Source organism: Nuphar pumila, chromosome 3, assembly GCF_984573655.1.
Source record: "Nuphar pumila chromosome 3, dmNupPumi1.hap1.1, whole genome shotgun sequence".
NCBI lineage: Eukaryota > Viridiplantae > Streptophyta > Magnoliopsida > Nymphaeales > Nymphaeaceae > Nuphar > Nuphar pumila.
Window position 1 is genome coordinate 83,230,558 of NC_143251.1, and position 144,179 is coordinate 83,374,736.

The window sequence follows — 144,179 nt, forward strand, 5'->3', positions numbered from 1 at the left end:
GGTTCAAGGAAACCATTTTGGTGCCTTAAATGTTTATTTGATATGTGAGACATGAGAATTATTGTGGTATTGTTAGGCATGAATGAGCATGCATGTACACATAATTAATGTAAACCCTTTGGGGTGCAAGAGGCACACCCAGTTATGAAAATTCATGCACACATAATTTACTCTACATGTTTAAAGGCACTAGGGATTACTGAATTGGTAATAAGAAAGCTAAAATAATAATGTGAAAGTTACCCTGAAGGGTGCTTGGGCCATTTAGCCCTCATTTGCTAAAATTATAAGAGGCATATGTGATGAAATATAATACCCTGTTAATAATAGTAAACCCAATAACCCATTCAGTAGATGCTTACCTTGGAGAGGGTAAGTGGTACACTTTTTGATGGGCATTTGTATTGATTATCATGCTCTCGAGTGGCAATGGCTTGACGTCCTCAGTCATCAGAGTTAGAGGGTTGAATTCTACCAAATTGTTGTCTTAGGGAGATTGTTTCTCACGACTACTGCAGTAGTATAGGATATATCCTAAATTTGATGACCTCTGTAGGGATCTTTTCTAGGTTTCAGACCATCCGTATTGACCGTTATAATTAAGTTACACCCAAAAAATAAAATACATAGTATAATAAACACCCAACGTGCTCTCTTTTGTCTTGGGTTGTTTCATAAGTACCTATTGAAACTAGTAACTATATGACACAAAGACTTATACTTGATCACTTTACTTTATGATAAACATGAATGAAAAAATATCATAATAATTCAAACATTCAAAGCATGATCTTTTTCATTGTTATGATAATACCACATGTCATTGATTGACATGAAAGTTTCTTTGCAAACTAGATATTGAGACTATGGAGTTGGTATTATTCTTTTGAATATTGTGATAAATGCTTTATCCTTGTCATCTGTAATTTCTATCATTGATAAGTAATAAAAAGGATTACGATTTCAGTGATATGTGATTGAATAGATTATGGAGGTGACATATGGTTTGTACGAACAATAATTTTGATGTATATTTTAGTTTGATATGATTACTATATGATTTGTGTATACCTACCAGACTAGATGTAGTCTAACTCCTTCAATAATAAACATTTTAGATAATGAATGAGTTGATTGATGCTGCTGCGATGGTTGGATGGAGCGACGAGTCAAAGAACCACACTCTTTGCGATCCCTAGTTTCTTTTATTTGTGTTGGATGTTGAAACTATTTTAAGTTTGAGAATGTTAACTGAGATGTCTACCAACTTTTAATTCAATTATGGTTTAAAAAAAAACAGTTTAAATTCTGAGACAAAATGGTGTGTATGAGTTTTTGGAGCCTAGTCCAATAAAATTGTGATCTAATCCTTGTGGCGATGTGTTTACCTGTAATCTACCAAAGATTTACCAAGTTAGAACCATCAAATGTTTTTCGTTGTGTTATTGATTTGATTAATGGAATCATTGATAAAAAAAAATGATACGAAATTTTCAAGTTAGAATTTTTGGGGCGTTACATTTATGGTATCAGAGCAGGTTAGAGTTGTGATTCATGACCTATCCGACATCTGCATCACGATATATCTATTTTCTTGTGATGTTTTGTCAATTAAATGATTCAAAAATTATTTGTGAAAACTTAGTAAAAAATATAGAACCAAGATAAGACTCTACTAGACACATCACACGAGGAAAGGATCTATCATAGCTTTGAAAACTCATGGGAGTCTTGTAATTAGATGGCAAGGAAAGATAAGTGCAACAAATTCATATAAGCACTGCACGATCTAGCTAGAGCCATACAACAACAAGCGACTGCCATACACAACCTTCAGCTGGCGATTCAGGGGAGTGCCAACCCGAAGATGTTGGATAAAATCAAGCCACAACTGAATCGGGGGTGCCATGGTCTTCATATGGGATAGAGCTTCCCTCGTGACACTAAAGACTACCCCTACTGCGGTAAGATGGTTCATTCCTTCCACGAGTGTCACGTAAAGCAGGTTGATGATAGAAAGCGATGAGGAGCCTCATGGAAGTAGAGACGCATGGGCAATATGAATGAATATGTCAAAAAAATCTCAAACTACCCATAGGGAGAAGTATCATACCCAAAATTTTGTAACGAGTCAAGTTAATGGGCTCCTAATAGTTATGTTATGACTAATCAATGTCTTTAATCTTATTCATAGTTACACTTCTTTTAATCTAAATTGATTCTAGTATGACTCTTCACTTATGCTTGAAAATTCAGTTAAAAATGAAGATGTCTCACCGAGCGACTGGGAGCACATCAAATGACTAAGCAGAGCAACAAGATTTTGCCATAGATTCCCTGAAGAACCTGACCCAAGTCACGAGACACCAAGTATGCAACCAGGGTGAGTAGCACACGCCAGCCAAAGCAGGCCATAACCTAGGCAGGGTTACATATGAAAAGTTCCTCAAGCTTGATCCCTTGACATTTTGGGGGAAAGCTAATCCAGAGATGACAGAGAGCTAGATTGAGGAGGTTGAACGAGCATTTCTCATGGTCAGGATCAACGACCACCATTTAAAAAGTGGTTCACATCACCCATGAATAAGCATAAGCAACAAGGAGGAGCTTGACCACAACAGTGGTCAAATCAAATGTGCCAAAAATGTGATCGTAACCACATGGAACAACCATGCCCTGAGAGACTGGAGCTTGTCTTTACTGCAGGAAGATGAACCACTATATCAATCAGTGTCTAAAGAAGAACACTGACGAGTGGAGAAAGGGTCTCAGATGAACACAATTATGGCAACAAAGGCCAATCGAGCAAAAGAAAGTGTCAGGACATGCTTATTCCATCTCTATCGAGCAATTAAAGAAAGGTGATCTAGTGCAAGGTACCGTTCTAGTCACAAGGCTTTTGCCCTATTTGATTATGATGCAACTCATTCTTTCATTTTTGATAATTTTGTTAAACAATAGAGAGTATATGTTGAGGCATTAAACCATGCACTAGAGGTATATAATCCCATAGGATATAATGATCTATGTACAACATATGTACTTAACATATACGTAGAGATAGATGGGCAATATTTGCCTACTAATTTGATCATGCTCGAGATGATGAAGTATGATATCATATTAGGTATGGATTGGTTATACGAGCATTATGCTTGAGTTTTATGCTATGAAGGAAATGTTGTATTATCTTGACCCATAATTCCTAAGGCAAAATTTAGACTTTTTAGACCTGCTTTGAAAAACTGGGTTATTTCTATGTTGAAAGCCCAAAAGTATATCAAGAAGGGTTTTACTACCTTTCTGGTCAATGCAACTTTGGTGGAGCCAAAGACTGTGCTGATTGAAGAATTGGAGATCGTACACGATTTTTCAGAAGTGTTTCCAAAGGAGATACTAGGACTTCCACCACATCGGGATATAGAATTTCATATTGAGTTATTATCTGGAATTGCACCAATCTCCAAGGCACCATATTGTATTGGCACCAACAAAGCTCAAGGAGCTGAAGCATCAATTACAAGAGCTGATGGAATGAGGATTCATCCAACTGAGTGTCTCATCATGGGGAGCACCAATGCTATTCGTTAAGAACAAGGACAGTTCAATGAGATTATACATTGACTACAGGATGCTCAATCATGCCACAATTAAAAACAAATATCCATTACCTCATATCAAGGATTTGTTTGACCAACTGTAGAAGGCAAAAGTATTCTCAAAGATCGATCTTAAATCTAGGTAGCATCAACTCAAAATTAAGGATGATGATTTTTTGAAGATGATATGGGCATTATGAGTTCATAGTGATGCCTTTCAAACTCACTAATGTGTCGATCATATTTATGGACCTGATGAATCGGGTATTCCAGCTGTACTTGGATACATTTATTATTATCTTTATTGACGATATCTTGATATATTCTGAGAGCATAGAGCAACATCAAGATCATTTAAGATTTTTTTTACTCTTAAGAAACATCAATTATATACGAAGTTCTCAAAGTATGAATTTTAAAAAAAGATCTTTTTTTTTGAAAAATAGCATAAAAGAGCATCAAATGAGTTTTAAACCTGTCAGAGCACTGGCGACAATTTGCGCCTGAATGAATGTCATCAGTTCCCATTAGTTTGTCGTCTTTCGCTGATGACAACCCTCCTTAAAGACATGTCATTAGCGCTGGCCTCTAACGACAAGAGCTCCTCAGTCCAGCGAGCTCTAGACCATTTTCAAAGCAAACGAGGACATAAATTTCCATGCATTCTCATTCATGTTCTTTTTATTTACACACATTCATCCATTAAATTATGTATATTCATAAAACATCCATAAAAATATTTCATTCATCTTTATTCAAAAGCCAAAAAAAGTGCATTCACTTGCATGACATTATCACTGAGGACCTCGAAGGGAGTAAGTGAAAATCAAAGTCAGGACACACATCTTCTCACCAACGATCAAAGCTATAGCTATGTTGCCTAGACCTTGAGAAGTCCTCAAGGCTGGTACAACAGTATTCCAGGAAGAGGTGACCATCTCCAAGTATGTGATTCACTCATTGGAATCCAGATTCACATCTTTCAGCTTATCTTAAAAAAATCTATTATTCACGGTCCCCTCGAATCTGCGAGAATTGGTGCACGCATTGATCCGGATGATACATCTTGGTGGTGTTTTTGTCGAGTCTTGAGTCATCCGGGTCGAAAACCTAGCCGAACAGGCCATCGGAGTTGGATTTGTAAACCCTGTTTGTATCCATTAGTTTAGTAGTTTATTTTCTGTATTTTTGTTATTATGTTAGTTTTAGTTTAGTTTTAAATATGATTAAGTTCTTTTCATGTTTTATATTCACATTTTTCCATAAAATAGAATTAGGCATTAATACAGTTTTATTGATTTTCTTGATTTTCATGCATATTGTTCTTTTTTTCCATCAAAATTGTTGCATGTAGTTCTGATTTTTTTATTATTACGTCTGCTCCAATTTAGTTTAGGTCTAGATCCGATTAGTTTAATATAAATTAGTTTTAGTTTCAATAATTAGGTTAGATTTAATTAATTAGAAATTTTAATGTTAGCCGATTAGGGTTTTTGAAATCGTTTTATTTCTTTTTAATATAAAGTCGTTAGATCTAGTTTTTCCTTTGTTATTTTTTTTAAATATATTATTTCAATTCCTGTAATTCATGTTTCATTTACTTTCCAGCAATTTAATAAGTCATTAATTCTTTATTTTTCATTATGTATTATTATTTTCTTAGATAGTTAATCAATATTCTATTTAGTTATTCTTTTTTTTCTAGCCGAATAGTTAGATTAAATTATTTTTGTTATTTTCATTAATTAGTCTAGTTTATTTATTGTTAAATCATGTTCTTTAATTCTTTTTTAGCATATTATTAGTTTTTATTAATGTTAATTAGTAATTGTTCAATTAATAGCTTAGAATAATTAATCGGAAGAATAATTAGATTAGTTTTTGTCTTAATCGCATAGATTAATTAATTTTCTATTTTTTATTGATTAGTTATTTGTTATTTTAATTTCTGAAATTAATTTTAGTATTTAGTTAGATGTTAGATGTTAGTTGTGTTAATTGTTGATTAATGTCACATATTTACTTTATTTTATTCCAGCCAAATTTAGATAATAGTTAATTATTATTTTTAGTTAGTAATTTTATCTCACGTTAAATTTTGTTTTCAAATTATTTAGATTAGTATTAAATTCATTTAAATACATCAGAAAGTAAATTAGTTTAGTTAGTTAATTTGGAATAATTAGATTAGATAAAAGTAACCAAATTTATTTTGTTTGATAGTATCAATTTTCTTTTAAATAGCATAGTGATTATTTGTTTATTTTTCTTTCTTAGGTCAATTATAAGTTGTTGTAGATAATTACAGTTTAATTCATTAGTTTAGATTTAGAAGTAATTTACTTCAGTTTTAGGGTAGTTTTAAATTAAGTCTTGCATTTAGATTAGATTAGTTTTAGTTTTAATGTGTAACTAAATTAGTTATCGATTTCTTGATTTTTTTATTTAGTGCTTGATGTAGATTAGTTATTATTTAATTCCAGATTTGTTACTTAGATTAGATTATATTTTGTTAATTGCTTTCTTGATTAGATTAGGTCAGTTAGTTAGGTTCTTGATTAATTGTTAATTGCTTTCATTAGTTATTAATCATTTATTTACTTTCAGTTAGTTTCGATAGTTAGTGTATTAATTTATTTTCGTAGCCGATAGACTAATTTAGTTTAGAATAATCGATAATTCTTCTTTAGTGATAATTATAGTTTGTTTCATAGTTAGAATAATTAGACTAATTGCATTCGTTATTGCTTATTTCAGTTATTTGATTTAATTGAATTAGTTAGATTTTAATTAGCATTTTTATTCATTAATTATTCATTGTGTTAACCATTTAGAATAGGATAGTGTAGTTTGTTTATTTATTCTACAGGTCTTCTAGATTTGTGTCAGAATAAAGAGGAGGGTGGACTGAGGCAGACATATATTTTTCTAAAGCTCCTTGGATTGTGTTTGAGAGACCTAAGCTTAGTTTAGAATAATTACTTTTATTATTTTTGTTTTTATTTTATATTAGCATTGTAATTCAGAATAATGTAATTTATTTTCTTTTACGAGATATTAATAAAGTAAGTTCTTTGTTAATTGTGTTGCCTTAGTCTTGTTCCCTGAGGAGACGATCCAACTTGCTACTCTACAATGAGTGCAATAACTGGTTTTAAAATTATTATTTGGTGTGCAGTTCTTGGTTTTAAAATTATTGTTTTCAAAATCGACACCAAATTTTTGGCGTTGTCACCGAGGAATGGCGTAAGGCATAAGTTCACTTTTTGCTTTATTAATATTTGTGTTAGTTAGTTTTTACAGATTCTAATATAGTTAATTAGTATCGGTTTTGAACTTAGTAAATATAGGTTCACTTTCTTTTGTATAGCGTAATTAGGTTCTTTTATTGGATTATGTTTATTGTGCATACTTGGTCCAGACACCAGTGTATGCAAGGGCGTAGGACTTTGGGTAACCTGTTGCGTCCCTTTGTCAAAGATCCTGAGAGAATAATTCATTCTTCTCAAGGTTGATGAGAGATAGGTGACATGGAGCCCGCTACTCCCACACACCCTCTAAGAGAGTACTTTCTACCCACAGAGTACACCCAAGCATCTTGCATTAGGAGACCTATTGTAGGGGCACCACAATATGAGATTAAGGCCACTATGATTTAGATGTTACCTTCTTTTTATGACCTTAGTCATGAAGATCCCTACAACCACTTAGATGAGTTTATAGAAATATGTTTTACCATAAAAATCCAAAATTTATGGGATGATGATTTAAAGTTGACCCTCTTCCCATTTTTTTTGAAGGACAAAGTCAAGTATTAGTTAAAGTCCTTAGATACCATAGAAATAGGGTCCTGAGATCAAATGCAAAAAGAGTTCTTAAAGAAGTACTTTCCCATTGATCGTACAAATCAATTCAGGCAAGCCATTACTAGCTTCTTAGAGCTAGAGGGCGAACAATATTATGAGACCTGGGAAAGGATGAAAGATCTCCATCACCAGATGCCATGATGGCAACTGGTCCAGTGCTTTTATGATGGTCTATCTGAACAAAATCATCAGATGATCAATTCTTCCTGTGGGGGCACCTTTATGTTAAAGAGCGAAGATGAGGCATGATAGTTGTTCGATACATTAAGTAAAAATTCATTGAATCATGCCTCTAGCTCTCGTGCTGAGAGAATCACATCGGGTATTGTCAAGAAAGGTGGTGTTTTGAGATTGGAGAAGTTGTCGAGTTAAGGAGCAAAGTACATTTGATTACTCAGAAGCTCGACCAACTTCTTGCGGGCCCATCACCTACTCATATGGTGTGTGCTCTCTGTGCCAGTCTGGCATATGTTGTTACTGAGTGCCCTTCAGCATCTCACTACCCTCAATTTGTTCAAGAACAAGTTCAGGCTGCTCAAGGGTTCGCCAAACCTATGAATGATCCATATTCTTCTATGTATAATCCGGGTTGGTGAAACCATCCTAACTTCTCGTGGAGGAATTCACAAGCATCAATTCCAGTCTCTCCAAATCAACAGGTTAAGCCTAGTGCTTTCACTCATTCTTATCAGAGGCCAAACTATCCCCAAACTTTTTCGATCTTTCCTACAGTTACTCCTTAGGAAACCACTCCACAATTGTCTTTTAAGGAGAAACTTCTTCAAACATTTTAGGAGGTGAAAACCTCCAATCAAAATGCTTTTGAGAAGTGTAACCATGTATTAAACTCCCACACCCAATCCATAGCCAAACTTGAAACTCAGATGGGACAATTAGCAGATGCTTTAACGAGAAGAAATTAGGGTAGTCTACCCAGTCAACTCGTGATTAACCCCAAGGGCAAGGATCCCATGTCTGGCCTAAATATGATAGATTTTCACCAACAATAGGCTAAGGGAGTGATAGCCCTTAGGAGTGGGCGAGAGTATCATTCAATTTCGAGAGAGATGACATATGAGCCAGGCGAGACCATGCCTTCTACTTTTGCTCAGTCGTCTACCCTTGAGAAAGGCAAGGATAGAGGTGAGTCTCCTCAGCAAGAGGAGGATCCCCCAGCATATGTTTCTAAACCACCCTATCCTAAAGCTTTAAAATCTCTAGGAGACATCAGTAAGCAAGGGGTCAAGATGCAAGACATGCTTGAAGTGTTCAAACAAGTGCAAAATCAATCTTTCCCTGTTCGATGTCATTCAACAAGTTTTGGCTTACACCAAGTTTTTGAAGGAGCTTTGCACGCGGAAGCGTAAATCAAGAGGCAAAGTTTCTACCAAGGTTCTCCTGACCGAGCATGTGAGTTCGGTGCTTCAGCATCAAACTCTACCTAAGATCAAGGACACTGGCGCCCCCTATTATCTCATGTGTTATAGGGAATATCAATATTGAGATATCATTGTTAGATCTTGAGGCCAGTGTGAATATCCTACCCAGATATTTTTATGATTCTTTCAAATTAGAAGAAATGAAGCTGACTCCTATGACACTGCAACTAGCAGATCGTTCTATGAAAGTTCCGAGAGAAATCCTAGAGGACGTGCTAGTTAAGGTTAATGAGTTATATTTTCCAGTCGATTTCATCATCTTGGATATAGGCAATGACCAATGCATGTATTAACTGTCATACCAGAGCGATGGACATCTCCTTTTGGCAACAGAAAGGTAAGATTGAATATCTTTAATGTTGCCATGGCACCCATCAGAGATAAGTCTTGCTTCCACGTGGATATTGTTCAAGAGTTAATGGAAGAAGACTCTGACTTGATTTCGTGTAGCAATCTACTAGATGTATATTGTACAGTAGAAGATAGCTTAGATAAAGATTTTGTTGATGTGTCTTCCATTATGTCGAGCATCCTTTCTTGGAGAGGAGGATTCAAACCTCTCCTGACTTTAGCTGAGGCACCAGCCCATGCTTCGATTGACTGTCCTCCAGAGCTTGAGTTGAAGCCCTTATCGGTTCCACTCAAATATGCATATCTCAGAGACAACCATACGTTGTCTATCATCATCTCTGCAGACCTCACTAACGATCAAGAGGATAGACTGATTGAGGTTTTGCAAGAGCACAAGGTAGCGATAGGGTGGATAATGGTTGATCTTAGAGGGATAGACCCATCCTTTTGCATGCATAGAATTCACTGTGAAGAAGGATTTAAACCTGTGTGAGACATGCAAAGGAAGTTGAACCCCAATATGAAGAAAGTGGTAAAGAAAGAGGTGGTCAAGTGGCTGGATACAGGGATAATTTACCCCATCTCAGTCAGTCCATGGGTGAGTTCAGTTCAGGTGATCCCTAAAAAGTCTGGACTCACAGTAGTTGAAAATGAGAAGGACAAAAGTATTCCTATGAGGACCACGACAGGGTGGCGAGTCTATATTGATTACAGAAAGCTTAATGCAGTAACGAGGAAGGAACACTTTCCATTGCCATTCATTGACCAGATCTTGGAGAGACTTGTCGGGTAGAGCTACTTCTGTTTTCTAGATGATTATTCAGGATACAATCAGGTAGCAGTGCACCCTGATGACCAAGAGAAGATGACATTTACATGTCCCTATGGCACCTTTGCTTTTAGGCATACATCGTTTGGGCAACATTTCAATGGTGCATGATGGCGATCTTCTCAGATATGGTGGATGATGTCATGAAGATATTTATGGATGATTTTTCTGTTTATGACTCTTCTTTAGATGATTGTCTCCACCAGTTGATGAGGGTACTCAAACGTTGTATGGAGATGAATCTTGTTTTCAGTTGAAAAAAGAGTCACTTTATGGTCCAAGAGGTGATTGTTCTCGGGCATATTGTGTCCAAGAGAGGAATTGAAGTAGACCGAGCCAAGGTGGAGTCGATCTCCCGATTGATCCCACCTACTACTGTGAGACAAGTTCATTCATTTTTAGGACATGCAGGCTTTTATCGACGGTTCATTAAGGATTTTAGTAAAATTTCAAGATCGTTGTGTTCTTTATTGGCTAAAGATTAGCCCTTTGATTTTGATAAGGCGTGCAAGGAGGCATTTGATACGCTTAAGGCAACATTGACCACTATACCAATTTTGAGGTCTCCTGATTGAATGCTTCCATTTGAGATTATGTGTGATGCATTTGACTATGCCATAGGAGTCATTTTAGGACAGAGAATGGATAAGAAACCATATGTGATTTACTATACGAGAAGGACTCTTTCTGATGCTCAAATGAATTATACTACGACGAAGAGAGAATTGCTCGCTATAGTTTTCGCATTTGACAAGTTCAGGTCCTATTTACTGGGAAGCAGATCAGGTCATGCTGAACATGAGCATTTTTGCTCATGCCAACATCATGGCTGTATGTTTGCATTTTGGATGAATGTCACATGGTTTTATTGACTTTTGAGCTTTTTAAAATGCAAATCGGATGGCTGCGATGTCAGCATGAACAAAAATGCTCATGTTTAGCATGACCTGATCTGCTTCCAATTTTCTGGGTTCCAAAGTGGTTATCTATTCTGACCATGTCACATTAAAATATCTGCTAAACAAGAAAGATACCAAACCGCGGCTCATTCGGTGGGTTTTGTTACTGCAGAAGTTCGATCTCAAGATTCGAGACAAGAAAGGCAGTGAGAATGTAGTAGCCGACCATCTTTTTAGGTTGATTTTAGATTCTATAGTAGATCAAAAACCAATCAGCGATTCTTTTTCAAAGGAGCAGATTATGGCAGTAGGATCTTTGTAGTTGCCATGGTTTGTTGACATCATGAACTATCTGGTGACTAGACAGTTACCTGCGCATTGGGGTAAGTATGGGAGAGATTTGATTCTTATCACAGGTTAAGCACTATTACTGGAATGAACCCAAATTGTTCAAATCATGTGCAAACCAAGTAATTAGGAGGTGTGTCTCAAAGGAGAATATGAATCCATCCCAATTTTTTGTCATACTCTGGCTTGTGGAGGACATTTTAGTAGTTAGAAAACTACAGTCAAGGTTCTGCAGTCTGGATTTTATTGGCCTACCCTCCATAAGGATGCCCACGATTTTTGTAGGCATTGTATTCGATGACAACACTCAAAGAACATGTGCAGGAGTGATATGATGTCCTTGCTCTCCATACTTGTAGTTGAGATATTTGATGTTTGGGGTATTGCTTTTATGGGCCCGTTCCTGCCATCATTCGAAAATGTTTATATTCTTGTGGTGGTCGATTATGTTTTCAAGTGGGTCGATGTAGTGGCAACCAAGACCAATGACTACAAAGTAGTGCTTGAGTTCATTAAGCACAATATCTTTAGTCGGTTTGGTGTGCCACGAGCTATGATTAGTGATGGTGGCAAGCACTTTAGGAATGCACAGTTTGCCTATCTTTTTAGAAGGTATTCTATACATCATAAGTTCACCACTCCTTATCATCCTCAGGCCAGTGGACAGATGGAGGTCTCAAATAAGAAGATTAAGAAGATTCTTGAGAAAACAGTTTGGCCAGACCGAAAGGATTAGTCCCAGTGCCTTGATGATGCATTGTAGGCCTATCGAACTACTTTTAAGACCCCTATTGGTATGCCATCGTATCATTTACTTTTTGAGAAAGCATGCCATCTCTCTGTCGAGTTGGTACATAGGGCCTACTAGGCGATTAAAAAGTTTAACTTTGATATGACGCAGGCTGGCAAAGAATGACGGTTACAGCTTAGTGAGCTCAAAGAGCTATAAAATGATGCATATGAGAGTGTGAATATTTATAAAGCTCGAACCAAAGCATTTCATGATAAGCATATTATCAGAAAAGAGTTCGAGCCTGGACAAAAAGTATGGCTTTTTAACTCTCATCTTCAACACTTTCCAAAAAAGCTTAGATTAAGGCAGGATGGACCTTATGTGGTGCAAGAAGTGTTCTCATATGGTGTCGTAACCTTGTACGTCCTCGCACTAGAGGCATTTTCAAAATCAATGGGCAAAGACTCAAGCCCTACCTTTCAGATGGCTCACAGGCAGGCGAGTGCGAGGTCGTGGATCTCACATAGAAATAGGATTTGAGCAGAAATATTGTACCATATGTATAGAGTAAGAGTAGAATTATATTGTTATCTTCTTTTATTCTTTTGTTTACTTTTGATTAGGTTGTCATGCATATATGTGTTAATTCTATGCTTTAGTGTTATGAGTTACAGGTTACAGGACAGGGACCTTCACAAGAGTGTATCACGTGCCAGACCAGCAAAAAATCATGCATTCGTATGTGCATGGTGGTGGTGTGAGAACAAGGCGACAATCAGCTCAAGAGGCTCTGCATTTAAACAAGTTGTATCTTTCCTTCCTCCTATATTTCTTTTATGTTCTTAGGCGTGCATGAGTATATGCATGTTTGCATTATTGTATGCCACTAGGGACAATGTCATTTAGGTATGGGGGAGGGTATGAGATGCACACCCAATTTTTTTCTCTATCCATGTATCTATTTTAAGTAAAAAAAACTCATAAAATTAGGCTCTTGAAAAACAAGTTTTAAGCATTTATGAATGTTTTTACATGATCTAACATTTTAGAGATTTTTAAGCTACATGTAAAAAAAAATCTAAAACTAATCTAAATGGAGTAATTATTTAAGTGGATTTTAAAGAAAAGATTGTGTATGAATGTTAGGGTTTGTTTTGAATGACAAGTATGAATATGCATAGTCTTGTTTTGAAAAACTAAGTAAAAAATATAAAGAAATAAGAGCTTAAAAGGAAAAGAGTATACATTTAGTTTGTTTGATGTCTTGGTTCTTTCCTAGTAGCTAGGTTAAGACACGAGCTGAAGTGTTTGCTTCCTAGGTTGAAAAAGATAATTAAGGAGATCACTTCCTTATCCAGTCGACATATGTGGCCTATTTGGTTCGAGCAAATAGAGCCTGAAGAGTGTTTATACCTGATGCCTTAAAGCCATCTGGCTTGGAAGCCACCGACGTAAAAGTCAGTTACATGGACTTAGTAGAGAGCCTAAGAGATGTAAACATTGCACATGACAAGAAGATGACTATACGTAACTATGAAAATCTAAGGTCTAGTGACTCGAGCAATTAAGTCTGAAGAATACCCTTTATCTGGTGCCCTAAGGTCATCTGGTCTGGGAGTCACTGACCCAAAGCTCGTTACACGGGTCACAAAAACCTAAAAATTAAAATAATACTCAACAAAAAAAAGTGGAAAATTGAAATAATAATAATAAGAGCTTAATAAAAAAATCATTTGTTAGAAATAATTATGAAAAACTATGCAGAATACATACAAGTGATGATAAATGGGTAATAGCATGATTGTACTTAATTTTCTGAAAAAAAAGCACGGATAATTATAAATTTTAGAAAAGTGAAAGAAAAGTTTTTCTACTGTGGAGGCATGCTAAACACTAAATATGTCATGAGAATGTAATTGCATGAAATATTTGTTTAAACTAATCTCTTAATTGCCTAATATTTTTTGAATTTTTTTTACATATGCATGATAGAGATGTTTGTGGGTAGCATCACTGCAAATCCTCATGAGACCTTACTCGTCCATTGGGGTAACCCAGGGGTTTAAATGGCTTATTGCATATGCCAAATGCAACCATGATTTCTATAAAAGTGAGTTAGAATTTGCATATTATTTGTTTTAAATTTATGCATTGTTTATTTTTAGTTTCTTAGCATAGTAGTTTAGGTTCAGTTTGCTCAGGGACTTGCAAACAAATAAGCATGGGGGTATTTGATAATGCATAAAATGAATATCATATTATCATAAATTAATGCAATTATATATGCTTTTATAGCTTAAGTACCTATTTTTATGATGTTTTAGGTACGAAGAAGCTTTAGTTTGAATTTTATCAGAATCCGAGTTAAAATGAGAAAATTAGAGCTCTTTCTCGGAAATCAGATTTGTACCGATGCGAATTGGATCTAGATTCAATCCAAAATAGTGCATAAGAGAATTCATATCTGATCCACACGTCATTTAAACCTAGATCCAAAGATCCAAATTAGAAAATATCCAAAAAGTCCTCTTGAATTGGCGCAGAGGTGTTTTTAGCAATTTTAGAAAATCACAGGTGGTCTTTTGGAAATAATTTTATTTAAGGCTTGTTTTATAATTTTTTATAAAATGTTTTTTAAATAGGGACATCCATCATAGGGCCATATGTCTTTCACCTAGGGTTTCACACCCCTTTCCATCTCTCTGTTCCCCTATTCTTCTTCCTCCTTTTTCCCTCTATTTTGCAGCCTCTCCTCTTTATGCTATTTTTCTTCTCCTTTATATGTTGTTTTCCATCATTTTTTGTTGTTGTTGTTTGGTTTGCATATTTTCTGCAGGTACCCATGGTTAGAAGCTTCAACTTCGGATTTGGTGTGAACCACCATCTACCATCACGTTCGGTGGTCGAGAAATTCTCTCCCTGCAACCAACCAATCTCTTTGCTTCCTCCATCGATGCTCCCCCTTCGATGATTTGGTTTCCAATGTGCTACAGTAAATAACATATCCTAGCAATAAAAAGACGTGTGTGGCATGATATCCGAAGCAAATGTTCGCTTTTTTCTTCCCCCAAACCCATCGAGCAACCCTTGAGGTGCGCCTTCCTCCCCCTCTCTACTTTTTGGTTTTTATTTTTATATATTTTTTAAAAGAAATCAAGTCTTGGTTATTTTTCCTTTGAGTTTAGGTTTGTGTCTTTGATATTTTATGTTATTTGTTGTGTAGAATCAGATTCTAGGGTCTGGTCGTTTTCTTGGTGATGTTTTTGTCGACTCTTGAGTCATCCGGGTTGAAAACCTAACCGAACATGCCATCAGCTAGAGTTGGATTTGTAAACCCTGTTTGTATCCATTAGTTTATTAGTTTATTTTCTGTATTTTTGTTATTGTGTTAGTTTTAGTTTAATTTTAGATATGATTAGGTTCTTTTCATGTTTTATATTCACATTTTTCCATAAAATAGAATTAGGCATTAATATAGTTTTATTGATTTTCTTGATTTTCATGCATATTGTTCTTTTTTTTCATCAAAATCGTTGCATGTAGTTATGATTTTTTTATTATTACATTAGTTCCAATTTAGTTTAGGTCTAGATCAGATTAGTTTAATATAAATTAGTTTTATTTTCGGTAATTAGGTTAGATTTAATTAATTAAAAAATTTAATGTTAGCCAATTAAGGTTTTTGAAATCGTTTTATTTCTTTATAATATAAAGTCATTAGATCTAGTTTTTCCTTTATTATTTTCATTAAATAGATTATTTTAATTCCTATAATTTATGCTTTATTTACTTTCTAGCAATTTAATCAGTCGTTAATTCTTTATTTATCGTTATGCATTATTATTTTCTTAAAAAGTTAATCGATATAATATTTAGTTATTCTTTTATTCTAGCTGAATAGTTAGATTAAATTATTTTTGTTATTTTCGTTAATTAGGATAGTTTATTTACTGTTAAATCATGTTCTTTAATTCTGTTTCAGCATATTATTAGTTTTTATTAATGTTAATTAGTAATTGTTCATAGAATAATTAATCAGTAGAATAATTAGATTAGTTTTTGTCTCAGCCGCATAGATTAATTAATTTTCTATTTTTTATTGATTAGTTATTTGCTATTTTAATTCCTGAAATTAATTTTAGTATTTAGTTAGATGTTAGTTGTGTTAAATGTTGATTAATGTCGCATATTTACTTTATTTTATTCCAGCCAAATTTAGATAATAGTTAATTATTCTTTTTAGTTAGTAATTTTATCTCACATTAAATTTTGTTTTCAAATTAATTAGATTAGTATTAAATTTGTTTAAATACATCAGAAAGTAAATTAGTTTAGTTAGTTTATTTGGAATAATTAGATTAGATAAAAGTAACCGAATTTCTTTTGTTTGATAATATCAGTTTCCTTTTAAATATCATGGTGATTATTTATTTATTTTTCTTTCTTAGGTCAATTATAAGTTGCTATAGATAATTATAGTTTAATTCATTAGTTTAGACTTAGAAGTAATTTACGTGAGTTTTAGAGTAGTTTTAAATTAAGTCTTGCATTTAGATTAGATTAGTTTTAGTTTTAATGTGTAACTAAATTAGTTATCGATTTATTGATTTTTTGATTTAGTGCTTGATGTAGGTTAGTTATTATTTAATTCCAGATTTGTTACTTAGATTAGATTATATTTTGTTAATTGCTTTCTTGATTAGATTAAGTCAGTTAGTTAGGTTCTTGATTAATTGTTAATTGCTTTCATTAGTTATTAATCATTTATTTACTTTCAGTTAGTTTCGATAGTTAGTGTATTAATTTATTTTCTTAGCCGATAGAATAATTTAGTTTAGAATAATCGATAATTCTTCTTTAGTGATAATTATAGTTTGTTTCATAGTTAGAATAATTAGACTAATTGCATTTGTTATTGCTTATTCCAGTTATTTGATTTAATTGAATTAGTTAGATTTTAATTAGCGCTTTTATTCATTAATTATTCATTGTGTTAACCATTTAGAATAGGATAGTGTAGTTTTTTTATTTATTCTACAGGTCTTCTAGATTTGCGTCAGAATAAAGAGGAGGGTAGACTGAGGCAGACGTATATTTTTCAAAAGCTCCTTGGATTGTGTTCGAGTCCCGGGCTTAGTTTAGAATAGTTACTTTTTATATTATTTTTTTATTTTATATTAGCATTGTAATTCGGAATTGTGTAATTTATTTTCTTTTTCGAGATATTAATAATGTAAGTTCCTTGTGAATTGTGTTGGCTTAGTTTCGTTCCTTGAGGAGATGATCTGGCTTGTTACTCTACAACGAGTGTAAGAACTAGTTTTAAAATTATCATTTGGTGCACAATTCTTTGTTTTAAAATTATTGTTTTCAAAATCGACACCAGCACGTTAATAAATTGTCACCCACGAGTACCAACACCAAATTCAACTTACCAAAACATGTTTAATGCTTTGAAAAATTGGAATCATTTAATGCTTAAGAAAATATTTGAATTTTCAAATTAGCCTCTAGTTCTCATCCACCTAGTTCTCTCTATATATATTTATTTTCAAATCTAGCTTTGAAAAATTAAAAAGCTTTTAATGTTTTCAGTTAACATTTTAATTTTGTAGCAAAATATGTTTAATGCTTTTAGTTAAGAGTCAAGACGTTTCATTCACATGGTAACCGACTCAGTCGAGTTTGGTCCTAACCGAATCATACTAATATTTTAACTCAATTATGTCCTGATCTGAGATAATTCGGGTTAGTCACGAGATGACTCACCGAGTTTGCCAACCATGCATTGAATAAAGCCATACGGAGGATCTGTTTCTCATTGATGCCTTCAATCTTGAAATGAGGTAGTGCCCTTGGAGCGAGTCTTGTTGGTCTAACATGGCACCTATGATGATGTGACTTGCATGGCTGATATTAACACTTGGCTTGGGTCCTACTTAGTTGAGGTGGCTTGCTTGAAGCTTGGAGTTGGAGCAACATCAATTGGATCCATTCAAGTTTCTTGGAGTAATGCATATGGATCTAGATTTGAGTAAGCCATTCTTAAATTTATTTGGGCCAATGGATGTGGGTTGAGGTATTCCACATTGGGATGTGCTTTGACTGGTTGGGGTAATGGGTCCTTCATAATTTGGATTGTATCAACGCGCTTCGTGAAGACCACAAAAACTAGGTGTGAACATGCACTTAAGTTATATGAAGAAAAAAAGTGACGGTTAAAGAAAGGAGAAAGGAGGTTCACATGGTTTCCCATGACTTTGGTATAAAATATGTGATTTTACTGAGATATTTGTGATTTTATGATTAACAGAAATGACCATATAAATAACATAATTTTTTTGTGCTTCTTGAAGATCACAAAAAAATAAGTGCCAATATACATTTAATCGAGGTTTTGCCTTAGCAGATGGGTGGAATGATATATATATTGCACCAACCTCATGAAGTACACTTGTGTGAATGACAAAAAGGTTCTAAATTTTTTTCTATTTTCGGCTTTGGACTACGAACGAAATTTAGAAATTTTAAGGCATTTGGAAAAACACATTATATTTGTTGTACAGTACAATCATTTTCCTAAAAAAAATACCCTTGTATTTTAAGTGCATATCAGGTCGGGGCTGTTGTAATCCGTCAGAGCTGCCTCTACACCATTCATCCATAGGATGAACGGTCACCAAAACAGCATAGATGTGTTGATGGGTCCCACAAGTTTTTTCAGGACCATTGTTGCTCTAGATGATGATGAGATATAGATCATACAAAATGGACGGCCGAAATCAATCCCAAAACTATTTGTTTGGGAGGCTACTGACAATCATTTTTACGGAAGTAGATTTTACATCCTGTTAAATTATACAAAAGTATGCATTATTCAGACTCATTACACGCCATAAACTTGCTTCGATACACGCTAGGGTGTTGGCATAGATTAGGAGACTTATAATATTTTCCTAAACGATAGTCTTATAAAATCTACAAGGAAAGCAATGATGGTAAACAAAGGCAAATCACTGGTAACTGAAGGTGAGAATTCACAGGCTCAGGATGCAAACGGTTAATATTTCGGATCCCTTGGAGAGTTGGATCGGTTGATATCCAGGACAGAATCCCCTTAATGAATCCTACCCTTTGGAAACCCGGATCACGACCTGCTATATTGTGGTTCTCTTGGACTATCCCGAAAAGAAGAGAAAAAAAAAACATTTTCGCTCCAATGATCACGCTGTGGACTCTGGATCATATTGTATTTGTTGTTATTCTTAGGGGTAATTCTGTCAAAGAAAGGGCTTAGCAAATGCAGCGTAACTAAGAAAGGATTATTTAAACTTTGATTTTTTACAGCAATAAAAATGAAAAGCATGCTTTTATTTCCATTTCAATTAATTAATACAACACGGTTTTCAAAGACGGACATTTTGGATGTACATTTCATTGAACTGGGGCAAACACAATAGTCCTGTAATCTCTGTGCTAACGAAAATGATAGTCCACGCCTTTCAATGTAGTGGTTGGCACAAGCATGGAGGTTCTCATCTTCCACCCAGATGCATATGTCGTGTTGTCTCACTTCCCCCCTTATCTCAGGAGTCCATGCACCATAACTCTCAATCTGCAAGGGTCCACTATGTTTAAATGCAAATACTGTATATAGAAAGGTTTTAGTTTCATGACCATACAATGAGAAAACCATAAAGCATTACCACTATCTTCATCGAGACATGCAGATTTGCAACACCACCTAATCCCCTTCTTGGTTGTGTTCATTAGGGGGAGCATCCCCAACAGCGTTGTAGTTAACCCACGGAAGCATTGATTCCAAGAAAATCATTACTGGGTTACGGTTCAAGATTTCTTGAGGAGCCATTCCACCATCAGCAGCATGAACATGTTCACCATTGTTGCCAGCATGCAAGGCATGTGGGTCTACCATAAACTGCCGCAAATCATCTGGTGGAATCGTTGGGACGGAGTCTGAGAAGTCTGATATCAACAGATGCGAGTACCTGCCAAGCTTGAACAAAGCACTTAATATCCAAAAGACGGTTAAAAGCTCTGAATGGTCAGATAATTGAAAATGTGTACAAGGCAAGAAGTCCCATGAAAAAACATGGAGAAAATAAAAAACGGCCGACCAATGTATGAAAGTTCAAATCTCGACACAACAGCTTCTTGATGCATACCAATAATTGAGCAGGAGGTCCACCACCATGTCTTTCATCAAAGTACATGACAATTAGGAAGACCAAAAGAATGAAAATGATGAATATTGTAGAAAAAGCAACTACAGAAAAAGGCAACAGACCAATGATTATTGGTTCCTATTATAATCTTTCTCAGAAGCCAATCTCCAGAATAATAACACAGCATAACAGCAAAGGATATATAAAGGAAAGTGACGTCTTCCCCTTTGAAAGACTAACTTTTCTTTTTCTGTTGATAGGTTTGAAATACTACCATAAATTAGGAAGTTTATGCACAAGCGAGCTGTGGCATGAGTCTCAGGTTCGAATCCCATGGCGTATCAAAACCAAAAAAAAAAACACACTTCAAGTTAGGAAGATCCGTGTCCCTCAATCATCTGCTGGTACTCGTAAGGAGATACTGAAGGGAAAGAAGGCCACTATCCTTATCTTTTGGCACTTAATCCTACAGAGAAAACTAACCAACTCACAAAAGAACTAAAAAAGAACCTCGATGCAATGTATGATACTCTATATTTCTCGTGAACGCTTATCTTTCTACGCTATGATTTTTTTCTTGTTAGCACCACCTACTTCCACACAAAGGCTAGTGTGTTCACATAAAATGCAGTGCCGCGGCATCATGCATCGCCCACACAGCCACCCATCTTGGCATTTCTTGAGACGGGTGTGGTTTCCATCTCGAGAAATGTTGAGATGGCTGGCTGTCAGCGGCACTGCATAAAAAATGCCCTCAAGGCTAGTTCTGAGAAATGACATCGGTGCTAATCATATTTAGCTTCGTGCTACAACCAATATGATGTGCTTGCTCCACATAGGGGAATATAATCAACTTGCAGGCCCTCCATTATATTCTTCCACCTCATCACTTCAGTGCAAGCTTATACTCACTGCACCAATTAGGTTTTGCATTTTTTACCAGCGCAAACCTTTTTGTTTATTGATGGAATCCAACAACACAGACATATTCATTAAATTGTAAGTTGGAGGAAAAGATGAACATCACAATGTATTATGTTTCATCAACAGTGGCTTGACCATGGCAGTCAGTAGAAGATAGCATCCGTTTCATGTCTCCCACACCTTTGTGTGGTCACAATGTGTATATTCCTAATCTCAAACATGATTTCACAGGTTATATAACATTGAAAGTGATTGTCATAACGATCACCATGTGTGTCTTTCAAAGACTCCTTTTCTTATGCTTCAACGAAAGGCAACTTGTCAAGTATATTAACAATTGTACAGTTACATATCTCAAATTGTATAAAGGTGTTAAAGGTGCAGGGAGTTGTGTCACGTCCCACTTGTGAATATACAAGCTTCCCCAATAACGGAACTTCAATTCTGCAATACATTAAATGACCCCATGTGATGTGACCTGGGAGGCCAATGAAAGAAATGATTTGCTGATCATCAAACTACGATCTATTTTGCATATGAATCCTGCAGGGCTTCTATTTGCCTCCACTAATCTTGTACCTCCAGGAGTCGACATTATGGAAAATCAGTAATCACTCAATCCTCATATTGCCTGTTTAGACTGGTAAACTGAAGAACCCAGGAATAAACCTTGGTTGTTAACTTGAAGAATACTAGATTTTGGTAAATAAATTCTGATGGAAAATATAGTATACAAGAAAGGAACAGGTCCTTAAGGGAATCCCCATGATACAAGTTCTTGTGAAGAGATTCTTCAGATGATGACTAGGGAAATGTATGCACCCTTTTTCTTTTTTCTTTTCAATTTTTTGATTTTCTATGCAAGCTGGGGTATAGCACCTGAGGGTTTTGAACCTAGACCTAGATCACTCAGCTTTAATTATGTAACTCGAAATCCTACTGTCACAAACAACACATGAAGTATATATACAAGAACATATATTTGTAAAATGCAGTCTATTTTGGAAGGTGACTGGAGCAGGCCAGAAAATAGCAAATTAAAATGCAAACTGTCTCATGAATCCAAAGATTTTCTACATCAATATTACTGTTACTGCAGTAAGAGGATTAGATAAGAATACTTCAATACAACAAGAGATCGACAAGGACGTTGGACACACCATGACACTTCATGGAGACGGTCACATAATTTAGACACAATCAGCACCATGTCTCTAACTCCACCTGTTTTTCTGTGAAGTCGTTGTTTATGCTTATTTCATTCAACTTAGATTTATCATTTAATGATTATTAATTATTGTGGCATAAAATTGTAGTTCAAAAGTTCACATTCAATGATTATTAATTATTATGGCATAAAATTGTTGTTCAAGAGTTCACATTTTTAAGATACTGTCATGTTCTATTGTTCACATAGTGAATTTCAAATATACAAAAACACCCACATCATACATGCATATGTATATATCTATACAGATGGACAAGTAGATGAGTAGATACACGGGCACATACATGCAGACACATGCACACGCACACATGCACAGAGACACCTGCATGCAAGCACACACACATCCACATCCCCAAACCCCCCCCCCTTCCCAATGCACATGTGCACACACACATGCATTGACACTCCTACAAATGCACACACACGTACCCACAGGGACAATGCATACACACACGTACGCCCATGCAGACATGTTACACTCAATGTATATATGTATAGTCATGTCCTTGTGTCAGAGTTTCAAAAAACCATGTAGGAATAAGTATTATTCATGCCATGTATCTTGCCTGCATCAATCATGTAAATAGCTTCTAACCATGTCTTACGCTAAAGCACACAAAGCTCACAACCTGAAAAGGATGAACCTTGTGAGACAATTAGAACATATCAGGCTTCAACCACTTTTATGATTAACTTCTCAAAAAGCAAAGTTGAGCCTTTCTGAAACATCTCAGTAATAGTAAATGGCTACACAGTATGCTAAGGATAAAGTAGAATCTTCTGCCCATAAAACAACATAATCTTCGACTTACAAAAGACTGAAAAAAGTGCTTTGTTGCAGTGTAAATTCTAACCATGCAGACTAATATATCCGTTACTACCAATATTATCAGTTTTTCATGGTGTGTGTGTGAGAGAGAGAGAGAGAGATGTTGCTCACAGATAAAGCTTATAATTGACTTACTCGTTTCTATCAGATGAAAAGGCCTCTTGCCTGACACAAGCCCAATCCTTGGCATCACTATTTTTTTGATTCACTGATTCAATAACCCGTAGAGCAGCCTCTTTCAAAAGCTTCTGTAAATCTGGGATCCTCCATATAATATAATTTCTTTGGATGTAAATATTAATTAGGTGCTCCAAGGAAGGGCCTCCTTCTTGAGCTGAAGCAAAGAATGGGTGCTTAAGTATTTTTGTCCATGCAACATCCTTGAGAGGTGCCTTAGCGACCAATTTCTTTAGTATCAAAGGATGAAGCATCAAAGCTTGCTCCATAAGATCACCAGATGATGCCCTTTCAGGCCCCTCATTAGCTTCATTAGAAGTCATGTTGCGCTCAAGATAGAAACGGCAGATTGCAAGAGAGTATGAGAAGTTAGGAAATAACCAGAGAGAGTTGTCAGATTTGTACTCATCAGAAAACTTTTCAAGCCATGCATACTCCTCTGCTCTTAGGGAGAAGTAATCAATACAAAAGAGTGCACCCATTGGATCATCAGAATCCAAGGAAAGCAACAGTTTGCAAACCTCAAGGGCGGACCGATGACAACCACGGCGATTCAGATTCTGCATGTGATGGAAAAGGACTGCAAATATGGGCTTATTTGTATCATGACTATATTTCAAGCAGCAAATACCTTGCATAGGGTTGAATAATGGATGCCATGCACATTCCAATGCATATAAACATTTCCCAATAGCATCAGCAGATGACTGATGTTCTCCTGAGAACTTCAAAACATCAGCAATGGTCAAAAGTGATTCAATATGATATGGGTGGTCAACTAAGATACTAGCAATGCCATTGAGATCATGCATGGCTTTTGCAGCTTCAAATATTTGTTGTGCATGCTCATACAGAGATGAATGTGTATACCTGCAAGCACAGTAAAACCAAAATGAAAACAGAAGCCAGTACCTGACTTAAAATATCAGAATCCTTTTCTCAGGCAAGTTTATTTTCACAATGTCAAATATGATGGCATACAGATTCATATACAAATGTGTTACATAGATTTCATATTTTTCTCCTTTTCTTTGAAAAAGAAATAATTGTACAGACTGACATTGGAACATGCAATGGCTGTTCCATACAGTCACTCAAACAGATACCAAAACCCATATGACTAAAACAGAATAAAGTGACCATCCAACTACTGTGCTTCAAGAACACAATAGAGTAAATATACCCCTCAGGGTTTCCCAAAAACAAAAAAATGTGGAAAACCACTGCCTTAGACTTTTAGGAAGCAGTTGATTGATGAAACATTAAACAGTCAAAATATACATGACAATTTTGTAACACACTTCACATGAATTTGTGGGAGTGAATGCAAGTTCTGAAGTCATAAACTACCTAATGCAAGTCGCAGACTAACTCATGCAACCAACTATCTCAGTGAAATTATCAATGACATTCACCATTAGCACCAAGTCTTATAAGCTGGCCCTGTTTCTTACAGAATATCAGAGGAAATTACAATACCATGCAGCCACACTTATCATTCAAACCACCAGACTGTTTCATGGCCAGTCAAGCTTAATCATGAAAACTAGAAGACGCATGCTTAAGGCCCAACAGTAGCCAAGAGAAAGAAAAGGAGCAAGAAGAATTCAAAAACTTTACCTACTTATTCACTTTAACAATATCCTTTAATTTTTTAATTAATAAATATTTATTACAAAATATCAAGATTAAAATGGTGTTAGTAGAAAACACGCAAGCAAACCAAAAGAGAACCAATATGCATCTTTTTCAATATAAGATAGCAAAGTTGGGTTGGCTCAATAATCCTCCTCCCCACTTTGCACATCGACTACTGAACAACTTTTTTCAAATCAATAAAACTTTGTGAATAAACAGAATGAGAAAGAATATGCACCTTCTTCAACCATTACCTCCATTTGTATACAACTATTTAATGACCTTTTTTCTACTTAACAAAACTCAGATTAAACACTGTGGAAAAATTATCAGTGTACTTCAGGAACTATTAAGAAAAGATTTGTGCACAAGTACAATAAAACTTTAGGCTCTGTTTGGAAGCCTTGAATCAGAGGTTCATTGCAGTTTCCCCCAGTGCTCTCATGCTTTCTGCTGTTTGGGAGCACTGCAGTTGCCAAAACACTGCATTGGCGAATGGTGTTGGCAGCCCCAACGCCACATTTCAACACCATTCACAAGAGGATGTTTTCGGCAAATCCTCAACACCACATTTTGGCAACACATAGAAGTGGTGTGTCCATCTCTATGCATGGCTACCAAACAGAACATTATATGCGCCAGTGCTAAGGCAGGTGCAAGGATAAGCCCACAGAAGATCCAGACAAACCAGACAAGACAAGTTCTCAAATCACACAGATGTTCGTTTTTACATAAATCAGATGAAAAGTTACCTAAAAAAGTGTTTTCCATTTTTTGTTTCCAAAAGATCCATAGATAGTGATCCATCCCAACGAAGCCAATGGTTAGATGGTGCAACAAGAATTGTTTTCCGAAAATTATGGCTTCCACGCCTTCCTCCATGAACCTGTCTTGAACCACCAGCATTATAGCTATTTTCAAAGGAGCTAACGACTTTAGAACCAAAGATCCGTCTTAGCTCATTTTCAGCTCTTAGAAATTTGTGATCGACGACTAATATTGATGATGTAGGGTGTTTCCTGCTGTCAACCTTAACATCAAGATTTGCTGATTTGGATCTTTCAGATCCAACCTGGAAACTAAAGGGGTCAGATTGTTGAGACGTTTCAGCTATTGATAACTCATCTAAAAGAATATCAACTTGCTTCTCTTGTTCACTTTTTGTAGAAACCTGGATTGCTTTACTTCGTTTCTTTTTCTTCTTGGATTTACTATTACCAATAGTTTCCTTAGAATAGCTTTCAACAGCTAGAGAATTTTCTACAACATAATGTGCAGCAACATCATGTTCATCAGAAACTTCTGGTTCATCCTCCTGTATAAAAATGGAGAAGGATACACAAAAACGAGCAGTCATACATTGATATGTAACTGATGACCAAATTTATAAATCACTATATGCCAAGGAGCAGGTACAGTTAAAATGAAGAAAAGCAATCAGAAAATTCCTTTAAGTAACAAAATAATAAACAAAAACATATCCACACATCAAAGAGTTTCAATTGGAGTTTTGAACACACTTCATAATAATACAACTATAACAAAGCTGTAACTGCAAAACTCCTAACTTGATTATCCTCACTAACCTTTTAATTTTAAGGTGTTCCCTCCCCAGTCAGATTTGTCATATGCAATTTTATTAGGAAAAAAGGGGCATTTTTTATGTATCTACTGGACGTCATCCACCTAAACTATGTTACAAAGAGCCTTCTAGTTAGGCCTCACATGTCCAGCATTCTACACCAACAATTATCTCTCTAGTTATCGCTTAAAATCATCATCTTTTCTTCTTTTCTCCTTGATTAAGGATTAATCATACCAAAGCAAGGAAACTATTTTGCCAGCTTCCACCTGGACACCCTCTAGGGTTGAAGTCCTAATGAAAGACAGCTATCAAATATGGCTGTAATAATCATATCAAATCGTGTGATTATATGAAAGGTTACCCTAACGATCATATGTTCACCAACAAAGAAATTATGTGATTACACAAGGTTACCTTGAATGCAGAAAGAGAAAGGTTGTTTGTAATGATAAGTATACTACTTAAAAAAAACACAATCTGATATGAAATCATGTGACCATGCAGAAGGTTATTTTAATGATCACATATCGACAAGTCAAATGTACCAATGGAACATATGATAGGCAAATGCTTAATCACTCATAGAATGAGCAACAAGCACACAGTTACATAATTTTATTACAACTGAATAAATATAATATTGTATAAGAAGAAATTGATTCCAACAATCATGCTGCCAAATAATAATAATAATAATAATAATAATAAATATTGCTCCATTCACCATACGAGATGCCCCAGTTATCCAGTGTGATTTTCATCTTCACATTCTTCTGAAACTACATTCCAGTTTATAGTCTATATGATGCCGACAAAGTATGATATCTTTTCATCTTAAAATTACTTCAAAGAAGCTGTTGCAGAGAGCAACAAGGCGAAGCTCTAATATGGTAAAATCTATGTCACAGGGACTCGGCAAAACAGATGCCGCACCCGCGTCGACGCGACGCGATGTGGGTGCGCGTGCGGGTGCAGCACCGGGTGCGGTCAACACGACCCTGGGTCATTTTTGTCCATAATTTGGGCGTAAAAAAAAAACCGATGAAAAGGAGGATTAGGGCAAAAAAAAAATTTTGCCCTAATCTCTCTCCTCTCTCTCCCCCTGAGCTCGAGCTCTCCCATCGCCGCCCCAGCTCCGCCTCCCCAGCTCCTCCTCTTGGCTCATCCTCTCGGCTCCTCCTCTCCTTTCGCAGGTATGTCTCTCACTCTCTTCTTGGGTCGGCTGGGGAGGGCCGAGCACCCCCCCCCCCTCTCGATCTCTTGTTGGGTCGGCAGGGGAGGGGCTGAGCCCCCCCTGCTCCCTCGTTTTTCGGCACAGGAGGGGCCGAGCCCCTCCCCCATCTAGCTCTTTTTTTGGGTCGACAAGGGAGGGGCCGAGCCCCTCCCCTTTATGTTTTTCGTTTTTCGGTCGACAGGGGAGGGGCCGAGCCCCTCCCCCATCTGTTTTTTTTTCTTTGGGTCGACAGGGGAGGGGCCGAGCCCCTCCCCCATCTGTTTTTTTTTTTTTTTTTGGGGGGGGGGGGGGTCGACAGGGGAGGGACCGAGCCCCTCCCCCATCTGTTTTTTCTTTGGGTCGACAGGGGAGAGGCCGAGCCCCTCCCCCATCTGTTTTTTTTTTTGGGTCGACAGGGGAGGGGCCGAGCCCCATCTGATTTTTTTTTTGGGTCGACAGGGGAGGGGCCGAGCCCCCCTCGCTCTCGCTCTCTTGTTGGGTTGGCAGGGGAGGGGCTGAGCCCCCCCATTCTCCCTGTGTTTTCGAATTGATTTGAAAATTGTAATGTATTTTTTTTTTTCAGGATAAAAATGACGGATAAAGGGAAAGGACTTGCATCATCCTCATCCCAACATGTGAGTTCTGCTGGTAGTTTTGCTGATAGTTGCAGTTATATTGATGATGTGGGGCCACTATGGATACATGTAGATAAACTTGCAAAAACTGGAGAAGGAGGTGGTGGAAACAAAAGATTTCGATGCAAGCTCTGCGAAAGAGATTTTGTTGGGTCTTACACAAGAGTGAAGGCTCATTTGTTGAAGATACCAGGACATGGCATTTTAGCTTGCAGAAAAGTTGATGAGGCAATGCGAAGGCAATACAAGAAAATACAAGAAGAATATGAGAAAAAAAAGGCAATGGCCGATTCTTCTGCAGTCAGTGTGCCATTTGCAAGCCACCAAGAAGATGCTGAAAAAAAAAGAAAAGTCAATCTAGGAGGTAGAGTAACGATACAAGCAGCATTCAATACATATGGAAGAGAAGAATTGGATAGAAAAGTTGGGAGGTATTTTTATTCTGGTTCACTCCCATTTAATGCGGCTAGAAATCCTTATTGGAAGGATTTAGTAACATCCTTGGCAAATTTTAATTTGAGTGGTTATGTGCCTCCAAGTTCAGAAAAAATACGAACCACACTTCTTGCAGAAGAGAGGGCAAACGTGGAGAGGTTGCTAGAAATTAAAAAATATTCATGGGAGCAAAATGGAGTTTTCATTGTGTCTGATGGATGGACAGATATTCAAAGGCGTCCATTAATCAATTTCATTGTTTGTTCGCTTAGTGGCTCAATATTCTTGAAAGCAGTTGATGCATCTGGGGAATATAAAAATGCAGAGTATTTGAAGGGATTGTTTATAGAAGTGATAAAAGAAGTGGGTGATCAGAAAGTGGTACAAATCATTACAGACAACGCTCCGGTTTGTAAAAGTGCAGCGTTGAGTTTGGAGAGTGAGTACCCTCATATTTTTTGGACTCCCTGTGTAGCACAACTTAAATCTAGCCCTAAAGAGCATATGCAACCCCAAAGAAGAAGAAAATTCACAAGCATATGCTTTATGTTCATGGATTGAAGATTTAGAAAGAAATGTCAAAAGCATTAGGAATTTTGTTGTTAACCACCATCGTGCTAATGCTATATTTAATAGGCATTCTGATTTGAAATTGTTGAAGGTCGCTGAAACACGTTTTGCGTTCATCATTGTGATGATGAAGAGGATTAAAAGAGTGAAGAATGCTTTGATTAACATTGTGACTGATGAAAATTGGACATTCTTGTAAAAGTATCTCCACTAAGATCAAGACCTTAATATCCTTGATAATAAACCCACCACGAATGCACAATAAGAACACTTGTGCACAACCCACAAATGCACAAAGGCATAAAAACAATGGAATCAATTTATTAAACACTTGGGCTTTGACTCAAAGCCATGAAGAAATACAAAGGGGAGAGCCCCTATTTATAACCACAAAAAGGAGCCTTGAGGGGCTCCACTCATAGACGTTGGAGCCCCTCCAACGGTCACAAATGTGACCGTTGGAGGGGCCCAACATCTATTTGAGTGGGCCCCCCAAGGTACCTTTTGGTACTAGAATTAAAAGAAATAAAAAATAAAAATAAAAAGAAAAACAAACTAAATTACAATCACATTCATAAAGTGAATGTGCGTAAAATAGGAAAAAAGACTAAACTACCCCTACGGCTTAAACAAAGTAGAAATATATATTTTATATATATAATAAGTAGATACATATACATATATATTAATATATGTATATGTATTACCTTATATATATAAAATATATATATTACATTAAATGATTAGATACATATTTTAACACCCCCCTCAAACTTAGGGCAGAATGACCGAGAGTTTGCTAAGAAGAAAGTTGAAGCGCGGTGCACACAAGGCTTTAGTGAAGAAGTCCGCCAATTGATATTCGGACGTGACATATGGAAGGTCAATGGTTCCTTTGAGATACGCCTCCCGAACATAGTGACAATCCATCTCTATGTGTTTGGTCCGCTCATGAAAAATGTGATTTTTAGCAATATAAATCACACTTTTGTTGTCACAGCAAAGCTTGGTAGGCCCTTCAATATTGATCCCCATGTCTTCCAGCAACTGACGAATCCAAACAATTTCCATGGTAGTAGTCGCCATGGCACGATATTCGGCTTCAGTTGATGATAGAGACACATTTTGCTGCTTCTTGCATCTCCACGAGATCAATGAGTCTCCTAAGAAAACACAAAAACCAGTGGTGGAGTGACGGTTATTTGGGTCACCTCCTCAATCAAGAGTCAGTATAAGCGATTAATTTTAACTCAGAAGAAGACAGAAAAACTCTCTTATTAATAGTGTTCTTTAGGTATCTTACAACACGTAAGATAGCACCCATGTGAACAGAAGTTGGTGCATGCTGAAACTGACTTGCCGTATGCACCGCATGTGAGATATCTGGTCTGGTGATACTTAGGTACATCAACGATCCTACTAGTTGCCTGTGTTAGAAAGTGAGTTGGAATACATTGGGTTCAATAATGAACCCATACATATGCACGTGAAGTGCAAATATACCCATTAAAAGGAAACAACACAAGCACATAATGTGCTAACCCATAAAACCCATAAAAAGGGAAAAATATGACATAAAGTCATAAGTTGCATATAATTGAAGAAACAATGAACAAGGGGTAAAAACCCCATTACAATGGAGCATAAGCTCCCTCAAGAATTGAGAAATACAAAGGGGAGAGCCCCTATTTATAACAACAAAAAGGAGCCTTGGAGGGGCTCCACTCATAGACGTTGGAGCCCCTCCAACGGTCACAAATGTGACCGTTGGAAGGGGCCCAACGTCTATTTGAGTGGGCCCCCCAAGGTACCTTTTGGTACTTGAGAAAAAGAAATAAAAAATAAAAGAAAAAGAAAAATAAAATAAATTACAATCACATTCATAAAGTGAATGTGCGTAAAACAAAGGAAAAGACTAAAATACCCCTACGGCTAAACAAAAGGAAAATATATATTTTATATATATAAATAGGAGGATACATATACATATATACCATATATGTATATGTATCATCTTTTATATATATAAAATATATCTAATTACAACAATTGATGGGTACATTTTAACAGCCTGTAGGGAGTAGGATCGGAGAGAGGAACACCATCATCAATCTTCATTTTAGCTCCTACTATAGCAGGAGTTTCACAAATTTTATCATCTGTAATACCTGACCTGTCAATAATCTCAGATGCAAGCTTAGTTTGAGACAAAAAATATCCTCTATGAGAGTATGCTACCTCAATACCCAAAAAATAAGTTAAGAAACCCAAGTCAGACATTTCAAACTTATCCTTTAAAATGGATTTTATGCTTTTAATCCATTTAGAGTCGCTCCCAGTTATAAGCATGTCATCCACATAAAGTAGTAGAATAACAATCCCTGCATTAGATTTTCTAACAAACAAAGCAGTATCAGTAAAGCAGGATGAAAAACCATTTTCTAACATTACGGAGTTAAACCTATCATACCAAGGGAGCTTGTTTTAAACCATAAAGTGCTTTCCGAAGACGAAGCACTTTTCTTTTAGGAGACTCCATTCCAGGAGGAGCATCCATATATACTTTTTCATTTAGATCTCCGTTTAAAAACGCATTCTTAACATCCATCTGATAGATGTTCCATTTATTGATTGAGGCAACAGTTATAAGACATCGGACGGTGACCATCCGAGCAACCGGGGCAAAAGTCTCCTCATAATCAATCCCATATTTTTTACCATATCCTTTTGCAACTAAGCGGGCCTTATATCTCTCAAGGGACCCATCACTCTTAGTTTTGACTTTAAACACCCATCTACACCCTATTGCTTTCTTGTCTTTAGGGAGGTTTTGAAACTCCCATGTATTTGCTTTCTTTAGGGCTTCAAGTTCATTATTCATAGCGACTATCCATTCTGAACATTTTCGTGCTTCCTCAAAATCCCTAGGTTCTATGTAAGAGTGAATGGCGCTTAGACAGGCTCTATATTTCGGTGAAAATGACTCATATGAGATGAACCTAGAAGGGGGTCTTCTTGATCTTTCGGTCCTACGAAGATTTTCTTCACTCGAAGGGGTAGGCTCACTATCATATCTTTCGAGGGCACTTCTAAAAGTATTCCTATCTCTATGAGAGTAGGTTATAGGATCTCTATGTGATTATTCATTGATGTGTTGATGAAGTGTTGAGGAATCAGAATGAGTTTCATTATTATTCAAGTCATTTTGATTTGTTTCATCATCACTAGTATCATCATCTTCAGTTAATAAATCAAACAGAAAAGAATAGTCTATATTCTCGTCATTAGTTTCAAGTTTCTCGAAACCACTAACATTTTCCAAGAAGCTTACATTTCTGGAAACATATAGTTTATCACTTTTAGTATCATAACAGCGAAAGCCTTTATGAGTTTCAGAATAACCAAGAAAGGCACAAGGAATGGCCTTAGGGGAGAGTTTGTCATTTTTATCAGTAAGGACAAAACATTTACATCCAAAAACCCTTAACCTGCTATAATCAGGTTCTTTTTCGTATAATTTTTCAAATGGGGAAATTTTGTTCAAGTTTTTAGATGGAAGTCTGTTTATGAGATAAACAGAAGTAAGGGCGGCCTCCGCCCAAAGTTTTTTCGGAATATTTTATGAAATGAGCAAAGTTCGTGTTGTTTCAATAATGTGCCTATATTTTTGTTCCACCAACCCATTTTGTTGGGGAGTTTTAGGACAAGACTTTTGAGGGAGAATTCCATAATTTTCAAGATAACTTTTGAATTCATTGGAAATATATTCGCCACCCGAATCGGTTCTAAGAATTTTTAACTTTCCATTGAATTGATTTAAAACCATCATATGAAAGGTTTTAAAAGTTGAGAAAACTTCATGTTTATGTTTAAGAAAATATATCCAACTAAACCTAGTGAAATCGTCCACATAGATAACATAGTATGAGAAACCTCCCTTAGATATCACCGGAGCCGGACCCCATACATCGGAGTGAACAATTTCAAAAGGTCTTGTTGTAAACATAGATCTTTGAGGAAAAGGGAGACTTTTCATTTTTCCAAGAATATATTCATTACAAACAAATTTTTTATTACAAAGATGCTTAATAAAGGGCAAATAAGAGATTTTAACAATGTTGGGATGACCCAATCTCTTATGTCATACATGAATATCTTTGTTTTGAACAACATTACAAAATTGATCCTTGGGAATTTTAAGAAAATCAACATAGTAGAGGTCGCCTCTCCTAGAGTCTTCCCCAATCAACTTCCCGGACTGGCGATCCTGTATCCAACATTTATCGCAACCATGGTCCGAGAGTTGAGAAACGGAAAGTAAATTTAAGTTTAATTTTGGTATAAGACGAATTTTTGGGATAAAGAAGTCGTGTTTTTCAAAATTGCCCATTCCTTTAATTTCAAGAGGTGTTCCATCCGCCGTTGAGACAAAAGATGGAAGAAATTTTTTAGAATAATCAGAGAGAAAACAAGGACTTGGAGTCATATGAAATGAGGCACCGGAATCAAGGAGCCAAGATGACTTACCGAGAGAGGATGAGGATGACATAGCGGCTTCAGAAATGCCTCCTTTAAGAATAGGTTGAAGAGCATCCACAATTTGTTGAAGCGAAAGAGACTCATTTGATGACGAAGGTCGTTCTTCTGATTGGGATGCTAAAGCCGCGGCAAGAAATTTCTTCTATTTAGGACAAAGGGGTTTGATATGCCCCGGTTCTTTACAAAAATGGCAAGTTAATTTGCTATAGTCTCTCTTGCCATATCGATCATTTCCTCCTTGCCCTTGATTCTTGAAATGTGGAGGTTTGTAGGTTTTCAAGTTATTTCCGGGTCTTGACACTACATTAACCACTTCATAATCACTTTGAGAAGGGGTAGCAAGAATACTCGGGTTATTTTTACTAATCCCCATACGTGTTTCCTCACCACTTAGCTTGGTGATGACATCTTCAATAGAAGGGGATGTGAAGGCGGATAGGAGAGAGGACCGAATTTGCTCAAATTCGGGTCTAAGACCATTTAAAAAATTAAAAAATCGATCTTCCTCTAGTTGCTTGTGTCTTAATTCAATAGCTTCTCCGCTCCATTTTGGTTCGAGCATAGCAAGCTCGTCCCAAATAGATGATAATTCAGCAAAATATTCCCGAATAGACAAATCATTTTGTTGAAGAGTCAAAGCTTTCTTTTGGAGATAATATTTGTATGATAAGTCCCTTGAAGTATACATTTTTTCAAGGTACAACCAAGCTTCGGAGGCCCTTTTAAACTTAATGATGTTGGCATTGATCTTGGTTTCAACGGACGAAAAAATCCAAGATAAAATTTTGAAGTTCTTCATTTCCCACTTATCATGCTTTTTTGAATATTCTTCAAGGGCCTTTTGTCTATCTTCACCTTCAAGAATCTTAATATCCCCTTTCTCTATGATAGAAAGTTTGGGTTCGGGTTTCGATATGGAACCTTGAACGTATCCCCAAAGGCCTTTCCCTTTGATATGGGCTTCCATATTGCCGGCCCAAACATGATAGTTCGAACCACTAAGTTTAAACACAAGGGAGAAGTGGGAGTCTTTTTCACCCATTAGAGAGGTAAGATGATAGAAAATAATGTGTACCTTAAGAGTTTTTCCAACTTTTCTTGACAAAAGTTGCTTCTAAAATATCGCCCGAAGTAGATGATATACTTCAAAACTTCACTTACTTGAGGGCACGATTACCGAGGTACTTCACAAGTGGCGGGATGCACTATCCTCCTTCTTCAACGAGGCTCTGATACCATGTAAAAGTATATCCACTAAGATACTAAGATCAAGACCTTAATATCCTTGATAATAAACCCACCACGAATGCACAATAAGAACACTTTAGAACACTTGTGCACAAAGGCACAACTCACAAATAACCCACAAATGCACAAAGGCATAAAAACAATGGAATCAATTTATTAAACACTTGGTATTTGACTCAAAGCCATGAAGAAATACAAAGGGGAGAGCCCCTATTTATAACCACAAAAAGGAGCCTTGGAGGGGCTCCACTCATAGACGTTGGAGCCCCTCCAACGGTCACAAATGTGACCGTTGGAGGGGCCCAACGTCTATTTGAGTGGCCCCCCCAAGGTACCTTTTGGTACTAGAATTAAAAGAAATAAAAAAGAAAAAGAAAAACAAACTAAATTACAATCACATTCATAAAGTGAATGTGCGTAAAACAGGGAAAAAGACTAAACTACCCCTACGGCTTAAACAAAGTAGAAATATATATTTTATATATATAATAAGTAGATACATATACATATATATTAATATATGTATATGTATTACCTTATATATATAATATATATATTACATTAAATGATTAGGTACATATTTTAACAATTCTATCGTGTTGATGATGATATGAAGGCTCAAGAAATTAAGAAATTCATTCTTGATGATGAGTTTTGGGACAGAGTGGTATACTTCCTTCAATTTAGGCAACCTATTTGGGAAATGTTAAAAGAAGTTGATAAGGATGAGCCCATGCTTCACAGAGTTTATGAAATGTGGGATAATATGATTGAAAAAATACAAGTTATAGTTTTCATGCATGAAGAAAAAAATCATGCATTGGATGATTCAGATTTTTTTAATCATATTCATTCAATTTTAGTCAGAAGATGGGATAAGAGCAACACTCCTTTGCATTGCATGACACATTCTCTTAATCCAAAATATTATGCAAATAAGTGGCGGGCTGGTGGTATTGGTCGTGTCCCTCCAAATTTAGACCCAGAGCTATCAAGACATAGAAATATGTGTATGACAAGACTTTTTCCAGAAGCATATCTTCTACATCAAGTCACACAAGAGTTTGGAAAATTTTCATCTTCGAGATTATATGCACCGGCATTATTCGCGAGAGAAAAAGATAATATAGATCCTATCACATGGTGGTCAATATTTGGATCAGAAACACCTCTTCTGCAACGTCTTGCATTAAGATTGCTATCGCAGCCTGCTAGTTCATCTTGTTGTGAAAGAAATTGGAGCACATATTCTCAAATCCACAACATGAAGAGAAACAAACTCACCAGCAAGCGTGCAGAGGATTTAGTATATGTTCATTCAAATCTTCGATTACTTTCGCGGAGCAATGATGAATACAGGTACTAATTTGCTCTCTTAGTTATTTGATTATTTCTTAGTTTTCATTTAAATATACTTGTATTGTATTTATCATTTTCAAATTGGGTTTATAATGCAGACAAGGAACATCCAAATTTTGGGATGTAAACCCAGAAGAGTGTGACTTCGAGGGAGAACATGAATTCAACGTAACAAACATGGATTTAGCTGAGCCCAGTATTCCTTCTAATGATGCATTTGATGATGAAGAAGAAAATTAATAGCATCCATTACTTCATCAGGATATACTTTGATATGTAATTTAGTTCTTTTATGCAATACTTATTTAATTGATATTTAGGTCGATTTATGTAATTGCTTTACTTATTTGATTGATAATTTGATATTTAGGTTGATATACTGCATGCATGATGAATCATATTATGAGTTTATGACAATGTTTACTGTTAAATGTTAAACTGTTAAAACTTCAAAATTATATATATATATACAACAAAAACAACAACAACTGTCTAATCCCCGCACCCGGGTTTTTTGGAAGTGTCGAATCCCCGCACCCGCACCCGCACCCGCACCCGCTCCCGCACCCATGTGACATAGGGTAAAATCAATGAACAAAGACTATTTTTTTCTGCAACCTGTCTTGGACAATATTTACATAAAGAATCTCCCCATGAAAAGAAAATTTAGAAATTTAGTGTGATGTATTGAAATATAGTTGAAGTTAACAAGGCCATCGAATCCTTTTGCAATATCAAAAATCGAAATACCCTATTCATACCATACATTAATTGTCACAATTGAGGAGAATTAACAAATTATATACAAAAGTAAAAGACACATTTATTGTCATACTTCGGGCATAAAGGGCGCCTTTTAATAGGGTTGCCAAAAGTGGGATCTAAGGCTGGATGACCTATACTAGGATCTAAATTTCTGGTTTGGGTCGAAATACAAAAAACCAGATGAGAGAGAAAGAGAGAGCATAGTTAGTTCAAGTATGGACAGAGGATTAGGGCACCATTTCATATATCTAACTGAATAAAAGGTTTTATGGTTATGGTCAGATATCTGCTACAAATATAAAGTCCAACTGTCCAAGTATATTTCTTTACATTAAAAATTTAAGGAGAGAAGTGGGATTCAATATTTAACCCAAGGTTGACAGACTAGAAAGCGGAAGCGGGAAACGATACGGGAAGCGAGAAGTGAGAAGCGATGCATTTTAAACTGCATAGGAAGTGGGAAGCGAGGAATAAAAAAAAACAAATATAAGGATTGAATGGGAATCAAAATGAAACACAAATAAAAACTAAAATAAAACTAACTAATATTAAATTTCATGATTTTTAAGGGTAATAATTAATTTTTTAACAAAATCTAAAAATGATAACAACCAATTTAGAGAAAGCACATGAAAGTGAGTAAGAAGAATGATAGAAAACACATAAAAAACATGAAAAGCTGAGTAAGAGAACATATGAGAAGAATAGATGAAGCGTGTGGAAAGCATAGGAGAAGCATGGCGGAATCAACGTTCTCATAAAGTTTCGGAAGCGAGGACTATCACGCTTCTGAAGTGAGTTTCCGGGAAGCGAGCTTCCCACCTATCTAAGAAGCTTTCGGTAACTCTGAATTTTAGTCATCCTCTTTTAAAGCAAGATAACCGCCCATGACATCAACGTGCTTCTTGGCACTCATATGATCCCACCAAGTATACACAAGCCACACACAACCTGACAGTGATACGACCTTTTAATAAGTTAACACAGGTTTTGGGATTCCGAGTAATCGTGCATATTTTACTCGTATTTTGATGTGTTTCCATGCAGAAAAGCTTCATTTTGAATTTCATCAAAATCGAAGTTAAATTAAGCAATTTGGAGCAATTTGAAGGCTTTTGGATCGAATTCCGAAAAAATGGATCGGTCAAAATTTTAAAATCCAGATTTGACCCACCTAAAGAAGTTTTATTAGACCAAAATACCCTTAGAGGGGCGCAACCTATGTTTTAAAAATAATTTAGTTTCTAACATAGTTTTTAGAAATAGTGTTCTATTTGAGGTATTTGAAAAATTATTGAAATTATGAGTCTTTTTAGAAAATACCCAAACTTATCCTTCTAACCCTAGGCTCTCATTATAAATAAGAGTTTAAGAGGAGAGAAAGAGGTTTTTCTCTCCATGGGATTCATGCCACCCTATACTCTTGCCTCTTCTCTTTCTCCTAGCCGTCCCCCCCTTCTTCTTCTTCTCTTTTCTCTTTCTTCCTCTTCTCTTCTTCCTCCCTCTCTTCCCAACACCCTATAAGGCCATGTTTTCCCATACTTGAAGATCAACTCCGGAGGTGCGTGACAAGCCATAACGTGGAGGAAAAGCCACTCTTCTTCTCCCCAATCCATCGGAAGCAAACCACGCGGTGAGTCTCTTCTCCCCTCTTTCTTTAGAGTAGGGTTTGCATGCATATATGATAGTTTGTTTTTATTTTTATGCATAGTTTTTAGTGTGTTTTAATTTTTTATTTTTCACCTTTAGTTTAGCGTAAATTAGGTTGTTAAAATTCTGATTTTTAGGCTGAGTATCAACACCCTAACCGGCGGCCAAAACCGGCGGGTAGAGATAGTTGATTAGCCTAGTTATATCAATTTTCGTTTTTTCTTTTAGTTGGTCTTGTTTTTCCTAGTGAGTTGATTATTTTAAGGCGTGTTTAAAGTCACGTTAATTTCTGTTTTTCGTCAGAAAATTTAGAGATTAACGTGAGTTTAAGGTTACTTTCAGTTAGTAGTAGTGTAGGTGCATCTAGGCTAGCCGTTAGCATCTAGTTAGAATTTTAATGTCCTTTCATTCATAAGGACTACCAAGTGTGTAGTGTAGATTTGTTTTGTGTTTTTTCTTTTTGTTTTCTATAGGTGGTGTGTTGCTAGGTGGCCTGAGGAACAACGGAAAAGGGTGGACTTAGGTGGACGCACTGAAGGATATTTCGCATAAAAAGCAAGAGCTTGTCGAGCAAGAAGGAGCTTGATTTATTATATTTTTTTAGTATAGGGCATTAGGCCACATTATTATTTGGGTTGTATAATCTTTTATTCTCGCTCAAACTATTGTATTAGGTTTTTGCACGTGCTTACATTTTCTTTTATTTGAGGCAATAAAGGTGTGTTTTGTTTGAATAACGAAAGTTTTAACCTATTCTCTGTGTTCAACCCAGACTTCACCACTAGTGTGAAGCCGGTTATTATAATTTGATGCACGGTTTATACGCGAGATCTTTATTGAAAATACTTTTAAGAAAAGTTGCATCAAATTTTTGGTACCGTTGTCGGGAAACGACGATTTAAGACTAAGTACTCACTTTATTGCCTCTATTTCACGTATATTTAAGGCTGCTAGTTTGCTTTCACATTTTTTTTAGGATTGCCTGGTTTATTTTCTATTGATATCTAGGATTGTTTAGTTTGCATTGGTTTATTAATTAGGATTGTTAGAACCACGTTGAGTGCAAACTATAGAGCCAGTTTATTTTTTTTGCTCGGCCTACCTAGGGTACCATTTTAGGTAACCGAATGTATAGTTTGTTTTCAAGCTCTATAACTGCAATTGGGTGGTGGTTGTTTATTTCGTTACTTTCTTGCTTGCTTCGTGGTGTGGCTTGATTGTGATTGCACGCTAGTGTAGGTAAAAAAAGCCCAATGGCGAGTTATGCACCGGGTCTTAACTCAACCATGTATACAAAGGAGACGCTCTTTAGGCCCTAAGCTTGTTGATCCTATCAATAATCCCGAATTAATCCTCAAGAGATCCCGTAGAGCCAAACCCATGGCAGAAAACCTTGCCCAAGTTCGCCCTTTGAGGGAGTACTTCGTTCCTACCGAGTACACTCCCGTCTCCTGCATCGTGAGACCTGACGTAAGAGCCCCACAATATGAAATCAAGGCCAGTGTCATTCAAATGCTATCATCATTCTAGGGCCTTAGTATCAAGGATCTCTACCGTCATCTCAATGAGTTCTTAGAGATCAGTTCTATTGTTAGGATCAACAATTTTGGAGATGATGCGCTTAGGCTAACCTTGTTCATGTTTTCCCTAAAAAAACAAAGCCAAGCACTGGTTCAAATTACTACTTGTGATCGGATGCAAAAAGAATTTTTGAAAAAATATTACTCAATTGGTAAGACGAACCAATTCCGCAAGGTTATCACCAGTTTCACTCAAATAGAGGGAGAACAGTTTCATGAGACCTGGGAGAGGTTGAAAGATCTTCTTAGGAAATGCCCCCACCACCAAGTGCCTAAATGGCAACTAGTGTAATACTTCTACGGCGGGCTGACCGAGAAAATATGCAAATGGTTAATGTAGCCTGGGGGGGCATATTTATGCTCAAGAGTGAGAACGAAGCGTGGGCCTCGTTCAAGACCCTGAGTGAGAATTCTATGCATCATGCTTCGGCTTCAAGAGCAGAGAAGACAACACCTACCACTGGGAGAGCTAAGAAAGCTGGTATGTACAAAATAGGGACAAACTTTGAGTTGCAAAACAAGGTTGACCAGCTGACCCAAAAATTCGATCAATTATTGTCAAACCCCACCTCAGCTATACAGGTGTGTGCGTTGTGTGTTAGCCCAGCACACCATGTTATAGATTGTCCTGTCGCGCCACAGTACCCTGAATTTGTGCAATAACAAGTTCAGGCGGCGCAAGGTTTCGCCAAGCCCACGAACAACCCATTTTCTAACACTTATAACCTTGGCTGGTGAAACCACCCCAACTTCTCGTAGAGAAATCCACAGCAACAAGCCCTTACTCATCCTGAGACCCAAGTTAGGCCAGGTAGCTATCAACCAAGCTAACAAAGATCCAATTTTCCTTAAGCTCAACCTATGTTTTGCCAGCCTACTTCTCAAGAACCTACATCGAGTCAAGCCTGTCAAGCCTTTGAAGAGAAAATGCTCCAAGTCTTTGCAGACATAAAGGCAAATCCGAACTCTCACACACAGTCAATAGCAAAACTAGAGACTCAAATGAGACAGTCGACCGAGGTGTTAAGCAAGCACAACAAGGAAACACTACCTAGTCAACCCATGGTCAATCCCAGGGGAAAAGGAACCAATTCATGGCCTGTATATGACTGACTCACACCAAGAGCAGGCCAAGTCTATCATAACCCTTAGGAATGGAATGCAATACCATGGTACCAAAGAGACGACTGAAGAGCCTCAAAGACAGAAGAGTAATCAGTCGGTCTCTTTAGATTCACCCCAGGAAAGCGGGAGGATCTCCACAACCTGAGCCTTCTAGATCATGCATACCCAAAACCCCCTTCCCTGAAGCACTTGAGAAGCTGAAGTCTTTTGGCCAGCAAGGGGTGAAAATGCAAGAGATGCTTGAGTTATTCAAGCAAGTGCAAATAAACCTCCCCTTGCTGGATGTCATTCAGCAAATCCCTGTATATGCGAAGTTCTTGAAAGAACTTTGCACACAGAAGAGAAAGTCGAGGTCCAATGTACTAAAAAAGATATACTTGACTAAGCAGATAAGTGCGGTGTTGCAACACCAAACTCCACCCAAGCTCAAGGACCCAAGGGCTCCTATCATCTCATGCGTCATAGGAGAAATTATTGTTGAGCGCACCTTGCTCGACCTTAGAGCAAGTGTGAACATCTTACCAAGTTTTTTTTATGACGCATTTGGGTTAAAGGATATGAAACCCACACCTATGACCCTGCAGTTAGCAGATAGATCAATCAAGGTCTCACGAGGGATTCTTGAAGACATGTTGGTCAAAGTGGAGGATTTCTATTTCCCTATTGACTTTATCATTCTTGATATGAAGGAAGTTGATCATGTCAGGCAGACACCCATTATCTTAGGACGACCCTTCTTGGCTACAACCAAGGCATCCATCAATCGTCGCACGGGAGCTATGGACGTGTCCTTTGGCAACAGGAAGATGAGACTAAACGTTTCAATGTTGCCATGGGCCCTACTGGTAAGGATGCTTGCTTTCAGGTAGACTTGGTTCAGGACTTGGTAGAAGCAGAGTCCCTTTGTACGTTGAGTGATCCACCTCAGGATGAGGATGATGAATCATTCAGAGAGGATATCTTGGGACTAATAGATAGACTTTCAGGTGAGCTTAATTGGACCTGAAACTTTGAGCCTCTCCAGGATCTGGTAGGGCAACCTGCCAAACCCTCAATTGAGACGCCTGAGCATGAGTTGAAGCCTTTACCAGCTTCTCTCAAATATGCCTTCTTAGGAAAAGAAGAGACCTTGCCTATTATTATTGCGGCAGACCTGACGAGAACCCAAGAGCGTCAACTTTTGGAGGTCTTGCAAGAGCATAAAGAGGCAATCAAATGGTCTCTAACGGACTTAAAGTGTAATATCGTGTATTTCACACTTAGTTAAATTAGAGATTTTCGAAAAATTGGCTTAAGTATAGAAGAAAAATCAATAAAAGCTCAATATTAGGCATATGTTCTTTGAGTCTGGGCTTGGCCCAGGTCTCATCGACAAGGTTTAAACAAGCCAATCAAAAAGTGATAAAAAGTTTTATTTTCAACATTTAAATTCAAGCCAAATTCGAGTTAAATTCGAACGAATTTCGAAGGAAAGATTTGAGTTATATATCGTTAGATGCATCTCGAAATTCTGAGTATAATTGTATTTTACTTTTTCGAATTCGGGCTACAGTTGGCCCAAAAATCACATTTTTTCTAAAAAGGACCGCCTCGACGAGCTGGGTCCGGATTTGGATCGAACTGGATCCAATCCATTTGATTCAAATTAATATGGATTTGGACTCATTCCAAGACCCATATTAATTATGAATTGATCCAGCCCAAGATCCAAATGGATTTTGGATGTGGATTTGGATCTATATCCAAAATTCATACTCAACGAAATTACACCTTTAAATTTAATATTTATGTTTGAATTACAATTAACTAGAGTTAAAAAGACTCCAGAGGGATAAGGCACCCTTTGAAAATTTTTAAATATTTAATTAATAATCAATTATTAAATTATAATCAATTCTGAATTTCAGCAATTGTATATTGATTAGGATTCCTTAGTAGAGTCCCTATTCATTTAAGAAAGCTTAGAGTAGAGAAGTCTACAAATAAAGAAAAAACTATTTGAATTAGGAAAAGTAGAAAAGTCAACAATTAGAATTTTGAAAAATTTGGAAAGTAAGGTGGAGAAGGACTCCCAAATGGGGAAGTCCTCTCTCCAACCCATTCTAGAAGGGCTGGAAAAGAGGGGGGTGTCACCCCCTATCCCCTCTATAAAAAGGTCAAAAAAAAAAAAGAAAGAAAGAAAGGGAAAGAGAGAAATGAGAGAGAAAAAGAAGAGGAGATCCTCTTCCTCTCTAACCATATGTTGTTTTTCCCGGTCCTTCGAAAGCTTCAAGTCAAGGTAGAGGTGTTCTCTCTTGCCTCGGATGAGAAAAGGAACATAAATAGAGGCTTTAGGCAATATTTTTATAGGGAGCCATGGATTCTATCTTGATTTTTCACTATTTAATCCATGAAAATTGATCTAGAATATGTGAGATTTGATTTTCCTATGCTATTTCTGCATGTTTTTGTGTTTTTTCAATATATATATATATATATATATATATATATATATATATATATGTGTGTGTGTGTGTGTGTGTGTGTGTGTGTGTGTCTCCATGGACACTCTGGACAGATCTAGCAATCGTGATGATGGACAGATCTGAGTCCCTATCCGTTCTGGACAGACCTGTCCGCTGGACAGGTGTGTATATCTGGACTGATGGACATGAAATTGTGGTTTGAAAATGAACCTAATCCATGAATATATATATATATATATATATATATATATATATATATGTGCATATTCATTTAAAAAGAAAATTTTGGATTTTGTTTGTGCTTGTTGGTTCGGGACAGGACAGACAACTGTCCAGTCCTAGCCTGGACAGTCGGCTGGGATAGGACAGTTTGTTGTCCAGTCTTAGACAATTGTTCAGTGTTGGAATGGACTGCCGCTGTTCATGGAACAAAAATTTATAAGTTATATATATAGCGTGATTCCAGCCGACTCAGTCGGCTGGATAGAACTGGGTCGGTTCAATCCCAGCCGACTGAGCTCGGCTGGGCTGGGACCCTGTCAGCCAAAAGAAAAAAAAACCGGAAGGTATATGACAAAAAGAAAATATGATATAAAAGTTTTTTTTTCACTTGGGGCCCCAGCCGACCCACTGTCAGCTGGGCAGGGGGACTGACCCAGCAAACTGTGTCGACTGGGTGAGCTCAGTAAGGCACAGACCCAGTCGACTGGGTCGGCTGGGCCAGGAACTGCAAAAAAATAAATAAATAAATTTATATATTTTTTTCATATGTTGTTGGGGCAGTTGTAGTGCCTGTCAGACCCAGCCGAAGGCCCAGCCGAACCAGGTTCGGCTGGACAGGTGTGTGGCCTGTCAGACCCAGCCAACTAGGTCGGCTGGGCTCGGTCGGTCAGATTAGAAAAAAAAATCTGGGCAGACTTGAAACAGAGTGGAAAAAAAATTTCTAGGTTGTCCCCTTGTAACGACCCCAATTCATACCCCTTGAAAAAAAAAATCATGTGCGGAAAACATCCTAGAGACCTGGGGTCCTCACAGTTCCAATTCCATCTAGATAGCCCAACACCACAAAGGGACTTACAATCGTCATCAATAAGAACCAAAGCAAAACGCTTTATTTAGAAATCAAGAATCAATTTCAGAGACAATGTTTATTCAATAGGAAGTAACCAAAGAACTGACTGAAACAAAAGAACTGGAAAGCAAAAATAGATCTGAAAGACAAAACGAAATAACCACTCTATCCACGAGTGAAATCGTCAAAGACCAAGCGTGATCCTTGTGCCTCACAGTAGTTGTTGACTTCACTGATCACCGGTTCCTGCAAAAAACCAATAAAATAGGGTGTCAGAACTGAAATTCTGAACACAACTACTTCTAGAGAAACCAGGTAAGACAAAGAACATGGATAAGATTTCATGTAATAGTTTGAGTGAGTGCAAATATAACAATTTGCAGCATTTAAGTAATCATACATGTAATAGGTTACATATGCTAAGCAGGAATGAACAGTAAAACAGTAGCATATAGCAAGAACTAAGTAACCAAGTCTTTCAGCATGCATTTAGGAAGTAAATAACATACACTCACCATCATATCATGATTTAGATAACAATTCAAATATGCATGATCTAGTGCATAACAGGTGTTGAAGAATATATGAGATGCACCGAACCCTAGGTAGAGAGAGGGAGAGAGAGAGAGACGACTGTTTAGAAAAAGAGAACTCGTTCTCTTAGAATAGGGTCAATCTCAATATTAAATAGAGAGAGTCCAAAGAAAGAAATTACACTTAAGTCCCTCATTAACATTAAAATTCAAATAACCTCTAGTTTAGAAAAACTTTTAACTAAAAACCTCTCAACACTCCCTCTCAAGCTGGAGCATAGATATCAATCATGCTCAATTTGTCACAACATTTTGTGAAATTTGGTCTAGCAAGAGGCTTTGTAAACATATCTGCAACTTGGTCTTCCGACTTTAGATATTTGGTAGTGATATGACCAGCTTGAACCATATCTCTTACATAGTGGCAATCAACCTCAATATGCTTTGTTCTCTCATGAAAGACAGGATTGTTAGCTATCTATGTGACAGCTTTGTTATCACACATCATGGTCATAGGAGAGGAAACCTTCACCTGAAGATCATGAAGAACAGTACGAACCCACATCAATTCAGCAGTTGTTTGGGTCATAGCCCGATATTCTGATTCTGCACTCGACCTAGAAACCACATTTTGTTTTTTACTTCTCCAAGAAATCAAGTTGTCTCCCAGAAACACACAGAATCCTGTGGTAGATTTTCTATCCACTACAGATCCTGCATAGTCAGCATCAGAATAGGCCACTATCTCCAGAGTTCCACCTTTCCTGAACAATAACCCCTTTCCAGGAGAAGATTTTAGATATCTGAGAATCATTATAGCTGCATTCCAGTGTACCTCAGTTGGTTTGTCCATAAACTGGCTAACTTTGCTTACTGCTAAAGCAATATCCGGCCTGGTCACAGTTACATACAGTAGCTTCCCTACTAGGGAGCGATAGTTTTTGCTATCAACCGGTTTTGACCCTTCTTCAAACAACTGAACTTTATGGTCCATGGGAATATTTGTTGGTTTAGCTCCCAACATTCTCGTTTCCTTTAATAAGTCAAGAACATACTTCCGTTGAGACAAAACCATCCCTTCACGGCTCCTAGCAACTTCTATACCCATAAAATATCTAAGTGAACCAAGATCTTTTGTAACAAAGTGTTTTTGAAGATGAGCCTTTGTGGCTTCAATCTCTTTCACATCGTCTCCTGTAAGAATGATGTCATCCACATATACCACCGTAACAACTATGCCCGAGTTAGTTTTCTTGATAAATAGTGTATAATCTGTTGCTGACTTGTTGAAGCCAAAGCGTGACATCACTTCAAACAGCTTTTGAAACCATGCACGCGGACTTTGTTTCAAGCTATAAATCGCCTTTCTCAATCTACACACCTTCTTCTGACACTCCCCCTCAACCTCGAATCCTGGAGGTTGTTGCATGTAGACTGTCTCAGATAGATCCACATATAGAAATGCATTTTTCACATCTAATTGACATAAGCTAACAACTAGTGAGAGAACAAGACGGATGGTGCTCATCTGTGCAACAGGAGAAAAGGTTTCAAAGAAATCAATACCATATGTCTGAGTATATCCTTTTGCTACTAATCTGGCCTTGTACCTTTCAATAGAACCATCCAATTTGTACTTTATTGTATATACCCATTTGCATCCAACAATGTCAGCATCTACTGGGGAATCAACAACATCCCATGTATTCTGAGACACTAAAGCATCCATTTCTTCTTGCATAGCCAGCTTCCAGCGGTTATCTAGCTCTGCATGTTTATAGTTCAGAGGAATCGTTTCAGCAGATAAGGCTGAAATAAAAGTCTTCATCTGATTTCCAATTCTGACATCGGAGACAAAATGAGATATGGGATATAAGGTACATTGTCGTGTCCCCTTGCGTAGAGCGATAGGCCTGTTATCATCATTATGAAGATCACGATTGTCAGTAGTACTTACCTCGGAAGAAGAAGAGGATGGAGGCACTGGCGGAGGTAGAGCTCTACGCACATATACCAATGGAGGATTATTAAATTGTGAAGAGGATGAAGTTTGGTTCGGTAATGAGGGCACAGATTCCAAAGGAAAATGAGGTATAGGTAATGGAAAGGAGTCAGCTGGATCAACCTGCAGCGGGGAACTAGTACTAGAGAAATATGGAGTGGACTCCAAGAAAGATACATCCGCACTGACATACTCTCGGTGAGAAATAGGATCATAACATCGATATCCATTTTGATTTTTTGGATAACCTATAAATATGCATTTTATAGCTTGAGTAGATAATTTATCACGGTCAGGGCCAAGTTTGTGAACAAAACAAACACATCCAAATATCTTTGGTGAGAAAGAGAAGAGTGGGGCATTAGGTTTCAGGATATGTAATGGAATTTGATCACCCACAGAAGATGAAGGCATGCGGTTGATCAGATAACAAGCAGTGGTAATCGCATCACCCCAGTATAACGCAGGAACATTGGATTGAATCATAATGGTCCGGGCAACATCAATCAGGTGTCGATGTTTTCGCTCAGCCACCCCATTTTATTGAGATGAATAGGCACAGAAAATTTGGGGCTGAATGCCATGATCTTGGTAAAATTGTAACAGAACTTTTGATTTAAACTCAAGAGCATTATCAGTGCGAACAATCTTGACAATAGAATCAAACTGAGTTTTTATTTCAAGAATTAAGGATTTGATAATACTTGGAACTTCAGATCGTTCTTTTATTAAAAACACCCATGACAACTTAGAGAAATCATCAACAATAACAAGATAATATCGACACTGAGTCCTAGTAGGAATCTTACTAGGACCCCATACATTTGCATGAAGTTCAAAACTTTATGACTAGACTGACTCTGACTCGAAGGAAACGAACTTCGATGATGCTTGCCCAACTGACATGCTTCACACTGAAATGATGTAGTGGACGGAATTTGAGGAAAGACAGAACGAAGCTTTGACAACGAAGGATGACCAAGACAACGATGCCACTGAACAGGACTGGATGAGTGTTCAACTGCAGCATGAACATTACCCACTGGATGTTGTAGGTAGTAGACTCCATTTTCTTCATAGCCTCCACCAATCTTCTTCCCCGTCAGCAAATCCTGAAAATGACAACCCATCGTATCAAATATTACTCTACAGTTTTGTTCTTTTGTAAGGCAACTAACAGAGAGTAAACTTTGAGGAAAGTGTGGAACATGAAGAACATTTTTCAACTGTAACGAGGAGGATATAGAAATATTTCCCTGACCAACAACTGGGGAGGAGCTCCCATCAGCTAATGAGACTCCTCGATGAACAGTAATATCCTTTAGATCTGAAAAAACAAGCGAATTTCTACACAAGTGTCTGGATGCACCAGAGTCAATAATCCACTTACTGTCAGTTGGATGAAGATGATTTCCTGTTGAGTAGGCAACACCAGCTACAGGAGGGGTGAAACTCAAAGGGCGAAGAGCTATCAGCTCATCATATTCAGCACGACTGAGGGTGATATTGTCACTTGCAAAGATATTATCATGTACATTTGTTGCCTCGAGAGTAGTAATATTTGCTTTAGGAGCATATGACTTTGAAGAAGAAGAGGTTGGCCGACCATGTTTATCCCAGCAACGATCTTCTAAATGTTCAGATTTTCCACAGAATGTACATTGAAGCTTTCCTCTGCCTCCCATACCTCGTCCACGACCTCGTCCTCTGATATTTTGAATATTTCTACGCCCATAACCAGAGGAGACAACTAGAGCAGATGACTGGGTCACAGGCTGAGATTGTGGAAGAGAGATCGCAAGTCTACTCAGGCGATTGTATGCATCAGCAAGAGTAGGTACATTTGATCCAGTCAACATTTGAACTTTTGCAACAGAGAATTCTGAAGATAAGCCTGTAAGAAACCGAGCAACCATAGTCAGTTCTTGATGATCCTTCTGCTTCGAACAACAAAGAAGCATGTGAGCATTGAGTCTTTCAAACGCAGCCTTGACTGATGTATAGTACTGGGCTAAGGTCTGATCTCCCTGCTGTAAATTATATATCTCCTGTTCGACTTGCAGGATACGACTCACATTAGTCTCGTGTGAATACGTATCTCGAAGACTGTCCCACATCTGTTTGGCTGTATTATAGTAAATTAAACCATCTGCAATATGGGGTTCGACACTATTCATGATCCATGACATAACTATGTCATTATCTTCATCCCAAGTAACGTATTTTCTCACATTTTCATTAGATTCGTCTTCCAACAAAATATGTTTTCTACGATGTCCAGACACCGACATCATAAAAGTTCTGGACCACCTGGCATAGTTAGTTTTATTCAACCTTACAGAAGAGCCGTATGAGAAGGGATTGGCAAAAGCCTTATACTCTCCAATATGTTCAATTTTGGAATCACATTTCGAAGTTTCACCCATACTGATTTTTTTAATTTTATTTCAGCTGAAAAAAAATCAGATTTACCCACTTGAACAACAGGTTTTATAATCTCAGCAGCCACACCAGAGATAAAATCTTGACAGGCTTCAAGCAACACATAAAATAGCGTGTGTTACAATCACGCATCAGCCAGAAACGACGACCAGCAGCTATACTCAACACAGAATCCCACGACAGTAAAAAAAAACTCACATAAAAAGGATATTTTTCAACACAGCAGAGAATCACGCTTGCTGCTTCCACGACAGAACGACAGTCATTAAAAAAACTTCCACACAAACAGGATAATTTTCAACACAACAGAGAATCACGCCTGCTGCTTCCACGACATGAACACAACTGATACTAACATGCTTCTTTCACAGCATGAAAAAAAATCACGACACAACAGGGAATCACGACTGTTGAAATCATATTGACAGGTGTTGTAAATCACGACAGTTGCTCCTCCCAGACAAATAAATCACGGCAGCTGTTTCAAGGAAGAATGGTGGAATTCAAGGGCTCAATGGTTACGGCTGCCAAACCTGAAGACACACACCCACGATGTCTCTTAGATCTGATGACAGATCTGGGTCATGACCATAGTCAGACACCAGATCTCTTATCAGATCTTACGAGAAAAAAAATAATACACACCTGTTTCCAATATTTTTCTCGTTGGTGTAGATCGATTGCAGATTGATCACGATCGATTACGCTCCCGAGATCAGTGGCTCTGATACCATGTTGAAGAATATATGAGATGCACCGAACCCTAGGTAGAGAGAGAGAGACGGTTGTTTAGAAAAGGAAAACTCGTTCTCTTAGATTAGGGCTAATCTCTATATTAAATAGAGAGAGTCCAAAGAAAAAAATTACACTTAAGTCTCTCATTAACATTAAAATTCAAATAACCTCTAGTTTAGAAAAACTTTTAACTAAAAACCTCTCAAGAGCAAGAAAATGCATGATTCCTTTTGTTATCTTTCATTTAAATTTCTTTTCTTTCCATATCCATGCCTTATTAAATGCATACAACTTTAAGTTCCTCTTTTTAATTTTCATTGCTCGCAGATACACCTAACGGGTACAATCCCCGATGTCACTTTAGGTTCCCAGGGTAATTTAGCACACAAATTTGTATTTTATTACTGGGTTCCAAACTTAGCCCTCGACCGAATCACCTTCGGAACATTAGACCTCCACATCTAATGTCGAGGACACAAGAGACACCCCACACCCACATATGTCACTTCCTTGGTACCAAAACAATCACAGTTGTGACAAACACATCACCCCCAAATAAAGTGGCGGACTCTCCCTAAAACCGTGGTCAGGAGAAGGAACCTCAATATCGGCTTCAGGGGACTAAATTTCAGCACACGGAGTTTTTGTATCTTCACAGTCTCCCCACGACCAGATCTCTAAGATCTTCATTCTCCAGATGGAAGATCTCAGAACATATGTTACACTGTTCTTATTTCTTATATTTTTATTAAAGTCAATTCTTTAAGTTTGCAACACCATATGCAAAAGTAAAGTGAAACCCCGCATCCTCCCTTGCGGGGACCCTTACGGGACTACAGCCCGTGAGGACAACTAGAACAGTATAGTAGTGTGTCATACCAACTTGTGTGGTTTAAGTGATGAAATCAAAACATATATGAAAAGGAATCAAACTTACGACTCTCCAGGCCGATGATGGTCCATTCAAGCCATCGATGCATCACATAACTAAAACCAAAGTAGTGTTTTATTCATAACACTAAGCCAAAGTGCCAAATGCATGTGCACTCATGCAAAAATAAACTCAATCATAAGCATGTCGTTTCTCAATCATATGTATCCTTGTTATGTGTGTTACCTACATCATATACGTGTATTAACCAATGCATATCTCCTTTGAGTGTGTGAGTGTGCACATAAATTACACAATCATCAAGCATACATGCTCACAAAAATATCAATAACTGAGCCATGATCACATTCATAATTGCACAACCAGTACAATGAAATGCTAATATAACAATTTACATATTCACCGGGCAGAAGTGTAAGTTTCTGCAGATGCTAGGGAAGGTGGTCGGGCTTACCAATCCCGAACCCGCCATCCTCATAGCTAAACTATCCAACTCAGCCCAGCCGACTGAGTTGGTCAACCAACCCAACTATATACATATGTTGCAGGAACAGAACTGAAAAATCTCATGCATAAATAATATTTCCATCTAGTTCACATGAATGGAATTTGTATTATGGACAACACTAATCATGACAAACATGATTAACTTATTGCACGTGTATCAACACGCATTCAAGTTGTTTCTCTCATGATTTCAGTGTCATAACAGGACACACACATATGCAGTTTTATAACAGGAGTTGTATTTTCTGTTCAGTACTGAAACAACCCACGGAAGGTGGGTACCTAACAAGTATTTTCCCAGTCAGAATTTCGGTTAATCACTATACAAATTTCCCAAAACCAAACTATTCACGAAAAAAAAACCAAATCAAGTGTCTATCGAACACCCTAAGGTTTCAGACCTTGACTATTTATATGTTTACCAGGAAATTCTTAAAATATACATGCTTTAATTATATAAAATTGTGTAAGACCATACATGATCACATGAAATCAGATGAACTCAATTCTGATGATTAAGAAAATGAATAGAAATCAAGTCTGATAACAGGTAACTAAGACATATGTATTCAGATTGAATATCAATTAATAACCACACATGAATAGATTTGATATAACCAGCACATTAACGTATAGTCTTTTATTATAATATAAATTCTAGTTTGATGACAGAACATAGAGTTTCATAGGAATCAAATTTAATCACAGTTCAAAGAACAAAATCATAGGTAATCGAATTGGATGACAATCTACAACGTAACTATCAAACCATAATATAGCAGACAGTTCTACACCTCCTAAAAACATATGAAATTTATAATCCCATAGCATAAAAAAATCTGTCTGAAAACTTCATAACGATTTATACTGTGCAATGCACATAATGCATATCGTATAACCTGCCTAAATCAGGTTATACATGACTCTTCTCATACACATTCAAAATAAAGAAACCCCATGCCCTAATTCGTATACCCAAAAAGAATTTGGAACATAGATTCGAGTTATCAATTCCAAGATCGATAACCCCCAATTCTGACATATTTGGGGTTTCCAGGTTAGGGTTAGGCAAGAGAACCCCAAAATCCATGTCACCACGACCAGAACCCCGACTCACAGCATTGGGTTTTCCGGTAGCCAAGAAATGCATTGACATGCTTCGTAATGTGAGAAAAGAATCGGGATTGACATGCTCATAACATGAAGGAAGAATCAGTATTCCCCTTGACCGACCCAACCACAGACGGATTCAATTCACACCTACACAAAAAAAGAAACACCACAGACGGATTCAATCCACACCTACACAAAAAAAGAAACAAAACCCTACCAATTATACAACCATTCTATTGAGATTCGAACTTGCAACGACCCAATAGAAAGTGACATGCACCAACTGCTCTATCCAGTGGAGCAGAGACCCCGTTGGTTCTTGAAAACAAAGAAAACAGCCATCTAAAAGGTTTTCATGGATTCTCATCTCGAACCAATACACGGAATCGAATCCATATTCGATTCCTCACCCAGATTCAAAAGAAGCACCGTACCTTTTTTTTTGTTGGTTTTTCGAGGATCGGAGACAGCCATTGCGGGAGAAGGGTCGGTTGATGTCGCTTTCTCCGCTGCCGAGCCTCGTCAGCGCTGCCGTGAAGGGGTGATTGGGAGGAAGAACAAGAAGGAAGATGTGGTGGCCGTCGACTGTGAAATTCCACTAGAGGAGGGTGAATAGTGAAATACGATAAATATCGATAAAATAAAATAATCAGGCAATAAGGCACAACACATAAAACACAGAATTTATACTGGTTCGGTCAATACCCAGACCTACATCCAGTCTCCAAGCAAACCACTTGAGCTTTCCACTATAACATCCGAGTCACCGGATAAATAGTACAACACCCTCTTCCTCAGAGGTCTTCTTCTCTCAACAGAGAAGGGGCACACCCTCTTCCACAGAGGTCTTCTCTCAACAGATAAGGACAACACCCTTTTTCACAGAGGTCTTCTTCTCTCAACAGAGAAGGGCAACACCCTCTTTCACAGAGGTCTACTTCTTTCAACAAAGAAGGAAAACAGTGAATAACAGAGTTACGATACTTCCTATAGAACCTTCAGAATGATATGAATGCACGAATGAAGGATTCTCAGAATGTTCTGTTTGTCACTCAGAGGATACTCTTTGTCAAAGAGCTATACTTGACTTTTTCTCTTTTCTTTCTTTTCTTTTTCTCTTTCTTTTTCAAGGCTCTCTTTTCAAATATCGAATAGGAATTTTTCTCGTTGTAAGCTCACATGTCCATTCCATGTTGAATAGTTTATTTGAGTGTGTTTATATAGCTTTTAAAAAAGTAGTCGTTACTTTTTGAAATCGTAGCCTTTTTGAGATGTGAAATGTTATGTCATTTCAAAAACATCTTTAGAGAAATTCGAGAAAGCCTTTTTCCATAAAAGTAAAATATAGGGTACACTAGTCGTTGTAATATTTTAGGTAATACATATTTTATGTAAAAAGTCTATTTCTTACAATAGTATATTGAACGTTGGATTATAGTTTTGTCTTTATTCTAATTAATGATTTGAGGTACATAAGTACTTCTTTACTTTAAATGAGTGCTTTGAGATATTTATTTGTACATAGTCATGTCAAGTGTTTTCTTTATGTTGTGTTTTTCAAAGTCTTCAGAGAGAATGAAGACTACAAGAAAGTCGACATTCTTGAGAAGGATATTTAACAAGGATTTCTTACAGGAGGTATTTAATGCTATACAAAGAGAATTATGACTTCAAGTAAGTCGACATTCTATGGGTTTGTAAAAAGGTAACTAGAGTCATTTCAAAACCTTTATTATATTTGTTTTCTTTGTGTAGCCGATTTTCATGTTTTGTCTTTTTCCTATATTTGAAATCATTTCTTTAAAGAAGGTAACTAGAGTCTTTTCAAAACATATTATATATTTGTTTTTCTTTATGTAGCCGATTTCATGTTTTGTCTTTTTCCTATATTTGAAATCATTTCTTTAAAGAAGGTAACTAGAGTCTTTTCAAAACATATTATATTTGTTTTTCTTTATGTAGCCGATTTCATGTTTTGTCTTTTTCCTATATTTCTTTTCATGTTGTCTTGTATATGATGTAAGGTGCAATTATTACATTTTGAAATCATGTCAAAATACCTTTTTCATAAAGAGTTGTAAGAAGGTACAATTATTAGTTTTCAAAAAAGAGCTTTTTGAAACTATCGTATACTTTTATGATATAGCTTTTATGAATGAGTATGTAATATGCAATATGCATGTTCCTGAAGGTTCTGTTACATATGACTCTAAAGAAGAAAAAAATCTTCATCTTGAGGTAGCCGATCTCTTCAGTTGATCTTTAGGAATGCATGGCTCATCAAGCTTTTTCTTCAAGGAGTATGATTGCACCATAGTTGTACTTGAACAGGAAGTCTCTATCTTTTTTGGGTGAGATATCCTTGCATCAAATACTCGTTAGATTTATGGCAAAACATATTCAGTCATAATATAACATTTTTCAAGAGGACATATTATCATATCATATAAAATCAAATACGACAGTGTATCATATTATGTGACATCAAAACAGAGTTTCTCAACAGACTGATGCTACTGCTCGAAGAAGGTCGTCGACGATGGCAGCAACAGGTAGTTAAGAGGCTTGCTGGCGACTGAGCTCCCACCGGCGTGCGCAAGAACGACAAAGAGAGAGGCGAGCAACATAGTGAAGAGGGAAAAATGGCAGAGTGAAGGGGAAGGTTTCCCCTTTTAACGAGACGATCCCTTCTCTCCTCCGGAAGAGATGGAGAGAGTCGGTTACGCCTTGTGTAACCCCATCTCTTGATTTTCTGCGGGCACGATTCTTGTTTACGGAACTTTATAAAACCTCACACGGGTCCGAGCCCCGCGACCCGCGACGCTGGATCCATTGCTAAAGTGGATCCAGGTCGCACGTGAATGGCGGATCCTCAGTTGGATCCATTTAGGTCCAACTATGGATTCGACCCATCAGACACAATTTTAATTATTATTTTTCTTATAACAAATAATATTTGTTATTTATTTATTTTAGAATTATTATTATACATATACTTTAATACTCATTTGTAGGTTTCTTATGGATCCGGGTAACGGGCCCTAGGCCCAAATCATATAGAATCACTCAAATTTTCCGGGTATTACACCCCTTGAATTTATATGGGCTGGTTGAACCACAATAAAAGAGGACCCAGCTGACAGTCAGCTGGCAGATTTCGGAACTGGTAATGAACTGGTAATGCCCAGTCCACTGGCAGCTGGGCAGCACTAATTGAGATTCAGAACAAAAAAAGTTATGGGCAGAACTGAAAGAGAATAAAATTAGGACAGGCTTGAACAACAGATATTCTCTGGACAGCCACTTGGCTGGACAGATTCAGAAAGAAAAAATTTTATATGGGTAGCATCAAACACAAAGAAAACAAAAGAAAATAACAGTAAATAATACCAGGCTGAATTAAAAGAACAACCTGAGCAGTTTTCATGCTCTGTTGAACCTAGTCAATGTAGTTCGGCTGGGTAGATTCATAACTGCTTTTAGAAAAAAAAAGAAATAGAGATCAAGATCAAGGTCTGCAATAATCTTTTTTTCAGTTATCTGTGGAACAAAGTGGGTGGAGTGAATTGAAGACATTAGGTAGAGTTTTCAAAGCACCACATTTGATCAAAACCCAAATGGGTATCACGAACCTGAGCAGGCACTACTTAGGCAACAGATCTGATCTAATTGACCTGTATTTAGGAGAGTGATTTTGTTCTCCTATGACAAACATGCATTAGTTTCTGTGCATGCTGAAGTTCTATCTGTTGTAAAGGCCAATAGATCAATAACTTGAAAATGAAAGTAATTGAATGGCTTCTTCTCAGTTAAAGATGATCATTAATTGAAATATCAATTCTAATTGCTCTCAAGTAGCAATTAAGTGCCGGTTTGGACTGGCTGATATGCCCATCTTTTTGAGATGGCATGCCCTTTTCAATTGAAATGATGATTATATAATATGACAAAACTGGACAGTCTTCGTGCCCTGCTAAACCCAGCTGACCTGTAGTTCAACTGGGCAGGTTCAAAAAATTAAATTTGGCAGTTTCAAAAAAAAAAGAGGTAGGTGTGTGCACATACCCGTGTTCGGTTTGCAGATTGGAACATATTCATACAAGTTACATATGACATATTTTTACATGTTCGTGTATGCCCAAATTTACAAATAAATGCTCATGATTATGTTCGGAATTTAATGTCCAATACTCCTGTTTATGCTCAGATTTACGTATGTTAAAAGTACAAATTTTGTATATGTTCAGTGTATAGATTTATACATGTATAATATGCAGATTTGTATGTCTGTACATGTCCAGATTATGTATGTTCATGACTGGACTGTTATGCATGTTTGCATAACAGCATTGAAATGTTTCATGAGATTACCAGTGCTGACACGAGTGCAGGCAGCATGGCTTTGAACTCGGTGGGTATGTGTTGTACCCCGAGCTTGCCCGAAAGGGGCAGAAAGAGTTGTAAATTACACATAATTATGAAATTTAATATGTTGTTGCATACATATGCATGTAATGGAAGAGTGAATCCTGAAATTTGTATTGTTGTTGCACTAGCAAGATCACATGTTTACATATTATGCATGAGATGAATCATGAAAATAAAGATATATTTTGCAATCATGTGATTATATACACATGTAAAATGGTTGTGCATGTACATTCTCATTTTATGTGTATAAATGTGGATTTGAGAGTATGTTGAATGATAGCATAAATGACATGTTCATTGTGATTTTTGCATTAGATGCATCGGTGGTCAAAAGTGAATCATCGTAGGCCGTGTGGGCTTTGAGCATGTGTTGCTCCATGTTTAGTTTTCTTATGCATCGCAAAAATCAACTTAATGTTTATTGAACTAATTGCACTATTCCATATTGTCACGGGATGGGGTCCCGTGAAGAGTTTTGCATGTTTATTTGTTAAATGTATGATGTTAGTTTTGCATGTTGAATTGCAAACTAAAGAAATTAAAATAATAAAAAGATAAAAAGAAAAGAACAATGTAATTCACGTTTTCTTTGATGTCCCTTCTTTAGTGTAGGAATCCTGGAGTTGCGGTTTTGGGGAATCGTGAGTATACTAAAACTCTGTGTGCGTTGTTGTACCCCTGAAACCAACTAGGTGGTTCACCTCCCGACCACGATTTTAGGGAGGTTCCGTCACTTGATCTGGGAGTAGTGTGTAGACCGCTGTTGTTTTTGGTATATCAAGAAAGTGGCATTAGTGGATGTTGATATCCTGACATTAGATGTTGATTTCTAATGTTTCGATAGATGGTGTTGATTCTTGATATCGGTCGAGGGCTAAGTGTGAAATTCAGTAATAAAATACAAATTGTGTGTTAAGCTACAACAGAAAACCTAACTTGACCTCAAAAATTATTTACTCGTTTTGAGTATCCGCGAGCAATGGTAATAAAAAGAGAAACTAAAGTTTGTGGGCATTACATAAGAACATGCATATAAAAGAAAACTCTGATAAAAGATAATAATTTATTCATGCATGTGCATTGATATCATGCATATTCCTGTTATGCATTAGATCATGCATATTTACTTGTTTCATTACTTGTACTAAATTAATGATTGCATGATATTTGCTCCCTAATGCATGATAAATGTTTTCTATTGCTTAATAATGGTCTGTATTGTTTAATAATTGTTCTCTCTTGCTTAATAATTGTTCTCTATTGCATGAATGATTAATTGAATAATAATTTTGTTGCAATTGTAGCCCTCTAAAATGTTGTATGAATCTTATTTATGTTATTTTTACTTATTTGATTTATTAGAGATACCCGCACATAAGATATATGATTTTTACACCTTTATTTATATATTTTTCGCATTCTCTAAGACCTAGTGAGGAGACTTGCTACTACGAGGAGCTACACGACTGCTTAACAGCTTTACTTAAGGACAGTGTGGCTCCACTTTTTGATTTATTTATATTCTTTTATATCTTGTTCTCAGACACTATGCTTTTGATTAATAAAGCTAGTTTGATTTGGATGATGGTAGTGTAAGATCCCTTGTGGTTGTGGATTGGTTATGACAGTAAAGGCCCCGGGTCTCTGGGAATGCTTCTGCAAATGTTTAAAAAAAATCATTTTTAACGGGCATGAGTTAGGGTCGTTACATAAAGGGGATAGATCTCTCTTTTTGCATGCACCGGATCATCATAAAAGAGGGTGTTAAACCTTATAGGAAGTTGCAAAGGAGGTTAACCCCAACATGACGGAGGTGGTTAAGAAGAAAGTAGTCAACTGGTTAGATACAGGGATCATATATCTCATTGACAGTCAGTGGGTGTCTCCACGAGGACTACCACAAGATGGCGAGTGTGCATTGACTACAGGAAGTTGAACAATGCAACGCGAAATGACCATTTTTCGTTGTCGTTCATCAACCAGATTCTAGAACGACTTGAAGGTCAGAGATATTTTTGTTTCCTAGATAAATATTCAAGATACAATCAAGTGGTTGTTCACCCTGAGGACCAGGAGAAGACCATGTTCATCTGTCCATATAGCACCTTCGCTTTCAGACGTATGCCGTTCGGGCTCTATAATGCCCTGACAACTTTTCAGAGATGCATGATGGCTATCTTTTCAGATATGGTGGATGATGTCCTAGAGATTTTTATAGACGACTTCTCAATGTATGGTTCATCTTTTGATGATTGTCGCCAAAAGCTATCTAGAGTACTCACACGATGCATAGAGACTAATCTTGTGCTTAGTTGGGAAAAGAGTCATTTCATGGTTAAGCAAGTGAGTGTCTGAGAAGGGGATTGAGGTCGACAAGGCAAAAGTGAAGTCTATTACCAAACATTCCCTGTCGACCTCAGTGCGACAGGTTATATCGTTTCTCAAGCATGCTGACTTTTACAAGCAGTTTATAAAGGATTTTAGCAAGATTTCAAGGTTGCTTTGTAACTTGTTAGCGAAAGACTAACCTTTCGAATTCGACGATGCCTGTATGAAGGCATTTCTTACTCTAAAGAAGGCCCTGACCTCAATGCCCATTTTGAGATCTCCCGACTGGTCATTACCTTTCAAGATCATGTGTGACGCTTCAAATTACGCGGTAGGAGCCATTTTGGGACAAAAGGTCAATCGAAAGTCGTACATTATTTACTATGCCAGTAGAACCCTCTCCGATGATCAGATAAATTACACTACTACAGAGAAGGAACTGTTGGTTATAGTGTTTGCATTGGAGAAGTTTCGATCGTATTTATTGAGCTCTAAAGTCATGGTTTACTCAGATCATGCCGCCCTGCAGTACCTGATGAGTAAGAAAGACACAAAACTTCAACTCATCTGATGGAGTCTGCTATTGCAAGAGTTTGATCTCGAGATTCAAGATAAGGGATGCGAGAACCTGGTAGCAAATCATTTGTCCAGACCGATAGTGGAGTCATCTACTGATCAGGGACAAATAGATGACTCGTTCTCGGATAAGCAAATCTTTCATGTTAAGCATCTTTCCTGATTTGCTGACATCATTAACTGTCTGGCGACTGGAAAGCTCACTGTGCATTGGAGCAAAAATAAGAGAGATTGGTTTTTGGCGCAGGTGAAGCACTATTTCTGGGAGGACCTAGAGTTGTTCAAGTTATGCGATGACTAGATGATTCGTAGGTGTGTCTCAAAAGAGGAGATTGAGTCAGTCTTGGGTTTCTGCCATTCCCTAGCCTGTGGAGTACATTTTTCTAGTCGGAAGACCGCAACAAAGGTCCTCCAATATAGATTTTGGTGGCCCATACTGCATAGAGACTCGCATAAGTTTTGTAAGCGATGCTTGCGATGCCAGTAGACAGGGAGCATCTCCAAGAGAAACATGATGCCCCTGTTCTCCATCTTGATTGTAGAGATTTTTGATGTTTGGGGAATTAATTTTATGGGTCCCTTTCCACCATTGTTCGGATATGTTTACATTTTGGTAGCGGTGGATTATGTGTCCAAATGGATAGAGGCCATAGCCACCCGGACCAACGATCATAAATAGGTGCTTAAGTTCATTAAGCACAATAGTTTTAGCAGGTTCGGAGTTCCTAAAGTTGTAATTAGTGATGGGGGTAAGCATTTTAAGAATGTACAATTTGCTTCCTTTCTTAGGAAGTACTCAGTGCATTATAGAATTGTTACACCCTACCATCCACAAACCAATGGTCAGGTCGAGGTCTCTAACAGGGAGATCAAGCAGATTTTTGAGAAGACAATCAGACCATACAGCAAGGATTGGTCTCAATGCTTAGATGACACTTTATCAGCATACAGGACTGCCTTCAAGACCCTAATAGGCATGTCCCCCTACCGGTTGGTATTCGAGAAACCATGACACCTCCCTGTTGAGTTGGAACATAAGGCCTATTGGGCTATTAAGAAATTCAATTTCGACATAGCCCAAGCCGAAAAAGAATGCAAGCTTCATTTGAGCGAGCTCGAGGAGTTGCGTAATGATGCATACGAGAGTGCCAAAATCTATAAAGCTCGAACCAAGGACTTTCATGACAAGCATATCTTGATGAAGCAGTTCAAACCTGGACAAAAAGTTTGGCCATTTAATTTGCGACTCCAGCTTTTCATAGAGAAGCTTAGGTCCAAATGGGACATCCCGTTTGTAGTTCAGGAGGTATTTCCACATGGTGCAGTTGATGTCCTGGACCCTCGAACGGGCGAAAGATTCAAAGTCAATGGGCAGAGGCTAAAGCCCTGTATTTCAAATGTCGCAGTGAACCAGGACATCGAGGTTATTGACCTCGTTGATGTATAGAATAGTGCACATTTGTACATTATGTTAGGAGTAGGGTGCATTTTTTGTAGTTAAGTAGTTTTGCTGCATATTTTCTTATATGAGCATGAAAGACAGATCATGTATACATCTCACATCCAGGTTAGTGGTTAAGAGTTGCAGGTGACAAGACAACTTGGAGCTCTAGAGGAATAACTTTCGAGCTAACTCAACAGGAAATCATGTATCTGTGTGTGCATGGTGGTGGTGTAATGACGAGGCATAAATCAGCGCATGCAGGGTTCCATCGCATACATCAGGTGGTATCTATCATTTCTCTCGTGTTTATTTTATTTCTCTGGTGTGCATTCATTCAGTTTGCATATAAGCATTGAGGAGTGTCACTGAGGACAATGTCATTTAAGCATGAGGGAGGGTATAGTATGCACACCCAATTTTTTTTGTCCATGTATCTGTTTTTGTAAAATTCATGAAAATGAGGCTTTGAGAAAACCAATTTAGCATTATATTAGTGAATTCTGCAAGACGTGACATTTTAGAGGATTTTTTTTTAGCCCCATGTGGAAATTTTTTTCTGAAACCAATCTAGAGCTAATGGTTATTTATGAGGAGTTTAACGAAAAGAAATGTATATGAATGTTAAAGTTTATTTTGAACCATATGTATGCATATGCACAATTTTTTTTTTTAAATAAAGCAATGAATATTTTAAGAATAAAAGAAAAAAAAGAAAAGAGCACACGTGTAATTTGTTTTGAGTGTCTTATTTGATCCTTAGTAGCTGGGTTCAAACACAATGGAAAGTGTTTGCCTTCACGCAAATAGGACAACTAGGATGGTCAGACTTCTTTTCCAGTCACCATTTGTGGCCTTTGGGTTTGAACAATTAAGCTTGCGGGGTGTTCTACACCTGGTGCCCTAAAGCCAACTGGTTTGGGAGCCCCGGCCCAAAGCTCGCTACATGGACCCATTAGAAAGCCTAAGTGGTGTAGGCATTGCAGATGACAGAGAGAAAATTATATGTAGCTATGAAAATTTAGGGCGTAGCGACTCAAGCGATTAAGTCTGAAGGATACACTATATCTAGTGCCCTAAGGTCGTCTGGCATGAGAGCCACTGACCCAAAGCTCGCTACGTGAGTCACGAAATCTTGAAAATTGACATATTGCTTAGTGAAAAAAAGAGAAAAAAAAATAGTTTAATAAAAATTCATTGCTTGGGGGAAAATGTGAAAACTGTGCAAAAAGCATATGTGTGAGGATAGATGGGAGATAACATGAAAATTTAGGGCGTAGTGACTCAAAAGATTAAGTCTGAAGGATACACTATATCTAGTGCCCTAAGGTCGTCTGGCCTGGGAGCCATTGACCCAAAGCTCGCTACGTGAGTCACGAAATCTTGAAAATTGACATATTCCTTAGTGAAAAAAAGAGAAAAAAAAATAGTTTAATGAAAATTCATTGCTTGGGGAAAAATGTCAAAACTGTGCAGAAAGCATATGTGTGAGGATAGATGGGAGATAACATGAATATGCATGATTTTCTGAAAGAAACATAAATAATTATAAATTTTAGAAAGGTAGAAAGAAATTTTTACTGCTATGGCGACGTGATTTGATTCTAATTTGCCATGAGACTACAATTTCATGAAATATGTGTTTAAGCCAGCTTTCTTGAATGCCTAATAGTTTTGAAAAAAAGAAAAAGATTAAATGTATACATGACAGAGATGTTTGTGGGTAGCATCACTGCAAACCCTCACGAGACCTCACTCATCCACTGAGGTAACTCAGGGGTTTAAAGAGCTTGTTGCATATGCTAAATGCAACCGTGATTCCTACGAAAGTGAGTTAGGCTAGTTGGGTGTTGTACATTAGTTCTTGCATTTAAGCCTTTGGTTTGCATGTTTTGTTTTGCTTTCGCTTAGTTTAGGAATAAAGTTTGCTTGAGGACTAGCAAACGATAAGCACAAGAGAATTTGGTCATGCATATTTTACTCATATTCTTATTCACTTATGCATGATCTTGCGCATATTCAATGTTTAAATGCCCATGTTTAGCTGATTTTGATGTGTTTCTATGCAGGAATGCTTCATTTCGAATTTCATCGAAATCAGAGTTAAAATGAGCAATTTGAAGGCTTTTGGATCGAATCCCGAAAAAACTGATTGGTCAAAATTTTAAAATCCAAATTTGACCTATCGAAAGAAGTTTTATTAGACCAAAATAACCTTACAGGGGCGCCACCTATGTTTTAAAAATAGTTTAGTTTCTAATATGGTTTTTAGAAATAGTATTCTAGTTGAGGTATTTAGAAAATTATTGAAATTAGGAGTCTTTTTAGAAAATACCCAAACTTGTCCTTCTAGTGTGAGCCGGTTATTATAATTTGGAGCACAGTTTACACACAAGATCTTTATTGAAAATATTTTTAAAAAAATACTTTAAAGAAAAGTTGCGTCACCGAGAAACATATTTCATCAGATATTGGCTCTTCCATATCTAAAGTGGACCTACCTTAACCGGCTAATACCTAAACGGTCAGACTAGGGTTGGCCAACCTGACCCTGATACAACCCATGGATAGACCTGCCCTTTTAAATTTTAACGTGCATTCAATAGATTTGAAAAAATACCTTGGGAGCTCACAATTTATGTAAAGAGCCATCATAAAAAAATTTGCAAAGGGAGAAATTTTTGGCAAGCTTGTCAACATTTACCAAAGGTTGTGTGTGTGTAAAACATATCATAATACCTATTCCCCAAAGTGCAAGAAACCTTCACCATTTACTAGTGTCTAACACCCGCAAGGATACCCATGTCTAGGTAGTATAACTCCCAATCATTATGTTGCAAACCACCATAGTGTTTACTGCTAAACTAGTGTATAATGAACATTCGTCAGACTACCATCCTGGGAAGTTGTCCCCTGTTTCATTAATGAATCTTTGATAACATAAATATAATAAACTCAAAGCATTATGGGTGCCATGAAATTCCACTAGAGGGGGGTGAATAGTGAAATATGATTATGATCGATAAAATAAAATAATTAAGCAATAAGGCACAACACTTAAAACACAGAAATTATACTGGTTCGGTCAATATCCAGACCTACATCCAGTCCCCAAGCAAACCACTTGAGATTCCACTATAACATCCGAGTTACCGGATAAATAGTACAACACCCTCTTCCCAAGAGGTCTTCTTCTCTCAACAGAGAAGGGGCACACCCTCTTCCCAAGAGGTCTTCTTCTCTCAACAGAGAAGGGCAACACCCTCTTTCACAGAGGTCTACTTCTTTAAACAAAGAAGGAATACAGTGAATAAACAGAGTTACAATACTTCCTATAGAACCTTCAGAATGATATGAATGCACGAATGAAGGATTCTAAGAATGTTCTGTTTGTCACTCAGAGGATACTCTTTGTCAAAGAGCTGGACTTGACTTTTTCTCTTTTCTTTCTTTTTCTTTTTCTCTTTCTTTTTCAAGGCTCTCTTTTCAAATCACGAATAGAAAATTTTTCTCTTTGTAAGCTCACTCGTCTATTTCATTCCTCTTGTCTGAATAGTTTATGTGTGTGTGTTTATATAGCTTATAAAAAGTAGTCGTTACATTTTGGAATTGTAACTTTTTGAAATGTGAAATGTTAGGTCATTTCAAAAACATCTTTTAGAGAAGTTCGAGAATGCCTTTTTCCATAAAGGTGAAATAGAGGGTACACTAGTCGTAATATTTTCAGGTAATACATATTTTATGTAAAAAGTCTATTTCTTACAATAGTACATTTGAACGTTGGGTTGTAGTTTTGTCTTTATTCTAATTAATGATTTGAGGTACATTAGTACTTCTTTACTTTAAATGAGTGTAAGTACTATGAGTGCTTTGAGATATTTATTTGTACATAGTCATGTCAAGTGTATTCTTTATGTAGTGTATTTCAAAGTCTCCAGAGAGAATGAGAAAAAAAGAAGGTCGACATTCTTTGGGAAGGATATTTAGAAAGGATTTGTTACAGAAGGCATTTAATGCTTTGTAGAGAGAATGATGACTTCAAGTAAGTCGACATTCTATGGTTATGAAAAAAGGTAACTAGAGTCCTTTTAAAACCATATTTTATTTGTTTTTCTTATGTGTAGCCGATTTATGTTTTTGTCTTCTTCTTATATTTAAGAAACATTTCATTAGAGAAGATAACTAAAGTCTTTTCAAAAACATATTTTATTTGTTTTTCTTATGTAGCCGATTTTATGTTTTTGTCTTTTTCCTACATTCCTTTTTTCATGTTGTCTTGTATATAGTGTAAGGTACAATGATAAAATGTCTTTTTCATAAAAGGTTGTAAGAAGGTACAATTATTATATGACAAAATGTCTTTTTCATAAAAGGTTGTAAGAAGGTACACTTATTGGTTTTCAAAAAAGAAGCTTTTTGAAACTATCGTATACTTTTATGATATAGTATGTATGAATGAGTATGTAATATGCAAAATGCAAGTTCCTGAAGGTTCTGTTACATATGACTCTAAAGAAGAAAAAAAATCTTTATCTTGAGGTAGCCGATTTCTTCATTTGAGCTTTAGGAAAGCATGACTCATCAAGCTTTTTCTTCAAGGAGTATGATTGCACCATAGTTGTACTTGAACAGGAAGTCTCCATCCTTATTGGGTGAGATATCCTTGCATCAAATACTCGTTAGATTTAAGGCAAAACATATTCAGTCATAATATAACATTATTTCAAGAGAACATATTATCATATCATACAAAATCAAATAAGACAGTGTATCATATTATGTGACATCAAAAACGAGTTTCTCAACATTCTCCCCCTTTTTGATGATGACAAAATATGCTCCCCCTGTCAAAAAGACATTATGCATAGAAATAATAATATGATAAAAAAAGGTGAAATAATGTTTAAAGAGAGAATATTTCTCCAATAATGGAGACAGGTTTTCTCCCCCTTTGTCATGGACAAAAAGGAGGGATCAGAGTAAAAAAAATACAGACCGAAAGGATTAAAAGTTATTACAGACCAAATATATATATAAAAAAAAAATGAGTCTATCTCGAAGGTGGAGAAGGTGAAGGTGTCCGGTTGGCACGATTCCGCTTGCGAGTCTGCTGCAACAGGGCTTGATTACGAAGGATTCGATCCTGAGTTTGCTCGATATCCATCATAGCAGAAAAGTAATTGAAGAAGGACATTGGATCTGCTTCATCAGAGTCGGGCATGTGCAGGGACCTTAGATTGAAGGTTGTACCATCGAGGACGTGAGAGGGACGGAGGATGACTTCGTTGTGAAGTGGTACTTGAAAGTATTTGAGAATGGGAGTTATAAAACACCCAAAAAGAAGAGGCTCAAATTTCTGATAACGAATAAAGAGGTCGAAAATAATGGATGACCAATTTATCGGAAGAGAAGAAAGGATTGCGTAGATAAGAAGAGAGATTTTTCGAGGAACTAATCCCTGGCGGGGATGCTTGGGATAGATGTTGTGGAGAAGAATCTGGGCAAGTAGCTGAGCATGAGGTTGGAGATTCCTCATGTGCCACGGAAGTTGGTAGCAGTTGGTGCAGAGAAGTATTTTTCGAAGTACCGATCGGTCGATTGGTACTATGGTGTTAAGGTCGGTACCAGTGGAAGGTAAGTTTAGAATTCTACCTAGGTCGGAAGCATCGAAAATCATCAGCTGTCCTCGGACTTTGCTGGTGATTGAGGTTTGTTCATGATCAGAAGAGAAGTTGGTGTAAAACAGTCGGACTAGTTCGGGATAGTAGGCAGCTGGAGATGAAGATCCTATGAGAGGTTTGAGTTCAGGGAGATAGGTGTCTAAGTCGAAGAACTTGAAGTCGTCAAAGTTGATCAATTTTCCTTCATGAATGGGGCGAGAGCAGAGTGAGTTGTAGGTGTGAAACAAATCAGGATACCTTAGATCGGCGGAGGTGATCAGATTGGTAGAGGAGGAAGCCATTATCGAATGCCTTGAAAATAAATCACTAGGAGAGAAAGGAGCTAGAACCGAGAGAAAGTTTGTATAAGGATAGAAAAGTTCAAATGGAATGGTAAGAGATGAACCAATTGATTAAATAGAAGGAAGAAAATAATTGTTGATATGAAATGAATGACATTGGAAGTGAGTAATTTTTAGATTTTAGTCAAATAAGGAAATCCGTGAGGAGTAAGTTAAGAGACTTGTGAATGACAAATCAAATCAATGTTTGAGGATAGTGTATCATATTAGATTGAGGAGGACATAGTATTGAAATATATAGATTTTACTATGGGTGAGTTTATCGACTAGTGAGAGAAAACATTAATAGAGTATGGGGTGTCATGTTGAAAAAAAATGATTGATCTTTGAGAATAATGGCCTAACAAGACAAACAACTTGTTATTCTATGTGAAGGGATTCTAAATTCGTGAATGGAGAGTTAAAGACATAAAAAAGATGATGTGGATATCTAGAGAGGAGAGAAAGAAAATAAAGGACAACATTTACTTGATTGAGATATGACATAAAGTAAAGATAGAATAAATAAAGGTTCTCGATTTTAGAGAGATATACAATAAGAGAGAGACAAGGTCACGGATGGAAAGAAAGGTCATAGGGTGATCATGTGATGTGTACTTTGAAAGATATGACATTTTAAAGAAAAGAGTGCCTAAACAAAAATGTTTCATGATTAATATTTGTAATTTTTTTTTTTAAGAGTATACGTGGATATGAGAAGGACATATTTTGACTTAGACTAGTGGTGAGAGAGATGATGAGACAAAAAGGAGAAAGAGTTAAAGAATATATAAGAATTGAAATAAGAATAGACATGGAGGAGTCGGATTCAAAAATGTATATATAAAAAAAATGTATTCGAGAGATGAAATGAGGGGACAAAAAAATTTATGAATGAAGAGTGAGAGAAGTGAGATGACATATATGAATTTTTGTGAAGGATAAAGAAGGAAAAAAAAATTGATGAAAGACATAAAGTTATGATTGATATGATTTATTTAAAGAAACTCGACAAGGTTAAGTTTTAAACAAGAGTAGACAAAAAATGAAGGCTTAATTTGTATACAGAAGAGATGATAATAGATAGTTTGTTGGGCTATGATATAATAGATGATATAGTAAAAAAAATTACGTGTGAATATAGCAACTAGATCTTTTAAAGAGATCAACTAGTCATTCGATTTTAACTCATGAAGAGTATGAGTTCTCATAAACTAAGTAGAGAGGTGAAACAATTTTATCGTAAGACAAGTTTTCATAAAGGACAAAAAAATATTAAAGGAGTTGAGTGATGTGAACATTGTTATGATGGCTTTTAATACAATTATTTTTATGGATATGAGAGAAAGGAGATAGGACAAGGAGTTATAATGGATGTGTACTTGAAAGATGACAAGTTGAATGACATAAAGAATGTGTCTTATAAGAATACGTGAATATGGAAACTTAGTTTGACTAACTAAAATCGATAATAAGGAAAGCAATTTAAAATATGATTTAAACAAGACTTATAAGAAGTATTATATTAAGTGTAATTAATTTATAAGTCACTTAGTTTGCATATTCCTAGTTCTCTTCTAATTCGTGTGAAGTCTTCATGTTTTAATGGTTTAGTGAATATGTCTGCTAACTGTTGATTAGTGGGTATGAATTCTAGTTTAATTATGTTGTTTAAGACTTGTTCTCTTAAGAAGTGGTGTCTTATTTGAATGTGCTTAGTTCGTGAGTGTAAAATAGGATTCTTAGATAGGTTTATAGCACTCGTATTATCACAGAAAATAGTTGTATTTTCAAAATTTAAACCAAAATCTCTTAAAGTTTGTTTCATCCAGATAACTTGAGTACAAGCTAGGCTAGCAGCAATGTATTCGGCTTCAGTAGTTGATAATGATACACAATTCTGTTTCTTACTAAACCATGATACTAGTGAGTGCCCTAGCATGTGACATGTTCCACTTGTGCTTTTTCTGTCAGATTTACTTCCAGCAAAGTCAGCATCACTGTATGAGATTAGATCAAATGTAGAGGATTTTGAATAGAATAATCCAAAATCAACTGTCTTTTAAATATCTCATTATTCTTTTTACAGCTTTAAGATGTGATTCTTTTGGATTTGACTGAAATCTAGCACACAAGCAAACACTAAACATTATATCTGGACGGCTAGCAGTTAAATAAAGAAGTGATCCTATCATACCTCGGTATACCTTTGTATCAACAGTCTTACCATCTTCATCTTTGTCCAACACAGTAGTAGTGCTCATAGGAGTAGTTTTTGAAGCAGTTGAGTTCATGTTGAACCTCTTCAGAAGTTCACGAGCATACTTAGATTGATTGATGAAAACTCCATCCTTGGTTTGCTTAATATGCAGTCCAAGAAAGTAGGTGAGTTCTCCCATCATACTCATTTCGAATTCCTTCTGCATGGACTTAGAAAAATCTTCACAGAGAGTGCTGTTAGAAGATCCAAAGATGATGTCGTCGACATAGATTTGAACAATTAGGGTATGATTATTCACTACTTTGACAAATAGTGTATAATCTGCTTTGCCAACAGAAAAACCAGTTTTTAATAAAAAGGTTTTAAGTCTTTCGTACCAAGCACGAGGTGCTTGTTTTAAACCATACAAAGCACGTTTGAGTTTAAAAACATGATCTGGGTATTGTTCATTTTCAAATCCTAGAGGTTGTTTTACATAGACTTCTTCATTTATAAAACCATTTAAGAAAGCACTTTTAACATCCATTTGAAATAATTTGAAATCCATATAGCTTGCATATGCTAAGAGCATTCTAATAGATTCAAGTCTAGCAACAGGAGCAAATGTTTCATCAAAGTCAATACCTTCCTCCTGGTTGTATCCTTGAGCTACTAGTCTGGCCTTGTTTCTTATAACATTACCTATTTCGTCTAGCTTGTTTCTGAAGATCCATCTTGTCCCAATGATTGGATGATCCTTTGGTCTAGGTACAAGATCCCAAACGTCATTTCTTTGGAATTGATTCAGTTCTTCAGTCATGGCTAGCATCCAGAACTCATCAATGATGGCTTCATCAATCTTCTTTGGTTCAAGTTGAGAAATGAATGCCATGTTTGCAATCCGTTCTAGCTGAGCTCTAGTTTGAACCCCCTTTGTTAGTTCTCCCAAAATCTGCTTTTGAGGATGATCTTTGATATCGACAAAGGTTCTTTGGTGATCATCTTCATTAGATTTAGCTATGTTATCTAAAAATAAATCTGTACTTTCAACATCATCATCATTAGTTTGTATATGAACAGATTGATCAATAGATTCACAAAAACTAACATGCATAGATTCTTCAATAGTATTATGACACTTATTGAAAACTCTGTATGCTTTACTATGACTTGAATATCCTAAGAATATGTCTTCAACAGATTTAGCATCAAACTTATCCACGCTATCTTTTGTGTTTAGGATAAAGCATTTACATCCAAAGACTTTGAAGTAGTCTATTCTTGGAGTTCTGTCATAGAATAGTTCATAGGGAGTTTTATTTAATAAGGGTCTAATGAGAACTCTATTTGTTATGTAGCATGCAGTATTAACAGCTTCTGCCCAAAAAGATTTTGCAAGATTATTGTGTTGGAGCATAGTCCTGGCAGATTCCTGAAGGGTTCTATTCTTTCTTTCTACTACACCATTTTGAGGTGCAGCTCTAGGAAAGGCAAAGTTATGAGAAATACCATGCAAGTTACAAAAATTTTCAAAGAGTTCATTTTCAAATTCTCCTCCATGGTCACTACGGATTTTAACAATAGAACATGATTTTTCGTTTTGTAATTTTTTACACAAGATTTCAAACTGACAAAACGTGTCACTTTTGTTTTTCAAAAATATTACCCAAGTAAATCTTGAGTAATCATCTACAATGACAAAAGCATATCTATTATGATTAAGGCTAGCTACCCTAGAAGGACCAAAAAGGTCCAGGTGGAGAAGCTCTAAAGGTCTTTTACTTGAAATGACATTTTTTTATTTGAAAGAAGATTTTGACAATTTTCCTAATTGACATGCATCACAAAAATAATCCTTTTTAAAAGATATGTTGGGTAACCCACGTACTAATTTATTTTTAGCTAGTTTGGACATGTATTTTGAATTGACATGGCCCATTCTCATGTGGCATAGATGTTGAGTGTCATTATTAGCTATAAGACAATGTTCTGTGATGTTTTCTAGGTATAGTTCGTATATATTATTCTTTCTTATACCTTTTAAGATGATGTTTTCATTTGTGTCAGCTATGAGGCATGCATCATGATTAAAGCTAACATTATAACCTGTGTCACACATTTGACTGATACTTAGTAGGTTATGTTTTAAGCCTTTAACAAGGAGAACGTCTTTGATAAGAGGTTTGTCTATGTTACCAATATTTCCAATACCAATTATCAAACCTTTGTTGTTATCTCCAAAGGTGACGGTTCCTCCTTCTTTATGATGAAGAACAGCAAAAAGGTCTGGATGTCCTGTCATGTGCTTTGAACATCCACTATCTAGTATCCATCTGTTCTTCTTCTTTGGAGCCTGCAAAACATTAAGTAAATCTTCTTTTTGGTACCCAATCGGGTCCTTTTTTGTTAGACTTTGGAACCCATATCCATTTGGATTTGGGTTTGTCTATCTCTTTAGAGGAGTTAAAAAGATTATCAATATAATACTCCTTATTTGGTTCAGATGAACTTTTCACAAACGTGGTCTTTTGATTTATACAAGAAGGTTTTTTGAAATGAGAATAGTCAATCCCATTCTTGTAAAAGGAGACCTTCTGAGAGGATAAGAGTTTATCCAAGTTCTCTTTACCTTTAGTAAACTTGAAAACCGTTTTCATGAGGTTCTCAGTTTTACTTTTTAGCTCTGAAATTTCTACTTGCATATTTTTAGTTTTGGAGCTAGTAGAAGAAATTTCAGATATAAGCAAAAGATTTTTCTTTTTCAACTCAGAATTTTTACTGCTGAGTTTTTCATTCTCTTGAGAAAGCTCTAAATTTTCAGATTTTAAAACTTTATTTTTGAAACTCAATTTTCTAGATTCTTCAAATAGTTCTTGAAAAGCATCTAGAAGTTCTTCAAAGGAAAAATCAGAGATTTCACTTACCGAAATTTCGTTTGCCATGAAGCACATGTTTGCAGTTTCGGCTTCATCATCACTTGACTCTTCACTAGTGGATGGTTCTGAATCATCCCATTGAGCATGCAGAGCCTTTTTCTTGAAGAACCTCTTCTTTGGTTCTTCAGTCTTGGACTTTCTTTTAAGAAGGGGACAGTCACGTTTTAAGTGGCCTGGCTTATTACACTGAAAGCACATGGGATCTTCTTTAAGATCTTTTCTTTCCTTGTGCCTGTTTGGAAACCGGTTTCTTCTCATGAAGCGCTGGAATTTTCTGGTAAGTAGCGCAATTTCTGATTCTTTATCTGAGTCTTCATTATCAGATAGGACTGGGAAAGCTAGAGTTTTCTTTACTGGTTGCTCTTCTTCCCTTCTTTCTTTCATATGGACTTCATAGGCCATAAGATTGCCTATTAAGTCGTCCAATGTAAGCTTAGATAAATCTTGAGCTTCTTTAATAGCAGTGGTCTTTTTCTCCCAATCAGTTGTGAGAGATCTCAAGATTTTCTTCACCTTTTCAGTCTGGGAATATGTTACACCCAGAGATTTCAGATCATTGGTGATGTTGGTGAATCTGGTAAACATCTCTGTGATGGGTTCATCTTTGTTCATTTTGAACAACTCATATTTTCTAACAAGAGATGATATTTTGGCTTCTTTAACTTTGTTGGTTCCTTCATGAATAATCTCCAAAGAATGCCAAATGTCATATGCAGATTCACATATAGATATTCTGTTGAATTCATTCTGATCAATGGCACAATATAATGCATTCATAGCCTTTGCATTTAGGTTTGCCATTTTCTTTTCTTCATCAGACCATAAGTTATAGTCTGCGGATGGAGATGTGTATGGATGCTCAACGATTTTTCATACAGCAAAGTCTATGGATTTGAGAAAGATAGCCATTCTGCACTTCCAATATCCATAGTTGGAGCCATTGAAGAAGGGAGGACGAGATGCGTGTTGACCTTCAATATCACGAGCATAAGAGGTAGATGTCATTTGTGCTGGAAGACTTGTTACGTCGAAACCTGCAAACCTGCTCTGATACCAAATGAAATTCCACTAGAGGGGGGGTGAATAGTGAAATATGATTATGATCGATAAAATAAAATAATTAAGCAATAAGGCACAACACTTAAAACACAGAAGTTATACTGGTTCGGTCAATATCCAGACCTACATCCAGACCCCAAGCAAACCACTTGAGATTCCACTATAACATCCGAGTTACCGGATAAATAGTACAACACCCTCTTCCCAAGAGGTCTTCTTCTCTCAACAGAGAAGGGGCACACCCTCTTCCCAAGAGGTCTTCTTCTCTCAACAGAGAAGGGCAACACCCTCTTTCACAGAGGTCTACTTCTTTAAACAAAGAAGGAATACAGTGAATAAACAGAGTTACAATACTTCCTATAGAACCTTCAGAATGATATGAATGCACGAATGAAGGATTCTAATAATGTTCTGTTTGTCACTCAGAGGATACTCTTTGTCAAAGAGCTGGACTTGACTTTTTCTCTTTTCTTTCTTTTTCTTTTTCTCTTTCTTTTTCAAGGCTCTCTTTTCAAATCACGAATAGAAAATTTTTCTCTTTGTAAGCTCACTCGTCTATTTCATTCCTCTTGTCTGAATAGTTTATGTGTGTGTGTTTATATAGCTTATAAAAAGTAGTCGTTACATTTTGGAATTGTAACTTTTTGAAATGTGAAATGTTAGGTCATTTCAAAAACATCTTTTAGAGAAGTTCGAGAATGCCTTTTTCCATAAAGGTGAAATAGAGGGTACACTAGTCGTTGTAATATTTTCAGGTAATACATATTTTATGTAAAAAGTCTATTTCTTACAATAGTACATTTGAACGTTGGGTTGTAGTTTTGTCTTTATTCTAATTAATGATTTGAGGTACATTAGAACTTCTTTACTTTAAATGAGTGTAAGTACTATGAGTGCTTTGAGATATTTATTTGTACATAGTCATCTCAAGTGTATTCTTTATGTAGTGTATTTCAAAGTCTCCAGAGAGAATGAGAAAAAAAGAAGGTCGACATTCTTTGGGAAGGATATTTAGAAAGGATTTGTTACAGAAGGCATTTAATGCTTTGTAGAGAGAATGATGACTTCATGTAAGTCGACATTCTATGGTTATGAAAAAAGGTAACTAGAGTCCTTTTAAAACCATATTTTATTTGTTTTTCTTATGTGTAGCCGATTTATGTTTTTGTCTTCTTCTTGTATTTAAGAAACATTTCATTAGAGAAGATAACTAAAGTCTTTTCAAAAACATATTTTATTTGTTTTTCTTATGTAGCCGATTTTATGTTTTTGTCTTTTTCCTACATTCCTTTTTTCATGTTGTCTTGTATATAGTGTAAGGTACAATGATAAAATGTCTTTTTCATAAAAGGTTGTAAGAAGGTACAATTATTATATGACAAAATGTTTTTTTCATAAAAGGTTGTAAGAAGGTACACTTATTGGTTTTCAAAAAAGAAGCTTTTTGAAACTATCGTATACTTTTATGATATAGTATGTATGAATGAGTATGTAATATGCAAAATGCAAGTTCCTGAAGGTTCTGTTACATATGACTCTAAAGAAGAAAAAAAATCTTCATCTTGAGGTAGCCGATTTCTTCATTTGAGCTTTAAGAAAGCATGGCTCATCAAGCTTTTTCTTCAAGGAGTATGATTGCACCATAGTTGTACTTGAACAGGAAGTCTCCATCCTTATTGGGTGAGATATCCTTGTATCAAATACTCGTTAGATTTAAGGCAAAACATATTCAGTCATAATATAACATTATTTCAAGAGAACATATTATCATATCATACAAAATCAAATAAGACAGTGTATCATATTATGTACATCAAAAACGAGTTTCTCAACATGCCAGACTGGAGATTGTCCTTCCAGAACCTAGACTCCCCGTCCCTGTTTACAATATGAAGCAAAGTACAAAACAGGAGCCAAGGGTCCAAAGACTGATGGGTCCAACTAGTTGAATTCAGTCAATCAAACACCCTAGTAAAAGAATTGAGCTTCCTCTGTGCTCAATCTAACCTAAAAAGGAAAGACCAAACCAAAAAGAATCCTACGAAATCCAGCACAACCATGAGTTAATTATGAAAAAAGATAAAGGCCACACAAGTTCAAAGTCTCAGACAGTATCATATGCATTAATTGAAGGTTGGTAAAGGTGATTGCTGTGACACGCAAGTGGAAGGGTTGATGTTGAAAAAAAAAAGGATTATTTGTTTTACACGCAAAAAATCAATGTGGGGTCCATATGTCATGGATGCAGAAGAGTGCCACTATGTGATCATGATTCACAATGCTGTGCAATGACTTAAAATAAGAAATTTGAAGTTGATCATTCCACCTTGATCAATATAATCACGTTTGGAATAAAGCCGTCTTCCATTAGAACCACAACTGTTTGTTTCTACAATATCCAAAAAGAAATCTTGGGAAGTAAATGAATCTCTATCAATTCATATGGTATAAAGAAATTTTTTTGTAACATTAATACCATCCTTTTTTTACATCCATAGTATATGCAACTGAAAATAAAAAATAACCGAAACTTTCAAATCACCAATATTTGCAATTATGGGACTCTACATCATTTTATTTTGGATGGTTCAACTACTAAATATAAGATAAATGTGAAATTGCAAAATAGTTTCTAATAGCACACCTCGAGAATTTGGAACTAAGGAAAAAATCCCTCCAGTTCTCCTTTCCCAATACCCATAACTAAATTTCGAACAAATTGAATTTCTTGGTAGCTTTTTCTGTGAGTTCACCACTACATGCAACTAATATGAGAGCATCATGCTATTAGAATCTGAATATGCGTTATTAGATTTGCAATAGTTACATCCTCCACAAAGCCTGCAACTGTAAGATTAGCTAGATTTCTGAAGATATTCGATATACATCTTCACTAAATCTGATGTTTGATACGGAACAACAAAATGAAGCAAGCCGTACTCAACCATCCAAAGTTCTTAAAGACGTTATCAAAGTGCCAATTGGGCCACTCAGAAATGAAAACAGTAGTAAATAATCAACTTTTTTAACCAGAAAATTAAGGATGCATCCTTTAGTGAGCAGCGTTAATTATTCTTTTGTTTGACAGGTAAAATTCTCATTAAAACATCAAGACATGATTACATAAGGCAGGATGACAAGGCGTCACCAACAGAGTCGGTAATCCCAAAACAAAAAACAACAGGGAAAAACAGCACAATAAGAGCAGTGTTAATTCATCATGCTTCAATTCTAAAACCAAAAAACTAGAGAAGAAAAGAACCATTCGATCAACCTAACTCGTCAAAAGAAACCCTGATTAAACACAAGATTGAATCATGAACCACCGGAACCAACGGCGGTTCCAGGAGAATTACTAGGAGGCCGCTGCGAACCTGATCGTCGAGAAGCTCAAAGGGGTTTCTATTTCTGGAGGAGGCGTGATCGATGGGCGAATCGGAGTCTTCGTGATCTTCCTGGTTCGAGTCGGAGGGGATTCTCCGGTTCTGCTCCTGCTCGGCGAGGAACCGTCGCAGCATTCGAGCAGACATGGTGACGGAGATGATCAGGGTTTCGGATAAGGAAGTTTGCAATTAGGGTTTTAGGGAAGAGGGCTTTTTGCTGCTTACACAGAAACGAGGGCTTCCCTCCTTTCTTTCTTTGGGGACGAACGGCGACGATAATGGCGAGTTTCGAGCGAGGAGGTATTTTTATAGCCTCTCCACAGGAGCTTTGACGGATTCGGGCTCGGGCTCGGGCTCGGGCTCGGGTTCGGGTGGGGAATGCTCGGACCCAGCTTAGTTGCTAGCACCTGTGGGCTATATCACAGTGAAAAAGACTAAAACGGCAAATAAGCGGCCGTTACTTTCTCGCGAAAATCCAATTTCTCGTGCTTGTATCAGAAAAAATATCATCCAAATAAATATTTTTAAATATGTGAAAGCATGTTAAAAGGAATGAGAATACTTAAGCGATATAAATGTCATTTTTTTTTATCTAGAGCTGGGAAACAAGCTAAGCTGCTCGTGGCTCAGCTGATGCTCGGCCCATAAAGAGCTCGTTCGAACTCATAAAATATGTTCCACAAGCTGAATATGAACAATAGATACTCGGTTCAACTCAACTTGTAAACTCATTAGATAATAAGAAATATATTTTACATGTATTTTTTTGCAACCGTATTTCTTTCAGGATTCAGCTCTAGAACAATGTATTTCTTCCAAGCCAGCTCAAACTTGGGCTGATTACGAGCTCGAGCTCAAGCTCGGGTTGGCTTCCCACTGGAATGAAACAAGCTTTAACACTTCAAGCTCGTTCAGCTATAATTTTATCCCAAGGTATTGCTGATAAAAATGCAAATATCCTGTTGAAACTGTAAATTTTCGTTAGAAAGGATTAGTAATATCATAACATTTGTCGCACTGGTTAATATGGATGAAAATGGATTGGATTTTATCAGACCTTATATCCCAGTCTGATACATTGTTATCAGATGTGATCTTGAAGCAAGATCCAAGCTCGTACTCACATCAGCTTAAAAATTACATGGTTGGGTCTTTCCAGATTGAGGTTCAGGTTTGAGTTGATAATTTTTGAAGGATTTCTACTTGGATCTGATCTAAGCTGATATTTTTTCCAACTTCTGCAAAGAAAGCTTGTGTTTCTGAACTTTTTTGCTGGATTCAGTGTGTTCCCTTGCAACTTACATTGTACAGTTGCGCTTAGGGTCTGTTTTGCTTTTGTTAAATCTGATGTAAGTTGCCCAGTTCAGGTGAATCAATACCTCGAAAGGGCAGCCCGTATACTTGAACTGTAATAGCTTGCGGGCAAAATTGTGAATGAAGTAAATGCGTTGAGCTTTCTTTTGTTCACTCTCATTGTGATTGCTTCTTGTGATTGCAATTTCGCTCCCTCTATTCTCTCTTGCTCTCACTACAAGAAAATTGTTAATTAGCGACGGAAATTTGCGACGGATTTTTTTCGTCACTAATTAGCGACAGATTAGCTAGAGAAACAATTTGTCGCTAATTCGCGACAGATTAGCGAGGAAACAACTTTTATCGTTAATCCGTCGCTACTTAGCGACGGATTAGCGGCTGCAATTTTTTGTCGCTAATTCTTATTACAAGAACACCATTTTAGCTATGGATTTAGAGAGGGAACTCTGTCGTCGCTAATTAGCGACGGCTTAGCGACAGAATATATTCCGTCGCTTTTTTGGTATTTTGATTTACGACGGCTTAGCGACGGAATTATTCCGTCGCTAAATGTCGCGTAAATCCCTAATCTCATCCCTCTTTCTCTTTTTCCTGTTTCGTTGTCTTGCGCCCGCCCGCCGCCCTCTCCCTCCCGCCGCCCGTCGGCTCTCGCCACCGCCCGACCGTCGCCGCTCGCCAGCCGCTGCTCCCCGTCCACCGCTCTCCAGCCGCCGCTCGCCAGTCGTCCACCGCTCGCCAGCCGCCGCTCACCAGTCGTCCACCGCTCGCCAGCCGTCGCTCCCCGTCAGCCTCTCGCCACCGCCCGGCGACGCGCAGGTAATCATTTCCGGTACGGTAAGTCATCTTCATTCTTCTTCTTATTCTTCTCCCGCCCCTTTTAGTTTTTTCGGCAGGGGGTCGGCCCCCCTGCCTCGTTAGTTCCACAGAGCCTGGTGCCAACATTCCCTTTTGTTTCCACAATTAGGAATTTGAATTTTCAGATGAGCCCGTTCCTACTGGATGGTGTTGAATCGAAAAACATGATCATTGTACTGGCATTTACCTTTTACACCGGTGACTTTGATCCATTGTTGATTTTTTAGAGTGATTAAGGTGTGCTAAAATTATCTTGAATTCCTACTTTGCCAAACATCATTAAGAACGATTGGATTTCATGTCGAATAGATATTCTCTGAAAGCAGAACAACCCATCCATGGTGGTCAGATGCCATTCATTCAGAACTGATCCATGGTTGTTGTTGTTTTCCATATTTTACACGAGGAAACTGCAGTCTTGGGTCTGGAGATGGTCGCTTTCTCGGGGCCATAAAACGCCATGGCTAGTACCCTTGACCCCATGGCCTATGTTGGGTTCGGCTTATGCAAAGGAGATAATGGCCACAAGAATTGAATTCAAACTGCCTGTCTAGCAGCTGGTTCCGTTCCAACTTCGCTAACCGCTAGGGTCATTGGTTGTTGATTCATACAATGATGGCATCCATCGCTGAACTGCCTTTCTTGAGCTTCAAAGAATTTTGTTGAGCTCTGGCTGAGAACCAAACAACCCATCCATGGTGGTTGGATGACATTCATTGCATTAAGGAATGACAGTTGAGGGGGATCCTGGCGGTATCATAAAGAGGGCCTCGTTAACAACTAGGCCCATGCATCCTTGTGCCCTAGGCATGCTAGGCAAACCTGCATAAGAACTTGTAGCACAGGAAGCCTTCTAATCTTTTTCCCCGTTTCCCTCCTTTTTTGAGGACTTCTTTTTACGTCCAACACTCGGGTGACTTCACGTTACGCTTCCAATTCTTTCATTCAAACATGGTTACTATATAGTATTCAATCAGTCAGACCTTACAAGATGGATTCATTTACTACATGATTTCTATATCAAAGCAAAAGCAACAAAAAGCTTATGTTTCCACACCAAGCCACTGACCGTTCTCTTCCAGAAATGGTCTTTAATATCATTTAATTGTTGAGAACATGTAAATAAAGCTAACAAAACATCTCAACTATATACATATATATATATATCATGAAACATTAAATATTTCAAAAATAAACTATAACAGTTATATATTATGGAGAGAAGATGGCCAAACACATCACAAATACGATATATAAAAAATATTTAATAAGACAATTTAACATTTTTAAAAAATCATTAATTTTTCAAACACAATAGTCACCACATTGAATAAATGATTTAATTACAGAATAAATAAACAAACTACAATACACTAAAACACACACAAAAGAACCTAAAAATACCCATCAATACTCACCACATTGAAAACATCTCTTGTCTACCTACAATGATACTCAAAATAAGTGTATAAGCTACTAAAACAAGAGTATAATTATAATGTCACTTATGAGCTAAACAAAACACACAAAAACATGACTATTATAATGTTAATCTTTTAGTTTTTCATTCTTGTAAAAGTTCTGTTTAGTCTTTTTGCTTCCTTTGCATAAGTGTTTGTGTTTTACTAATTAGCTTCAATATTCATTGCAGTACATTACTTGCACACTTTATTTCATCGCATTTCATCATTAGATATATCATCATCAGTTTAGTTGTTTTTTGCATTGCATAAGTGTTTGTGTTTCCCTAATTAGCTTCAATATTCATTTTAACACAGTGTTTTTTGCAGATTTCTCAACGGAACTCGCTTGTGCCCTGCCACCCGTGGTAAGTAAGTGACAAAAACAATGCAAATCGGGTAAATACCCGTGGTGAGTAAGTGATGCAAGCGCATCACATGTTATTTAATTTATTGAATGTAACACTTTATTGTTCACACACTCACTTAGTTGTTGATATCTAAGACTGCTTTGTTGGAGTTCGGAGATCATGCTGAGCATGATTTTAATGTATGAATATGGAAGTGTTCTTATTTTTGGAGTACGGAGTCCATGCTAGGCATGCTAGTAGTTAGTGGGATATTGAAGTGTGTTTGCTGCAGGTACATGTTTGACATTTGTTTGATATGAATTATTTTGATGTATTACAATGTTTGATGTGATGGTATCCATCCTTACATGTTACTTTCAATTTGATTATGCCTTCCATGTGAAATTGTATACTGAAAGCATGCTTCAAATGAATGTATCGTGTCATGAATAGTTTGCACATGAAAATATTAAGTTATCAATGCATGCATCATAATTCTTGTGATTGTATGACATCATATATTGTATGATAAATTTGATATTTTCTTCATCATAGCATTCTGATGGTTCTCTTTTAACTGGTTAGGATACTATTCGTAACATCATACGACAAAATGACTACAAACCGTGAATGGATGTACCGTAGGATAGTGAACAATGAGTTATCGCATGAATATATGGATGGTGTTGACAGTTTCATTGAATTTGCAATGGCAAGTGTCAGTACAGTAGATCCCACGGGTCGGATTAGGTGTCCCTGCAAGATTTGTAAGAATAATCGATTTGTAGAACCTCATGGCGTTAGACATCACCTATACAGGAAGGGTTTTGTGAGTGATTATCAGAACTGGACGTTTCATGGAGAAGAATTTAGAAACAATTTTGATGCACGGGTGAATGTGGTGCACAATAATCCATATACGAATTTGATATTTGATGCCGTAGGAACAGAACTGGGTTCTGCTATGAGTTCTAGTGATATAAGAATTGCCGTAGATGAAGAATCACCAAACGATGCAGCTAGTAGATTTTATGATTTACTTAGAGATGCTGATGAGCCACTTTAGAACGGTTGTGAGAGTCACACTATCTTGTCTGCAATTCTTCAACTAATGAATTTGAAGTCCGAGTATAATTTGAGTCAATCATGTTTTGACCGTTTGTGCATGATTGTGAAGAGTATGTTGCCCAAAGATGAGAAATTGCCACAAAATTTCTATCGTGCGAAAGTTATGGTCAACGCTCTAGGTATGGGTTACAAAAAGATTGATGCTTGTCCAAATCACTGCATGTTGTATTTCAAGGAGCAAGAAAACAACATATCATGCCTGTCATGTGGCATCCTCGGTTCAAGCCAAAGACAAGAGGCAATGGTAGCACGAGATCAAAGGAAGTTTCATACAAGTCGCTCCGCTACTTTTCTATCACTCCTAGATTGCAGCGATTGTATATGTCTTCAAGGACAACTAAACACATGAGATGGCATGCAAATAAAGTTCGACACGATGAAAACAAGATCACGCATCCTGTTGACGCTGAAGCTTGGAAGCACTTTGATCGTACTCATCAGAACTTCGCAATGGAAGTGCGAAATGTTAGACTTGGTCTATGTACAGATGGATTTAATCCATTTGGGGGTAGATCAACTCCATACTCATGTTGGCCAGTATTTGTAACTCCATACAACCTTCCACCAAGCTTGTGTATGAAACGTCCAAATCTTTTCTTGTCTCTGTTGATCCCTGGTCCGACCTCACCTGGCCAAAATCTTGATGTATATCTAAGGCCATTGATTGATGAACTAAAAGTATTGTGGGATGACGGTGTTACCACGTATGATGCCCACAAAAAACAAAATTTCAACATGAAGGTCGTTTTTTATGGACAATCAGTGACTTCCCTGCATATGATATGTTATCTGGTTGGCGCACACATGGGAGGTTGGCTTGTCCGTACTGCATGGAGGATTCCAAAGCTTTTAGATTGAAGCATGGAAGGAAGCCTTGCTGGTTTGAGTGCCATCGTAGATTTGAGTGTCTACATATGAGCATGATAGAGTCACATATAGAGTTTTTTTATTGTCTTAGAGCACATATGAGCATGCTATAATAACATATAGAGTTTTTTGATTGCCTTAGAGCACATATGAGCATGCTATAATAACATATAGACTTTTTTTATTGCCTTAGAGCATATATGAGCATGCTATAATCACATATAAAGTTTTTTTGCCTGCCTAAGAACACATATGAGCATGATAGAATCACATATAAAGTTTTTTTGACTGCATTAGAACACATATGAGCATGCTATAATCACATATTCGATTTTTTGACTGCCTAAGAACACATATGAGCATGTTATAATCACATATTCAACTTTTTGACTGCCTTAGCACACATATGAGCATGATTAGAATCACATATAGAGTTTTTTTATTGGCTTAGAGCACATATGAGCATGCTATAATAACATATAGAGTTTTTTTATTGCCTTAGAGCACATATGAGCATGCTATAATCACATATAAAGTTTTTTTGCCTGCCTTAGAGCACATATGAGCATGCTATAATCACATATTCAGTTTTTTGACAGCCTAAGAATACATATGAGCATGTTATAATCACATATTCAGTTTTTTGACTACCTTAAAACACATATGAGCATGCACAAATCACATATAGAGTTTTTTTACTGCCTTAGAACATATATCATTTATGATAGAATCACATATAAATTTTTTTGCTTTGCCTACCTTAGAGCACATATGAGCATGCTATAATCACATATTCAATTTTTTGACTGCCTTAGCACACATACGAGCATGATTGAATCACATATATAGTTTTTTGTCTGCCTTAAAGCACATCTGAGCATGGTAGAATCACATATAGAGTTTTTCTAGCTGCCTTAGAACACATATGAACATGCTATAATCACATATTCAATTTTTTGATTGTCTTAGCACACATATGAACATGATAAAATCACATATATATATATATATATATATATATATAAAACTTTTTGTCTGCCTTAGAGCACATATGAGCATGATAGAATCACATATAGAGTTTTTTTATTGCCTTAGATCACACATGAGCATATGATAGAATCACATATAGTGTGTAATTTATTTCATTATATTTTGTTTATCAATACTGACTGTTCTTTTCTTGTGTAGGCTGCTAGCGATAATCAGCGTAGTGGAGCTGAAGGGACAGATAAAGACAATGAACAAGAAGACGCACAAAATCTTGGCGATGATTAGAGAACTGTGTTGAAGAAGTTCTATTTTTTTATGTTTCTTAATTGTAATTGTTGAATTGTAAATAATTAAACTTGTTAAGTTTAAGGTGGAACGATTAATTGTTATAGATTCTTGTTATATGAATTTTTTTGTGTGGTTTGTTTTTTATTTACAGGAAATATAAATTGTACAGTTCTCGGTATTTAATTTTCAAATATTTTTTTTTTTCGTGTTTGCGACGAATTAGCGACGGAACCATCCGTCGCTATTCATATTAATCTAGCGATGGCATAGCGACGGAAGTAAATCTGTCGCCAAGCCGTGGTTGCCGTTTAGTATCAGCGAATTGGCGACAGAATATAGCGCTTGTTAGTCCGTCGCAATTAGCGACGGACCTGGCGATAAAATAATTCTGTCGCCAGTTAGCGTCGAAATATTCGCGACATAAGCATACCATCGCCTCGTTGTCGCTAATCCATCGCTAACATGTGTAGCGACGGATTAGCGACGGAATGTGGTCGTCACTAATCTACTGCTTTGTTGTAGTGTCTCTTGCACTCTGATTACAAGCTTCCGCGATCGGCAAGCGAGTTGACAAGTAGGCTTGCGGCGGTGAGGAGGGACCGTCGTGCCACGCTGGCCCATTGAAGGAAACATGCCTGTGACAAGTGGTACTAGAGTATGTTCTCATGCTGGGGAAGGGACTCCGAAGTCGGTGTCGACAGACACGCCGACAGGCTGCGATTTGTGAGCAAGACATTGTGACATCTTATCAAAACTTGCGCAACACCAAAGGCAAGGCAATTGCCGAAGCTAAGGAGATGGGTTCACCTCTGGGCCAAGAAGAGTTGGCTGCAACTGTTAACAAGCTGGTGGAAGATGTGACTTCACATGAGGAAGCGATTTCACGCGCATGTGAATCATTTGGTGGATTGAATGATGTGGTGGCGAGCCTGCAAGAGCAGGTAAACTTACTAATGGGGCAGGTCACTTCGTTGACGACTATAGTGGCCGACTTACAGACTGAAGTATGAGAGCTTCAGTTCAAGAAACGTACGTTGCAGCGGACAGTGACCCTAAATGGCAGAAATGGTGAGCGGCTATCAAGGATTGATATGCCAAGACCCACGAAATTCAATGGTTCTTGTGATAGCAAGGCCATTGAGAACTTTTTGTTTCAACTAGAATACTACTTGAATATCCAGAATGTGATCATTAAGGATATGAGGATTAAGGCCGCAACAGCCTTACTTGATGGAGATGTCATCGCTTGGTGGAGACGAAAGTGCAGCGACATGGAGAGGGGTCAATGCGTGATAGACACCATTGACGACTTCAAAATAGAGTTGTGCAACTATTTCATGCCAAGAAACGCGCAGAGGCAGGCATACCAGATGGTTCATGAGCTCAAACACTCTGGTTCGTTGCAAGACTATGTCAGAACATTCCAGAAGCTTATGATGGAGATACTTAACATGCCAGAAGATGACATGCTCAACTGGTTCATTATGGGACTTCAGTCATGGACACCGTGTAAAGTGGAAAGGAGCAACCCTCGTATTTTGGAAGATGCATATGTGGCGTCCGAGCGCTTAATTGACACTTAGTGCAAACCTTTCATTTCATCCACCAAAGTTGGGAAGAAGCTTGACCACGGAGGCAAGAAGGATGAGCGGCGCGATGATAAAGGTGAGGCGTCAACACGCCATCAATCCGAAAAGAAACAGAACTACATAAAGCATAAAAATAGCAACAAGGGTGCGGTTGTGACATGTTGGTTCTGTGGCAATAGGCGCATCGCCAGGCAGTGCCCAAATTGCCTTGTGAAGGACGATGGGCAAGCCAACGTTGCACATAAAGAATGCAGTGATACTGAATATAGTGACACTGAGACGATGCAACCAAGGATGGGGGTCATGCAATCGATTAACGCAGCTAGAAGTTGTATGGCTAAGAAGTCATTATAAATGGAAAGTCTACTTCAGTAATGATAGACTCAGGGGCCACACACAACTTTGTCTCACGAAAAGAGGCAGAGCGGTTGAGCTTGAAGCTTGGGCCAAAGCTGAGGACCATCAAAACGGTAAACTCTGAGGCCAAGCCCATCCTTGGTGAAGCAAGAGACGTGGCTATTCAAGTGAGGAGTTGGGTCGGCAAAGCCAACTTCTCTGTGGTGCCCCTGGACGATTTCAATGTGATTTTGGGTATAGAGTTTCTGCGAAGCCAGAATGTTATGATGTTGCCAAAGTTTAACACGTTGATGATTATGGGGTCAGACCTGTCCCACACAGTGCAGTGCCTTGCGCAGAAAGGCAAGTCTTCAGTGCTATCGGCAATGCAACTGAAGAAGAGTGTCAAGCATAGGGAGCAGACATTCTTAGTTGCAGTGCGCGCAGAAGAAGGGAAGGCAGAAGCAGCAGTGCCGCCGACCCTAGCCCCACTATTAGAAGAGTTTCGGAGATGATGCCTCCAGAATTACCAAAGCGTCTTTCGCCAAGACGTGAGGTCGACCACAAGATTTAGTTGACCCCGGGAGTGAAGCCTCCTGCAATGGTTTCATACCGTATGGGGCCAGCTGAGCTGAAGAAGCTGCGTAGGCAGCTAGATGAGATGTTGGATGCAAGCATTATTCGTCCATCGAAAGCCCCATTTGGTGCACCAGTTCTTTTTCAGATGAAACATGACGGCTCCAAACAGTTATGTGTGGATTACCGTGCTTTAAACAAAGTCACGAGGAAAAACAAGTACCCATTGCCATTGATAGTGGACTTGTTTGATCAGCTAGGCAGTGCTCGTATCTTTTCCAAGTTAGATATGTGATCGGGTTACTGGCAGGTGAGGATTGCTGAAGGTGATGAGCCGAAGACAACTTGTGTCACTCGCTATGGTGCTTACGAATTCTTAGTAATGCCATTCGGGTTGACAAATGCTTCAGCCGCGTTCACGACTTTAATGAACCAGATCTTCTACCCTTACTTAGACGAGTTTGTGGTAGTCTACCTGGATGATATCGTGATCTATAGTAGCAACATGGAGGAACATGTCGGGCACTTAAGAACCATGTTTCAGGTGCTGAAGGAGAATGACCTTTGTGTTAAACGAGAGAAGTATCCCTTTGGGCAGGAGGAGATCAGCTTCCTTGGCCACGTTGTGGGGCGTGGTGCGCTGCGTATGGATGGGCAAAAGATAAAGGCCATCCAGGAATGGGTTCCACCAAGCAAAGTATCAAAATTGTGGTCATTCCTTGGTTTGGCAAACTACTATCGGCGTTTCATCAAAGGCTATTTCCTTATTGTTGCGCCCCTCACCGATTTGTTAAAGAAAAATCGGGCATGACTCTCGACAGGAGCGTGCCAAGATGCCTTTGATGGCTTGAAGAAAGCCTTAGTGAGGGAGCCAGTGTTGCGACTGCCTGATCATTCGAGACCCTTTGAAGTCCACACAGATGCCTCAGACTTTGCCATTGGCAGAGTTATTATGTAAGATGGTCATCCGATTGCATATGAGAGTCGCAAGCTGAAAGATGCAGAGAGCCGTTACACAATGCATGAACGTGAGATGACCGCCATTGTATACTGCCTCAGGACCTGCCAGCACTACCTCTTGGGTGCTGAGTTCGTCGTCAAGACGGACAATGTGGCCACAAGCTATTTTCAGATATAGAAGAAGTTGATGCCTAAACAAGCTCGATAGCAGATGTTTTTGACTGAGTTTGACTTTGCCTTGGAGTACAAGGTTGGAAAGACCAATGCTATGGTGGATGTCCTGAGCCGTATGGATGAACTGGCAGTTGCATGCGCGAAACCTTCTGAAGTGCATTGCTGAGCCGCATCCGCGAAGGTACACAGCAGGATCTGACTGCAAAAAACCTTGTTTATCTAGCGTAGGCAGAGAAGACTCAGCAATTTTGGCTATAGGATGGCCTCCTTATGACAAAAGGGGGATGCATCTTCGTGCCGCAGTGGGGAAGCCTTCGCCGAGAAGTACTTAAGGAGTGCCATGATACACTATGGGCCGACCATCTTGGTCAGGAGTGGACCTTAGCACTCCTTGAGCGTGGCTACTATTGGCCGCAGATAAGAAACAATGTTGAGGGGTATGTGCGGACATGCCTCATCTGTCAGCAAGATAAGGGGACAAACTAGAAGGTTGTCGGTCTCCTTGAGCCTCTACCAATTCTAGAACATCCTTGGGATAGCATCTTCATGGACTTTATTGTTAGTCTGCCAAAGGTAGAGGGTCTCAGTTCTATTTTGGTTGTGGTGGATCATTTTTCAAAGTATGTCACCTTCATCCCAGCTTCCAAGGAGTGCCCTACAGAAAAGACTGCAGAGTTGTTCGTAAAGCATGTGGTGAAGCACTGAGGCATACCAAAGAGCATTGTGAGTGATCGCGATGCTCGCTTCACGGGCAAGTTCTGGCGTGAAGTATTTTGGTTACTTGGCTCTGATTTGCTGTTTTCAACAAACTTACATTCGTTGACAAAGCACATCAACAGGATACTTGAGCAGTACCTTAGGCACTTTGTTAGTGCCAATCAGAAAAATTGGGTGAAGCTCCTTGATGTGACACAATTTTGTTACAATCTGCAGAAGAGCGAGTCTTCAGGCCACAACCCATTTGAGATAGCTATGGAGCAGCAGCTAGTGACCCTGCACACTCTTGTCGCACAAGAAAAGGGAATGCCATCCTTCGCCTATCAGTTTGTCCGCGATTGGCATGAGCAAAATGAGTTGGCGAAGGCATTCTTACATAAGGTGACAAAGAGAATGAAGAAGTGGGCGAACAAGCATCGTCGGCCCGCGGGTTTCCAAGTTGGGGACCAAGTGTTGGTGAAGCTATATCCTGTTTGTACAGGCATCTTTCGTGGGCGGCATCATGGACTGCTTAGAAAGTATGAAGGACCCTTTACCATCACAAAGAAGGTGGGCAAGCTGGCATACAAGATGGAGCTGCCCCCAGACTTCAAGGTGCACCCAGTGTTTAACGTGTGCAACCTCAAGCAATTCTATTCAGATGATGGAGACCCGGAACACAGTGTGCCACAATGCGCTCCCATCATGCAGAGGGCTTCGACAGCACAACGAGCCAAAAAGCACCTCAGTCAGATCTTTCGCCACAAGGTCAACTACTTGGGGGAGGCGAAGAAATACTTGGTATAGTGGGAGGAAACAACGGAACCAATGTGGGAGCTTGCATTCTGAATGAACATCCGCTACCCGATTGAAGTCAGAGCTTACCACGAAACAGATGGCACTGAGGACGATGCATGATTTGAAGGGGGGAGCATGTTCCCTTCCGACTTACATTGTACAGTTGTGCTTAGAGTCTGTTTTGCTTTTGTTGAGTCTGATGTAAGCTGCCCAGTTCAGATGAATCAATACCCTGAAGGGGCAGCCCGTATACTTGAACTGTAATAGCCTGCGGGCAAAATTGTGAATAAAGTAAATGTGTTGAGATTTCTTTTGTTCACCCTCATTGTGATTGCTTCTTGTGATTGCAATTTCCCTCCCTCTATTGTCTCTTGCTCTCTGATTACAAGCTTCCGCGATCGGCAAGCGAGCTGACAAGTAGGCTTGCGGCAGTGAGGAGGGACCGTCGCCCCGTGCTGGCCCATTGAAGGAAATAGGCCCGTGACAAGTGTTACATATATGTAATAGAGATCCTGATTCAACTATACCACATTCGATCTAGTTTGAGTCTAGTTTTTGTTTGTTGCTTAAGATACATGATTTAATTCAGGCTTATGTTAAGGTAGTAGCTATGGATAACCATGGACTCCCCTGAGAAAAGGTACAAGAATAGGACCTATCCATGATCCAAGCGGTATTGAATCTGCTTATTCCTCCTACTAATCAGGGCTCTCAATAGGTTGGGTTTGTGTCAGGTCAGCGTTTACCCAAATCCACCAAAATCTAAGTTCCCAACTTGAATTGTAGTAAAAAAAATGACCCCCAAACCTTGCCCATTAAAATTAAAGGTGTTTAAAGTGCATATTTTTATTGACAAACATTATATATATATATATATAAAGTACGGAAAATGATCGTATTGTATGATAAAATGCATGTTTCTCGAAATGCCCCACACTTTCCAAAATCCACCCCATGCCCAAATTTGCAAATGCCCAACTTTTTTAGGACCTTTTTACTCTTAGCATGAGTGAACCTCCTAAGTTCGTGCGATATATAAGTATGTTGTCCTGATCTCATAAACTCTCACTAAAAAGTACATCCACATGATGATCTTGCGGACCTCACAAAGTTTTCATAACCAAATTTATGAACCTCCTGTAATTAAAATTTGCGTACCTTTGCAAATACCATACTACTTTTGCATATATAGACGACATTCGCAAGTTACCATGTGAATCTCCTTTAAGTAATTGATCCTCAAGTAGGCTGCAAATATATGGTGACATTCACATGTTTTTACGAACTTGAGGACATTCACGTGATGTTTATCCAAATGTACTTCATTATTTGCGAACTTGATGACAATGAGGATATGGAGGTTTGCATGATGTTTATGCGAATGTATTTACTCTTTTATTTAGGAACTTGAGGACATTTACATGATGTTTATGTGAATGTACTTCATTTGCGAACTTGATGACATTTGCATATTGTGTTATGAGGATATGAAGATTTGCATGATGTTTATACGAATATACTTTATTATTTGTGAACTTGAGTACATTTGTATGACATTTATATTTATGTACTCCATTATTTATGAACTTGATGACAACGAAAATAGGGAGGTCTACATGATGTTTATGTGAATATACTCTATTATTTGCAAACTTGAGGACATTCTCATAACTTTTATATGAATATACTCAATTATTTGTGAACTTGATGACAACAAGGATATGGAGGTATGCATGATGTTTATGCGAATATACATTATTATTTATGAACTTGACTATATTCACATTACATTTATGTGAATACTCTATTATTTGTGAATTTGAAGACATCGAGGATAAGGAGATTTGTATGATGTGTATGTAAATGTACTTTATTATTTGTAAACTTGAGAACATTCACATAACGTTTATGCAAATGTACTTCATTATTTGTAAACTTGATGACAACGAGGATAGGGAGGTCTGCATGATGTTTATGCAAATGTACTTTATTATTTGCGAAATTGAGTAAATTCGCATAATATTTATGCAAATGTATTACATTATTTGCGGACTTGATAACAACGAGGATATGGAGATCTGCATGATGTGTATGTGAATGTACTCACTTCATTATTTATGAACTTAAGGAAGTTTGCATCTTTTATATGCGAATGTGCTCTATTATTTGTGGATATTGTTATTGTACTTAAGTTCTTACGTGATACGCATACAAACTATAATATGTATTTGTAGGTTTCCTCATAAACTAAAATTAAGTTACTATAGAAATTTACAAAACATTCAAAATATGCAAAACATCCAAATTTTACATAACATTTAACATGAACTGAAATTAAATAACCAAAGTTTATAAAACATACAAAATTTATAGAAGATCAAATATTTAAGGAACATCCAACATGAACTGAAGTTAAACATCCAAAATTTATAAAATATTGAACATATAGAAAACATTCAACTTAAATTGAAGTTAAATATCCAAAATTGACAAAACATCCAAAATTCACACAAAATTATATTCAATATGTCAAATCTAAAATATTTATTAATGGATCATTCTATTTTATAATTATCTCAAATTTACAATAGTAATCAACAATGATGACCTAGAATTATCCACAATTCAACTTCTTGAGCAAGGTCATTTGGCACCAAATCATCTGATGTATCCTTCTTTTTTTTGCTTGGCCTTTGGACCTTTTGTTTTTTTATTGAAGTCCTTATTAATTCTTTGCCTTCTCTTCAGCCTTCTTGTGTAAAATTATTTTTTGTGTTAATTAAACTTATAACAATCATATATCAAGTTAAGAACATGAACATTTATGAATTGAGTTAACAAATATATGCAAAGTAATTACATGCTTTCTTGTTGAGGAATACCCTCCATAGGATAGGCTATCCAATCTGTGTAAGCATCATAATCAAACCACTTTGTAAAAAATTAACTTGCAACCCAATATTATGCTTACTTAGCTACAAACTAAGATGCCTCTACATAAAAAAAACTAATCTTCAAAATAAGATATTATTGAATAAGTAATGGTATTATACTAGATGTTTGATATTTTTATTGCATGAGTAGTGGTGCCAATGGAGTTGATAGCTTAAACTTTCTTGCATTCATATTAATTTCTCAAAGAACCCTTTGATAGTTGCCCCACTTCAGAAGAATTAAGATTTACAATATAAATAGAGTTGAACATATAAGAACGTAAAAATTTTAATATGTTATAAACATAAATATAAGTATGCAACATTGTCCAATAGATACCTTGTCACATTCTTAAAAAGGATATAACAATTTGCAGCTCTCCAAGACGAAACAAGTCACATCTTGCATCACTCTTGTTTCGATCATTTATTATGAATAATTAATGAAAAACAATTAATTTCTATTAGTCGGTAGCAAAACAGGAGAATTATCACTTTATGTATTCACTGAGAGGGGTAAAGTAAATGGTCTTTGGTAGTTTTGTTCCATCTGCCATGTCTTGTTTGTGATACTGTTGAAGTCTTTTTATGAACATATGTAGATGCTACATAAATTCAAATATGTGATACATTCATGTTAGATTCATGAGTCTACATATAAAAGTAACAAACAAATAATCAAATGTGTAAAACTAACACTTACATCACTTTTCAACATAGTTCTCATGTACAAATGATGCTTGCTCGATTCTTTTTTTTGTTGCCCATCTTCTTGCTTCTCACCAACTTATTTTATTTATTAATTAAAAATAAAAATAAATATGTATATGTCAGAACCACTAATTGTATACACAAATAACTTGTTGCATTATATATCTTACCACAATTGGATCATTGCTTGGGGGTAGGGTGGGGTTTGGTTTTATTTCTCTTGATGACACATGATCCTTTATATTTACATCGTGAACTACCTAAGATATACATACGAAATATAAGACATTAAAGCAATTCTTTAAAAGACTCTAAACAAATACACAGAAGCAATTCATTAAACAACTCTTAAGAAATACATATTTTACAAGTACTCAAACATATTGTTATTCGTTCTTTCACCTATTTTGGCGAACCTCACCAGATACAATGCATTTGTATAGCACATTCTTGTATTCTTTTTTTCATCTCTTTACCTTAGGCCATCTTGGTTTACGAGTCACTTTTGGTGGATAGATACGAAAAAAGAGTCGATGGAACATTGTCTAAGACATTATTCACCATCGAAAGGAATTAAAATATTTTATATGCAGCTCGATATGATTCAACTCTGAAGAACTCATCACAGTAATCTTCTGGAATATTGCCCTCATATAAAATGCATGTAATCACAGTAACCTGCCACTCTTTACATGTGCATAACTGCTTCTTAAGATCAACATTGTAACTATGATATCAGTCACGAGTTTCATATCAACGTTGGTGGTAATGCACTACCTACACACGTAGTTGTTGTGTCTTTCTCTTAAGTGCCTCTACATTTTTTTTACCTCAAACACAATAATGCCTGATATTTTCTTTATGATATTCATTTTTTTCTCAAAAACTTTTATTAGCATGAGATGAAACCTCTCAATAAGAGGCACTTGAGGCTTGTCACATATGAGAATCCATAAATTTAATCTTTATGCTATATTAGACGTTAAGCACCCATATCTTCTTGCTATAAAGTGATTGTTAGCCCAAAGTTTTAGATTTACATTGATAGCAATATAATGATATACGACATAATCTTGCTCATAAAATTTTAAAAGAAAATAATTGTATTGTTGTCTCGTGGTTGCTCGAGTTGCGCTCCACCAAAGTGCACTAAGTAGTGAACCAAATTTCTTAACAAAGTTTTATGTCAAGTGCTTCATGTAATATCCAACATGACATCTAGGTCATGTGTGAGGAACAACATATTTTAACCCTATATGCCTATCTGAGATAATTGTCAATACTCCTTTTTATTTCTCTCTAAACTCGTCAAAACATATAAGTTCTTATTTTAGATGTTTCAAAAACTATGCCCATGAATTCTTCAACTCCTTATCTACATCTGTAAATGTTACCAAAAATATATTACCATAAGGATTAATACTATAAGTCAACAATAATATGCTCATGTATTTTTCATTTATGAATGTGTCATCTACTATAAGAACTAGAGAACATCCTTTCAAAAACCCATTGATGCACTGACGAAATAATAATAACAGTTACTCAAATTGATCTTTCTTATAGGTCTGAATATACTGTAGTACTTTGAGGCTAGCCTTCATCAAATGATATGAATAAGTGAGAAGCATCCCGAAGGACTCTATGAATTAACCATATAGTTCCTCTCTCATCTGTTCCGATTTATGTCATGCTTGTTTGTAACTAACCTTTACACCTTCCTCGCGATTGATGTCATTCATGATTTCTCTTAGAGTCATCTTCAGGTTATCATGCAGACATTTGCAAATAACACTGAAAATCCACTTAGAATACACTTTTTTTACTAGAAGGTTGCCCAATGATCCATCACATATATACTCGCTTTCATACTTATTCACTTGAAAGAATGTTGTTCTACACACCTTTGTACAATGGATCTTATAGAAGCAATCAACCATAGTCTCGGGATCTTTCTCATACATACGACTGTGACTCTTTTACTTTAACTATTCATGAATTTTGCTTTATAATTACTTATGATGACATGATATTTCAAAAACCTATGATTATTAAACCTTCAACAATATCGATAGTTTGAGCTTGTTGTTAGCCACTATAAAGATTCTCAGTCAATAAGTTTTTTGTTACGCAACTTGTCATACAACTGAGATGCCCCCACTTTAATGATTTTCAATTGCTCTTCATTGTATGAGAAATCATTGAGCGAAAACTTATTCAACCATATCTCATTAGTGTAAAAAAATAAAATAGTTCTATTGTAAAACCTGTAAAATTTTGATAATTATCAAAATAACTAAATGTTAAAATTCTTCAAAATAAATATGGTAACATGATATGGATTTGACCCAAATGGATCTTGTATCTAAACAGAATCAAATGAATCCAATATTTGGATTCAGATCTGACGTATGGATTCAGATCCTGGATGGATCCGAAACCCAATTAGAATACAATTGGATCTTAATGGATCCAAATATGGTTGAATCTCAATTGAGATCCAAGAATGTAGTTAGAAAGTTCAGAAGATCTAAATATATTTTTGATCCAACTCGTAAATAAAAAAAATGAATTCGTATATAAAAGAATTAACAAAGACCAATAATGCAATAAGAGGTGAAGTAGTGTTATGGTAAGAGGTCTTGCCTAGTTATGAGGCAACCTGAGTTCAAATCTCATTAGCCATATACATGGATTTTAGAAAGAGGACGTGTCTTTTCATCAAAAATGTTATTTTTGGGATTTCAGCCAAAATGTTAAAAAAGGGTAAATATATTAACGTTGCATAAATATGCAACAAAACATGCAATAGCGCACTGGTGGGGTTCATTGCCCTTGAGAGAAGAGAACTACGGTTCAAATTCCCCTATGCACCATGATATTTTTGCTAAGAAGCCTTTTATTACAATTTTTGAAATTCGAAATGGTTCATAACTCCTCATTTAAGAAAACTTTAATAGGAAACTCATTTTTTTTAGAAAAGGAAGGTGGAACGAAGGGTCTTGATTGGAAACCCAACCATCCAGCACGGGAAGGCTCCCTTCCCATAATTTTCGAAATGGGAAGGGGGAGGTTTCAAAACAAAGGAAATGAAGAGCCTCCCAAATTTCGAATTTAGTGATGGGGGGTTACAAAACCTCAATTAAGAAGGTCGGTTTCAAGGAAAAAGAAAAAAAAAATAGAAGAATGAGAGGGGTTTACAAAAAAACACCATTTTGGACTCACCTCCCTCCCTCTTTCACGTTTTCTCTATTCCAGCTACTTCCACCATTGTTCTTCTCTCTGTTTCTCGATCGACTCTGGGAAGAACTAGCAGAGGTGGTGCGGAGTAAGGGGGAAACACTCTCCAGTCCGGGTTTCATATCTTTAACAAGGTAAGGGCATAGTATCTTTTTGCATGTACATGGTGCTATGGAAAACGAGTATGTTGCGCACCATCTTCATGTAGGGGTACCGTCTCTTTATACCTGTGCGTAGTGCCATGGAACCCTTGTATGTGTTCGATTTCTCAAAGATCTATCAATGCCCTGTCACATATAGGACTCTTCTTGTTTCTATCATATTGCATGAAATGGTGTTCTTAGTTTTCCTAGAAAAAAAATATTTTTGTGAATGTCTATGAGGTCCTCAAAACATTGCTATCATATTTCGTATGCATATCAACAGTTAACACAGATGCATTTTTGTTGTGATAGCTGATCTTTTATTTGTGTAGTAATAGAAAAAAAATAATATAGTGAATTATCTTGTGACATTCGTGGCAATTTTTGCATACTTCTGAAACGACATTCATAAAAAAAAACTTTCATTAGACTTTCTGCATCTATATGTAGTTATACAATAGAAATACATGTAAAACTCTGATCATGGATTTGTATAATCCAGTCAGCATATCCCTAAAAAAAAAAATCCTGGCTATAGACATGCATGAAGGTTGATCGCTAACTATGTAAGGTCACAGGTCGGACCAAACCAGCACACATTCACGTGTCAATATGCACCTACCACCGTGAGATTTATTATTCAAGAATATAGAAAACAAATATAACTGTAACTTCACTTTTTTTTCTATGTGAAATTCAGTTTGATGATGTAAAGATCACAAAGTTTATCGAGGTAATATAATTTAAAATCGGAATGGGTTATTTATATAGATCTGTAGCAAAGTGGATACATAATACTACAGGTCAAGGTACCTAATTAAACCAATGTTTATCTACATATTTTGGTGTACGGTATAACTCTTGTTTCTGCATCACCGAATTTATGTATCCTGTAAACAAAGGGATATATGACCTTTCACGCATATGAGTACACACTTCTAGTTTAATATATATATATATATATATATATATATATATATATATATATATATATATATATATATATATATATAACAAATGGTTGAACCGGGAATGGAATGAGGTTCCGGATTGACCATAATTAAGATTTCTCTTTCTTGTTGTAATATTGTGCTCAAACCGGACCTTGGTGGTCGGTCTGATCCAGTCTGGGGTTGATAGACCTGGACCAACGACAGTGGGTAGGGCGGGAAACGCTGCATTCTGCCTATAGATGCTGCTGTCACGTTCTAGCTAGTAGAGCCGGTGGTCTAGAATTCATCATACTCCTGCACGTTGGTGCATCCAGTGGAGGGTTAATGGCCTCGGTGCGTGGCAGGGCACCTTGCGCCCTGCTGAGCCTAATCGATGGGTGGATTGTAATGACTTCAGCCATGACACGTCGCACCTGGCGATGGGTTACTGCAGGACCAAAAAAAAATCATAGTGATAGAACCCCGACGACTTGGGCTGGAGTGTGGGCAAGGTAGTAGTCACCGTTGCCTTGGTGCAATGGGCCCTAATAGCAATTGGCATTTAGCAAATCCTATAAAAGAAGGTAATTGACAATGCACGTCTCCTTGTGGTGACAACTTGTAGGTTTAAAACTCAATGGTATGTGGGATAATTGGTGAGGTCTTCAAACCCGGCATGGAAGAAATATATATATACTTATAAAAATATAATGTAATATTAACAAGGGTGTTATCATTGCAAAATTTTACTTTTGCAAGTCAAACTGACATTTGAAAAAGTTTTTGAAAATAACTCGCCTCCGTTTTAAAATGCAGGATAATTATGAGGAATGGGACTTGCCTGTCGGTACGAGGTTTAATCGTTCCTGACACCATAACTAGGGGTAATTGAACACAGAATTAATCTAGTGCTTTGCTTTGTTCAACTTGTTTAAATTGATGTTATATTTCTAAATGCACAAAGAATCAGGCATGTGCTATGAATTTCAGAAAATGCAAATTGGAAAACATGATGTTTGCTTAGAATAATTGGAAATATTTGGAAAATGATACTTTGAAAATTCATGAATCATGTTGAGAGAACATTTCTGAAGAAAAGAAATCTTGATGTGTTGTGAAAATCGATTTCTGAGAAAATTCAAATAACTTTAAGAAAATTGATTTTTCTGAGATAAATTTGGAAAACATATCAAAAGGGATGGGCGTGTGGCCCTATGAAAATCCTTTCATGATGCAATCTAACTTAAATGAATGAATGCAATTTTGAAGAAAATGTTTTTTGAAGAACTTTTGAGAAAATTGTTTGAAAAATGAAGTTTATGTGCCTTATAGAATTTCAATAGAATTTAGAATAGATTTTCCTCATATCCCTGACTATGGCCACATATATGGATTGAATCTAATCCATTTAATTCTAAGAAGAAAATATTTAGAAAACTTTGAAGTATGCAATGGCTTTTGAAAATAGCCTAAGAGTGTAGGCTGATTGTGGCTTAAAAGAAGATGATAAATATGGATTTTGTTCATATTCTGACAATAGTCATAAATACGAACTCAATCGAGTTTAGCAACTCCCTAAAAGATAGTGCATGTGTCATTCATGTAGACCATGGTGGAATTGAAATATGCATGATTCATCATCCATCACCCAATTAACATTTATTTAAAAATTGAACTATATGAATGCAGTCCTATTCTAAGCAAAAAAGTAAATTCTTATTCCAAATTTATATTTAATTTACATCACTAATTGAATTTAAATAGAGGAAAATAAAAAGAAATACAGTCTTGAATATCCTTATAAAACTAGAAAACTTGTTAGTGAAAATATGTTGGCTTTTCTAGATTTATCCAGTAATATCTGGAAATTACTGGATTTATTCGGATATAAGCCTTTTTACACATTTTCCTGAGATAAACATAATAAAACATGATATAAAATTAAAGAAATAATAAAAATAAATAACTTTGAAATTCATATTTTGGAGAAAAATGATAAAAATACCCTTGAAAACAAGACTATGGCCTTGAAATCAAGGTTTTCAGAAAAGATTTTTGTAAAAATTTGGATTTAGAGCTCAAATAGATTCAAATAATAGCCAAACCGGATATGAAATACCCTAACATGATTCTAAACATGATCAAACACTAAAAATATGAAAAACATGTATAAAAATTCAAAATATCACAAAAAGAGCAATTTTTAACAGTGTTTTACTCGAATCAGGACTCTATGGGCACCCTGTTTTCATGATTTAATCAAACAATATATCAAATGAACTCAAAAATTTGTAAAAATCAACATGGATGGCTCTGATAACCTTAAAATTAAACTGAAATTGAAAAAATATACTTTTGATATTATTTTAACATAAAAATTGCATAAAACCCTAAAAATATGCGATTTTGCCTGCGGGCATGTACCTGTCACAGTGTGAGACCCAAATCAGGTATCAAATAACCATGAAAATTCATAGAAATTTACATAGAGATACTAAATATAAAAACAGAGATTCCATATTTTACAGATTGGAAAAATCATCTTCGGCTAGGGAGATATGGTTTCGGCAATATACGATTGATTATAACGAATATATAACGAGTTGAAATACATGTATCCGGTTTCGAGTATAAAGAAATATAACAAATCATATTAAAAAATTATAAAATTTTAGCAGTGAATATTAGATACACAGAGTAAATTTTTTTCTTTTACAGATCATCAATCGAATTTTCGGTTAAGTAGATACGATCGACACAAGTCGATCTATGGTTTAAACAAGGTATAACAAGCTCTGAAAAACTGATTCTACCTTTTGACAAAAGAAAAATAGCAGACAGATGCATAAAAATATAAAAAAAATACAGTAAATATTAGACATCAATACAAAACCACTGCAACTTACAGATAGTCAATCGGAATCTCTGACAAGAGAGATATTGCCTCTGCAAGTTGTTCCCAAATCCCAATAGTGATTTCACAGTTTAAAAAATAAGGTTTGGTTTTCTATTTTTTTGATAGGGTTCTAGAACCCAAAATAATTCGATTTTTTTGTGAGAAGTCACTGACAAACCCTTAAAAAAACAGATTTTTTCGACAGAAAAATGCACATGAAATAATGTTGTTCCCGCATGCTTCAAATTGAAAATCACGTATTAGCAATAAAGCTTGAAAACACTAATCTAAACGTGGAAAAAAATACGAAAAATATACAAATAATGTCACAAATTTGGATTTGATACTTAAGTGAATAAAATAAACATTAATACAATACAATAAAATAAAAACCCCAGGGAAATCATGGTTAAAACTTGATTTAGCCTTCGAAAGAGGGATTCGACCCATTAAACGGGTGAATCTCATCTTTTTATTGGCTTAAACATAAAAAATATTAATATAAACGATTTTAATGGTTTGAAATCATGGAAAATGTCCATGCACAGTCTTAGACAATCTTCTTGAATTGATTCCACGGTTTTTGAATGAATTCCAAGCTTGAATCCAATACACAAGGGGCGACAATGGCTTGAACATCAAATAAACATTAAAAAATTAATGAAATATAATAAAAACTAGAAGAAAGTTTACCTTGGATTGTTGCAGCTTCAATGGAAGAAGGAGAGATGACTGAGAGGAGAGATAAGTAGCAATAAAAGAAAGAGAGAGATCATAGGGGTCGACCCCCCTATTTGCCCCTTTTTATAGATTTTTTAGAAAGCATTAATTAGGGCTAATTAATGGCCTTTGTTGACTTTTCAAAATTTTATCTAAAACTATTAGTGGGGGGCAATTTTTTTGGAGAATTCTAGCCTAAGTGGGACTCTATCTAACCCTAATTGACTTAATTAACTTAATTAGTAAAAAGAAATTTCAAATGTGGTGCCACCTAGGGAGGCCCACGTTTGGTTTTTAAAACTCGAATTTAAAAGCTTTAAAAACTGTTAAAAAGCAAAGATAAGTTTTAAAATCACTTTTGACTCTTCTAACCTAGCTAGGACACTGACTAATCCTAGACTAACCAAAACTTTCAAGTGTGACGCCACCCAGTGTGGGCCCCACTTGATTTTTCAGAAAACGATTTTGAAAATTTTGAAAATAAAGGGTTAAAAAATGATTTTTTTCTCAAAAACTTCAAAAGATCCTCTAAGCTAAGTATTTTTTTATTTATTTTTGAGATATGAATGAAATGAAATGATGTGAGATTGAAAATTAAGGTTTTGCATCCCTGCAGGGTGGGTCCCGCTTGAAGAAGGTTGAAAACTGATTTGGAAATCAGGTTTTTGAAATGAAGGATTTTAAAAAGGGAAGTTTTTGAAGGAAAGTTTGAAAATAAAATCGAGGTTCTAAACCAAATAGAGTCCTAAATGGATTGGGACTCTTCCAGAGGTGGTGTCAACTGTGTGGGCCCCACATCAGGGTTTTGAAAAAGTGGAAATAAAGACTGAAAAGAGTTTTGAAGCAGAGTTGATCACTCGATGAGAATCAGAGGTTTTAAAATAGAGTCTTGACCTGATTAGAACTCTGGGATAGAGTCCTAAAAATTTGAAACTCTTCATTTTTGGGGTTTTTAAAAGAAAACAAAGAGGTTTTGAAAGATCTTTTCAAAAATTGGCAAAAATGAACAAAATACGAGACCAGAGTCAGAGTTCTAATTCAACTGGGACTCTAGCATAGAGTCCTAAATCAGCTAGGACTCTGGGATAAAATCCTAGAACTTTAAAATTTGGTTTCTGAAAAGATAAATGAAGAAGTTTTTGAAAGATTTTCTCAAAATTGAAGTCATGGTTAGAGTCCTGATCCAACTGGGACTCTGAGACAGAGTCCTGATCCGACTAAAACTCTAAAATTTTGACTTCTTCTAAAAGATTTTGAAAGATTTTGTTAAAAAACAAGTAAAAACTACAACGAAAGATAGAGTCCTGATCCGACTGAAACTCTGAAGTAGAGTCCCAGTCCAACTGAAACTCTAGAATTTTGACCCAAAATGAAGGATTTTGATAAATTTTGTTGAAAACAAGTAAAATGGAGATGGAGGACAGAGTCCTAGTCCGAATGAAACTCTGTGATAGAGTCCTAGTTTGACTGAAACTCTAAGATTTTGGCTCTTTTGGAAGTCAGATAAGAAAGTTTTTGAAAACAAGTGAAAAACATGAATAAATGATGAAATCGGGATAGAGTTCTAATCCGACTGAAACTTTGGGATAGAGTCCTAGTTTAACTAAAACTCTAAAATTTTGGCCAAAATAAAGGGTTTTGAAAGGTTTTCTCGAAAAGAGATAAAAATAGAAGTGAAAAGTAGAGTCCGGATCTGACTGAAACTCTGGAAAAGAGTCCTAATCTGACTGAGACTCTGAGATTTTGGCCAAAATGATAGAATTGAATAAGGGATAAGACTACATTTGATTTAAAACCAAAATGAAATTTTGAAAAAAGTTTAAAAAGTAAAAAGATAGAGTTCTGATCCAACTAGGACTCTAAAAATTTGAGAAATTTGAGGAATGAAGGAATTCAGAAGCGACACCACCTAGATGGGTCTCATTTGAGAACTAAGATCAGTAAAAAAAATAATTTTAAAATAAATCTAGATCATTTTGTAAAGAAAATATTTTGAAATAAAAGAATATAAGATCCTGGGGGTTAACAAATGGCAAAATGTCGATTTTAAAACTCAGCTATTTGGAATCAATTTTGAAAGAAAAGTTTTAAAATCGAATCTGGATTAAATATTTTGAAAAACAGGAGTGCTGGATCCCGAAAATGAGATGCAATGACATGCAATGCCATGAAATAATATGAGATGATATGCCAAATGTATGCAGTGATATGCAATGACACATGAAATGTAAACCTTGGATAAGGGACTTGGAATCCCGAGCCCCTGACAGACACAAAGGATTGAAAATTTTTATCTGAGGATGAGAACTGATAATTGAGATTGAGCCATAACGAGAATTGAATCTTGATTGTAGGATGAAGTATTGAAATTTATTGTAAAATTTGAGCTATGAATAGCCCTGGCTCAGATGTCGACCAGCTGGTTCCCCGAAGGTTGTAGAGAGTGGGTCCCAGTGGCAAGATGAAAGGGTTTGTGAGTGAAGGTGAAAAATTTGGGGTGTTTACAGATGCCCCTCTTTGCTACTAAGCCGATTGAAAGCCGAGCTTAGTGGCAAAGAAAAACACACCAAATTTGGACTATAAAAATGCCCCAGTTAGAACATCTGACTAGGTATGAAAGAATTTGCTCTGATGGTAATGATAGATATGACATGGAGACTGAAAAAGAAAATTCACCTCATCGGAATGAGGCTCAGGCTTAGCCCTTAACCTGGATGGGACAAAAAATATCTCGTGGAAGAACGAGGTTCAGGCTTGACCCTTAATCTGAAGGTGAAAAGATACCTCATGGAAGAATGAGGTTCAGGTTTGACCCTTATTCTGTAAGGGAGAAAAATAATACCTCTTGGAAGAACGAGGTTCAGGCTTGACCCTTTGTTATCATCGCAAAACTTTTTCCCTTCCTCTGCGAGAGAGAGAAACGATTCTGCGAGTCAAACTCGACCAAAGTTTTGAAAATTACTCTCCTTCATTTTTGAAAATTTGCGGAAAAATTTCGTGGAATGGGATCCGCCTGTCGGTATGAGGTTCAACCGTTCCTGGTGCCTTTACCAGGGGTAATCGAACCAAGGATCAATTGTGTGCTTTAACTTGACTCAAATATCTAAATCATGTTTTATTTTCCTAGAATGCATAGAGAATTAGGCATGTTTTATGGAATTTTGAAAAGATGCAAGTTTGAGAAATATGATGTTTGCTTTGGAAAATTGAGGAAAATGACTGGAAAAGTGTTTGAAAAGGAAATTCCTGGGAAAATCTTTGAATTTCATTGGAAATCAGAAATTTGCATTGAAAAATGAATCTTGAATGAAAAATGGATTATCAGAAAAACGAGAACTTTGAGAAAATCAATTTTTGAGATTTGGATTGCTTTTCTAAGGAAATCGATTTTTAAAATGGATTTGGGAATTCTGGGAAAACCAGTTTCTGAAGTAATTCAAAGGCTTTAAGAAAATTGATTTTGGGATTTGAAAATGAATTTGAGAATGTGTAAATCTTGGGAAATCATGATTTGAACTTGGGAAATACTTTGAAATACCATTTTAAAACTTAGAGTTTTTGAGAAAATCAAATCCTGAGAAAGACTTAGAAAATCTTGAGAAAATTGATTTCTCTGAAATGGAATTGGGAAATCATTTAGAAAATGATGCAAATTGAATGAATGAATATGAATTTGAAAGATATCTCTTTGAGAAATCGGGAAAATCCTTTTGAATTTTTGAGAAATACAGTGCATTTTTTAAGTTAGCCTAAGAGTGTAGGCTGAATGTGGCTAATACAAAGATCACAAATCTGAGTTTCATTCATATTCTGACTATGGCCAAAAATACGAATTCCACCAAGTTTGTGAACTCCCTAAGAACTTGTGCACGTGCCATTCGTGTCAACCATAGTGGATTTGGAAAAATGTGCATGAATGATACATCAGATATTGAAATTTATTTAAATTAAACTATATGCAATGCAGTCCTATTCTAAGCAAAAAAATGTAAATCTTATTCCAAATATTACAATTTTGATATTACATTGAATTTAATAAAGTAAATAAATAAAAATCTTCTGCTTGAATGTTCCTACAAAACTAGAAAACAAGTTAGCACAGAAATGTAGGTTTATCTAGATTTATCCGAAAATACTGGAAATTGTAGGATATTATCCAAATATAAACCCTAATTCATACCCCTTTTGATATAAACATGAGAAATAAGTAATAAAATTCGAAAATAAACTTGAAAATTAGAAATTTGAATAAAAATGGCCAAGATACCCCTGATGACCTTGAAATCAGGGTTTTCTAAAAGAATTTTTGTAAAATTTAGAAATTTAAAAATCAAATGAAATAAAATTAAACACAATATGATGCAATACGATGATATGCATAAAAATTTAGAAAATTAAAGATTGTAATTTCGAAATTGAGGTCAAAATGATCAAAATGCCCTTGATAACAAGACTATGGCCTTGAAACCAGGGTTTTCGGAAATAAATTTTGCAAAAATGAGAAATTGAAATGAAAATGTTGTTAAAATTAACCCTAATATGATACTATATGCTTATTCACATGATAATAACCCTAAAATGGCAAAAATATCATAAATTACTGAATTTGACTTGATTTTCGCCTCTGAATTTAAAGATTAACTAACACACAAGGCAAATGAACTTGAAATTGAGAAAAATTTGGCATGGACACCTAGACTAACTCTAAAAATAGAATGAAACTCGAAAATCTATATTTTTGATATTTTTAAATATGGAAAATTAACTAAAAATCCTAAAAATCAAGATTTTGCCTAAAACTCTAAATCTAAATTGAATTTCGGGTACTAAACTACCATAGAAATCCCTCAAATTTTATGAAGTGACATAGGAGAGTTAGGCAAAGATTTTTGCCTTTTACAAATTTTGGTTTTGACCTATGTTTGGAGCTTGACAGCTCCAACAAGTCGGATCGGAATCCGGCGACTCTAGGACTTAGGGGAGACTAACAGGTTTTGAGAAAAATTATGAAAAAATAGCAAACAGTAGAGAAAATGATTGAAATTTTGGGAGAATTTCCCTGACAAATAAAGGAACAATTCTTATTTTGAGAGTATTGGGATTCAAGCTATGGTTTGGAAAGGAGCAGAGGATTATCAAAGATCAAAATCTTTGTAATTCTTAGACACTGGAATTTGACAAATAAGGAGTTTAATTCCTGAAAAATATCTAAGATTCTCTTGAAATTCTCAAATTTTGAGGAATGGTATAGGAAATAATGAGGAATAATTCCTCTGTTGAAAGTTTTGACATCCAACCTACAGATTGAAGCATCACAGCAGATTAGGGTCGGTCTAGACCCTGACAGGCAAAAATCAAGATTTTCACAGAAATATGGAAAATCTATTTTTTGGCAGAAAGCAATTTTTTTTAGAAAAATCTAAGAAAATACTGGAAAACAATAAGTTCTAACAGAGATCCACTGTATTTTTTTAGGGATGAATCGGATCGTCCATCTGGGAGATCTTGGATGTTCTTGTCTGCTAAAGGGAGGTTTGGAAATTTTAAAGGGTTTAAAACCCAGTTTGGAATCTGATTTGTTTAATGGGCTTCAAATACTCAAACAAATCTAGGTTTTTGGCAGGGAAACACAGACAAATAAGTACGACTATCATAATTTTTTAGGATTTTTTTAACAAAAAATTTCACATAAAATCATAACTAAACTCGATGCATAAATGAACCTAAGTTAAACATCAATAAAAGCAATATTAAATGCCCATGAAATCAAAACTATTCTAAATGCAATATAAAAACTACATGACAATGAAAATAAAACAAGAAATGACATGGGGTATGGTTTATTTTGATATTGGCTACAATGTGAGAGGGATCCAATCCAATCTTTTGAATGGATCCCCTCTCTTGCTTAGCCTTAATTATAAAAGATTCATTAAAGAAAGAAAAGAAGACAAAATATCATAATGGATCCAGTGTTGAACTGGCTTTTACAGTTAAAAATCATCCTTCTAAAGCAAACTTTCATGATATTCGACGAAATAGATGACAAAGAAAAATAAAAAAAAGCAAGAGAAATCGGTGAGATGATAAAACTATTGACTCACCTGGGGTTTTCCCTTGGATCGGCTGAAGATGGTAGCTATGGTGGCTGGACCGATTGTAGGTGGTCTTGGAGATATGGCTGGAAGGTACACCGACGTTGCTACCTCGATGGAGCTGGGGAGGTGTTGATGTTGTCCCTATGGAGGCTGCGGTAGCAAATGATGGGCGTCCCCTTTGGTCTGCTAGGCGTCACCTTGAAGATGGTTGGGCTGTACCTTATGGAGAAGTTGTAGGTAGACGTTTGGAAGGGACTACAACTGTTGATGGAGGCTGGGCAATGGCTGGAGTTGGAAGGAAGAAGATGGAGCTTGCAGCTGCTGGCTGAAGAAGGTAGGTCAACCACTAGGGTGGAGAAAGAGAGAGAGAGAGAGATGTGCGTGAGATGCAAAAATGGGTATCCGTGTGATGTTGGGTTGAGGACTTAGGAAAAAATAGAAATCTTCCCTAAGTTTTAATGGGAAGTGGGTTTAATGAGAGAGGAGAAGTGTGCATGTAATGAGAGGGAGATTGGAAGTAGAGAGCTGGAGAGAATCCACCGCAAGAGAGCCTCTTGTTAGGGGAATTAGAAAGAAGGAAAAGGAATAAGAAGGGAGGAGGGAAAGGAGAAAGGAAAGAAAGAAGAAAGAAGGAAAGAAAGAAGAAAGAAAGAAAAGGAAAGAAGAAGAAGAGAAGCAAGAAAGAATAGGGGAAAAAAGGGCTGTACGTGAATGAGAAAGAGGGAAGGAAAGGGAAGAAAGAAGAAGAAGAAAGAAGGGGGAAAGGGGGGTCGACCTCCTTGTGGATCCCACTTAAATAAAATAATAATAATAAAAAAATAAAAGGAATGGTGAAAATAAAAGAAAAGATTATATTATATATATATATTATTTATTTATTAAAAAGAAGTGAATGGAAAAGCCATCTCAGAGTGGGCCCATTTTCCATATTTGAAATTCATTTTGAAGATCAGAGGGGTAGAATGGTCTTTTTAGAAAATTTTTGAACAAAATGAGCTATTTTTGGCAATTTTTAAAATGAGCTCCAAATTTGAAATTTTGTACCTCGTTACGAAGCAAATCCAGTTTAGAATTTGAAAATTTGAGTTTGAAAGGAATCCATATTGTTTTTTTTGAGAAAATATTTTCAAATTTAGAATCCTGGGGGTAAAAATGTCAATTTTGGAAACCCAGGGTTTGAAATTGATTTCTGAAAACTTTTAAAGCTCAACCTGAATTGGAATTTATAAAACTAGAGTTCTGGATCTCGAAAATGAAATGAAATGAAATGTAATGAAATGATATGAAATGATGGAAAATGATGAGAAATGATATGAAATGCCATGCGAAATATAGACCCTGAATGAAGAATTTTGGACATTTGACGCTGATTGACAGTTGTACTAGTTCAAAAAGTGACAAAATTGATAAAAATGGGCAAAATGGTACAAGAAATGATTTTTGTCTCTACCGGGCTCAGAGTGACACTGAAAATTAGGGTTTGAACTGAAATGAACTAGATTGAGCTGCTGGCTGAAGAAGGTAGGTCAACCACTAGGGTGGAGAAAGAGAGAGAGAGAGAGAGAGATGTGCGTGAGATGCAAAAATGGGTATCCGTGTGATGTTGGGTTGAGGACTTAGGAAAAAATAGAAATCTTCCCTAAGTTTTAATGGGAAGTGGGTTTAATGAGAGAGGAGAAGTGTGCATGTAATGAGAGGGAGATTGGAAGTAGAGAGCTGGAGAGAATCCACCGCAAGAAAGCCTCTTGTTAGGGGAATTAGAAAGAAGGAAAAGGAATAAGAAGGGAGGAGGGAAAGGAGAAAGGAAAGAAAGAAGAAAGAAGGAAAGAAAGAAGAAAGAAAGAAAAGGAAAGAAGAAGAAGAGAAGCAAGAAAGAATAGGGGAAAAAAGGGCTGTACGTGAATGAGAAAGAGGGAAGAAAAGGGAAGAAAGAAGAAGAAGAAAGAAGGGGGAAAGGGGGATCGACCTCTTTGTGGATCCCACTTAAATAAAATAATAATAAAAAAAAAATAAAAGGAATGGTGAAAATAAAAGAAAAGATTATATATTATATATATATATATTATTTATTTATTAAAAAGAAGAAGTGAATGGAAAAGCCATCTCAAAGTGGGCCCATTTTCCATATTTGAAATTCATTTTGAAGATCAGAGGGGTAGAATGGTCTTTTTAGAAAATTTCTGAACAAAATGAGCTATTTTTGGCAATTTTTAAAATGAGCTCCAAATTTGAAATTTTGTACCCCGTTACGAAGCAAATCCAGTTTAGAATTTGAAAATTTGAGTTTGAAAGGAATCCATATTGTTTTTCTTGAGAAAATATTTTCAAATTTAGAATCCTGGGGGTAAAAATGTCAATTTTGGAAACCCAGGGTTTGAAATTGATTTCTGAAAACTTTTAAAGCTCAACCTGAATTGGAATTTATAAAACTAGAGTTCTGGATCTCGAAAATGAAATGAAATGTAATGAAATGATATGAAATGATGGAAAATGATGAGAAATGATATGAAATGCCATGCGAAATATAGACCCTGAATGAAGAATTTTGGACATTTGACGCTGATTGACAGTTGTACTAGTTCAAAAAATGACAAAATTGATAAAAATGGGCAAAATGGTACAAGAAATGATTTTTGTCTCTACCGGGCTCAGAGTGACACTGAAAATTAGGGTTTGAACTAAAATGAACTAGATTGAGCTGGGTTTTCGAGTTTCAGAACTCAACTGGACTGACAAGACACTGACTCAACTAAACTCCTAGACTGAATTATCAAGAAAAGTTGACATTTTTAGAGAAATGGTGAGAAATGGTCATTGGAGTGAAGTGAATTATGAACATGAGCTGTAACAAAGATCAGTAACACTGAGACAAACTAAAATTAAAGCTCGAACACTAGCTAAACTGACTGGACTCAGCTCAATTTCAGCTAAATGAGCTGAAAGGGGCTAAAATGGGCTCCTGGACACTTGGAAATGATTTTGGACTGAAACTGGAGCACTTGAACTCCCAGTGAGCTCAAGATAGACTCAGAGGAATATGATTGATTGGAAATGACTGACTCAGAGATAATTGGCTTAGATTTGAGTGAGAAATGAGCTCATTTCGGAAGAAATGATCCCATTTTGGCAGGAATGGTCTGAAATGGAAATGGTATGTTCATTGTGAGCTCAGATGAGCTTGAAATGACTGAAATTCTAACTATTCTGAGCTTGAGAATGAGCTTGGTTAACTCCGACTGACTAGGGGTCTGGGATGACCTAAGGGTAAAATGATATTTTTCTTAATAAAAGTGGGGTAAAATGATAATTTTTTGACATAGACTCGGGGTTGGACTCCTACACTGACCTACCAGGGTTGGCACTACACGAGGGGGGGTTGTCTGAGAATGGATGAGAAAAAATTGGGGTGTTTACACCCTTATCTTGAGAGGGAGAAAAATAATACATCGTGGAAGAACGAGGTTCAGGCTTGACCCTTAACCTGAAGGGGAACGATGGAATTCTCGAAAGGAGAAACCATGATGGAACCTTCAGATTTTGCACAATAAATCTAAGAAGGGTTTGCAAAAGAAAGAAAATGGGGTTTCCTAAAGCTTGAAAATGGGTGGATCTTGGGTGTCTTATTGCTGAGACTGAATGGTTTTTAAAACAGATGACCTTTTGCAGAAACAATTCAGGTATAACCCTTACCCTGAACGAGAACTATCCATGGTGGGATAGTGGGGTACACAGGAAAGTGTGCGAATCTGAGAGCCCAGGCACTCAGATCAAAATAAGAAGGGAAGGATCTTGAAAACTCTCGTTATCAAGTCCTAAAAAGGGATAAAAACAATGCCAGGATTCATAAAAAATGGACATAAACTCTCACTTTATGTCGAGATAGCTTGAAAATATTGTCAATAAGATAAAAATTGTAGTTGATTCAATATGATTGAAATGTAAGCACATTTGTTTGAAAGATATTCCCTCTTCTACCCAGAGTATTACCTCCAACTGGGTTAACTCCATAGAATACAAAACCAAAATCAAATTTATTGTTGTTGAGCTTCTTCAAGGAAGCTATCCATTTCCTTGATATGAAAATAAAGAAATTTGTTCTTAGTATCATAAAAGCATTTGATGAAAAGATATTCATAAAAGAAATTTACATAAATAAAGATAATTTTTGGTAATTTGGCAGTTTGATATCTGGGATTTACTCATGATGATCTTTTTGCACTTTTTTGAGACATGAAAAGTAAGCTTTCTTGGGATTGGGTGAGAATTTCATTGCATCAACCTTCAACTTGGTGATGTTATGATTTTCCCAAGAAGGACACGTCACAAACTCCTTCAACTTGGAGATGTTCCGAGTCTTCTTTGGTCCCAAGAATTGAATTAATAATATGATTTCATTGAAAATCTCTTTATGATAACAGTGATTAAATATCTTTTAGGGATTGGCGGGAGGTTTATCGCATTAGCCTTCAACTTGACGATGATTTAAACTTTCCTTGGAAAGACATGTAACATACTCCTTCAACTTGAAGATGATCTGAGTCTCATTTGGTTCTGGGGGTCGAACTCATCCATCAGTTTTCAACTTGACAATGATTGAGAGATCCCTTTTGCAGATAGTTGATTGTAGCTTGATTGATTGAAGAAATATTGAAATTGAGTGGATTCTTTTTCGCTCAGGATATTTCCATTGCCTTATTACCAGAAGAATGATCTTTAAAAATGCTCCATAGTTATGATCAATATCAATTCACTTATGGCTTTTCAACATCATTGAGTTTTTCCTTTGCCAATCATATCGAGAATTTTTCTTTAACCTTTTGGTTTACCAACAGAAAAAGCTTGAATTTTCTTTTTTATTCGCAAAAGTCTTGTCCTTTTAGAAAGAATACTGAAGGTAATCTGAGGTAAAATTTTGTACTATAAAGATTTTGAGATCAACAACTATTTTCTGATAACAAATTTGCAAAATATTCTTGAAATTCTTGGTGAAAGAAATCGCTTAAGGTCTAAATGACACATCCATGGCTAAATTCTTCTCTTCTTTTCTCAAAGGAGAGACTCAGACTTGATCTTTACCTAAACAGGTAATAAAAAAAATACTCCTCTCTTCCCTAAAGAGGAGGTGTTTGCAAAACGAACTTTCAAAGAGAAATAAAGTTTTCGTCAAAACTCCCTAACTCTAGGCTTCTCTTATGAAAAGGTGACCGATAATAAAGGTCGAGAAAAATATCATAGAGGTGTGAGTCCATCACACTCTCCCTGGAAAAAGGGATCCTCAATGACGGGATGGCCTAACAAGAAATAACTTGGGGGGTTACAAGAAGGATGAGCTTCCGTCAAAACTCTCCCTGGAAAAAGGGTTCTCTGTGTGATAATAATAGTAATAATAATAAAAAATGCTTTGCAAACTGTTCGTGAGACACAAGTCCCTTCAAACTCTCCCTAAAAAAAGGGGTTTAGCGAACCAACAAAATTGCATGCGAAAAGAGCGAGCTCCCACAAACTCTCTCTGGAAAAAGGGTCCTTTGCAAGAGAAATGATTGATAGTTGATTTTAAGCCAATTGGCAGGCGAGTTTGACACAAAAGGTCGGATCTTGGAAGACCATGATTGGCGGATGCAACCCGTAGGTTGGAAAATAATGATTGACTTTGATAGAATTGATAACCGACAAGTTTGCTTGATAGAATTGATGACCAAAGGTCTGACTGACAAAATTGGTGAAATGGGCGACCTGAAGGTCTGATTGATAAGAATTGATTGACAAGAATTGATTGACTTAGAGGTCTGAAATTGATTGTTTGAGCTAGGATCTTAATGAAAGACCAGATCATAAGGGATGGTTTAAAAGAGGATTCACATTGGTTCCATAGGAACAACATTGGTTCACTTATGAACAACATCAGTTCGCTTAAGAACAACATCGGTTCAACTAAGAACAACATCGTTTCACTTAATAACAATCATAGGTTTGTTTAAGAACAACATAGATTCGCTTGGAACAACATCGATTCGATTGAGAACAACATCGATTCAATTAAGAACAACATAGGTTCAACTAAGAACAACATGGGTTCAACTAAGAACAACATCGATTCAATTAAGAACAACATAGGTTCAGTTAAGAACAACATAGGTTCGCTTAAGAACATCATAGGTTCAACTAAGAACAATATCGGTTCAATTAAGAACAACATAGGTTCGCTTGGAACAACATCGGTTCAACTAAGAACAACATAGGTTCGCTTGGAACATCATCGGTTCAATTAAGAACATCATAGGTTCAATGAAGAACAACATAGGTTCACTAGGAATATCGGTTCAATTGAGAACAACATTGGTTCACTGGAAACGACAACAATTTTAAGAAAAAGGGGATCAGTACGAGAACTAGGCTTTGAGAAAGCATCAACATGAACACTGGATTTTGAAAAAGTATCAGTACGAGCCCTGGAGATATTTAAAGATTGTGATAGGAATTTTCAACTTCGCCTTCATGATTGATTATCATAAATGACTGTCGGGGTCTCAAGATTTATCTCTTATCCTGAATGGATAATGATTTTGATGCGAATAGATGCAAATGAATGCAAAATGCAGATGAATGCAAATGACTGTAAAATGCAGATAAATGTAGACAAATGTGAATGAATGCAAATATATGCAAATGAATGCAACTAGATGCATGTGAGTATATGCAAATGAATGGTGAGAGATTTTGTTTGATCCTGCCTAGATATAGGACGTTTTGAAGAAAAAATAAATTTTCAAAAGATGCCTCAGTGTAACTAGGGGGTAAGATATTGGATAAAAAGATAAATAATTGATATTTGAAGAGCGCTCTCTGAAGGTAATAGGGTGACGAACTTCTTGATTGATTCGAGAGGCACTCTGAAAGGGGTCACTCCTCGCCAGAAGACATTTTGCAAAGAAAGAGAAAATGAGAAAAATTGATGCTTTTATTGATGTATTTGAAGAAAGAATGATAAATTGAGGAAAGAAATGAGACTAAATTGTTTCTTCAAAAGCAAAATGAAAGTAAGGAGAAAACATTGGCATGGTCAGTTTCAAAGAGAAGCTCGATCAGGATGGCTAATTAGTATCTTATTCATCTTCGACAAGGACATTTTTGTCAATGCAGTCTTGAATGATGTTCTTAAGGATGAAGCAGTTCTCTGTATCATGCCCTACTGCCTGATGAAATTTGTAAAACTATTCTTTGAATCTGCCCATAATTGCTGGGGGATCAGTGGCTTCAGGCAAACAAATCATATCTCTTGCGAGCATATACTACAGAACACTCTCGAGTGTCTAGTTCAGAGGGGTCAACTTGCGATCAGTACTCCAGTCCTTGCGCTTCGGTTTTTCCTGATATTTCTCTTTATGCTAGGGACTAGGTTGGAGAGGCTTTCCCTTTTGGCCTTTGAATCCCTCTGAATTGTTACCACAATTATTTTTGTTGCCTTTGTTATTGTTGGAGGGATTGACAGAAAGTATGAAGTGAGTTTTCTTCTTGGCATCTTGACTGCTTTTTGAGAGCATGAGGCTCTCATATACACCATTCTCCATCCCCGTTTCGAGCCATTCTGCTTGTTCTGTTAATTCGATGAAAGATCACGACAGGGAGGTAAAGATGAGGCCCCTCAAAGGTTGAGAAAAATTGTTCAAAATGATTGATAATGCATGCCCTTTTGATATCGGATCCCTCATTTGATTGCAAGTGGATCTCCATCTGTGAATAAAGTCTCTGGCCTTTTCGTCTTCCTTCTGCTCGAGGTTGCAAAGATGATTCAGAGTTGGAAGTGCTTCAATATTGAACATAAACCGTTCGATAAATAGGTTGACCACCTTGTCGAATTTCTTCAACTCGATGGGATTGATATGCTCTGAATACCACTTAGCTGCCGTTCCCTCCAGACTGCGAGGGAAACAAAGGAATAAAACTCAGTTGTCCCTTTTAAACTTGGCACATTCAGCGAAAAACATGGCAAGATATGCTTTAGGGTGGCCAAAACCATGAAATTTGATGAACTTTCTAGGGAGATTGTCGAGACTGTCATCTCAATCTAAATCATCATAAAAGTCTTCACTTGTAAAGACCTTCTTGCCCTTATCATGAGCTTGCAGATCCTTGACCATTTTGACCATATCTTTGAGCAGTGGCTAAGTAAAGTCATCAACAAACCGATTTTTGGATTTGTAAGCTGACCCTTGTCTGTGAGTCAACTTCTGAAAGGCTTGCTGAGCCTCATATTCTTCATCGGTTTCAGCCACCGATTCAACTTCATCAGAAGTATCCTCACGGTGATTCTTCTTTTTTGAGATCTTCAAATTCTTCTTCACTGTTCGACCCTTAACCTTCTTCTTGCTACGAGTCTTTCCCGAACTAGCTTTTGTTTGCTCAGACAACATTTTGTTCATCATTCTCTGAAACAACGAGTACATCTGAGGGTCAATGTCATCATTGGCCTGTTGGCTTTGGTTCCCGGTAGATCGTGGAGAGGCCGTTTCCTGTTGAGAAGTTGACGAATAACTGATATGCTGGACGGGTGCGGTTTTCTTGCCGGACCTTGCATGAACCATGTAGAGTTTCAAATGCTCTCTGTAGAATAAAATGGGCAGTTAGATTTGAAGAATAGTTTTTTAGGATATAACAAATAGGGGAAAAATATTTGATGAGAGTTAGGTTGACAATTTGAAGGATATCCCATTACTAGGGATCAAGTCATCGCTGGGATTACAACAATAGCGTTGATATTCTTTATAAAAGAGATAAACAACTAAAATATGCCTTGTTACCTAGGCGAGGTCGTCAAACCATAATATAATGAGAATTGTTGAAAGAGAATGTTTTTATTAATAACAAACTTGAGAAAGTGGGGGTGGACAAACAATTTGCCACCACTCATGGTAATCAGAAGACATTCGAGGACCAGGAAAAACAGTGAGGGTAACAAAAAAATCTAATCTATACTTGGCAAAATGGTATGTTCCAGACTACTGAGCGGACTTTAGATCAAACTCTGGCACAATGCCTGACAATAATCGAGCTTCAATACATTTTTTTCTCTATGAGAACTTCCTGACACATCGCTCTGGTTGGTAATAAACAGAGAAGAAAGGTCCGAGTAACTTGAATCTTTTGTCATATGCATAGGTGTATCGAGGGAGTGACTCCTGACGGTCAAAGTAGTTTCACACGATTTCCTCTTCATGAAGGTTCTCGACCAAAAATCTGTACCAAGAAGTGGGTAATGACTTCTTGCTGTTATATCTGAATGAGCAGGCTCGAGTTGGTACGTGCTGAAGGAACCAAGACTGTAGTGCGTAGATGCATCTTTCTACTAAGATAGAATCTTTAAGCACGAAATGGGTAATTCCGCGATATAAGAAGGCAAGCGCCGCCATGTCAATAGAGAGACGGTTGGTCTACCGACTTCCCCATCTTCGCAAAAGCTATACTATTCTGATATCAACGTAGTTCTGTCCTTCCTGGAAGAAGGCTAGTCCTACTGTGCACAAGACCATCACATGCTGAATCCTTTCTCGTGCTGCTCGGGATAAGGAGTCAACATCTTCAAATGCTCCATATTGTTGGTATAGTTCGAACAAGTCAACATTGAGTCTCATAGACTTCTATCAGCGGTCAGGATCTGCGTTCGGTCATCCAAACTAAAGCATCTCGGGGGTCGAGTCCCTTGACGTTAATTAAAAATTGCTGCTCTATTGGATCCTCTGGCTGACCATCTGGCTCAGGTAGATCCATAATATCCGAAAATTTATTTAGTAGTAGAGTTATCTTTCCCCACGAGAACCAGAATATACAGGTATGCGGATTCCACCGCTCTGCTAATGCTTGAATCAAACTGCCATTGATGATCGGTTTTTCCACTACTGATGCCAGTTCCAATCCACAGTCACTCAGATGGTCCGGGAACATACCGAAGAAGTTCTTGAGCCAAGAATAGTACCACCGGGGAATGAAAGGTCCGGTGTTCAGAGTTCGATGATCAGAGAGATCTTGCCGCACCTCATAGGAGATATGACCCTCAATAAAGACTGGATCAAGCTGAATGGATGCCATCAGAATAGACTAAAAAATAAAGAAGAAGTAATAACAAGACTTGAGGGAAAAACCACATGATTTTTGAAGAAATTGCAAGCAGGATAAAAATGAGACTGAAATTTTGAGATCTAGAGGAAAGGGAGGATGAAAATCTCCTGGAGTTTTGAAGAAAATAGAGGAGTCTTCTAAAAAATCATCCAGGGTTTGATAAAATAAAAGGAACATTAGATAATTCATGAAAAATAGGGGATTTTGAAAATTGTTAAGTATTTTAGAAAATTATGGAAAATTTGAGAAAATGAAGAGAATAAAAGGAAATAACCAAAGCACATTCAATCACATCCTACACAAACAAGTATGCACATACAACATTCCTTAAAGGCTGACTCTGGATGCACAAATTTTGAAATAGCTGTAGGACCCTAGCCCTAACTCTAAAGCTCAGATTATCTGTGTCCAATCATGCTATGTCGATATACTCAAGCCGAGGTTCGATGCATGTGGTATAAAAAGATTTCTCCAGTTCTAGGCTCATGTTTTCCAACATCCTTGAGCGCTTGCCGATATACTTTGGACTATGGCCCTCGGTACGTGGCAGGGGGGTTTATCCCAAATAGGTGGTCCAGTTGTGAGGCTTTGTCTCAAACTATGATTCTGAAAGAAAGCCCAGCAACGTGGTGGCCAGGTAAAAGTGGGTGGTTTTTTTTTTTTTTTGAAAAATGATCAACATGCAAGAAAACAGAAGGCTCTAATGACCTAAAGAAGTAGAATTTTGAAAAATTTAAGAAGCAAACATTGTTTTCAATCAAATCCTAGATTGAGGAGGATCGTATTTGACCTAAGTCTAAGTGAACATGGATAATGTCTCCTTAATCAGTCTTACCAAACCATGCCTAAGTCTACATGAAATCCATGTCAGCCAGGCTTGATTCTAGGCTCCTAGGTTCACAAGATATAAAACTGACATTGTAGAACACAATTTTGACAAGTTGAATAGAACAAAGCACTAGATTGATCATGCGAAGACATGTCCCATCACGGTCTCCAAACCTGTTATTATTGCAAAATTTTACTTTTGCAAGTCAAACTGATCGTTGAAAAAGTTTTTGAAAATAACTCGCCTCTGTTTTAAAATACAGGATAATTTCGAGGATTGAGACTCGCCATCATTCAAAAGTATGGAGAAATTGATGGAGATGTAAATCATAGGATAAAGGTTGGGTGGATGAAATGGAAAAGTGCTACTGGAGTGCTGTGCGATCGTAGAATGCCATTGCGGTTGAAGGGAAAGTTTTATAGGACGACTATTAGACCCGCTTTACTATATGGTACGGAATGTTGGGCTGCCAAGAGACATCATATTCAAAAAATGAGTGTAGCTGAGATGCGGAAGCTTAGATGGATGTGTGGAAATACAATAAAAGATAAGATTCGGAACGAAGAGATACGTAAGAAGGTAGGTGTTGCACCCATTGAAAATAAGATGCGAGAGAATCGTTTACGGTGGTTTGGACATATTCGGCGAAGGCCTAATGATGCTCCAGTTAGAAGGTTGGAGAAATGGGAAAATATATTAGTTAAAAGAGGTCGGGGTAGGCCTAGGAAGACTTGGATGGAGATGATAGGAAAGGATATGAATGCTTTGAACCTCACCGAGGACATGGCGTTGGATAGAAATGATTGGAGGAAAAGGATTCATGTGGAAGACCCAAAATGAATTTCTTTTTTGGTTCATATCGCTGACCCCAATTGTTTTGGGATGAAGGCGTAGTTGTTGTTGTTGTTGTTGTTGAGACTCGCCTGTCAGTACGAGGTTCAACCGTTCCTGACACCATAACCAGAGGTAATTGAACCAAGGATCAATCCAGTGCTTTGCTTTGCTCAACTTGTCTAAATTGATGTTCTATTCCTAAATGCACAAAGAATCAGACATGTGCTATGAATTTCAGAAAATGTAAATTGAAAAACATGATGTTTGCTTGGAATAATTGGAAATATTTGGAAAAGGATACTTTGAAAATCATGAACCATGTTGAGAGAACATTTCTAAAGAAAAGAAAATCGATTTTTGAAGAAATCTTGATGTGTTGTGAAAATCGATTTCTGAGAAAACTCAAATAACTTTGAGAAAATTGATTTTTCTGAGATGAATTTGGAAAATATATCAAAAGGGATGGACGTGTGGCCCTATAAAAATCCTTTCATGATGCAATCTAACTTAGATGAATGAATGCAATTTTGAAGAAAATATTTTTTGAAGAACTTTTGAGAAAATTGTTTGAAAAAGAAGTTTATGTGCCTTATAGAATTTCAATAGAATTTAGAATAGTTTTTTCTCATATTCCTGACTATGGCCACAGATATGGATTGAATCTAATCCATTTAATTCTAAAAGAAGAAAATATTTAGAAAACTTTGAAATATGCAATGGTTTTTGAAAATAGCCTAAGAGTGTAGGCTGATTGTGACTTAAAAGAAGATAAATCTGAATTTTGTTCATATTCTGACTATGGCCATAAATACAAACTCAATCGAGTTTATCAACTCTCTAGAAGCTAGTGCACATGCCATTCATGTAAACCATGGTGAAATTGAAATATGCATGAATCATCATCCATCACAGAATTAATATTTATTAAAAAATTAAACTATATGCAATGCAATCCAATTCTAAGCAGAAAAGTAAATTCTTATTCCAAATTTACATTTAATTTACATCACTAATTGAATTTAAATAGAGAAAAATAAAAAGAAATACATTCTTGAATATCTCTTCAAAACTAGAAAACTTGTTAGCGAAAATATGTTGGTTTTCTGGATTTATCCAATAATATCTGGAAATTACTGGATCTATCCAGATATAAGCCTTTTTCCATGTTTTTTTGAGATAAATATAATAAAATATGATATAAAATTAAAGAAATAATAAAAATAAATAACTTTGAAATTCAGATTTTAGAGAAAAATGACAAAAATATCCCTGAAAACAAGACTATGGCCTTGAAATCAAGTTTTTCAGAAAAGATTTTTGTAAAAATTTGGATTTAGGGCTCAAATAGATTCAAATAATAGCCAAACCGCATATGAAATACCCTAACATGATTATAAACATGCTCAAATACGAAAAATATGAAAAACATGTATAAAAATTCAAAATATCACAAATAGAGCAATTTTTAACAGTGTTTGACTCGAATCGGGATTTCGTGGGCACCCTGTTTTCATGATTTAATCAAACAATATATCAAATGAACTCAAAAATTTGTAACAATCGACATGGATGGTTCTGATAATTTTAAAATTAAACTACAATTGAAAAAATATGTTTTTGACATTATTTTAACATAAAAATTACATAAAATTCTAAAAATATGCGATTTTGCCTGTGGGCATGTATCTGTCACAGTGTGAGACCCGAATTAGGTATCAAATTACCATGGAAATTCATAAAAAATTACATGGAGATACTAGACAAAAAAACAAAAAATTTCTATTTCACAGATTGGAAAAATCATCTCCGGTTAGGGAGATATAGTTTCGACAATATGCGATTGATTATAACGAATATATAATGAGTTGAAATACATGCATCCGGTTTCAGGTATAAAGAAATATAACAAATCACATTAAAAAATTATGAAATTTTAGAAGTGAACATAAGATACATAGAGTAAAATTTTACTATTTACAGATCATCAATCAGATCACCGGTTAGGTAGATACAATCGACACAAGTTAATCTATGGTTTAAACACGGTATAACAAGCTCTGAAAAACCGATTCTGTTTTTTGACAGAGAAAAAATAGCACACAGATGTATAAAAATATGAAAAAATATAGTAAATACTAGACATCAATACAAAACCACTGAAACTTACAGATAGTCAATCAGATCTTTGACGAGAGAGATATCGCCTCTGCAAGTTGTTCCCAAATCCCAATAGCGATTTCACGATTTAAAAAAATAAGGTTTTGTTTTATGTTTTTTTGTTAGAGTTCCAGAACTTAAAATAATTCCATTTTTTTGTGTGAAGTCATTCACAAACCCTTGAACCAACCCTAAAAAAACTAGATTTTTCCGACAGAAAAATGCACATGAAATAATATTGTTTCCGCATGCTTTAGAATGAAAATCATGTATTAGCGATAAAGCTTGAAAACCCTAATTTAAACATGGAAAAAAATAAGGAAAATATACAAATAATGTCACAAATTTGGATTTGATACTTGAGTGAATAAAATAAACATTAACACAGTGAAATAAAATAAAAAAATAAGGAAAATCATGGTTTGAACTTGATTTAGCCTTCAAAAGAGGGATTCGACTCATTAAATGAATGAATCTCATTTTTGTACTGGCTTAAACATAAAAAATGTTAATATAAACGATTTTAATGGTTTGAAATAATGGAAAATGTCCATACACAGTCTTAGATCATTTTCTTGAATCGATTCCAAGGTTCTTGAATGAAATCCAATGTTGAATCCAATATACAAGGGGCGACAATGGCTTGAACATCAAATAAACATTAAAAAATTAATGAAATATAATAAAAACTAGAAGAAAGTTTACCTTGGATTGTTGCAGCTTCAATGGAAGAAGGAGAGCTGACTAGGAGGAGAGATAAGCAACAATAAAAGAAAGAGAGAGAGCATAGGGGTCGACCCCCCTATTTGCCCCTTTTTATAGATTTTTTAGAAAGCATTAATTAGGGCTAATTAATGCCCTTTGTTGACTTTTCAAAATTTTATCTAAAACTATTAGTGGGGGGCAATTTTTTTGGAGAATTCTAGCCTAAGTGGGACTCTATCTAACCCTAATTTACTTAATTAACTTAATTAGTAAAAAGAAATTTCAAATGTGGTGCCACCTAGGGAGGCCCACATTTGGTTTTTAAAACTCGAATTTAAAAGCTTTAGAAACTGTTCAAAAGCAAAGATGAAGTTTTAAAATCATTTTTGACTCTTCTAACCTAACTAAGACACTGACTAATCCTAGACTAACCAAAACTTTCAAGTGTAACGCCAACCTGTGTGGGCCCCACTTGATTTTTCAGAAAACGATTTTGAAAATTTTGAAAATAAAGGGTTAAAAAATATTTTTTTTCTCAGAAACTTCAAAAGATCCTCTAAGCTAAGTAATGTTTTTTGTATTTTTGAGATATGAATGATATGAGATTGAAAATTAAGGTTTTGTTTCCCTGCAGAGTGGGTCTCGCTTGAAGAAGGTTGAAAACTGATTTGGAAATCATGTTTTTGAAATGAAGAATTTTAAAAAGGGAAGTTTTTGAAGGAAAGTTTAAAAATAAAATCGAGGTTCTAAACCAAATAGATTCCTAAATGGATTGGGACTCTTCCAAAGGTGGCACCAACTATGTGGGCCCCACATTTGGGTTTTGAAAAAGTGGAAATAAAGACTAAAAAGAGTTTTGAAGCAGAATTGATCACTAGATGAGAATCAGAGGTTTTAAAATAGAGTCCTGACCTGATTAGAACTCTGGGACAAAGTCCTAAAAATTTGAAACTCTTTATTTTTGGGTTTTTTTTAAAGAAAACAAAGATGTTTTGAAAGATCTTTTCAGAAATTAGCAAAAATGAACAAAATGCGAGACCAGAGTCAGAGTTCTAATTCAACTGGGACTCTAGTATAGAGTCCTAAATCAACTGAGACTCTGAGATAAAATCTCAAAACTTTAAAATTTGATTTCTGAGAAGATAAATGAAGAAGTTTTTGAAAGATTTTCTCAAAATTGATGTCAGGGTTAGAGTCCTGATCTAACTAGGACTCTGAGACAGAGTCCTGATTCGACTAAAACTCTAAAATTTTGACTTCTTCTGAATGATTTTTTTGAAAAATAAGTAAAAACTGCAACGAAAGATAGAGTCCTGATCCGACTGAAACTCTGAAATAGAGTCCCAGTCCAACTGAAACTCTAGAATTTTAACCCAAAATGAAAGTTTTTGATAAATTTTGTTGAAAACAAGTAAAATGGAGATGGAGGACAGAGTCCTAGTTCGACTGAAACTCTGTGATAGAGTCCTAGTTCGATTGAACCTCTAAGATTTTGGCTCTTTTGAAAGTCAGAAAAAAAAGTTTTTGAAAACAAGTGAAAAACAGGAATAAATGATGAAATTGGGGTAGAGTCCTAATTCTACTGAAACTTTGGGATAGAGTCCTAGTTCAACTGAAACTGTAAAATTTTGGCCAAAATAAAGGGTTTTGAAAGGTTTTCTCAAAAAAACATAAAAATAAAAGTTAAAAGTAGAGTTCTGATCTGACTGAAACTCTGAAAAAAAGTCTTAATCCGACTGAGACTCTGAGATTTTGGTTAAAATGACAAAAATGGACAAGAGATAAGGCTACCTTTGATTTAAACCAAAATAGAATTTTGAAAAAGGTTTAAAAAGTAAAAAGATGGAGTCTTAATCCAACTAGGACTCTAAAAATTTGAGGAAGAAAGGAATCTAAAAGAGACACCACCTAGATGGGTCTCATCTGAGAACTGAGATCAGTAAAAAAAAATTAATTTTAAAATAAATCCAGATCATTTTGTAAAGAAAATATTTTGAAATAAAAGAATATAAGATCCTGGGGGTTAACAAATGGCAAAATTTCGATTTTGAAACCCAGATATTTGGAATTGATTTTGAAAGAAAAGTTTTAAAATCAAATTTGGATTAAATATTTTGAAAAATAGGAGTGCTGGATCTCAAAAATGAGTTGCAATGACATGAAATGATATGAGATGATATGCCAAATGCATGCAGTGATATGCAATGACACATGAAATATAAACCCTAGATAAGGGGCTTGGAATCCTGAGCCCCTGGCAAACACAAATGATTGAAAATTTTCATATGAGGATGAGAATTGATAATTGAGATTGATCCAGAATGAGAATTGAATCTTGATTGTAGGATGAAATATTGAAATTTATTATAAAATTTGGGCTATGAACAACCCTGACTTAGATGTCGACCAGCTGGTTCCCCGAAGGTTGTGGAGAGTGGGTCCCAGTGGCAAGATGAAAGGGTTTGTGAGTGAAGGTGAAAAATTTGGGGTGTTTACAAAGGGCAAAATGCATTGTAAACTTAGAGTTTGGTTATTTGAGCCATAGAGATTATTGATGGTCGGGTTACCTTATTTCTCGCTCATTCTGATTATGCTATCAGTAGCCTCAACTTGATAGTAATGTACTTGAGATTAATGAAACAATAATCTTGAGGTGTGTGGAACAAAATCATGTTCACCCAAACATACTCGCATTCATTTATGGTACATAAATAAGTAATGTAAGCAAATGAGGATGCATGATATTTTAGTTGCATAAGATATACATGTAAATGTATTTTGCATGAAATTTCGATAAATATGCATAGAAGGAATTGGGTACCCTAATTAATGATTTGGTGCAATATGTGGTATATTACTTTTGACATATAACTTGTATCATATGAAGTTGATTGTTGAAAATTTGCATGTTGTTATTACACGTATGCCTGCATAAGGGATCAACTTGTATATGAACCTATGATTATGAGAAAACTCTGATATAAAAACTATAATATTAGTTCAATTGATTTTAGTTTGGAAATCTATCAAGCATGATCGAGTCTCACAGATTCTTGCCCATCGAACACATGAGATTATGTATCATGCACTTGTGAATGTCATGACCATAGCTCTAATTAAAAAATGCAGATAAATTAATGCATGAGATTTGATAATTTCTATTGATATGGTGGGTCATGAATTATGAAACATTCGAAATTAAGTTCGCAGTTTCGTAAAACCCTTGTAATGCCATACGAGCACTTATGAAATGTTATAGTTGGGACATGCCATGTGATAGCATAACCAGTTGGGTGTGATACGTATACCCTAACAAAAAAACAAAAGCTAAGATAATGCATATACAAGTACTTGGTTCAGATTTGAACCGAAACGCCGAAAAGTTGTATTGGTGCCTATTGCATACTAAGTTAAGAAATGTGCATACACTGAGATCACCCCGAGTGTGGGTTGGGATTTTAGAAATCCCTGGTGGTGCACTGACTCGCACAAAAAAACAAGCAAGAATGAAAGTTTTGCACACATAATATAAATATGGGATTCTGGGTACACTTGAAAGACAATATATGTTATTGGTTTCCCGAGATACTGGGTATGCCTGAAATCGGTATATGTTACTAGTTTTTCAGGGCTCTGGGTACACCTGAAAGACTGTGTATGTTACCGGACCCATGGTCTACCTTGGAGAGGGTAGATGGTATAAGCTCCGTGAGACAATTATGTTTTGTGAGAGCGAGGCATCTCACCCGGTCCCCAATCTTTGGAGTTAGGGGGTCAGGACTACCAATACGTCCTAGGTGGTAGATCCAAGTCTTCTGCAGAAGTTACAGGGTGTATCCTAATTATAGTTTTAGCCATTGGGGTGTACTCGCTTGGTCGTGAACCCCCCTTTGGACCTTCGTACGGCTAGTCATATGGGCTATTAATTGAAAAAGCATAACAAACTCCCGTATTGTCTCGGTTCGCTACGATGTTGAATGCCTGTGCATACCCACAATGTAATTAACAAGAGAAAACATAAAGTTAGTGTATTTATGAAAATCTTCAAGTAGTTGCATAATGCTTGATGTTGCAATTTTCAGAGTATGTTGTGATTCATTCATGTGGTGCTTAACTCAGATCTGTTTCCTTTACATGAAAAATGTGATAGCTTAAATGTGAGTCATAAATATGATGTGTTGTACATTGATGTCTATACTTTATGCAATATGTCATGAAATGCTTTAATTAAGTGAATTGTAAATCCACATTTGTCCAAAAGTTTGTTATTGCTTATACAAATGTGTAACATATATACTTGTACACATGACACTGAGCACATTCATATGGATATTATGTTTCTTTCTCAGACGGGGTAGTCTGACCCCTTCTGAATTAATATTTTCAGGAAACAAATAAAGGCGAGCAATTGCGGTCGTCGCTGCGGACAATGCCATATGACTATATCTTCTGTGGATGTCCCGAGGAACTTTTACTGTAATAATTCATTAAGTTTGTTATGTATGACTTGTAACATTAAAAATGAAAGAGTTTAATTTGTCTATTGTCGTCGCTTTTGTACTATTAATTGTAACCCGCCCAAATGAATTGACTAAGGATTTAAATAAAACATTTCCACTGTTGTTTAGAAAAAAATTTATTCCAAAATTTTCAAGTTAATTATTTGGGGCGTTACATCTACTACCCAATAGATGCTCATATAGCTTGTACAACATACCAAAAGTTTGACTTCTCAATTGCCATTGGTGCATCATTTTCATCTGTCATTATTTGTCCTATGTCATTATTGTCTTGGTTCGACTCAGTTGATATAGTATAATCATCATCATCAATATAATATGATTCTCTATTGTCAATGTGATCGCTGCTACCACTAATTGACTATTCAATTGCATATATTAAATCAAAATTTATCATATCTATTGCTTTATTTGCTTTCATATATGAAACATTATTGCATTTTCAACTTTCAAGATTAATTATAAAAATAATACATCCATCATCATACTTACATCTCAAGCATATATTAGAAAGTTCAACAACTTGTACCTAGTTATATCATATGCCCTGAAAATTTTAAGATTAATCATAAAAATAACACATCCATCATCATACCTATATCTCAAACATACATTACAAAGTTTAACAACTTGTACCTAGTTATATCATCTACCTTATAAAGTTGCATGTCATCCAAATTACTGCAATGAAGATGAGTAGCATTGGTTTCCCCATATAGTTTCACATCCTTTGCAGTGATCCTCTATTCATGTAAAATGTTAATTGTTTGTAAAAGTTCATCATTGTCTGCATGTAAAACATTTATACTCATAATTGGTTCGGACAATTGCATGCCTTAGCTGCATGATTGAAACGTCAATATCACTCACAGTTTGGAACATTCAGATGTTCACAAAAGGACAACTTAATAAACAATGCCTATAATAAATGCATATTCTCTACATGATTCCCATAATTTTATTCATCAACTACTTTTTTGTTTATTTTCGAAAGCAACTTCTTCTTTAACTTTTTGAGCAACTAAGTAAACATCGCTACTAAATAACATAAACTCTATGTCATCATCGTCCAAAACATCTATTCATATATCATGACTATCCGTGTTTAGAGATTAACTATACTGGAGATATCAAAGTTATAAATTCTTTAAAGCTATTATTTTTGGAGACCAATATAGATCTCCAAGTAGGGTAATTAGTGCTACAGTAATGTATTTTAACCCTTTCAGAGGTCATCATTAACTAACTACACTAACCACACAACATATCATTCATCTAATAAAAATAACATATGAAAAAGGCCATCCATATATCCTTTATACATTTAATTAATAAAACTACCAACAACAACCACTCTGAAAACCAACTATCTACAATAATTACTAACCCCTATTCAATGCTTAAGCACAATCAATCTCAACCCCATCACACTAATTGAATGATTGTGCACAGTCAACCCTATCTCTATTACACCAGGACAAAACCGCTAAACATTAAATAAAGGATAAAAAAACAAACATAAATCATCTACAACACCAACAAACATATATTTCTATGAAAAAAACTATACATAGTAAACCTTAAATGTTAATTTTAGTGTCAAATATTAAATAAAATATAGTGAAACATACATAAAACATTTACAACAACAACCAAATACACATACTGCAAGGCTATTAAATGTTCATATGTAAAAAAAAAGTGCAAAATAAAATAAAATAATATGCATATATATTGTTTATGTGAAAATTACCTTTCGACCTAACTGAAAAAGATGATGAAAAGGTGTTATCGTCGCAATTTTTTTTTCCGTCTTCCCTTCCTTGGGGAAGAGAGAAGGAAATGCTTTCGCGCTTCAAACTTGACCGGATTTTGGAAAATGTTTAGAAATACTCGCCTCCGTTTTGAAAATTGCGGGAAAATCTATGGGATGGGGCTCGACCTGTCGGTACGAGGTTCGACCGTTCCTGCCGCCTTTAACAGGGGTAATCGAACCAAGGACCAAAATTGTGCTTGACTTAGTTAAATCATCAAAATCATGTTCTATCCTAAATGCACAGAGAATTCAGGCATGTGCTATGAGACTTTGTAAAATATAAGTTGGAAAACTATGATGTATGCTTGGAAAACTTTGGAGTTGAAAAACATTTCTCAGGAAAAAGGTCAATTTCTCAGAAAACTCAGATGAAAAGGGGTTTTTGAAATCACGGGAAAGTTCATAAAGATGTGGGAAAATCATGAGTGGTTGAAAATCCTGGGAAAATAGAAGTGATTCTTGAGAAAAGGTGAACATTTGAAAAAGGGAAACACTTCTCAGGAAAACTCTGACTTTGAGGATTTTCTTAGGAAAATGATGGAAAATTTATAGAAAAACTCATTTGAGAAGAAAAACTGAACTTGGGAAATTAAAATCCTGGGAATCTTAGCCTTAAACCCCTTTGTAAATTGATTTTTGATTCTCGAGAAAGGTTGAAAGACTACTTTTGAAAATCTTAAGAAAATAACATTTTCCAAGGAAAATCGAGGAAAAACTTGACTTGAGAAAACCAATTTTGGAAAATCCTTAGAGTTTCTTGAGAAATCAATTTCTTGAGAATGAAATTTTCTTAAGAAAATCATGAGAAAACCAATGATTTCATGATGCAAATGATATGAGTGAATGAATGCACTTTGAAAGATTTTCTAAGAAATTTGTTGGAAAAATGTGCATTAAGTCAAAATAAATCCTTCACATATTCTGACTGTGGCCATGAATATGTTCAGAGTTTAATTGATTTAATGCACAATACTTTGAAAATATTGGAAATATGATGTGCATTTTAAGATAGCCTAAGAGTGTAGGCTCAATGTGACTGGTAGGAAGATGATGGATCTGGGTCTCGTCCATATTTCAACTAGGGCCGTAAATATGGATTCCACCGAATTCATCAACTCCCTAAGAGTTGGTGCACGTGCCATTCATGAACATCCATAGTGCTTTTGAAATAAAATGCATGAATCATAGAAACAAGATATTGCATAAATTCAAACTATATGATATGCATCCTAGTCTAAGCGGTAATTAAAATCTTATTCCAAAGTTTACATTATTACATCACTAAATAAATGAAATAAATGGAAATTGCAGACTTCAACTCCTTCTTTTGAATGTTCCTGCCAAACTTGGAATAAGGTTAGCTCAAATATGTGGGTTTTTCCAAGATTTTCCAATAATATTATGAAATTATTGGACTTAATTGGATATAAACCCTATTTTCATGCTTCCTTGATATTTGAAATGATGTAAATGCAGGAAATTCGGTGGAAAATAGTTTTGAAATTCGAAATGGTGGTCAAAATGACCAAAATACCCCTAAAATTAAAGTTATACCTTTAAAATCAGGGTTTTTGAAGGAAATTTTGGTAAAATTTGAGATTTTGAAATTCAAATTGAATCAAATGATGATGAAATGCATAATGAGATATGATGACATGCTGCTAAACATATTAAAACTGTAAAATCAGAATTTGACACGCTATCTTTCATCAAAAATAACGAATTTCGCTGGATTTTCGCTTGGATCGGGGTCCCGCGGGGCCCTGTTTTGATGATATGGCTAAATCAAGCTTCAAATGAATTCCAAATTACACCAAATTCGGTATGAAGCATCTACATACTCTGATAAACAGCCTAGAATGCTAAAACTCACGAAATGATATGATTTAAATGCTAAAATTTAAGAAAAGTTCTAAAAATGGTGGATTTCGCCTACGGACCCGAACCAAATGCAATGCTTAATATGATAATGCAAAATTTACACCATGAAAACTTCTAATATTTTGCAGACTGCTAAACGACTCGAAATGGAACACTTTTGGTTTTTACAGCTTTGGAATTTGAACCATGGTGAGTTCGGTAACAGGGATTTGGTTCGGATGGAAGAAAAATCAACCTGATCTAACATAAAATGCGAAATAAATAGAAAACAGCCATGGAAATTTCTGATATTTAGCAGAGCTACTTAAGACATCTACATGGACAACTTTCATGTTCATGATATCGGCATTTGACCAACAGAAACATGGATAAAAATGTAACTCTTTAATCCTAAATTGACAAAACAGACAAATGTGACAAAATAAAGTACTGACAAGAAAATTTCAAAAAAGATATCACAACTGTTCTAAAAATCACAAGCTTACATATTCAAATAGAGGACATCTCGGACATAATATTCACTTTTTACGGAGTCAGATTTTGAGCAACACCCAAAGCGAAACCATCGATCTAAGTCGATTTAAAGTTTCAGAGGCCCAAATCAGGCTCTGACACGTGTCCCGCACTCTCGGATTTTTTTCAGGTAAAAAAAAAATCAGAAAAATCTCAAATAATCAGATTAAAAACTAGACATCTTTCCAAGCTCCGAACATCCTTCGGATCGAAAATCGGATCTTCCACGAGGGAAATCTCGATTTTACAAGTTGAAAAAGAGTTTTTAAAACGCATCCCGGGTAACAAAACCCGACTTCCATTTTGAATGTTAACCGCAGTAAACAAATTCAAATGCTTTCGAAATTTTGGCACAGGTCTAGGAACACCTAAGGTCGCATTTCATGATTTTTTTGGATTTTTTAATAAAAATTACACACATGAAATGACATGTGGACTGACTGACAAAAAACAGAGAATTACTGAAACTAAGCAGAATTGAAATAAATGCTAAATTAATCCTAATTAATTCTTGAAACATGCTAAATTAACGAAATAAAATGCAAATTAAATCTAGCTAAATGCATGAATGCTAAAATCATCAAGGAATTATAATCATGTATTTTTATATATGTCGTTTTATGAGAATAGCTCAATCCATCCCTCGGATGAGCTCTTTCTTTAAACGGCTCCCGAATCGAATTATGAAATCAAATAAAGAGGAAAAGAGGTGCACCTTGCTTCGTTGGGCAGTGTTTAAGCTCTGTAAAGGGACTGCTACCAAGGGCTTCGTTCGTCCTTCGATCCGGGCTTCGGATGATCCACCAAAATCGACCTATGCTTGAATCGAATTGGCCACTGCACGAACTTCACTGCACCTTCTCCAATGAGCCCAAGGGGGCGTGAATTCCAAAGTTCAAAATCAGATTCTCAGGAAGGCTAGGTCAAATTTCCAAGTCCAAAAAAGCTAAAAAAATGGTCTCTCTAGGCTTGGCGTGAGCCCTTGTTTTTATAGATTTTTTTTTGAAAAATTTGAATTTCAAACAGGCTCAATCTGAGCCCTCCATGTGGCGCCATCTCAGGGGTGCTATTTTGATTTTTGAGAAAATAAAAAATAAAAATTTTGTGAGTGAGACACCTCAGCAGAATTTGAAATTTTTCAAAATTGGGTTTGCTTGATTTTCTCTTCAGGAGGCTCCCAGATGGCGCCACCTCAGAGGGTGCTACCTGGGGTTTGAAATTCAAAATTTGCCTTTTGTAGGGAGTCCTCAGGTGGTGCCACCTCATGGGGCTATTTTTATAAAATAAATAAAATAAATAAAAGAAAGGAAGCCAAGTGGGGCTCTGGATTGGCGCCACCTCAAAAGGTGTTCTGAGGTGTAAAACTGGAAACAGTAGGAGCATGCCATGTGGCGCCATCTCTGGAGGTGCCTGACATGTGGCAGAAGGACAAGAGTGGAGGAAGCAGACTGTGCCACCTCAAAGGAATTCAAATTCTACTTTTCCTGATGTAAGGAGGTCTGAACATGTGGCAGACAAGTGTCAGCTATCTGGAGAAGCCTTCTCAAATGGCGCCACCTCATAGGGAAAATTGAATTTCAAATGGGGGGTTGGCCCTGAAGGAATGGAGGATAGACACGTGGCATTTCCTCAGAGTGGCTCCTACAATGCCATGTGGCAGGAGGGAAAATCAAGGAACATGTGGCGCCCTTCTATTCAAAGTAGAAAAAGGTAGAACTCCAGGATTTGCGCCACCTAGCTCTTGTCTGAAAATTTTTGAATGGTTGCTTTTCTGAAGGAAGCCAAGAGTGACATGTGTCCTCTACTTTTTCTAAAGGAGGCTGGAGAAGACATGTGTCACCTGCTTTTTCTGAAAGAAGCAGAGAATGACATGTGGCAGAGGGGAGAGAAGGAGGTCCAAGCCACGTGGCGCCATCCCAGACAAAATGAAAAAGGTGAAGTTCAGGATCTGCGCCACCTCTGGAGAGATTTGAATATTTGAATTCTAGCTTTCTTTGAAGAGAGCATGAAGTGACACATGGCATTTACTTTTTCTGAGAAGAGCAAAGAGTGACACATGGTATTTGTTTTTTCTGAGGAAATGAGAGATTGACATGTGTCTTCTGCAGGAGACACACTTCAAATGGCGCCACCTCAGAGGAGACAAGCCTACCTTTTTCTGGAGGAAGCTAGGAGTGACACGTGTCTTCTACTTTTCTGGGAAAAGTAGGAAGAGACATGTGTCAGTCTACTTTTCTGAAAGAGGGAGAGGTTGACACGTGTCCTCTGCAGGAGACACTCTTCAAATGGCGCCACCTCAGAGGAGACAAGTTTTGCTTTTCTGGGCAGGACAACACATGATACTTGGCATCCCCTGGTGATCTGTGGAATGACACATGGCGCAGGATGGATATGTTGGATACTGACACATGGCAGATAAATGGGATGACATGTGGTGGCTTCTTATGGTACCCCCACATTGACACTTGGCATGGAAATGGGAGGAGAGAGAAAAGACAAGTGACACCAATTCAGGGGACAAGGCTCCTATTTTTTTGGGTTTTTTCAAAATTCAAATTTTTTCAAAAGAAAAGCCTGTGTGACACCACCTCAATGTGGGTCCCACATTGCTTCTTTATTGAAATAAGAACAAGACAGTAAATCCTTTTTTTGGAATTTTCATAAAGTCTAGACTAATTGGCAAAACAAAAATTTTGAAAAGAGGTGGCCCCTGTAGGGCGATTTTGTAAAAGAATGATAGTTGAAATAGTTTGATAAAAGGCAAAATCTGAGTTGAACTTTATTGAAAATTATCCAGATTGTTTTCCTGAGGAAATATTTTGAAATTCAGAGCCCTGGGGGTAAAATGGGAAGAATTGATAATTTTAAAGACCCAGGGTTTTGAAATCAATTTCGAAAAGAGTTGAAATTCTAATCTGGATTGAAAATTTTGAAATCGAGAGTTCTGTACCTCGAAATGACATGCTGTGCAGTGCAGTGATATGGGATGCTCAAGCAATGATATGCAATGCCATGTCTTATGGAATATAATCTTGAACCAAGACTTGAAGATTCCTATTTTCTGTCAGGAATAAAATTTTGAACATCTGAGCTAAAAAATAGAGAAATTTTGGGAGTTGCAGATGCAATTTAGACTTCTGTAAGGTCCGGGCTCAGAAAATGACCATTTTGCCCTCCGACGATTTTAGAGGTTGAATGATGATGCTTGGTGGAAATGTTGGAGAGGTGAGTGAAAATTTGGGGTGTTTACAGATGCCCCTCTTTGCTACTAAGCCGGCTCATGGCCGAGCTTAGCGGCAAAGAAAAACACACCAAATTTGGGCTATATATAAAAAAATGCCCCAGTTAGAAGGATCTGACTGGGTATAAAGAAATTAGCCCGAAGAAGATGGTAGATATGGAGAATGAAGAGGAAAGATTCACTTTGTGAGAGTGAAGTTCAGGTTTTTGCCCTTAACCTGGATGGGACAGAAATACCTCGCATGGAACGAAGCTCAGGTTTTAACCCTTAACCTGATTGAGGAATGAGATATCTCATAGAAATGAGACTCAGGTTTGTACCCTTAACCTGATCGGGTGGAAGATGAAATACCGCTTTGATTGAGGCTCAGGTTTGTACCCTTATCCTGATCGGGCGAAAAATGGAATACCTCATCAAAGGAGGCTCAGGTTTATACCCTTATCCTGATCGGGCGAAAAAATGGAATACCTCATCAAATGAGGCTCACGTTTGTACCCTTATCCTGATTGGGTGGAAAATGAAATACCTCTTTGAATGAGGCTCAGGTTTATAGCCTTATCCTGATTGGGCGGAAGATGGAATACCTCTTTGAATGAGGCTCAGGTTTATACCCTTATCCTGATTGGGCGAAAGATGGAATATTGGAAGGTGAATAAGACAACTTTTTTTTTAAGAGGAACGAGGCGATGAAAATGGGATTGTAAGAGGCAATCTTAGAAGCTGATCAAGACGATCCGGTGAATTTTTCATCAGTGTGAACTATGAATAAGGTAAGGAGTAAGACGACTCTTTCGACAATGCGAAAGATGGATATGGCAATCTTTTGATAAGGTAACTCTTTCGGCAACGCGAAAGACAGACAAGGCAAACTCTTTCAGAGAAGAGTAAGGCAACTCTTTTGACAATGCAAAAGATGAATAAGGCAATTTTTCCAACGAAAAATAACGCAACTCTTTCGGCAATGTGAAAGATGAACGCAGGTGATCTAAAGGAACAAGGCGATTCTTTCGATAACGTGAAAGATGTCAAAGGCAATCCAAAAGAATAAGGCAATTCTTTCAACATCGCGAAAGATGACAAAAGGCAATCCAAAGGAACAAGACAATTCTTTCGACAACGCGAAAGATGACAAAAGGCAATCCAAAGGAACAAGGCGATTCTTTTGACAATGCGAAAGGTGACAAAGGTAATCCAAAGGTAATCCAAAGGAGTAAGGCGATTCTTTCGACAACGCGAAAGACGACAAAAGGTAATCCGAAGGAATAAGGCGATTCTTTCGACAACGCGAAAGATGATAAGGCAATCCAAGGGAATAAGGCAATTCTTTCGACAACGCGAAAGATGACAAGGCAATCCAAAGGAATAAGGCGATTCTTTCGACAACGCGAAAGATGATAAGGCAATCCAAAGGAATAAGGCAATTCTTTCGACAACGCGAAAGATGACAAGGCAATCCAAAGGAATAAGGCGATTCTTTCGACAACGCGAAAGATGACAAAGGCAATCCAAAGGAATAAGGCGATTCTTTCGACATCGCGAAAGATGACAAAAGGCAATCCAAAGGAACAAGGCGATTCTTTCGACAACGCGAAAGATGACAAAAGGCAATCCAAAGGAACAAGGCGATTCTTTCGACAATGCGAAAGGTGACAAAGGTAATCCAAAGGAGTAAGGTGATTCTTTCGACAACGCGAAAGATGACAAAGGCGACTTAAAGGAACAAGACGATTCTTTCGACAATGCGAAAGATGACAAAAGGCAATCCAAAGGAACAGAGCGATTCTTTCGACAATGCGAAAGATGATAAAGGCAATCCAAAGGAATAAGGTGATTCTTTTGACAACGCGAAAGATGACAAAGGCGACTTAAAGGAACAAGGCGATTCTTTCGACAACGCAAAAGATGATAAAGGCAATCCAAAGGAGAGAAGGCTAATCTTTCAACAACATGAACGATGATAAAGGCTATCCTTTCGAAGATAAGGCTAATCTTTCAACAATATAAAAGATGACAAAGGAAAATCTCTCGAAGGGGGCAAGATGCATTAATATAGACATCAAGCTCTCACTTAACGTCAGGATAGCTAGAAAATATTGTAAAAAATGTTGAAAATTTTGTTGATTCAAAATAATTGAAAATGATGCTCATTGTTGTGAAAATATTCCTTCTTTTCTACCTGAAGTATTACCTCCAAACATGATTGACTTCATAGAATCAAGATTTTGAATCCAAATTGCTTGCGATTGACCTTCTTCAAAGAAGTTATCAATTTCCTTGATATGAGCAGGAAAGAGAATTTAGTATTGTGAAAGTGATTGATGAAAGGATATTGAGAATAGAATTTCACAAGTTTAAAGGAGATTCTTGATAGATTTGGCAGTTTGATATCCTGGGAGCTTCTCTCATGATAATTTTTCTGCACTCTTTTGGCTCTCTTGGGTTTTTGCTACATTCTCCTTCATTTTGGAGATGTTCTGACTTTTTCTTTCTTTCTTTTTCCTCTCTTGCTCTCTTTTGGGAAGGGTACATCACAAACTCCGTCAACTTGGAGACGTTTCGATCCTTCTTTGGCGGTATTGGCTTATTGGCTGGAGATTTTTGAAGGATAGCTGAAATTAAATATCTTTTAGGGATTGTCGGTAGGTTCATCGCATCTCCTTCATCTCGACAGTGCTTTGGACTTTCCCTAGAAGGATCCGTCACAAACTTCGTCATCTTGGAGATGTTTCAAATCTTCTTTGGCCCCAGGAGTCTACTCGCTTAATTCGCCTTCATCTTGACGACAATTGAGAGATCCCTTTGCGGATATTTAATTACAGCTTAGGTGATTTTAAGGAGGGAGGGCTTGGATGAATTCTCACTTTTTCTAGCGCTCAGGATATTTCCACTGCCTCATTTTCACAAGAATGGTCTTTAAAAATGTGCCATTGACAATGATCAATATCAATCATCCATGGCTTTGCAAAACATTGAATCTTCTTTTCTGGCCATATCGAGGATTTATCCTTCATCCTTTTGGTTGGCCAATAGAAAAAATCTGGATTTTGAATCCTTCTTCACAAAAGCTTTGCGTTTTTGAAAGTAATACTGAACGTAAACTGAGGTAAAAATTTGTGCAATAAAATTCTGAAATCAACAAATAATTTGATTGATAAATTAACAAAGTGTTCTTGAAATTCTTAGTAAAAGAGATCGCTTGACATCCGAGTTGACTCATCTCTGACGATGGTACTCAATTTTGAAGGTAAATCCAATACGAAGTTGGAATTTTGAAGGTAATCCTAACTCAAAAGTTTGTTTCGAAATACCATCCGAATCAGGACTTAGGCTTTACAGGGAAAGCTGGAAGATTCGAGTCAAAACTCGAGCCTTCGAAGGAAAGCTAGAAAGTTTGGTTTCTAAGGAGATAAAGTTCGGGTCGAAACCCAAATCTTCAAAGGAAAAACTAGGCCAATTCAGATTTTTGAGTCGAAACTCAAATATTCAGAGGAAAGTTCGAAAGTTCGAGTCGGGGCTCGAATCTCAAAGGAAAACTAAGAAGTTTAGATTTTGAAGGAAAGAAATCTTGAGTTAAAACTCAAATCTTCGAAGGAAAGCAGGAAAGTTCGAGTCAGGGCTCGAATCTCGAAAGGTAACTAGAAAGTTTAGGTCTTGAAGGAAAGAAAACTTGAGTTAAAACTCAAATCTTCAAAGGAAAGCTGGGAAGTTCGAGCCAGGACTCGAATCTCAAAGGAAAATCTTTAATCAGAAGATTGAATTTTTGAAAATCGATAGTGCGAGAGCTGAGATTGAAAGTTTTGAGAATGGCCAGTTCGAGGACTGGACTATTTGACTTGCAATGAAAAAGACCATCATATTCAGATGTATGTGGTCTGATTTTCAGGATTAACCCCTTATCCTGAACGGGGATATGAATAGAAATTGGAAAATCATGGAAAATGATTCAGGTTTATCCCTTAACCTGAAGGGGAAGAAAATAGATGCAGAATTAATGCAAAATGAAATACAAATGCACATGAAATGTAAATGAATGCAAAATTAATGCAAGTGGGTGCATATACATGCAAAATGAGAGATTGGTTTATCCTGCCTGCATACAGGATGTTTTAAGGTAAATATAGATTTTTCAAAAAAAATGCCCCAGTGTAACTAGGGAGGAAAATTTCGAATACAAAGAAGGATAATCGAGGAATAAGGTGACATGCTTCTTGATTGAGAGATATCCTCAAGGTCATTCCTCACAAGAGACATATTTGTGAAAAGGAAAGAGACGCAAATAAAATGGTGCCAAACTATTGGCAATTTTTTTTTGATGCTTAAAAATTGAGGAAAGGAAACAAAATTATATTATCCCTTCGAAATGATAAAAGCAAAATGAGAAGTGAGAAAGTGTTTGCACATGAGATCTTTAAAGTAAAAGGAAAATGTTATTTTGAAAGTGAGAAATCATTTTGGGAAGAAATCAACTACAAGGTTGATTTTGAAGAATGATCAGCGTGAGAACTGATCTTTGAAAGGGGAATCAACACGAGGGTTGATTTTGAAGAGAGATCATCATGAGGGTTGATTTTGAAAACGAATTGGTTTAACAATAATTTTGGAAAAGAAAATCAACACAAGGGTTGATTGTAAAAGATAATGGTTCGAAACCAATTTAAGAAAAGAAGATCACCGCGATGGTTGATTTTTGAAAAAGATTGAACCGAAATATTAAACTTTTGGGTGATCATAACGAAGATGTTTGTAGAAAATTTTCAAAATTTCACGATTTTTGAAAAACCCTCATAGGTAATTTCATTTCTCTCATAAATTGCCCCTCATCTTGAAAAGAATGGGCAAAGAAGATTCTTCAAAACGAAAACAGGTGCCCTAATGGGGCAAAAGAAAGAAGTATTTGATGAAGAAAATTGACATTTTATTGATAAGCAGAACTGATAACAAAAGGACTGCCTATTTATAAGCACTCGACAAAAAGGTTGCAAAAACTTGGCGGACTTGCCCTTACGAGGTGACTGGCAAAATGAAAGAAAAAAAAAACAGGAAACTTTGGCATTATCAACTTTCTGAATGATCTGGGAAAGGCTTGGTCAGGATGGCCAGCTCGTCTTCTTCTTCCTCTTCAGCAAGGAGGCTCTTGTCAATGCAATCCTGAACAATATTTTTGAAGACAAAACAATGATCGATGTCATGCCCCACTGCCCGATGGAATTTGCAAAACTGATTCTTGAACCTTCCCATGATGGTGGGAGGAGTTGTGGCCTTTGGGAGCTTCACTAATCCCTTAGTCAGCATGAATTCAAGGGCTTCTTCGAGTGTTTGTTTGAGAGGAGTGAACACACGATCATTACTCCAACCTTCACGCTTTATCTTTTCCTTTTGTGTGAAGTTGGGCTGAGATAGCTTGCTATTTTGTCTTTCCTCTCGATCTGCATTGTGGCTGATGTTGGCGGAGGAGGTAAAATTTGCCTTTTTCTTTGGATTTAGATTGTTCTTGACGAGGGTGATACCATCGTAGACACCGTTCTCCAACCCCATCTCGAGCCACTTGGCTCGTTCAGTAAGCTCTATGAAAGACTTGGATGGTCAGGTAGAAATAAGACTCCTCAAAGGTTGTGAAAAGTTGCTGAGGATCAGTGATAAAGCATGCCTCTCTGATATAGGATCCGTCATTTTGTTGCAGGTCTCTCTCCATCTGCGAATGAAGTCCCTTGCATTTTCATTTTCATTCTGCCTTAGATTGCAGAGATGGCTCAATGTTGGGAGCGCTTCAGTATTGAACAGAAATCGCATAATGAATAGGTTGACCACCTTATCGAATTCTTGCAGCTCGATTGGATTGATATGCTCAGAGTACCACTTGGCGGCAGTGCCTTCTAGGCTACGAGGAAAACAGAAAAATAGGGCCCTATTGTCTCTCTTGAATTTGGAGCATTCGGCGAAGAACATGGCGAGGTGGGCTTTGGGATCACCAAAACCATCGAATTTGATGAACTTGCGAGGAAGGTTCTCCAGATCTTCATCCCCTTCGAGGCCATCATAGAAGTCCTCGCTAGTGAAGACTTTCTTGCCTTTGTCGCGGGCTTGCAGATCTTTTACCACTTTGGCCATTTCCCTGAACTGTGCTTGAAGCGGTTTTTCTATTGCTTGGCCCTTTGGTTTGCGATTTGCTCTATGAATGATCTGGCATTCTTCCTCGGTATCATCTGCTGATTCTTCTTCGTCCGAAGTATCTTGAACATGCTCCTTGGTTGATTTATTGGCCACACGATCTCTAATTTTCTGACTGAATGGATTTTTGTCTGAGCTGGTGCCAGCCTGCTCACTCATCATCCTCTTCATCATTTTCTGAAACATCGCGTACATCTGAGGATCTATGCCATCGTCCTCTTGCTGTTGTTCTTGACTTTTGACGGGTCGCGGGGAGCCCATCTCTTCTTCTGAGGCTGAGGAGTACTGTGGTGATGCAGTTCCTCTTCCTGACCTTGTTCGAACCATCAAATGCTGCGGATGCTCTTTGCAGGATGAAGTCTTGATTAGACTCTGAAGGAACTTTGGATTGAAAAAAAAAATGATTATTGACGATATGGTAGACAATTGGAAGAATATCCCATTACTAGGGATGGAGTCGCCGCTGAAATCACGACAATTGTATTGTCATTCTTTGTAAGAGAAATAACAACGGAAAATGTGCCTTGTTACCTAGGCGAGGTCGTCAACCATGAGGAAAAACACCATTTTGAAGGAAAGAGATATCTCTTGGAAAACAATCCGCAAACAGATTTAGAATAAGGAGAAGGCAAGTGGGTAAACAATTTCCACCGCAATAATCAAGGTATGCACGAGGACAATAAGGTGAAGAATTTTTGCAAATAGACAAAAGAATTGAAAATCCAATGAGAGAAAACATATGATTTTGGAAAATTGCAGGCAGGATGAAAATGCAGCTGGAAATTCGAGATCCAGTAGAACGGGATAATGGAAAATCACCTCGAGTTTTGAAAGAAAATAATTTTTTTTATGGGGCTTAAAAATTTATAAACTGTTAGATTATACCAAAAACAATCATATATGCTACAACTTGTTCTCAAATTCCTACTTTAATTACCAGTCAGAAAAAAAAATTGGAATTTTTGTGTGCATGCATCTAAACCACCCCCCATGCTTGAATGACACTGTCCCTAGTGGCATACAAAATATATCACAATACGATGCTCATGCATACTAAAAGACAATAAGAATATGGGAGAAAGGATAGATACAACCTGATCTGCTCTTGAGCTTCTGAAGTTGAATTTCATCTGATCTTTGAATTCTTTGAAAGCTCTGCTCTGTACCTGGTAATTGATACACTAAGTGTTAAATTCATCCTGCATATATCAAAACAAAAGTTAGCAAATATGAAATAAAATAATGAATAAAGAAAATACTGAAATGACAAACAAACTAATGTACATATGATACATCCCTCTGGTTGAATCCTCATGCCTTCGTGAGATGCACTATCTCACACTCACCATCTTGCAGGGCATCTGAAATAAAGGGCTTCAATCTTTGCCCATTCACCTTGAATGTACCTTGGGTCATAGGATCGAATAACGTCACTGCTCCATGGGAAAATACTTCTTTCACAATGTACGAACCTGTCCATCTCGATCTTAACTTCCCTGGGAATAAATGTAAGCGAGAATTATATAACCACACTTTCTGATCTGGCTCAAACACTTTCCTGACAATATGCTTATCATGAAATACTTTCGTGCGAGCTTTGTATAATTTGGCATTCTCATATGCATCATTCCTGAGTTCCTCTAATACTGAGAGTTGCAGTGCTCTCTCTTTGCCAGCCTGGGTGAGGTCAAAATTCAATTTCTTGATAGCCCAATATGCTCTATGCTCTAGCTCGACAGGAAGATGGCATGCTTTCCCGAATACAAGGCGATACGGGGACATGCCAATGAGAGTCTTAAATGCAGTTCTATATGCCCAAAGTGCATCATCTAAGCGCTGGGACCAATCCTTGCGGTCCGGACGAATTGTCTTTTCTAAAATTCGCTTAATCTCCCTATTGGACACTTCAACCTGTCCACTAGTCCGCGGATGATACGAAGTGGTGAATCTATGATTGACAGAATATCTCCTCAGAAGAGAAGCTATCTGTACATTCCTAAAATGCTTGCCACCATCACTAATCATCGCACGTGGCACACCAAAATGACTGAAAATGTTGTGCTTAATGAACTTATGCACTACTCTATGATCATTGGTCTTGGTTGCCACAGCCTCGACCCATTTGGACACATAATCAACCGCCACCAGAATGTATAAATTTCCGAATGAAGACGGAAATGGTCCCATGAAATCAATGCCCCAAACATCAAAAATCTCGACTATCAAAATCGGAAGCAAAGGCATCATATCCCTCTTGGACATGTTCCCAATCTGCTGACATCGAAGGCATCGCCTACAGAACTCATGAGCATCCCTGTGGAGTATGGGCCAATAAAATCCTGACTGCAAAACCTTTGTAGCCGTCTTCCTACTACTAAAATGCCCTCCACAGGCTAATGAATGGGAAAAATTCAGAATGGATTGGTACTCTTCGTCCGGAACACATCTCCTAATGATCTGATCCGCACAGTATTTGAACTCTGGTTCATCCCAATAATAGTGCCTCACCTGAGATAGGAATCTCTCACGCTCATTCTTGTTCCAATGCTCAGGTCTCTGCCTCGAAACCAGATAGTTCACAATATCTGCAAACCAGGGTAACTGCGGTGTACTGATTGACATGATCTGCTTGTCGGGGAAAGAATCACTGATCGGCCTCTGATCCTGCGTGGTCTCCACGATCAGTCTGGACAGGTGATCTGCTACTATATTCTCGCTTCCCTTCTTATCTTGAATCTCGAGATCAAACTCTTGTAGTAGTAGAACCCAATGAATCAATCTCGGTTTGGTATTTTTCTTATTCAACAGATATTTCAATGCAGCATGGTCAGAATAGACAACCACCTTCGAACCGAGTAAATAGGACCTAAACTTATCCAATGCGAAAACTACGGCAAGTAGTTCCTTCTCTGTCGTAGTATAATTCATCTGAGCATCAGACAGAGTTCTACTCGCATAGTAGATCACATAGGGCTTCCTATCAACGCGTTGTCCTAAAATAGCCCCCATAGCATAATCAGATGCATCGCACATAATCTCAAATGGGAGAGTCCAATCCGGAGGTCTCAAAATGGGCACAGTAATTAAGGCCCCTTTGAGAATCTCAAAGGCCTTCATACAATCCTCACCGAAAACAAAGGGCTGATCTTTCTCCAATAAAGTACATAGCGGTCGCGAGATTTTACTGAAATCTTTTATGAACCGCCTATAAAAGCCCGCATGCCCTAAGAATGATCGAATCTGCCTCACAGAGGTGGGTGGAGTCAAACGGGAGATGGATTCCACCTTCGCTCTGTCAACCTCAATGCCTCGCTTGGACACAATGTGTCCGAGCACAATCCCCTCCTGGACCATAAAATGGCTTTTTTCCCAACTAAGGACAAGATTTGTCTCTGCACATCTACTCAGTACTCGAGTAAGTTTCTGGAGGCAATCTTCAAATGAAGAGCCATACACTGAAAAAATCGTACATGAAAACTTCC

At 36.7% G+C, this 144,179-nt stretch overlaps 1 protein-coding gene across 1 annotated transcript; it reads right to left on the reverse strand.

Annotated features, from left to right (window-relative positions):
* Positions 1–19,555: 19,555 nt before the first annotated feature.
* LOC149843099 (transcription factor-like protein) lies at positions 19,556–78,140 on the reverse strand. The gene is made up of 5 exons (XM_089999599.1): positions 77,858–78,140; positions 25,799–26,361; positions 23,367–24,278; positions 19,771–20,073; positions 19,556–19,679 (listed from the first exon to the last, which is right to left on the reverse strand). The coding sequence occupies exons 1-4, from the start codon at positions 78,011–78,013 to the stop codon at positions 19,809–19,811; spliced, it is 1,896 nt and encodes a 631-aa protein (XP_089855725.1). The 5' UTR covers positions 78,014–78,140; the 3' UTR covers positions 19,556–19,679; positions 19,771–19,808.
* Between the last annotated feature and the right edge of the window lie 66,039 nt (positions 78,141–144,179).

Bases quoted from the DNA above. Each gene is read 5' to 3' on its own strand.
- LOC149843099 (XM_089999599.1), bottom strand. From the start codon at position 78,013: ATGTCTGCTCGAATGCTGCGACGGTTCCTCGCCGAGCAGGAGCAGAAC. The intron at 26,362-77,857 runs GTTCGCAGCGGC...ATTTTTATACAG, and splicing joins TTGAGCTTCTCGACGATCAG to GAGGATGAACCAGAAGTTTC. The intron at 24,279-25,798 runs GTAACTTTTCAT...CTGTGCTTGCAG, and splicing joins AATGGAAAACACTTTTTTAG to GTATACACATTCATCTCTGT.